This window comes from Lipophrys pholis, assembly GCF_963383615.2.
Source record: "Lipophrys pholis genome assembly, chromosome: 2".
In the NCBI taxonomy this organism is placed as follows: domain Eukaryota; kingdom Metazoa; phylum Chordata; class Actinopteri; order Blenniiformes; family Blenniidae; genus Lipophrys; species Lipophrys pholis.
Genome location: NC_137636.1, coordinates 4813655 through 4936140, shown reverse-complemented (window position 1 = coordinate 4936140; position 122486 = coordinate 4813655). Strand labels below are relative to the sequence as shown.

General features: G+C 43.4%; 8 protein-coding genes across 13 annotated transcripts in view; 6 read left to right on the top strand and 2 right to left on the bottom strand.

Moving 5' to 3' along the window:
• Nucleotides 1-939: 939 nt before the first annotated feature.
• On the bottom strand, nucleotides 940-16429 carry dapk2a (death-associated protein kinase 2a). 4 transcript variants are annotated; one of them, XM_080458837.1, is made up of 9 exons: nucleotides 16378-16429; nucleotides 8210-8317; nucleotides 5651-5872; nucleotides 5351-5489; nucleotides 4579-4708; nucleotides 4375-4450; nucleotides 3275-3427; nucleotides 2506-2551; nucleotides 940-1907 (listed from the first exon to the last, which is right to left on the bottom strand). In XM_080458837.1, exons 2-9 carry the CDS (start codon nucleotides 8269-8271, stop codon nucleotides 1224-1226), a joined length of 1512 nt encoding a protein of 503 aa, XP_080314963.1. In that variant the 5' UTR covers nucleotides 8272-8317; nucleotides 16378-16429; the 3' UTR covers nucleotides 940-1223. The 4 variants fall into 4 exon arrangements, with proteins under 4 accessions (XP_080314963.1, XP_080314962.1, XP_080314964.1 ...); XM_080458836.1 differs by lacking the exon at nucleotides 16378-16429 and adding an exon at nucleotides 8888-9131; XM_080458838.1 differs by lacking the exon at nucleotides 16378-16429 and adding an exon at nucleotides 8888-8963 and having other exon boundaries at nucleotides 8210-8286.
• LOC308125367 (uncharacterized protein) lies at nucleotides 9543-14828 on the top strand. The gene is made up of 3 exons (XM_080489050.1): nucleotides 9543-9777; nucleotides 10588-10881; nucleotides 11848-14828. The coding sequence occupies exons 1-3, from the start codon at nucleotides 9609-9611 to the stop codon at nucleotides 13773-13775; spliced, it is 2391 nt and encodes a 796-aa protein (XP_080345176.1). The 5' UTR covers nucleotides 9543-9608; the 3' UTR covers nucleotides 13776-14828.
• A 586-nt stretch (nucleotides 16430-17015) lies between the features above and the next one.
• LOC308106678 (uncharacterized protein) lies at nucleotides 17016-22053 on the top strand. Of its 2 annotated transcripts, XM_080458560.1 has the most exons (4): nucleotides 17016-17267; nucleotides 18078-18371; nucleotides 19347-20033; nucleotides 20287-22053. In XM_080458560.1, exons 1-4 carry the CDS (start codon nucleotides 17099-17101, stop codon nucleotides 20460-20462), a joined length of 1326 nt encoding a protein of 441 aa, XP_080314686.1. In that variant the 5' UTR covers nucleotides 17016-17098; the 3' UTR covers nucleotides 20463-22053. The 2 variants fall into 2 exon arrangements, with proteins under 2 accessions (XP_080314686.1, XP_080314685.1); XM_080458559.1 differs by having other exon boundaries at nucleotides 19347-22053.
• Nucleotides 22054-26233: 4180 nt separating this feature from the next.
• Nucleotides 26234-50650, top strand: LOC308125609 (uncharacterized protein). 2 transcript variants are annotated; one of them, XM_080489492.1, is made up of 9 exons: nucleotides 26241-26497; nucleotides 36143-36436; nucleotides 38682-39512; nucleotides 41970-42005; nucleotides 45964-47000; nucleotides 47189-47344; nucleotides 47430-47522; nucleotides 48064-48360; nucleotides 50168-50650. In XM_080489492.1, exons 1-9 carry the CDS (start codon nucleotides 26329-26331, stop codon nucleotides 50183-50185), a joined length of 2931 nt encoding a protein of 976 aa, XP_080345618.1. In that variant the 5' UTR covers nucleotides 26241-26328; the 3' UTR covers nucleotides 50186-50650. The 2 variants fall into 2 exon arrangements, with proteins under 2 accessions (XP_080345617.1, XP_080345618.1); XM_080489491.1 differs by lacking the exon at nucleotides 50168-50650 and having other exon boundaries at nucleotides 26234-26497; nucleotides 48064-49303.
• A 1581-nt stretch (nucleotides 50651-52231) lies between these two features.
• LOC308106538 (uncharacterized protein) lies at nucleotides 52232-57331 on the top strand. Its single transcript, XM_080458348.1, has 3 exons — nucleotides 52232-52483; nucleotides 53294-53587; nucleotides 54561-57331. Exons 1-3 carry the CDS (start codon nucleotides 52315-52317, stop codon nucleotides 56504-56506), a joined length of 2409 nt encoding a protein of 802 aa, XP_080314474.1. The 5' UTR covers nucleotides 52232-52314; the 3' UTR covers nucleotides 56507-57331.
• A 1103-nt stretch (nucleotides 57332-58434) lies between these two features.
• On the top strand, nucleotides 58435-64289 carry sh2d7 (SH2 domain containing 7). Its single transcript, XM_080458357.1, has 6 exons — nucleotides 58435-59025; nucleotides 59876-59965; nucleotides 60674-60839; nucleotides 62082-62303; nucleotides 63528-64094; nucleotides 64175-64289. Exons 1-6 carry the CDS (start codon nucleotides 58817-58819, stop codon nucleotides 64217-64219), a joined length of 1299 nt encoding a protein of 432 aa, XP_080314483.1. The 5' UTR covers nucleotides 58435-58816; the 3' UTR covers nucleotides 64220-64289.
• A 1036-nt stretch (nucleotides 64290-65325) lies between these two features.
• Nucleotides 65326-68971, top strand: rab11a (RAB11a, member RAS oncogene family). The gene is made up of 5 exons (XM_080458427.1): nucleotides 65326-65493; nucleotides 66477-66672; nucleotides 67710-67903; nucleotides 68284-68364; nucleotides 68719-68971. The coding sequence occupies exons 1-5, from the start codon at nucleotides 65454-65456 to the stop codon at nucleotides 68853-68855; spliced, it is 648 nt and encodes a 215-aa protein (XP_080314553.1). The 5' UTR covers nucleotides 65326-65453; the 3' UTR covers nucleotides 68856-68971.
• Nucleotides 68972-78073: 9102 nt separating this feature from the next.
• LOC308106346 (uncharacterized protein) overlaps nucleotides 78074-122486 on the bottom strand; it is a gene marked incomplete at its 5' end in the record, with an annotated part of 68895 nt that continues 24482 nt past the window's right edge. The window contains 20 exons of the mRNA XM_080458044.1: nucleotides 78074-79161; nucleotides 79642-79866; nucleotides 80251-80304; nucleotides 81222-81291; nucleotides 81892-82034; nucleotides 82978-83211; nucleotides 83735-83863; nucleotides 84047-84146; nucleotides 85127-85275; nucleotides 90066-90200; nucleotides 90799-90945; nucleotides 93181-93283; nucleotides 93661-93816; nucleotides 93911-93972; nucleotides 96219-96339; nucleotides 98722-98896; nucleotides 99811-100023; nucleotides 102688-102824; nucleotides 102910-103030; nucleotides 103203-103532. Coding sequence (XP_080314170.1) covers nucleotides 78962-79161; nucleotides 79642-79866; nucleotides 80251-80304; nucleotides 81222-81291; nucleotides 81892-82034; nucleotides 82978-83211; nucleotides 83735-83863; nucleotides 84047-84146; nucleotides 85127-85275; nucleotides 90066-90200; nucleotides 90799-90945; nucleotides 93181-93283; nucleotides 93661-93816; nucleotides 93911-93972; nucleotides 96219-96339; nucleotides 98722-98896; nucleotides 99811-100023; nucleotides 102688-102824; nucleotides 102910-103030; nucleotides 103203-103532 — 3004 coding nt within the window. The 3' untranslated portion in view covers nucleotides 78074-78961. The remainder of the gene's footprint in view (nucleotides 79162-79641; nucleotides 79867-80250; nucleotides 80305-81221; nucleotides 81292-81891; nucleotides 82035-82977; nucleotides 83212-83734; nucleotides 83864-84046; nucleotides 84147-85126; nucleotides 85276-90065; nucleotides 90201-90798; nucleotides 90946-93180; nucleotides 93284-93660; nucleotides 93817-93910; nucleotides 93973-96218; nucleotides 96340-98721; nucleotides 98897-99810; nucleotides 100024-102687; nucleotides 102825-102909; nucleotides 103031-103202; nucleotides 103533-122486) is intronic.

Below are 122486 nucleotides of genomic sequence, written 5' to 3'. Positions count from 1 at the left end.
ACACAGTGAGGGGGTAAATTATTTTATTTATTTATTTATTTATTTATTTATTTATTTATTTATTTATTTATTTATTTATTTATTTATTTATTTATTTATTTATTTATTTTTTTATTTTTTTATTTGTGTTTTGTTTGTTTGTTTATTTATTTATGTTGTTGTTCTTGTTACATCTAATATATTAAATTAAACACTTATGATTACTTTGGTGATTTTTAATAAACAAAACTTGTGATCCCTTCACGTTATTTGACCTCTGTCTCTCCTCTGTGTGTGTTATTCAGTATGGGTCCTTCAGTTTCCATGTCTTCATCATGATGCCTTGCTCAGGGGGCCGCGGTGCGTTCAGGGGCTTTTATCTGCTCCCTGCAGATTCTCAGGAGCTCAGCTGAAGTTTATCTCGGTGTCTGTGAGGAACATTTCATTTGCAGTTTCCTTCACAGATAGACAACACCTCAAACTGAGTCCAACAACAAACAAACATCAAACTCTAACCCAACAACAACTACACAAGGGGGGTGGGTGTTCCAGAAAAGCAGGTTTTGTGAAAACTAAACTAAAGTTAAATGTTAAGTCAGTTGAGTAGATCATTCAAACTTATGCATTGATTCATGCAGCAACTTTCTCCCATGCCGTCTCTCTCCTCCGCTGCTGTAGCACTGGGACTTTTACAGCAAAATAACTCAGTTTTCGGTCTGTTGCCATAGTGATTCGTGGTATCGGAACTCCACTGATGATGGCTTTTTTTTTTTTAAAGCAATAGGGAAACTCCATTTTGTAGTGTTTGCGCCAGCGTTTGGCTAAAGTCTTAACTCCAGGAATCAGTGGCTCTCTACATGTTCTTCTCCTTTGAGAGCTTGACTTAAAAACTATTTTTCAAATGAGTCATCGTCTTGGGAGAGTTGAATTGATCTGGGGGAAAAACAAACTAGGCGGAATAAGTGTGTTTCCTTTTGTTTATTCACAAAATACACTCGACAATAAGTGTGATCAATGGCTATTCCATTACTGTGCAGAAGAAAAGTCAAAATATAAAGAACACTTGTTTTTATAGAGTTTCGGGACATTGTGTGCCCAGGTGTGACCCTTTGTGACTCCCTGTGACCCTCTAGGTGAAGGTGTGACCTTAATGCATTCAAGGGTGACCTTGCTTTGACCCAACTGAGTTCAGCTGTGACTCCATGAGTCCAGTTCTGACCCAGTGTGACCCCCGGCTGCATCTTTTATCTCTGCTGTCCGGACTCGCTGAGGTCCAGGTTGATTCCTGACAGCAGCTCTCCTCCACACGAGCGGCTCAGCAGCTCCTTCAGGGCCTCGTTCACGTCATTGTTGAAGACGGTGGAGAAGCTGCAGTTGGCGTATCCTCCTCCTCCTCCTCCACCTCCCCCTCCACCTCCTTCTCCGTCCAGGGGGAAGGAGCTCATCACCTCCTGCACCCAGCGCAGCTCGTTGCTGAGCTCCAGCCGCAGGGCATCGTAGTGGCCCTGCCGCTCTTGGTAGCGCTCGCTGACGGTGGCGAGGTTCCCGCTGAATGCCTGCATGTCGTCCTGCAGGCTCCTCTTCAGCGCCTCCACCTTCCTGAATTCGTAGCGGATCTGCGAGAGTTCGTGGCGCACCCCCTCACTCTCCTCCTTGTACCACGCCTCCTTCTCGTTGTAGATGGACACCAGGGCGTCGATGTCCTCCTGCAGGGAGTCGTGCGCCGCCGCCAGGCCCACAAAGGAGCTCTCCATCTGGTCGATGTCCTCCACCACCTGGGCGAAGCGCTCAAAGTTGACGTAGGTGTTGTTGGGCGGCATGCTGGAGTGGGACTTGATGGTGTACTCTCGGAGGCGTTTGGTCTTCAGCTGACGGCGCTCTCGCTTCTTCAGCTCCTGCGTTTTATTCTCGTCCTTGTGCTCATTGGACTGAAGAAAGACAGGAAGTTAGAGAGGACACAAAGGACTGTCCACAGGTTGGCTCCTCAAAGCTAACTTAGGGGGCTTTTCCACCGGAAAGAACCAGGTGCTACTTCGTTTGTGTTTCCATCGCCAAAACCCCGGCCTATCAGGGGCTAAACGGGTGCTAACCCGGCCCCACATCGTTGCTGGGCCAGAGTGGGGCCTGACACGTCATCAGCTGGGGGCGGAGTTATTGCTGGAGGTATCGCTACCTACGAGACGGAAGAGACGCTGTACCAGCATTTTGAAATCTACAGCGATCATCACCGAAATACAGAGCCCCGGAGTGGCTATCACGAAAAAAATAATAACGCATGGGAATGAGATAATAAATTGGTCCATCAAGTTAATAATGCAAATTGGACAAATTGCAACAAATTGGACCTTATAACAGTTTATTAACTTATTCTATCATTTGTTTTCCCCTTTGGGGTATGAGGAGTGGGTGGTGCTCCGGCGCCCTCTATTGGCCCTTCGCCACCGAGCACATAAGCGTTTCACTCCCCAAGTTGAAATTACACAAAACCCAGAAACCCCCCCAGTGAGCAAATAGAAAGTAGTTTACCTTGATCCATGGGTGGTTCAGAGCATCTTGAATGGTTAATCTTTTCCTGTGAGACAGAAATGTGAACTCTTCATCATCATCATCATCATCATCATCATCATCATCATCATCATCATCATCATCATCATCATCATCATCATCATCATCATCATCATCATCATCATCATCATCAATCATCATCATCCTCATCAACAAGCTTGAAAAGATGAGACTGAGCATCTCAATGTTAAAACTCCATTACAGACCCCACATTATGAAAAAACTAAAACATTGATTGTGTTATCAAGATCATTATCTATGATTAATTGATTAAATAATTGTCACAAAGATGTTTTATTGTAGTATATCCACATCAGATTTCCTCTCTTCTTGCTCTGGTGGGCGTGTCCTAACTCTGCAGCCAAGCTAAATTGTTCAGCCCTGCCCCTGACATGAAGTTGAAATACAAACTCAACCCCGTAAGATTCAATCAAATTTGGAACACCCTTAATACGTTCAAAACAGAACATGAGAAAAATAGAAATATACAAACCAAATTCCAATAAATGTCCATTTCTAATAAACTAGACACAATATTAAACTCCTTGTAAGTGTTTTTACATTAAATGTTTAAACAAAGAGATAATCCTGATAACTATCCTATCGAACCTTTGGGAGAGCATGTTTTAAATAGTTTGAACTGGAACCACTCGATGTTCATGTCTCTTAAGGGGTCTCTAACGGGGAATTTAACAGGGTCTTTAATGGCTATTTCTGGAGGTCCTCTTACTTCTTGTCCTTCTCCAGAAGCTGGCTGATGAACTTCTTGGCCTGTTCACTGGTGTGACAGAAGAACTCCTCGTCAAACTCGTAGTTTACCGCTGAGATGTTTCCCAGAGTGTCTTGTTTGCTTTCCCCGAGAAATGGTGAGGCGCCGCTCAACCTGCAGAGGACACGCCGAAAGACAGATGACACATTGGACTTGCAGGACTTAATCTGAAGACGGAGGAATGATTGGACCTGTGGGACTCAGCCTGCAGACAGAACTACAGAGGAGACATTGGACCTACAGCTAGACATTGCACCTGCAGCAAGACATTGGACCTACAGGGAGACATTGGACCTACAGAGGGACATTGGACTTGCAGAGGAGGCATTGGATTTGCAGGAGGACATATGAGTTGCAGGGAGACATTGGACCTACAAGGGGACTTTGTACCTAAAGAAGGACGACATTGGACTTAAAGGGGAACATTGAACCTGAATGGGTACATTGGACCTTCAGGAGGACATTGGAGTTGCAGAGGAGGCATTGGACTGCAGGGGCACATTGGATCTACAGCGAGACATTGGACCTGAAGGATCACATTGGACCTAAAAGGGAACATTGGACCTAAAATGGGACATTGGACCTGCAGGAAGACATTGGACTTGCAGGAGGACATTGGAGCTGCAAAGGAGGCATTGGACCTGCGGGGGGACATTGGATCTACAGAGAGATATTGGACCTGCATGAGGACATTGGCCCTAAAGGGGGACATTGGACCTGCAGGAAGACATTGGACTTGCAGGAGGACATTGGAGTTGCAGAGGAGGCATTGGACCTGCATAGAGACATTGGACCTAAAGGGGGACTTTTGACCTCAAGTGGGACATTAGACCTACAGTGAGACATTAGACCTGCAGGAGGACATTTGACCTATAGGGGGACATTTGACTTGCAGATGAGGCATTGGACATACGAAGGGACTTTGGACCTAAAGGGGGACTTTGGACCTAAAGGGGGACATTGAACCTGAATGGGTACATTGGACCTTCAGGAAGACATTGGACCTGCATGAAGACATTGGACCTGCAGGACCAGCTGTTCACGGTGTGTGATGCTCTTACAGGATGTAGGTGATAACCCCGATGCTCCACATGTCTGCCTCCAGACCCAGAGGCTCGTAGTTCACGATTTCCGGAGCTGAGAAGAAACCAGACCCAAACTTTCATTGCTGAATTTTGTGTATTACTAAGTTTAATTGAATCATTTCATCAGTATCTGGTGACCTTTAATAATCTCAACATGATAAACTAATGAAACCGTCTTACCGACAAACTCTGGAGTCCCAAAGATGTTTTTGAACTCGACTCCAGTTTCGATCTTGTGCGCGAGGCCAAAGTCGATGAGTTTGATTCTGGGCAGCGGAACATTTTTATCTAACAGCATGATGTTTTCAGGCTGCAGAGCAACACACACACACACACACACACACACACACACACACACACACACACACACACACACACACACACACACACACACAGGTTTTGGCTAATGCTAACACCAGACAGGGACTCTATAACTGTTTTCATGTAAATAACATATAGTAATTAAAACTGAGTAATCTTATGATACTCAGTTACTTGCACATTACTATACGCTATCCCCTCACTCAGTTTGTCCTCCATCAGTCCAGCAGAGGGACTTTTTGTCCCGGTTGAGCTCTGATTCCATTTCTTACCCGCGGAGACGTCAGAGGCTCACAGTGTGACACAATCTTTAACCCTGACATGGTGCTGAGTCCGCATTTCTCCTCCAACACACACTTTACAGTCATTTACAGACCCAGTGAATCATCTTGTGCACAAAGAACGTCAGTTCAAACAACAATGGCCGACTCGTCCTGAAGACAGTCTGAAAAACTGAATGATCACTCAAGTCTGGTAACAACTGAAGGAACATGAGTTTCTGTGTGTGTGTGTGTGTGTGTGTGTGTGTGTGTGTGTGTGTGTGTGTGTGTGTGTGTGTGTGTGTGTGTGTGTGTGTGTGTTTCTATATATAGAAACAGAATAGAAACAGACTCGGTCTCTGTGGATTGACCTTCAGGTCAAAGTGCGCCATCTTGCGAGCGTGCAGGTAGTTCACTCCCTCCAGAATCTGCTTGATGAACTGAGTGGCCTCCTCCTCACTCAGCGACTCCTTCTGAGCCAGGAAGTCAAACAGCTCACCCCCTGAGACCCTGTAACACACACACACACACACACACACACACACACACACACACACACACACACACACACACACACACACACACACACACACACACACACACACACACACACACACACGTTTAACTCCAGTACAGTCATGGTCCTGCCGCCCGGTCCAGTATGAACTCACAGCTCCAGAATGAGGACCACATCGGTCCGGTTCTCGTACACGTCGTGCAACGTCACGATGTTGGGGTGCTGAGTCTGCTGCAGGATGGTCACCTCGCGCTCGATCTCCTCACGCCGCACGCCACGGGAGCTCGCCATGCTCTGACGCTTCTTGATGAACTTGGCGGCGAAGTCCCGGCCTGTCCTCTTCTCCCGGCACTGTTTCACGATGGCGAACTGCCCGCTGAAACAGAGACGCACCAACACTAACTGTGATTGACAGAGATCCTGACCTCCAGAGATCTTGACCTCAAGACATCCTGACCTCCAGAGGATCCTGACCTCTGGAGATCCTGACCTCAAGACATCCTGACCTCCAGAGGATCCTGACCTCTGGAGATCCTGACCTCAAGACATCCTGACCTCCAGAGATCCTGACCTCAAGACATCCTGACCTCCAGAGGATCCTGACCTCCGGAGATCCTGACCTCAAGACATCCTGACCTCCAGAGGTCTTGACCTCCAGAGGATCCTGTCCTCCAGAGGTCCTGACCTCCAGAGCATCCCTTTTCTCCTGAACCTGAGGGGGTCCTGCAAGCAAAGCAATTACTGTAATATGTGCAGTCTCTTTTATACTGCTGATCCTTGCAAACCCATCTGTAAGACACACACACACACACACACACACACACACTGTTCCCCCATTGTTAATATTTCCAGCGTTTTGTTCTCAAGGCACGTGTGTGTGGTTTCATTACAAAAACCACCAACAGCACCCACTGGTGGCTCAAAATGCTAACTACATGGTTTTCAGTATTTGACATTTCCATGTGTAACATAGTTAAGAAGGGCTGGATTAAATCCAGATAAATGGTGCAACACTGGCATCTACTGTTGTCAAAGTGCAACTACAGTCCTATCGTGGGGTTTATATGGCAAAGCATTGTGGGTAATTCCTCACTACAAAGAGGGAATTACTGCAGGTAACGTGGCTGAAAGGCCTGTGAAAATATACATTTAAAAATGCACATACTGATTGAAATAATAGAAACTTTGTTTGTCCTTGTAACTTTATTTATGCCATGTTTTTGTGAAGTTTAGCCTTTGTTTTTGTTGGGTTTTATCACTTTGAAATGAGGTGGCTGACTGTTAGTATTGTGCTGTCTACAGGCTGCTGTATGTGCCGTTACCACAAGAAGCTATTATTCCCTTTCGATTGTATTTGTCCAGGACGATGCAATAAACGGCCGTTTGAACCAACCCGGGCGACTCCAAAGTTCTTTGAGAGCAGACAACCTCCATCACACAGGTCACACATGGAAACAGGCATTGTTTTCCAAGAGTTGTCGTGTAAAAGCTAAACTTTTCTGAAACAAAAACGCAGAGACAGTGTTTTCAGTTGAAACTTTGTGGCCTCAGCCTGTGTGTGCGGCTCCTGAGTCGGCGTGTAAGCAAACACTGGAGGAGCCGCCTGCAGCCGCTCTGACGGCAGCTGCTAAAGTTAGACTCGTCCTTTAAAAAGATCCACAGCTGTCTGCGCCTGACACCGACCAAACTTTTCTCATAACAGGAACGACTGAATGAACAGGCTGGTCACAGCTGCAGCGACTCGTGGAGCAACGTTCTGCTGCTGAAACGCCAGTGGCAGCTGGAATAGTCAGATTGGGAAAATTCAGGCTGACGTTTCACGAAACATTTTCTAAAAAGCATTTCCCTTTGTATACAAGTCCTGAACTGAAGTTCATTTGGTGTGTTTTCCTGCTTGAAATATACCCAGAAATTAATTATTTCATCGTGTGCGTAAAAAAACAGATTCAACAACTGACACCAAAGGGGTTAAAATAACTGATGATATTTGATGTTGATACATTTCATCTAGATTTGATATGAATTATTTCCTTCTTCAAAATGATTCCACTCTGGCCTGTTAACCAGTAACTAATTCATCCCTCTCACAGTTTGGTCCCATTTACACGTTTCAAGTTGAAACACATCCTTTTTTTGTCTTTTCGTTTCAGAAAAGTTTCACACTTGTACAGTAACATTTTGACTGCTGTTGTTAATGTTGTTTTTTGTGTTCTTTTTGTAATGAAAACACAAAAATATGCACACAGAGAACAATATACTATAAACATCAACAATGGGAGAACACAGACAGACGATCAAGTTGGATTGTTATTACGGTGACTGCCAAAATAAAACTACCAAGTCCCAGGAGAACATGGACTGGGAGTCATGACATTGTTTTTATTGTTCATCTATTGAGCATTTGCATTACAAGTATTTAATTCGGCCAGCAGCAGCGTTTCTGAAAAGTTTGGTTTTTCTCTGTCTACACGAAGTCAGAGCTGGCGTTTCCCTCTGTTCCCATGGAGACCAAATCATAATATTTTCATAAAGTTCCTCCTTGGGAAGCAGTTTCCAAAAAGTTTTGTTTTCAGTGCCTCCAACTACTGTTGCTTTGTAAACAGACCCTGATTTCAATCCGACTCTACTGGAAACTACTTCAACTTCTGAAACCACGTGGAAACATTTCTTATTAGTGGGTTCATGAGAATAAAGACTGGAAACTTGTGCTTACCTTCCCAACTCCTCTCCGATTTCATAGAAATCCTCCACTTTCTGTTGTTTGAATAAATCCATGTCTGCTGTCCTCGTCTGTGAGGAGTCAGAGTGAACCTTTGAGGACCTGGGATTACACAGATTATAAGTTTTACATTCAAACACCATCATGGTTTGTGTGTGTGTGTGTGTGTGTGTGTGTGTGTGTGTGTGTGTGTGTGTGTGTGTGTGTGTGTGTGTGTGTGTGTGTGTGTGTGTGTGTGTGTGTGTGTGTGTGTGTGTGTGTGTGTCTGTGTCTGTGTCTGTGTGTGTAATTACATTCGTGTCTGTTTTTAAGTGTATTTTCTGTGCGTCATGAGTACTTTTAACAACCAATCAGATTGCGTCGTGAAACTTTGTAACAATATTTAAAAACTTTTTTTTTTTTTTTAAACTGAATCATGGTGGACAAATTTAAGGTTAAATTCTAGACACTTTCTTACAATCTGACATGAAAACAGTGAGGTCTCTGTCACACACAAACAAACACATACACGCACGCACACACACGCGCACTTTATACAAGCAGCAGCAGCAGCATTGCGCAGGAGACTGAAGCTGCTGCTCTTCTCTCGTCTCTCTTCTTGACAGTAACATTGACTCTCGGAGTTTCCTGACAGTGAACCGGACAGTGGCGCTCGAGTAGAAAGTATCTTACCGTGTCAGAAGCCCTCCATGTCCGCCCTGCAGCCCACTGAAGCCCCCTGCAGACCCGCACCGTGAGCGCTCCTCTGCGCATTGCGCACTGCTCCCCGCCGGAGGAGGCAGGAGAGTAATCTGACTACTGTCAACTGAACCAGAACTGATACTGTAAAGAAGAAGAAGTTCGATAGAGAGGACAGGCTTCCTTTAGACAGGACTGAATCTAGACCAGAGAGTCTTTCCTCTGGTCCTTCCACAATGTTGTCAGGGCTCTCTCAACATTTTATATTTCAATCTTCTGCACATTAATTACCAGCATGGAACATTGTATTAGAATATATTTAACGTATCTTACAGTTTAAAGACCTTTTCAAAATTCTGAATCCAGAATATGATCTGGATCTCACTGAAATTTAGGTCAAACTTCTTTCTTTTTCTGTCAGTCCACATGAAAATCAGTTATTCTGTTAACTAATAAAACAACAAACAAACCAACGAGATGATGATCAATAAATTGATGGTTGTAAAACACACGGGTCAGTTCATTCATAAAAGAGCTTCAACTACTCAACGAGCAGTTCCCCTTGTGTCCAGCAGGTGTCAGTATTAAAGTGAACCTTGTTTGTGATCCGCCGAATAAATAAAAGAAGAAGCAGCTCTGGAGGGAGTTTGACTACCGTTAGACTCTTCGCGGTGTTTGGAGTCTCAGAGGAGACATTTAAACTCCTGCAGTAACAATGGCTTCACTTCAGGCTTTGAGAGACTTTATCAATGAGCGACTATCGACTGCTGCTGGAGAAATATTCTCCGTGTTTCAACAAACTATCGTCCGGTACGAGGAGGAAGTTCGTCGGAACGGATTGTTGAAAATCGAGAAGAAAACTCAAACCAAGCCCCTCAAAACAGGTATGGAAAAGTCTGAATGAACTCGTGGAGGATCGTAGCTTTTGTTTTCAAGCCAGCAGACAGAAATGAGGCTGCGGTTCTTGTTCAGAGTGAAATAACAGGAGGGATTTTAATTTAGGAACTTTCAGTATTAAACAGGAGCACACTAACGACATCCTTGTCAGTGTGTCTGCTGCTGTCCTGTAAAGGAGTCATGACCAGGAAATCATATGTTTCCTTGTTAAACATGCTTATCGGTGTTGAAACTTGCCAAAATACCTGGAATTTGAAAGCGGCAGAGCTTGTTTTGTTTGGGCTCTGTGTTCAAACCCCAGATGGGAGATTCTGATTGTCCTCTTGTGTCTCGTAAACACAGGAGGACATTATCAAAGACCAACATCTGTTCAATGTTTTAATGTCGCCATACCAATCTGATGGAAAAGCGAATTGCTCTAAGCTCTAGATTTATTTTTTTTCCTAATACATTTTAAGAATTGATTTAAAGACACTTTAAGGGAGACTGGATACATGAGAATGCCAGGTGATAACTCCTTTAATGGACGTAGTGTTATCATTTGGAACGTTGTGGTGTAAACAGAGCCTTAACTACATCAAACTGGAAACTTCCCACAAACGTTTCATGGCTCAGAGAAGCTCATGTTGTATCCAGACAGTTTTCTCATTGGTTTTATTTTTTCAACCCACAGTGACTGTCAGACTTTTTGTTTCTAAATGTTCATATTGTAAATGCAGCCTGTCCCGTCTCATCCATCCTTCACTGTAAAATATTCACATCATCACATCAGAGACTTTTGTCTTGTTTCCCTCCAGAGAGTCCACAGCGACACATTGGTCACCAGAAGACGAGCTCCAGTGTGGAGCAGGAGGAACATGAAGCTCCCCACATTAAAGAGGAGAAGGATGGTGTTGAGGATACTGTTACTGATGGTGAATGTGATGATTCCCACGACTCTGTGAGAGACTGGACCACCCAGCGACTAACTGCTGCTGCCAGAGAAATCTTCACCGTGTTTCAACAAACTGTGGTCCAGTACGAGGAGATTGACTGTCAGCGCAGACTGCTGGATAACATCTGGAAACCTCCAATCAAGTTACATAGAACAGGTATGGAAAAGTCTAAAACAAGATGCCTCTAAAAAGAAAGTCTGATTCTGCAGATTACAAACTTCAGGTAGTTTAATACGCAGTTGAACACGGTAACAGAGCAGCCGGAAGAGAGTTTGGTGTGAGTGAGAAACAAGTGAGAGAATGGCGAAAAGCAGAAATCTTTCTCACTGCAATGAAGAAAACCAAGAAACCCAATCGCGGGCTGAAGGCCAGACGGCCGGACCTGGAGGAACGAGTCCACCGATTGGTGCTTGAGCGCCGTTCTGCCGGGGAGACGATTGTTAACGGTGCAGGTGCGGCTCCACGTCGTGGCGGTCGCCATGGGGATGGGCATCAGCGATTTTGCAGGCGAGCCTTCGTGGGGTCACCGTCTGTCTGTCAGAGCACATGGACGAGGTCCCTCTGATGTTGGACGTCCCGGTGGGACTAACTGCTGCAGAGAACGGACAGTAAGATTAGTAACGTCCATTCAACAGGAGCAATTCTGAATTTTGCTGCGGAAACAAAACTTATACTGGAATCAGATTCTGCACTTTCTGTACGCTACAAAAAGAAAAAAAGAAAAGTCTCATCTCTCCCTGCACGGGCCTGTGGACCAGGCAGAGAAATCCAAGATGGCCAACATGGGGAAGATGGAACTTGTAGTATTTTTAGTGTCCATTGTCTGCGTTTGACATTTTGTCTGCTCATTCAGCTGCTAACAGTTTAAACCTGTGTGGCTGTCGGTTCTTCCGCTCAGAACAGGGTGTCTGCAGGTATCGGATCTAAAAAAGAATCATTAATCCACCAGATGTTCAGCAGATAACGCTGCACATCAGCCGATCCTGGAACGACTGTGTGCCACTTTTGAAATTTGAAAGTTTTCACTTTCACCGTTTGAGTCTCTCTTCTTTTTTTTTTTAAAGCTGGAACTGTTGAACTCATGTAACTTACCTTTTAACTTGTACTTTTTTGTCTCTCCAGAGCTCCAACAGCAGCATGACTGCAGGGAGGAGCAGCTCTTTAACCAGGAAACCAACTACTGTGGAGAGCAGCAGGGACCAGAACCTCCACAGGTCAAAGAGGAACCAGAAGAACCTCCAGAGGTCAAAGAGGAAGAACCAGAACCTCCACAGGTCAAAGAGGAAGAACCAGAAGAACCTCCACAGGTCAAAGAGGAAGAACCAGAAGTTTTCCAGCTTGAAGAGCAGATGGAACTTGGTAGCAGTCAGGAGGGAGGGAGTCTCACACTGAAGGTAGAAAGTGGTTCCTTTCGGGTTCCTTCTATTGAGAAGCAAAGTTCCCTGAGTGAACCAGAAGAAGAACCGGACTCTGAGCAGCTCTTCTCTCATGACTCTGAAGTCCAACATGTGACAAAACATATCGACTCAGAATCAACTAGAAATGTCCGTCTGAAAAAATGCAGCGTATTTCTTGGCGACCGTGTGGACGAGGTTCCTGAGTCAGAGCAGCAGGCTGAAGGTGAAAAGCTTCTTGGTGACGGAACATCTGGTGAAAATGTCCGTAAGAAAGCCAGAACAAGTCCCAACTTAGGAACCGTCACTGATGAGAAGAAAATAGTTTATGAAACATGTGGGAAAGGTTTCACTATACAGAGCCGTTTACTGGCCCACAAGAGAACTCACACAGGTGAGAAGCCTTATTCTTGTGAAACATGTGGGAAACGTTTCACTACAGTGGCTAGTTTAGTCCGCCACGCGAGAATTCACACAGGTGAGAAGCCTTATTCTTGTGAAACATGTGGGAAACGTTTCACTATACAGAGCCGTTTACTGGCCCACAAGAGAACTCACACAGGAGAGAAGCCGTATTCTTGTGAAACATGTGGAAAAAGCTTCTTTGAACGGCGTCCTTTGTTAGACCACAAGAGAACTCACACAGGTGAGAAGCCGTATTCTTGTGAACCATGTGGAAAAAGCTTCAGTCAACAGAGTCATTTGTTGGTCCACAAGAGAACTCACACAGGTGAGAAATCGTATCTTTGTGAAACATGTGGAAAAAGCTTCTATCAACAGAATTCTTTGTTGGTCCACAAGAGAACTCACACAGGTGAGAAGCCGTATTCTTGTGAAACATGTGGAAAAAGCTTCCGTCAACAGAATTCTTTGTTGGTCCACAAGAGAACTCACACAGGTGAGAAGCCGTATTCTTGTGAAACATGTGGAAAAAGCTTCCGTCAACAGGGTTCTTTGTTGGTCCACAAGAGAACTCACACAGGTGAGAAGCCGTATTCTTGTGAAACATGTGGAAAAAGCTTCCGTCAACAGACTTCTTTGTTGGTCCACAAGATAAGTCACACAGGTGAGAAGCCGTATTCTTGTGAAACATGTGGGAAAGGTTTCACTAGAGTGGCTAATTTAGTCCGCCACAAGAGAATTCACACAGGTGAGAAGCCGTATTCTTGTGAAACATGTGAGAAACGTTTCAGTCAAAAGAGTTATTTGTTACGCCACAAGATAACTCACACAGGTGAGAAGCCGTATTCTTGTGAAACATGTGAGAAACGTTTCAGTCAAAAGAGTTATTTGTTACGCCACAAGATAACTCACACAGGAGAGAAGCCGTATTCTTGTGAAACATGTGGAAAAAGCTTCTATGAACAGCGTTCTTTGTTACGCCACAAGAGAACTCACACAGGAGAGAAGCCGTATTCTTGTGAAACATGTGGAAAAAGCTTCAGTCAACAGGGTGATTTGGTGGTCCACAAGAGAACTCACACAGGAGAGAAGCCGTATTCTTGTGAAACATGTGGAAAAAGTTTCAGTAAACTGACTCATTTGGTGGTCCACAAGAGAACTCACACGGGTCAGACACCTTATTCTTGTGAAACGTGGAAAAAGCTTCTATCAACAGAGTTCTTTGTTGGTCCACAAGAGAATGCACACAGGTGAGAAGCCGTATTCATGTGAAACATGTGGAAAAAGTTTCATGATACAGAGTTATTTGTTACGCCACAAGAGAACTCACACAGGAGAGAAGCCGCATGCTTGTGAAGCCTGTGAGAAACGTTTCAGTAAATGGAGTCATTTGTTGGTCCACATGAGAACTCACTGGCAGAAACACAAGATTGAGTCCAAAATCACACCGGATCCTAATTCAATGATTGTTTTTTGTTCAACATGAATTCCAGCCTTTGCTCTGCTCAGTCTTGACTTTCTCTGGATGAGCTTCATGAGGTCGTCGCCTCAAATGGTTTCCCAACAGTCTTGAATCAGTTCCAGAGTTGATGAACACTTGTTGAGCCTCTTGCCTTCACTCTGCGATCCGTCTCATGTCAAAGCACCTGACTGTTGCGTCCAAGTCATGTGACGCAGCTCTCCGTCACTGCAGGTGTTTCCTGTCAAGTTTTTGCAATTATTTGGGACTGACTGACCTTCAGTTCTTAAAGTTATGATGGACTGTTGTTTCTCCTGAGCTGATTGGTTGTTGCCATCATATCAATTCTAACACAAATGGTGTGTCAGCAGTCTACCAACCTGAGTTGAGGACAACACGACTGATGGTCCCAACCCCGTTAAGAAGGAAATCAATTCCACAGACGACCCCTGACGAGGCTCAGCAGTGAGGTGAAAACCATTTCAGGTGATGAAGGCCGAGGGTTTGTAGCTGTGGACAAAGCAAAGGGTGGCTGCTTTGTGGAATCTAAAATACAAACATGTTTTGAGTTTATTTCAGGTTTTTGTTTCCTCCATCATTCTGTATGTGTTCGTCCATAGTTTTGAGGATTTCAATGAGAATCTACAATGTAAATAGTCAAGAAAATAAAGTGAATGAGAAGGTTTGTCCAAAGTTCTGACTGGTAGTGAACGCTGTTCTAAGAAAGAGACGGAATGAAAGACGCCATGTTATTCTGGTGGTTGTTGCTACGGTAGAAAATGATGGATGTTGGAGTTCTATTACTGTCAACTGACTTGTTTCCTTTGCAATTCTAAATAAAGCTGTACACGTTGAAACCCTGACTCCTCATCTTTGGCTCACAAGAGACTGGATGTGGAGCGTCTGCTGCGCTACAAGGAGCTTGTCCCCCGTCTGGGACGGTCCTCTGGGCGGGACGCGGCCGCGGTGCCGCTGCACAAACACGGAGGGTGCGTAAAGTCCACAATCTGCCCCCACAACACCAGTGAATCATTACATATTTGTACTGGAAGCTACATTTCAAAAAACAAACAGGAAAGTACAACTAAAAGTTTCAGTTGACAGTTTGGTGCTTTCAACTCGCACCACAAGTCCTTTTGTTGCCAGTCTAACTAAAGAAAGACACATGAGTCAGGTTTCTTAAAGATTGACCATCAAATTATATTGAAGTGCGATAAGCAAGCAATATTCTCAATTTACAGAATTCTGGGTCTTGGTTCCTACTCTAAACCGAGCAACGTGAACTGCGAGCAGTTCACGGGAAGAAAGACGTATCTGCCTAGGCGACATTTGTATTTATGTGTTTTCATCTGCTCGCAGGCAGAGCATTCCAAATGGTGAGTCACGGGGTCTCCGCAGGTTTAGCTGAGGTTTGCAGGATGTCACGAAGCCAGCCTGGGGTCAAGGGGTACTTGAGCGAGGTCATCAAAAGGGACCAGCTGTGACGGGTTTCCGCCGATTGTAGTCTAGGTTTTCGTTCCCCCAACTTAAGATGTTGTGTCTCAGGCTTTGTCTCCTACAAACACTTGAGATAACCACATGTTACAGGCCACGTCCTGCAACCATAAAATAGAGGTGTTTTTCATTAGTGCAGACCTCAGCAAATTGTTAGTCAAGCGGTCAGCAAATTCCTCAGTGCACGTTAGTATCTTTCACACAGCTTTTAAGAATAGAATCTCTTAACAACAGTCATTTGTTACGCCACAAGATAACTTGTAGATGTGCGATGCCAAGTTCTTGTGAAACGTTTCACTATCCAGAGCAGTTTGCTGGCCCACGAGAACTCACACAGGTGAGAAGCCGCATTCTTGTGGAACATGTGGGAAAGGTTTCAGTTACCAGAGCTGTTTAAAATATCCATTTTTTTCCTTGATCTTATGTAATATTCTAATTTTCTGAGACACTGAATTTAGGGTGTTCACTCTCTGTAAGCCATAATCAACATTTCAAGAAACAAAGACTTGAAATATTTCACTCTGTGTGTCATGAGCCTCTATCATATATGGGTTTGACTTTCTGAAATTAGTGACACAACATATTGAACATTTTCCTGATATTCAAATTTTTTGAGACGTACCTGGATGTCGTGAAACTTTGTAACAATATTTTAATAAAAACTCAAAAACTGAATCATGGTGGACAAGTTTCAGGCTGAATTCTAGAAACTTTCTTACAATCTGACATGAAAACAGTGAAGTCACACACACACACACACACACACAGAGTTTACATAAGCAGCATTGCGCAGGAGACTGAAGCTGCTGCTCTTCTCTCGTCTCTCTTCTTGACAGTAACATTGACTCTCGGAGTTTCCTGACAGTGAACCGGACAGTGGCGCTCGAGTAGAAAGTATCTTACCGTGTCAGAAGCCCTCCATGTCCGCCCTGAAGCCCACTGAAGCCCCCTGCAGACCCGCATCGTGCGCGCTCCTCTGCGCATTGCGCACTGCTCCCCGCCGGAGGAGGCAGGAGAGTAATCTGACTACTGTCAACTGAACCAGAACTGATACTGTAAAGAAGAAGAAGTTCGATAGAGAGGACAGGCTTCCTTTAGACAGGACTGAATCTAGACCAGAGAGTCTTTCCTCTGGTCCTTCCACAATGTTGTCAGGGCTCTCTCAACATTTTATATTTCAATCTTCTGCACATTAATTACAAGCATGTAACATTTTATTAGAATATATTTAACGTATCTTACAGTTTAAAGACCTTTTCAAAATTCTGAATCCAGAATATGATCTGGATCTCACTGAAATTTAGGTCAAACTTCTTTCTTTTTCTGTCAGTCCACATGAAAATCAGTTATTCTGTTAACTAATAAAACAACAAACAAACCAACGAGATGATGATCAATAAATTGATGGTTGTAAAACACACGGGTCAGTTCATTCATAAAAGAGCTTCAACTACTCAACGAGCAGTTCCCCCTGTGTCCAGCAGGTGTCAGTAAGAAAGTGAACCTTGTTTGTGATCCTCCGATTAAATGAAAGAAGAAGCAGCTCTGGAGGGAGTTTGACTTCCGTTAGACTCTTCGCGGTGTTTGGAGTCTCAGAGGAGACTTTTAAACTCCTGCAGTAACAATGGCTTCACTTCAGGCTTTGAGAGACTTTATCAATGAGCGACTATCGACTGCTGCTGGAGAAATATTCTCCGTGTTTCAACAAACTATCGTCCGGTACGAGGAGGAAGTTCGTCGGAACGGATTGTTGAAAATCGAGAAGAAAACTCAAAGCAAGACCCTCAAAACAGGTATGGAAAAGTCTGAATGAACTCGTGGAGGATCGTAGCTTTTGTTTTCAAGCCAGCAGACAGAAATGAGGCTGCGGTTCTTGTTCAGAGTGAAATAACAGGAGGGATTTTAATTTAGGAACCTTCAGTATTAAACAGGAGCACACTAACGACATCCTTGTCAGTGTGTCTGCTGCTGTCCTGTAAAGGAGTCATGACCAGGAAATCATATGTTTCCTTGTTAAACATGCTTATCGGTGTTGAAACTTGCCAAAATACCTGGAATTTGAAAGCGGCAGAGCTTGTTTTGTTTGGGCTCTGTGTTCAAACCCCAGATGGGAGATTCTGATTGTCCTCTTGTGTCTCGTAAACACAGGAGGACATTATCAAAGACCCACATCTGTTAAATGTTTTAATGTCGCCATACCAATCTGATGGAAAAGCGAATTGCTCTAAGCTCTAGATTTATTTTTTTTCCTAATACATTTTAAGAATTGATTTAAAGACACTTTAAGGGAGACTGGATACATGAGAATGCCAGGTGATAACTCCTTTAATGGACGTAGTGTTATCATTTGGAGCGTTGTGGTGTAAACAGAGCCTTAACTACATCAAACTGGAAACTTCCCACAAACGTTTCATGGCTCAGAGAAGCTCATGTTGTATCCAGACAGTTTTCTCATTGGTTTTATTTTTTCAACCCACAGTGACTGTCAGACTTTTTGTTTCTAAATGTTCATATTGTAAATGCAGCCTGTCCCGTCTCATCCATCCTTCACCGTAAAATATTCACATCATCACATCAGAGACTTTTGTCTTGTTTCCCTCCAGAGAGTCCACAGCGACACATTGGTCACCAGAAGACGAGCTCCAGTGTGGAGCAGGAGGAACATGAAGCTCCCCACATTAAAGAGGAGAAGGATGGTGTTGAGGATACTGTTACTGATGGTGAATGTGATGATTCCCACGACTCTGTGAGAGACTGGACCACCCAGCGACTAACTGCTGCTGCCAGAGAAATCTTCACCGTGTTTCAACAAACTGTGGTCCAGTACGAGGAGATTGACTGTCAGCGCAGACTGCTGGATAACATCTGGAAACCTCCAATCAAGTTACATAGAACAGGTATGGAAAAGTCTAAAACAAGATGCCTCTAAAAAGAAAGTCTGATTCTGCAGATTACAAACTTCAGGTAGTTTAATACGCAGTTGAACACGGTAACAGAGCAGCCGGAAGAGAGTTTGGTGTGAGTGAGAAACAAGTGAGGGAATGGCGAAAAGCAGAAATCTTTCTCACTGCAATGAAGAAAACCAAGAAACCCAATCGCGGGCTGAAGGCCAGATGGCCGGACCTGGAGGAACGAGTCCACCGATTGGTGCTTGAGCGCCGTTCTGCCGGGGAGACGATTGTTAACGGTGCAGGTGCGGCTCCACGTCGTGGCGGTCGCCATGGGGATGGGCATCAGCGATTTTTCAGGCGAGCCTTCGTGGGGTCACCGTCTGTCTGTCAGAGCACATGGACGAGGTCCCTCTGATGTTGGACGTCCCGGTGGGACTAACTGCTGCAGAGAACGGACAGTAAGATTAGTAACGTCCATTCAACAGGAGCAATTCTGAATTTTGCTGCGGAAACAAAACTTATACTGGAATCAGATTCTGCACTTTCTGTACGCTACAAAAAGAAAAAAAGAAAAGTCTCATCTCTCCCTGCACGGGCCTGTGGACCAGGCAGAGAAATCCAAGATGGCCAACATGGGGAAGATGGAACTTGTAGTATTTTGGGTATTTTTAGTGTCCATTGTCTGCGTTTGACATTTTGTCTGCTCATTCAGCTGCTAACAGTTTAAACCTGTGTGGCTGTCGGTTCTTCCGCTCAGAACAGGGTGTCTGCAGGTATCGGATCCAAAAAAGAATCATTAATCCACCAGATGTTCAGCAGATAACGCTGCACATCAGCCGATCCTGGAACGACTGTGTGCCACTTTTGAAATTTGAAAGTTTTCACTTTCACCGTTTGAGTCTCTCTTCTTTTTTTTTTTAAAGCTGGAACTGTTGAACTCATGTAACTTACCTTTTAACTTGTACTTTTTTGTCTCTCCAGAGCTCCAACAGCAGCATGACTGCAGGGAGGAGCAGCTCTTTAACCAGGAAACCAACTACTGTGGAGAGCAGCAGGGACCAGAACCTCCACAGGTCAAAGAGGAAGAACCAGAACCTCCACAGGTCAAAGAGGAAGAACCAGAAGAACCTCCACAGGTCAAAGAGGAAGAACCAGAAGTTTTCCAGCTTGAAGAACAGATGGAACTTGGTAGCAGTCAGGAGGGAGGGAGTCTCACACTGAAGGTAGAAAGTGGTTCCTTTCGGGTTCCTTCTATTGAGAAGCAAAGTTCCCTGAGTGAACCAGAAGAAGAACCGGACTCTGAGCAGCTCTTCTCTCATGACTCTGAAGTCCAACATGTGACAAAACATATCGACTCAGAATCAACTAGAAATGTCCGTCTGAAAAAATGCAGCGTATTTCTTGGCGACCGTGTGGACGAGGTTCCTGAGTCAGAGCAGCAGGCTGAAGGTGAAAAGTTTCTTGGTGACGGAACATCTGGTGAAAATGTCCGTAAGAAAGCCAGAACAAGTCCCAACTTAGGAACCGTCACTGATGAGAAGAAAATAGTTTATGAAACATGTGGGAAACGTTTCACTATACAGAGCCGTTTACTGGCCCACAAGAGAACTCACACAGGAGAGAAGCCTTATTCTTGTGAAACATGTGGAAGAAGTTTCAGTCAACAAGGTAATATGTTGGCCCACATGAGAACTCACACAGGTGAGAAGCCTTATTCTTGTGGAACATGTGGAAGTAGTTTCAGTCGACAGAGTCATTTGTTACGCCACAAGACAACTTGCAGATGTGCAATGCTGAGTTTTTGTGAAACATGTGGGAAAGGTTTCACTATACAGAGCCGTTTACTGGCCCACAAGAGAACTCACACAGGGGAGACACCTTATTCTTGTGAAACATGTGGAAGAAGTTTCAGTCTACACAGTAATATGGCGGCCCACAAGAGAACTCACACTGGTGAGAAGCCTTATTCTTGTGAAACATGTGGGAAAGGTTTCTGTCAACAGAGTCATTTGGTGGCCCACAAGAAAACTCACACAGGTGAGAAACCGTGTTCTTGTGAAACATGTGGGAAACATTTCACTACAGTGGGTAGTTTAGTCCGCCACAAGAGAATTCACGCAGGTGAGACACCTTATTCTTGTGAAACATGTGGAAAAAGCTTCGGTCGTCGTGGTTCTTTGTTGGTCCACAAGAGAACTCACACACGTGAGAAGCCGTATTCTTGTGAAACATGTGGAAAAAGCTTTTGTCAACAGAATTCTTTGTTGGTCCACAAGAGAACTCACACAGGTGAGAAGCCGTATTCTTGTGAAACATGTGGAAAAAGCTTCCGTCAACAAAGTTCTTTGTTGGTCCACAAGAGAATTCACACGGGTGAGAAGCCATATTCTTGTGAAGCCTGTGAGAAACGTTTCAGTCAAAAGAGTCATTTTTTGGTCCACAAGAGAACTCACACAGGTGAGAAGCCGTATTCTTGTGAAACATGTGGAAAAAGCTTCTGTGAACAGCGTTCTTTGTTACGCCACAAGAGAACTCACACAGGAGAGAAGCCGTATTCTTGTGAAACATGTGGAAAAAGCTTCTATGAACAGAGTTCTTTGTTACGCCACAAGAGAACTCACACAGGAGAGAAGCCGTATTCTTGTGAAACATGTGGAAAAAGCTTCTATGAACAGGGTGATTTGGTGGTCCACAAGAGAACTCACACAGGAGAGAAGCCGTATTCTTGTGAAACATGTGGAAAAAGTTTCAGTAAACGGAGTAATTTGTTGGTCCACAAGAGAACTCACAGGCAGAAACACAAGTTTGAGTCCAAAATCACACCGGATCCTCATTCAATGATTGTTTTGTGTTCAACATGAATTCCAGCCTTTGCTCTGCTCAGTCTTGACTTTCTCTGGATGAGCTTCATGAGGTCGTCGCCTCAAATGGTTTCCCAACAGTCTTGAATCAGTTCCAGAGTTGATGAACACTTGTTGAGCCTCTTGCCTTCACTCTGCGATCCGTCTCATGTCAAAGCACCTGACTGTTGCGTCCAAGTCATGTGACGCAGCTCTCCGTCACTGCAGGTGTTTCCTGTCAAGTTTTTGCAATTATTTGGGACTGACTGACCTTCAGTTCTTAAAGTTATGATGGACTGTTGTTTCTCCTGAGCTGATTGGTTGTTGCCATCATATCAATTCTAACACAAATGGTGTGTCAGCAGTCTACCAACCTGAGTTGAGGACAACACGACTGATGGTCCCAACCCCGTTAAGAAGGAAATCAATTCCACAGACGACCCCTGACGAGGCTCAGCAGTGAGGTGAAAACCATTTCAGGTGATGAAGGCCGAGGGTTTGTAGCTGTGGACAAAGCAAAGGGTGGCTGCTTTGTGGAATCTAAAATACAAACATGTTTTGAGTTTATTTCAGGTTTTTGTTTCCTCCATCATTCTGTATGTGTTCGTCCATAGTTTTGAGGATTTCAATGAGAATCTACAATGTAAATAGTCAAGAAAATAAAGTGAATGAGAAGGTTTGTCCAAAGTTCTGACTGGTAGTGAACGCTGTTCTAAGAAAGAGACGGAATGAAAGACGCCATGTTATTCTGGTGGTTGTTGCTACGATAGAAAATGATGGATTTTGGAGTTCTATTACTGTCAACTGACTTGTTTCCTTTGCAATTCTAAATAAAGCTGTACATGTTGAAACCCTGACTCCTCATCTTTGGCTCACAAGAGACTGGATGTGGAGCGTCTGCTGCGCTACAAGGAGCTTGTCCCCCGTCTGGGACGGTCCTCTGGGCGGGACGCGGCCGCGGTGCCGCTGCACAAACACGGAGGGTGCGTGTCAGGGTCAACCTCTGGACATTTATTAAATCTGCAAGAAAGAACACACACCAAGTCAAGTTCTGGTCTTACTCGCGAGGAGAACGGACAGAGAGTGTTTCAGTTACAATCTCCAACCCGCTCTGAAAACTCTCTGCGTCTCCTCTCTTTTTATTATCTCGTTCCGAGGTCACAGTGGAGAAACATAAGTCACACAGTAGTTCTGCAATTCATGAGAAAGACTGTTGGTACAGTGAATGTGATAACTTTACGTAGAATTATTCCAACATTTCCCCCCTGTTTATCACATGAACAAATACAGTGATAATCAATTTTAGAAACAATGAATGCAAGTAGCACCCTCGCAGGAGATGCGTGGAAGACAGCACCTGCAGGATGAAAAGCTCAAAGCAAACGTATTAATAATTTCTTCAATGAAGCACCATAAAACAAACAGATTTACACTCAAAGAGGTGAATGTTTGAATGATTGTTCTTAGATATGCATCACGTCATAGTTATCAGAATATGAAAAAAGACCAGGCACGGAGAGGAGAGCCTCCTCCTCATCTCTGTTGGGCCTGGACATCTCGGGTCGGTGTGTCAGCGTCAACATGGCAGTGGTGATGGAGCTGTGAATCATCCTGGAGATCATAGACTGGATACAAGGCAAAACACAGGTGAAAACAAGACATCCCAGAAACAAAATTGCAAGTATCGGGGCGGTTGTTTTCAGCAATATCTGCCACCATGGGCCGGAGAGCAGCCAGGTGAAGGGGTTCCAGACACTATCGTCTGGATGAAAGTCTCGGGTGTAAGCACGAGCCAGCACAGTCAGGTTTCTTAAAGCTAAAGTTATTTGACCCTCATCCCCAGCGTTGTCAGGAATAAAAGTACAACAAGTATCCCCTACAATGGCACAAACTCCGCCCTGGGGTGCTGATAGCAAGTCAAGCACAACTCGATCTTGTAGCTCCATTTCCCTCAAGGCACTCACCTCCTGTGACAGGCCTTCCAAGGCACTTGTGGTGGCATTTATGAACAGCGCCATTCGCCAGTTTTGTGTTTCAAAACGCAGCAGCAGTTTACCCACTCCCACCCACGGGAACAACGACAAGGTGATCTTCTGGCCCGTACTCCAAACCTTAAACTCAGCAGGGACATCCAAGCCCCATATTGCGTCATGGTCGTGGAGTTCAAGGCTCTTCCTCCTCCGCTTAGGGGAGTGGGGCGGCGCTTTCTCTGCATACACCACAAAGGAGCTGTCAGTGACATTCACGGGCGTACAACGCCCCTGCCAATCAGGAGGCAAGAACAGGTGGAAGGTATTACCACACATCCAATAGAAATCATCCTGAGGTAAAGTCCCCAGGGCGTCAGGTGCTGTGAAAAGGTCTACACAGGAAGCTCCGTCAACGGCTTGAGTTGTGTTAAACGAACCATTTGAGAAGCGCACGCATGGGGAGAGAGTAATATGATAATACTTCTTAGTTATTGAACCTACTGTGCTGGGTCTGTCTGACAACACAGTCTTGCTGGAATAGCACGTGACATTCATTTCCGGTGGATACGGTACCCCTTTTAAGAATATTGATGTTGTCCAATTGCGCGAGAGAAGGTGTGTAAAATTCCTCCCTTTCCAGGGAATGCTATGAGAATTATTCCATCCTGGTATTTTGATGTCAAGCAGTCCAGTATTTACTTTAGATTGCAGCGTGTCAGGAAACAATTCTGAGACCTTGGCACGGGGTACAACTACTATTGTGGGGTTGGCTGTTGACACAGGCATTTTGGCACATACGTAGCAATCAGTCCGATTAGTCCCTCTCGCTGTGAATTCCGCGAAGCGGTACCATGCATTAGTTTGATACTTATTCTTGGGATCAGTACTTTGCCACCATTTGTTTCTAGATTTAGTTCTAACTACTTTGGTCTCTGGAATGTACATTATGAGAATCCAGGCTAGTGAGAGAAGCACGATAACGGTTGCAGCAGCCATAACATGGTGACGGTTGGGGGTAAATATCATTGCTGCAGAGTCTTGTCCTCTAACCAAACGTTGTGGCTTGAAACAACTTCTGTTGACCTTCAGGTCTACCCAAACTCTACTCGTCTGAGTCCACCCTATTATCAGACTTGAGCTCACTCGGTTTATCAGGTGACTCTGCACCAATGATCTTTTTACAGCGGGACAGATGTATCCACGAAGGTCTTTCAGCTATTTTCCTCATATAGTCTGCTAAATTAGCTTCCTCATCTGGTTCCCAATAATTTTTAAAGGTTGGTATTCTGTAAGGTCGTCCAAATAACATTTAATATGGCGTTAAGCCATTCGTACTGGTGATGTTAATGTACATTTTTACCAAATCTAAGCATTTTGTCCACGGTCTATTTGTTTCTTCCATACACTTTTTTAATCTATTTTTTATTGTTCCATTCATTCGCTCTACTAGACCTGCACTCTGTGGATGATATGAACAATGATTTTTTAGATCTATGTGAAACAAAGTTCCTATATGTTTAATCACTGCATTCACAAAATGTCTAACATTATCGCTCCTGATTACCTCTGGAATTGTTTATTATTATGTCTTTACATAATGCTTTGGCTACTGTCAAGGAATCTGGTGTCCTTGTCGAAAATAACTTTATCCACTTAGTGAATGCGTCGATTATCACTAGGCAATATTCATAACCTTCACTTTTGTTTAATTCTATGTAGTCCATGTGGATTACTTGGAATGGATATTCTGGCTCTGGAAATTCTTTTGTGAGAACTCACACAAGTGAGAAGCCTTATTCTTGTGGAACATGTGGGAAAGGTTTCAATTACCAGAGCTGTTTAAAATATCCATTTTTTCCTTGATCTTATGTAATATTCTAATTTTCTGAGACACTGAATTTAGGGTTTTCACTCTCTGTAAGCCATAATCAACATTTCAAGAAACAAAGACTTGAAATATTTCACTCTGTGTGTCATGAGCCTCTATCATATATGGGTTTGACTTTCTGAAATGAGTGACACAACATATTGAACATTTTCCTGATATTCTAATTTTTTGAGACGTATCTGGATGTCGTGAAACTTTGTAACAATATTTTTAAAAAAACTCAAAAACTGAATCATGGTGGACAAGTTTCAGGCTGAATTCTAGAAACTTTCTTACAATCTGACATGAAAACAGTGAAGTCGCAAACACACACACACACACACACACACACACACACACACACACACACACACACACACACACACACACACACACACACACACACACACACACACACACACACACACAGAGTTTACATAAGCAGCATTGCGCAGGAGACTGAAGCTGCTGCTCTTCTCTCGTCTCTCTTCTTGACAGTAACATTGACTCTCGGAGTTTCCTGACAGTGAACCGGACAGTGGCGCTCGAGTAGAAAGTATCTTACCGTGTCAGAAGCCCTCCATGTCCGCCCTGAAGCCCACTGAAGCCCCCTGCAGACCCGCATCGTGCGCGCTCCTCTGCGCATTGCGCACTGCTCCCCGCCGGAGGAGGCAGGAGAGTAATCTGACTACTGTCAACTGAACCAGAACTGATACTGTAAAGAAGAAGAAGTTCGATAGAGAGGACAGGCTTCCTTTAGACAGGACTGAATCTAGACCAGAGAGTCTTTCCTCTGGTCCTTCCACAATGTTGTCAGGGCTCTCTCAACATTTTATATTTCAATCTTCTGCACATTAATTACAAGCATGTAACATTTTATTAGAATATATTTAACGTATCTTACAGTTTAAAGACCTTTTCAAAATTCTGAATCCAGAATATGATCTGGATCTCACTGAAATTTAGGTCAAACTTCTTTCTTTTTCTGTCAGTCCACATGAAAATCAGTTATTCTGTTAACTAATAAAACAACAAACAAACCAACGAGATGATGATCAATAAATTGATGGTTGTAAAACACACGGGTCAGTTCATTCATAAAAGAGCTTCAACTACTCAACGAGCAGTTCCCCCTGTGTCCAGCAGGTGTCAGTAAGAAAGTGAACCTTGTTTGTGACCCTCCGATTAAATGAAAGAAGAAGCAGCTCTGGAGGGAGTTTGACTTCCGTTAGACTCTTCGCGGTGTTTGGAGTCTCAGAGGAGACTTTTAAACTCCTGCAGTAACAATGGCTTCACTTCAGGCTTTGAGAGACTTTATCAATGAGCGACTATCGACTGCTGCTGGAGAAATATTCTCCGTGTTTCAACAAACTATCGTCCGGTACGAGGAGGAAGTTCGTCGGAACGGATTATTGAAAATCGACAAGAAAACTCAAAGCAAGCCCCTCAAAACAGGTATGGAAAAGTCTGAATGAACTCGTGGAGGATCGTAGCTTTTGTTTTCAAGCCAGCAGACAGAAATGAGGCTGCGGTTCTTGTTCAGAGTGAAATAACAGGAGAGATTTTAATTTAGGAACCTTCAGTATTAAACAGGAGCACACTAACGACATCCTTGTCAGTGTGTCTGCTGCTGTCCTGTAAAGGAGTCATGACCAGGCAATCACATGTTTCCTTGTTAAACATGCTTATCGGTGTTGAAACTTGCCAAAATACCTGGAATTTGAAAGCGGCAGAGCTTGTTTTTGTGGCGTAATGGGGCTAGATAACTAAGATTGTGGGGGAGCTTAGAGCCGAGTGGAAAACTGCCGTTAAGTGAGCCGGCGTTCCATATTAACAGGTGACCAGTTTAACTGGTGACCGAGCTGCTGTAGCGTCAGTTGTTACTGCTAGCAACAGCAGATGTTGAAAAGTCGACGGAGGCTCATAGCTGTCCTGCCGAACGCCTGTTAAGCGCATTCACAATAAACGCTGGTCACAACTTAACATGAAGTGTGTACACAGACACATCTGCCCTGAAATTGAATCAACTTGTGACCCCTGTCAGGTTGTTGATCTGTTAGATCAAGCATCAGTGGGAAGTCATACAGAAACTGACATGAGTGAGAACTGTTTTCTTATTGTATTTTTCACCAACTATTCATGTAGTCATGGGCTGTTTCAATAAACTGTCCATTGTAGGTTGTTGATTATTTAGCTGTTAAAGCACTCTGGATAGACAAAAAGCAAACATTGGGATCCTGAAGGTACGATGGGTATAACTTAGGTCACGTCTTAAAATGGAGTGTGTGTTAAGAGATGGTCACATTCAATTCAATTCAATTCAGTTTTATTTATATAGCAGCAAATACAACACAGTCATTTCTAGGAGATTTAACAGAGAAAAGAGAAAAACCCAACAAATCCACATGAGCAAGCACATTTATTTGCGACTGTGGAAAGGAAAAACTCCCTCTAACAGGAAGAAACCTTTGCAGAAACCAGACTCAGAGGTGGAGGCTTTCTGCTGACCGGTTGGGGTGAAGGGATAGAGGAAAGGAAGGGATAGGAAAGACAGAGAGGTAGATACAAACCTTGGAAACACACCCTGGTTTTATACTTATACCTGTTGGACACTAGCATGCTGGACAGAAAAAGTCCTCTCTCGTGTTTGGTGCCCCCACACAAAGGCAATGGGTTTACTCTGTAAAAGTACCCTGAATTGAGTATATGCCACTATATGTATAAATCTATTATATAAATAATATTGAATTGAATGTGAATTGAATGCACTGCTGTGTTACATTGACCAACATGATGTGTTGAACATCTGTATGACTTCCCACTGATGCTTGATCTAACAGATCAATAACCTGACAGGGGTCACAAGTTGATTCAACGTCAGGGCAGATGTGTCTGTGTACACACCGATGTTAGCTTCGGCAGTTTATTTTTTACTCAAAGTGCTTAAAAAGAGAAATAATCAAGCAACCGACAATGGATATGAGTTGCAGTAATGTTTATTGAACGAGCCAGTGTGAATATGAATAGTGTTGCCATGCCAGGCCAATAATAATGGAATGTGACCGTCTGTTTTCACATACTTCATGTTAAGATGTGACCAGCGTTAAAGCCCCGCCCCTTTCGTGACGTCAGCGGCTGCCGATGTTAGCTTCGGCAGTTTATTTTTTACTCAAAGTGCTTAAAAAGAGAAATAACGAAGCAACCGACAATGGATATGAGTTGCAGTAATGTTTATTGAACGATCCAGTGTGAACATGAATAGTGTTGCCATGCCAGGCCAATAATAATGGAATGTGACCGTCTGTTTTCACACAATTCATGTCTTGACATGTGACTAGCATTATAGCCCCGCCCCCTTCGTGACGTCTCAAGAGACGATGTTGGCCTCAGTATTATCAGTAACTCTGAAATGAGTGGGTGTTGCAGCAGCTGAATGACACACACGGTCTCACATGTTCATCAAACAAGGATATACACTCACAGAAGGTAATATACTATGAAACTTTATTGTGAATGCGCTTAACAGGCGTTCGCCAGGACAGCTATGAGCCTCAGTCGACTTTTCAACATCTGCTGTTGCTAGCAGTAACAACTGACGCTACAGCAGCTCGGTCACCAGTTAAAATGGTCACCTGTTAATATGGAACACCGGCGTTCGCTGAAGCAGCGTCAACTGAGCCCGCACTTGTTTCTTGCTGCGCTTTTTGTAGCGTCTTTATGGTAAAGCACAAGAGAGAGTACGGCCACAATGCTGAAAGGGAACCCTTCAAAATAAAAGCCCAGGAAGCAGCGATAGACAGACACAGAGACAGAAGAGATGGATGGATGGATGGTCGGATGGATGGATCAGTGAAAATAAACCCTTCAACCCTTGTTTTCAATGAAAATTAATGTCTTATAGGTTTACTCCCAATTTCACTTCAGTACAATACTAGACATGCTCATTTATTACTACAAGCAATATGAAAGGAAATTACTGCAGACGTTTGTTGTGAAACAAGGTGTAAACCTATGAAGAATTCTTCTTAATGGCCAATTGACAACAGGCAAGAGACCATTACTTTCGATGGTCAGATCCAATGTTTAACAGTAATTTACTCCAGATTTCTACAGTGATTTCCTTTCATATTGCTTGTAGTAACAAATGAGCACATCTAGTATTGTACTGAAGTGAAATTAGGAGTAAACCTATAAGGAATTCATTTTTATGGCTAATTGAAAACAGGCGAGAGACCATTACTTTCGATCGTCAGATCCAATGTTTAACAGTAAGTTACTCCAAATTTCTACTGTAATTTCCTTTCATATTGCTTGTAGTAACAAATGAGCATGTCTAGTATTGTACTGAAGTGAAATTAGGAGTACACCTATAAGGAATTCATTTTTATGGCTAATTGAAAACAGGCAAGAGACCATTACTTTCGATGGTCAGATCAGAGTTTAACAGTAATTTACTCCAGATTTCTACAGTAATTTCCTTTCATATTGCTTGTAGTAACAAATGAGGATGTCTACTATTGTACTGATTCAGATTAGGAGTTAACCTATAAGGAATTCATTTTTATGGCCAATTAAAAACAAGGGTTGAAGGGTATATTTTCACTTTTGTGTCTGTACAGATATTGCATTCAATCCATCCATCCATCTATTTTGTCTCTCTGTCTGTCTGTCTGTCTATCGCTGCTTCTTGGGCTTTAATTTTGAAGGGTTCCCTTTCAGCATCGCGGCCGCACGCTCACTTGTGTTTGACCTCAAAGGCACTTTTAAAAGAGCAGCAAGAAACAAGTGCGGGCTCTGTTGACGGGAGAGTGTCCAGATTATCCACATTAGATGTATTTAGTAATATGTACATTCTACTTATTATTTGTTTTGTGTTGACTTTACATTTGAGAATTGCTTCCAGTAGAGTTTCAGGTGGACGTAATGGAAATTGAGCAAAGTTAGAGGCCACAAAATCTCTGGTTTGTAGGTACCTGAAGAAATGGAACTTGGGCAGATTAAATTTCTGTGATAGTTGTTGAAATGAAGCAAACCTGTTCTCAACGTAGAGGTTAGATAATGCTCTTATTCCTCTTCTTGACCAAATATCAAATGCCTCATCCATCATTGATGGGGCAAACAAATGGTTTCTTAATATTGGTGCTGAACATGAAAGGTCGATGAGGTCAAAAGACCGCCGAAACTGATACCAGATTTTGAGTGAATGAATGACAACTGGATTTGAGGTAAAGGATGAGATAGGCTGATTTAGTGGTAGCTTGGAACATAATAAAGCTACTGATGAAGTAGAACCAATGGAAGTTTGCTCTAGCACCGCCCATTCAGGGTCATTGACATCAATGCCATCATTCTTCACCCAATATAACAATGCTCTTATATTGGCAGCCCAGTAGTAGTACATAAAATGTGGAAGTGCCATACCTGTAATATATTCATGTTGATTCTTGGTGGTTTTTTATGCCATATGAAGGATGATATCTGGCCGTTTAGGTTGTGGAAGAAAGACTTTGTCAGGAAGATGGGGAGACACTGAAATAAATAAAGAAACTTAGGGAGTACATTCATCTTAATTGTGTTGATCCTGCCCCCGAGGGAGAAAGGTAGATGGTCCCACCGTTCGAGGTCTTGCTTCACCTTTAATAGCACAGTTTGGTAATTGGCCTTAAAGAAATCTTTGTAGTCTGAAGTAACCCATATGCCTAAATATCTGAACGTTTGGGGGCTTATTTTAAAGGGGACTGACACAAAATGCTGTTCTTCCACTTTAGTAATGGGCATAAGTTCACTTTTATGGAGGTTTATTTTGTAGCCCGATATTTTTCCAAATTTTGAGAGTAAAGCTAATAGTTTAGGAAAACTTGATATAGGGTTCGTGATAAACAATAACATGTCATCTGCATAAAGTGAGACTTTATGCTCTGAACCTGCCCGATGTATACCCTTGATAGCAGTGCTCTGTCTCAGGGCTAATGCAAGCGGCTCAAGTGCAATAATTAATAAGAGTGGTGACAGAGGGCATCCCTGCCTTGTGCCTCGTTTGAGCTCAAAGTAGGTGGACAGATTGTTATTCGTGCGCACGGCTGCCATTGGTAGAGTATATAGAAGTTTAACCCAGGATACGAATTTAGGGCCCAAATTTAAAATTTCTAAAGTCTTGAAAAGGTAGTCCCACTCCACCCGGTCGAACGCCTTTTCAGCGTCAAGCGAGAGAATTACCTCAATATCATTGGGCTCGCGCAGGGTGGGACCATAGAGAATGTTAAATAATCTCCTAATGTTGTAAAAAGGAAATCGTTTTTTTGTGAACCCCGTTTGATCGGGTGCAATAATAGAGGGAATAATCATTTCAAGGCGACATGCCAGAATTTTGGCAAAGATTTTTGTGTCAGTGTTCAACAACGAAATAGGCCGATATGAACTGCACTCAAGAAGATTTTTTCCTGTTTTAGGTAGCAACGAAATAACTGCTTGTCGCATGGTTGGTGGTAGGGACTTGTTAACAAAACATTCTTCAAATACCAATAGCAGTAACGGAGAGATCTGCTTTGAGAATTGCTTATAAAACTCATTTGGGAAGCCATCTGGCCCTGGGGCTTTACTATTTTGCATAGCACTAATTGCTGAGGCTATCTCCGTGGCTGAAAAATCTTTTTCTAATTCAGTAGACAGCACTGGGTCTACACGGGGTATATTCAAAGTTGTAAAGAAGTCATTTAAAGCAGAGGGGCTGGCAGACGAATCTGGAGTATATAATGATTGATAAAAACTTTTAAAACATGAATTAATTTTTTCATTGTATGTTTTAGACCATTTTCATCATTAATTGCAGAGATGGTTTAGTTAGCAGTTCTTTGGCGTAGCTGATGTGCAAGCGATCTCCCAGCCTTTTCCCCATGTTCGTAGTGTGTATGTTTGGTTTTGGAAAGAAGATATTCAGCCTGTCGCGTAGATAAGATATTAAACTCCGTTTGAAGTGACAGACGTTTTTTGATAGTGTCTGCCGTGGGGGAGTGACTGTGCAGCGTGTCCAATTCCAATATTTCATCTGTTAATTTTTTAAGACGTTCAGTGTTTACTCTTTTTTTATTTGCGCAGTATGAGATTATTTGGCCCCTTAGATATGCCTTTAGTGATTCCCATACAATAGAGGGTGACATTCCTGGTGTTTGATTAATGTCGAGAAACATTTTAATTTCAGCTGATATAAAAGCGGTGAACTCTTGGTCTGAAAGAAGTAAAGGGTTAAGTCGCCACAGACGACATGTGATTTGTGTATTCGGAATCTGCATTTTCATAATGACTGGGCCGTGATCAGAGATGACTATGGCTCCATATTGGCAGTCTTTTATAGTATGAAGGATCCTTTTGTCTACAAAGAAGTAGTCGATACGTGAATATGTCTTATGGACAGAGGAAAAATAGGAATATGCTCTGGTAGTGGGGTTGCGAAATCGCCAGACATCTGCCACGCCATAGTTTTTTAGGAAGTGCTGAATAGAGTGAGCCGATTTTGACAGGGATGCCCTCCTAGAAACAGTCCGATCCATATTGGAAGAAAGTGTACAGTTGGTGTCCCCACCAAGTATGAGGTAGTGTGTTGTCATATCTGGTAAGCGAGAGAAAAGGTTTGTAAAGAATTTGGGATCATCCCAGTTTGGGGCATAGATGCATACTAAAATAACTGGAAGTGTGTATAGTTTTCCCACAACAATGATGTATCGCCCAGAGCTATCTTTCTGTACATCTGATACTGTGAATTGAGTAGTTTTATTAATCAGAATAGCAACACCTCGAATCTTTGAGTGGAAATTGGATTGGTACACCTGACCAGTCCATCCTCTAAGAAGCAGAGTACTGTCCCCTGCGCTTATATGCGTCTCCTGCAAAAAGGCTATGTCTGTATCCAGCTGTTTTAGGTGCGAAAGGACTTTTTTCCTCTTTACTGAATGATTCATGGATTTAACGTTCCAACTTATAAAGTTAACAGGGCGGCTGTATCCTCTTAAGTTACTCATATTGGCCATAGTGTGTATGCAAGGGAATATGCATCACACATGAAACCCAAGGACTGTAAAGTACAGTTACAAATATATTTAAAGAAAGAGGTGCAATGGTATAATTACGGTTTGTAAAATGGTCCAGTTAACTCCCACCCCCCCTCACCTACACGGACAAGGTGATTACAACATCCCTTGAACAAATATCCACACATATTGTGCTTGTCTTGGGGAACTAGAAAGCTCAATGCTTCACCCGCCAAGCCTTCCAAGTAGGATTTGAACAGCAAGATTCAACATGACAAAGTCTGTAGTACTATATTGTACAGTGTATCACAGTCATAATTATGAAAGAGAATACTGAGCAACTAAACAAACATAGTTGTTACAACCCATAATAAACATGAAATAAACTAGAGATATTTATGGACGTGTTAATCAGGATGTTCTCTAGCTTGTAATTACATAGAAACATTAATATACCAATGTAAATATGAACTTAAGTTTTTTTGTAGGAGAAAAATAAAAAAATGAGAAGTTATGCATGCGTGACATAACGTTTCAGGATTTGAGATTCACTCGGCGTCACAGAACAAGCAAGTCAGAACAGGCATTCAAACATTTTCAATCTCAGAGGCACTGTCCAGCCTCCATACCTGGAATTATGCTCGCCTTCACATACGTCATAGCCTTGCTCGGATCCGTAAACTCCACGGCTTCTCCTTTGTAAGTGATTTTGAGGCGGGCTGGAAACATTATTCTGTAACGGACTCCCTGTCGGTCGCGGAGGAGCTTTCTCACCTCCGTGAACGCGGTCCGAGCCTTGGCCACCCCCGGAGTGTAGTCAGGGAAGATGGTGAGCAGTTCTCCTTTAAAATGCAATGGCCCGCGCGTGCGAGCGCGACGTAGAACCTCGGCGCAGTCTTGGTAGTAGTGGAGTTTCGCAACGATGGCGCGCGGTTTTCCATCCGACCTCCGCGGGCCCGGGGTCCGATGTGAGCGGTCGACGAGCGGCTCTTTGTCCAGCTGCAGCACCTCCGTTAGCATCTTCGACACCGTCGCTGTGGCGCAGGAGTCAGGTGTTTCCGGGATGCCGATGATTCTTATATTGCACCTCCTCATTCTTCCTTCCATATCCTCACACTTATCTTGAAGTTTTGCCATCTCTATCTTCATATCACTTACTGTATTCTGGAGAGTGGCTACTTCGTCCGACCATGTTGAAAGTCCCCCCTCAACCTCTCTGATGTTCGCCGTCATATGGTCGATGTCGGATTTCAGCGCAGCGGTGTTGTTAATTATTTCCGATTTCACTGCTTTCAGCTCGCTCTTAAGAAAATCGAAATCTTCAGCGAGGGCATTTTTCAGTTCGGACCTTATCACCGCTGAAATATCCGCTTTAAGTGAAAGAAGGATTTCCGACTTTAAGCGCGCTATTTCCATCTCTCCGGTATCCGCTGGGGGTGGGGTCTTCTCACCTGGAATCTTGGAAACACTCTGGTCCGAGGAGTTGCTTGGCCTCGTGCTGGCTGGGCCAGAATACTTGTATTTCCGCAAATTAGTCGCCATTTGTCCGTCCTCAGTGAAGAAGCCTTCTTTGGAGTTATATCAATAAAGTTGTAGTTGCTGTATACATAAAAATACTCATTAAATATTGCTTTTAGTAGAGGTTCGACGGGAGCTCAAGCTAAACACGGCTTACTCGATCGCTGTCAAGCCACGCCCCCCAGGAAATGATATTTTAACTAAACAAAATGAGATTATCTACACAAACTGAACATTAAACCAAAACAATAAACATAACAACAGAAAGTCAACCACAACAACATAAACCGAAAACAGTGTAACCCCACTGCGTACACGTTTTAAAATGAGGCGGAAGTTCAACTTAAAAGGCAGTGGTTTGACACAAAAGGTTAAAACCAGAACGGGCAGAACCCGGCCCAGCCGTGGCCGGCCCGGCAGCCGAGATGAGGCTGGAGTTTACACGGCTAGGAGCAGGGCTGGAAGTCCGGTGAGGCTGTAGTGAGGCAGAACAGCTGGTAGGCAATTTAGCCGGGAGGCAAAGCAGCGTCGAGGAGCACCGGCCCAGTAGCAGCCGCAGCTCTCCAATGCAGCCACTAAATGTAAACAGGGATCACATGGGAAGCTCACATCGAGAGCCAAACGCATCATATACTGACTGGCACCATTTAGGCTACATACCTCAGGGACGCGGTGTGCCACACCTGGGAGGGAAAGCACGTCTGAGCGTTGGAGCCACCCGTAGCTTCCTACAACATTAGCGAGCTTTAACATGCGGGTAACCTCCGTGCCTTGAGAGGCTATAACTGGACAAAAAGCGTGACCTACCAGCAGCAATCCACAACGTGATGCGGGTTCAACCAGCTCTGAGAGTCACGATGTTTCCGGACCGACAGGGGCGTGCCCTCAGCCTCGGAGAGAGAGGGCGCACACGGAGACCAGCCCCCCGCTTTATAGTAGGGTGGACTGTCCTGATTGGTTTACGCCTCCCTCTTAGCCAGAGACTTAAACCACCTTAAATAGTCCTGCACCAGACAGGACTATTCTGCTACATTTTGTTTGGGCTCTGTGTTCAAACCCCAGATGGGAGATTCTGATTGTCCTCTTGTGTCTCGTAAACACAGGAGGACATTATCAAAGACCCACATCTGTTAAATGTTTTAATGTCGCCATACCAATCTGATGGAAAAGCGAATTGCTCGAAGCTGTAGATTTATTTTTTTTCCTAATACATTTTAAGAATTGATTTAAAGACACTTTAAGGGAGACTGGATACATGAGAATGCCAGGTGATAACTCCTTTAATGGACGTAGTGTTATCATTTGGAACGTTGTAGTGTAAACAGAGCCTTAACTACATCAAACTGGAAACTTCCCACAAACGTTTCATGGCTCAGAGAAGCTCATGTTGTATCCAGACAGTTTTCTCATTGGTTTTATATTTTCAACCCACAGTGACTGTCAGACTTTTTGTTTGTAAATGTTCATATTGTAAATGCAGCCTGTCCTGTCTCATCCATCCTTCACTGTAAAATATTCACATCATCACATCAGAGACTTTTGTCTTGTTTCCCTCCAGAGCGTCCACAGCGACACATTGGTCACCAGAAGACGAGCTCCAGTGTGGAGCAGGAGGAATATGAAGCTCCCCACATTAAAGAGGAGAAGGATGGTGTTGAGGATACTGTTACTGATGGTGAATGTGATGATTCCCACGACTCTGTGAGAGACTGGACCACCCAGCGACTAACTGCTGCTGCCAGAGAAATCTTCACCGTGTTTCAACAAACTGTGGTCCAGTACGAGGAGATTGACTGTCAGCGCAGACTGCTGGATAACATCTGGAAACCTCCAATCAAGTTACATAGAACAGGTATGTAAAAGTCTAAAACAAGATGCCTCTAAAAAGAAAGTCTGATTCTGCAGATTACAAACTTCAGGTAGTTTAATACGCAGTTGAACACGGTAACAGAGCAGCCGGAAGAGAGTTTGGTGTGAGTGAGAAACAAGTGAGAGAATGGCGAAAAGCAGAAATCTTTCTCACTGCAATGAAGAAAACCAAGAAACCCAATCGCGGGCTGAAGGCCAGATGGCCGGACCTGGAGGAACGAGTCCACCGATTGGTGCTTGAGCGGCGTGCTGCCGGGGAGACGATTGTTAACGGTGCAGGTGCGGCTCCACGTCGTGGCGGTCGCCATGGGGATGGGCATCAGCGATTTTGCAGGCGAGCCTTCGTGGGGTCACTGTCTGTCTGTCAGAGCACATGGACGAGGTCCCTCTGATGTTGGACGTCCCGGTGGGACTAACTGCTGCAGAGAACGGACAGTAAGATTAGTAACGTCCATTCAACAGGAACAGGAACAATTCTGAATTTTGCTGCGGAAACAAAACTTATACTGTAATCAGATTCTGCACTTTCTGTACGCTACAAAAACAAAAAAAGAAAAATCTCATCTCTCCCTGCACGGGCCTGTGGACCAGGCAGAGAAATCCAAGATGGCCAACATGGGGAAGATGGAACTTGTAGTATTTTTGGTCTGCGTTTGACATTTTGTCTGCTCATTCAGCTGCTAACAGTTTAAACCTGTGTGGCTGTCGGTTCTTCCGCTCAGAACAGGGTGTCTGCAGGTATCGGATCTAAAAAAGAATCATTAATCCACCAGATGTTCAGCAGATAACGCTGCACATCAACCGATCCTGGAACGACTGTGTGCCACTTTTGAAATTTGAAAGTTTTCACTTTCACCTCTTTCTTCTCTGGCTCTCAACGAAGGCGGTCGCATTTCTTCCCTCTCCGTTCCCTTATCTCTCCCCCGCTTGCTGCTGCTCTCTGTCCCGTGTGTCTCTCGTCAACTCTAATAAGAGCCTCTCTCTCATCTCTATCCGAACCCAAACCAACCATGGATTTGATCAGCTGGTCTCTGAATGCAATCGACAAAATCTTCTTTACTGGAAAAGCGGGCACAGGAGAGCCCTCATGTCCTGCCGGAACTCACTTTGCCGGGTACACTCTCGACTCCTGGTCGACGTGGAGGTTAGTGTGCCTGTCGATTTTTTCCGTGGAGGACGTGGAAGACGTCTACATATTTGGATTTATGATATTAGGTATGCTGCTGATTGGAGCGAGCAACTACCTAACCTATCGCAAAATTGACAAAATGCTGGCAGCTGCATTGGGAAGGATGTCAGTGATCACTGAAGGACTGAACAGTCTCCTCAAGGCTCTGAACACTCAGACTCATACGATAAACGAACTCAGAAGCAGGCAGGATGCCACTTCTGGACGTTTGCATGAAATGGATTCCAACTTGGAGAAGCTGGGCGCCCTGAGGGGACGCTAAAATAAAGAAATGGCCACAGATTTGGATTTAAACTCGCTGGAGACCAGAGACTGTCTGTACTCAGAGTGGTACAAAACAAGACACCCTGACCTCAAAACACCTCTAATCTTCATTGGATTCCCATGACAACCAGAGGTTGTTTACATTCTCTCCTAGGACAAAGGCTCTGCCCCCCACCATGCCCTTATCTTCACACCCTTTCCCCCCGAGGAACTATCTCTGACCAGAACTTATCCGAGGTCGTCTCACATCATCAGAGGCCGGACTGACTGGAAGGAGGAATAACTCAGAACTGTCCCCGCCTCCGCTGGCACCCCCCCCCCCCCAGCGGTTGAGGGTCTCTTCGCGGTTGCGCCGGAACTGGCAGCGTAGCATATGGGAGGCTCATGATCGACTGGGGGTAACCTCTCTCCTGCAAACCCCCTCCCTCCCACCCACCCCACCCCGTGGAATCCTATGTGCTCTGTCTTGTGACATGTACTATGTTGTAATATGCTGGATGCTAAATGTGCTGAGGTGTTTTTTTTCTTATATTCCAAACTTTACTCTAAGGAGTACTGTCTGCAATGTGACTTCTTTTTTCTCCTCCCTCTCCCAATGTTGTCTTCTTCTCTCCATCTGTGCTTGACGTAATTTCGTTGTACTGAAAAGTAGAATGACAATAAAATGAATCTTGAATCTTGAATCTTGAATCTTGAGTCTCTTTTTTTTTTTTAAAGCTGGAACTGTTGAACTCATGTAACTTACCTTTTAACTTGTACTTTTTTGTCTCTCCAGAGCTCCAACAGCAACATGACTGCAGGGAGGATCAGCTGTTTAACCAGGAAACCAACTACTGTGGAGAGCAGCAGGGACCAGAACCTCCACAGGTCAAAGAGGAACCAGAAGAACCTCCAGAGGTCAAAGAGGAAGAACCAGAACCTCCACAGGTCAAAGATGAACCAGAAGAACCTCCACAGGTCAAAGAGGAAGAACCAGAAGTTTTCCAGCTTGAAGAGCAGATGGAACTTGGTAGCAGTCAGGAGGGAGGGAGTCTCACACTGAAGGTAGAAAGTGGTTCCTTTCGGGTTCCTGCTATTGAGAAGCAAAGTTCCCTGAGTGAACCAGAAGAAGAACTGGACTCTGAGCAGCTCTTCTCTCATGACTCTGAAGTCCAACTTGTGACAAAACATATCGACTCAGAATCAACTAGAAATGTCCATCTGAAAAAATGCAGCGTATTTCTTGGCGACCGTGTGGACGAGGTTCCTGAGTCAGAGCAGCAGGCTGAAGGTGAAAAGCTTCTTGGTGACGGAACATCTGGTGAAAATGTCCGTAAGAAAGCCAGAACAAGTCCCAACTTAGGAACCGTCACTGATGAGAAGAAAATAGTTTATGAAACATGTGGGAAAGGTTTCACTATACAGAGCCGTTTACTGGCCCACAAGAGAACTCACACAGGGGAGAAGCCTTATTCTTGTGAAACATGTGGAAAAAGTTTCATTAAACTGAGTTATTTGTTACGCCACAAGAGAACTCACACAGGTGAGAAGCCTTATTCTTGTGAAACATGTGGAAAAAGCTTCAGTCAACAGGGTGATTTGGTGGTCCACAAGAGAACTCACACAGGTAAGAAGCCGTATTCTTGTGAAACATGTGGAAAAAGCTTCAGTAAACGGAGTCATTTGTTGGTCCACATGAGAACTCACAGGCAGAAACACAAGATTGAGTCCAAAATCACACCAGATCCTAATTCAATGATTGTTTTGTGTTCAACATGAATTCCAGCCTTTGCTCTGCTCAGTCTTGACTTTCTCTGGATGAGCTTCATGAGGTCGTTGCCTCAAATGGTTTCCCAACAGTCTTGAATCAGTTCCAGAGTTGATGAACACTTGTTGAGCCTCTTGCCTTCACTCTGCGAACCGTCTCATGTCAAAGCACCTGATTGTTGCGTCCAAGTCATGTGACGCAGCTCTCCGTCACTGCAGGTGTTTCCTGCACTGATAAAAATGAATTTCAGGTTAAGTAAATTCAACTTAATTGAATCTGTGAAATCAACAATAAAAATTGAAGTTAGTATGTTTACACAAATATATCTAGTATTGAAGTCAAAAATATTTATTCAAAATACAAGGCATTTTGATTTTTTTTTTTGGAACATGAATAATTTAAGTAATGTGAGCCATTCTTGTTAAGTTCATCCACACAACAAAAAAGATCTTGTTGTCTTTACTCGTTCCAATCGGCATTTTTAAGCACCAAATACTACAATACCCATAAGCCATTAGTGTTCCCAAGTGCCAACGGACCTGTGGCGATAGCTTCAATTACCGGAGATGAGGCACGGTATTGCGTAGGAAGAAGGCAATAAGGTAAGTGGAAAGTTTTTAAAAGAGTGGGTTAGAGACTACATGACTTCATTTTCTTGAAGTTATCGAAACAATAAAATTTACCCGAGGTGTGTTGTGGTAACTGAGGATACCTTTGGTCATTAAGTACGTTTTAGACGCGGTTCCACCGCACTTTCTGTCGCGGAGCATCGCAAGGGGGGTAGGGGGACGGGTGGACGGGTTTTCGCGCGGTCCGACTGAAAAGTTGTGGATGGTACAGAAAGAACCCGCGTCCGCCGGCTACGATTTTCCGCTACCCCTCCCTTGCGGTACCGAGCGCCGAGAAGCGGGTCTGTGAGGAGGAGCGACAACGCAGCCGTCTGCTGATTGGTCGTGACGATCGTTACTCTCGACTTGCCCGCAATATTAAATTAATTCATCGGCCGTAAATGTCTGTTGTTGTTTACATACGCCGCTTTGGGCTCACTGGTTGATTTGTTAACTGGTTTATTGAACCGTCGGCGCGCGACACAACGTGGCGTCTCTGGTTTATTGAAATGTCGGCGCGCGACACAACATGGCGTCTTTTAACGAGCTACAGACTCTCCTCTCAGGAACAGTCGGAGGAGATTCTTGCGCTTTGCGGTACCGTAACCTTCCGCTCAGCCCCGCACTACAATTTCACAACAGCGGCTTTTAGAGAACATGAAAGGTACCGGTCATCTGACATAAACGTTCAAACTGGCTTGCCAGCACGAGAAGATTAACCAAAACTGACCCGTCCAGACATAACATTGTGCCGCTAAACTACTGGTTGCCTGTTATAGGGCTTTGTCATTGTCTGGCTATTGCGCACTTAGAGCGAGCCGTATTTCTCATGTCGGGTCCGAAGCACATTGCGCCAGTAACCGCAGAGACTGTCGTATAGCAAGGCACCTGTTTGCCGAAGTCTGCAGCTCACAAATTCCAGGCCAGAAAGAGCACTTGAGATGCATGTTACCCAGTTATTCCATATTTTTTCATGATGGGGCACATTTTCATATACTTTCCGTTGTAGATCTGTGTCTAGCTGAAAAGTGAATCTGTTATTTTAAAATTTCTCCTCTGTCAATTTAGTAATCAATCTTTATTTGTATTGGCCAAATCACAACAAGCCTTATCTCAGGACACTTTACATGAACATTAACAGGTCTAGGACCTGTTAAAATTAATAAAATTTGTTTTTTTATGGAGGAACTCAACATCAACACGAGATGAGAAGTCTTATCTCATCTTAACCCACCATGAGTACAGCACTTTTTTTTTTGCTCAGCCTCTATCCTCATTGGGAGTTACTGAAGTGACATTAATATAACAGGTTGACTGATGAGCATTATCAGCTGACGGATGTGACCACAGAACCAGTAACTTACAGTCAGGCATTTCTATCACAGGGTTTCTGAAAATAACAGTTGAAATGTACAAATAGGGTGCTGAGTGTGTGTTAATTTCCAACATGAATTTAATGAAATGCTTGGCTCAAGATCCTTGTTTCATTATTTTGACATATTAGATTGAAATATTTTAGGAGGGAATTTTGTATATACATTTGAAAAACACCATACATTAAAAGTTACCAAAGTCTCTTTTCCCTTTGTTTTTTAAAAAAGTAATTCTGTTTAGATAAGGTTGTGAATTATATTTGAAAAGAAAAAAATCTATGGTGTTGGTCTCTTTTATTCTCTGGACGATAACTACAATATTTTCTTTCTTCCAGGTGATTCACAGATCTTCACCAGTAGACTGGATGAAGGTAAGTTCAAACACTTGACTGATTATAGTGGGAAAGTGGGCAATAGTTGGATTTAATCAGTTAGCTCATAAAGCAGACGTTTGACATTTGAAATTATGATTTTAAAAAAAATATGTTTTTTTAATTTTCATAGGTTAACGTGATTGTTTTGAGAACATTACTTTGAATCCTGTCTGATTACCTGTGAAAATAATCATTATGTCTATAACATGAGGCTATCCAAATAAATGTTATAACAGATTACTTTTACTCTAATTAAAGAAGGTCCTGAAGTGAAGCTCTTTATTTTCTCAGTTCTTCAATTTCATATGCTCCTGCTCAGTCATATATTCCAGAACAATCATCTGCCTCACAAGAATATTTGAGCTGCAACTGAAAGGGTTTAAGACATATCAACTGCAATATAGAACTGATTCTTTTGTACAACTTGCGCATGGAAATTATTTGAATATATATTATTTTTGTTGTGAATAGACACTTGTTTAAATAACACATTGTATATTTGTTTTGAAATTCTGATAATCAATACAGATATGTTTAAATAAGTGGGATTACACGGTTTGATACCTGTTTGATATTATCTTTTACTAAACATTGAAAAGAGAGTCAATGTTGATTGGTAGTAAAGTAGTTTTTTTGTTTGTTTGTTTGTTTGTTTGTTTTGATGCAATTCAGGCTTTGAAGGAGCTCTACATTTAGCATGTTGAAAGTAGAAATCTGCTGTGGTCATCCCTATACCTGTTGTCCCATTGATTAATACTGTAAATGGTCAAATGGCAACACATTTTGAAATTTGTTTTCCTTTTATTTATTTTTCTATTGAGGTTGGACAGTTAATGCTGCTAAACAGAAGCCAAGCCCCTGACTGCAATCTGGATTCCCACATACATGGAAAATTTGTCAGCCAAGTCCCACATTAATCTCTACCAGAAAGACCACCAAAGTTGCTCCCCCGAGATACAGTTGGATCTTTTTTTATGGGATGGATTTGCAAGATCTGTACCTTTGTTGTCACTGAAGCAAGTGAACTTTTGAGGCACTACAGGTTAAGGCACGACCACAGCGAATTTCTTCCCTGTTTACATGCAGGTTGTCCCTGCTCTTTCAAAACCTGGAATGCACTTAAAACGCACTTGTCAAGGAAACATTCAACAGACAAATCAGTAACAGAAGTAATCCGGTTCAGTTGTGAACTCTGCAATTCTTGTTTCTTTACTGAAAACGACTATTTTCACCATCTTGGAGTTCATCTTCGGAAAAATTAAACTGTGACCTGTGTATTTAGAGAGTGTGATTTTTCCACGAATGTTTATGGGACGTTTGCGTCACACAGATCCCGACAACACAAAGCACATACTTTAAATGATTTTCAGGCACATATTATACAGAAGTATGGGAATAAATCAAACATTACAGATGATATAGCTGAAGCACATGGTTCTGGGGAATATGAATGTTCGGGGGAATATGAATGTTCAGGCGAGTCTGAGGCTGAAGAATTGAAAGAGGAAGAAATTGAAATTAAATTAGGTCACCTTTTATTGAAATTGGAGAGCATTTATCATGTGCCAAGCAAGTGTATTACTGAAGTAGTCACAGAGCTTCAGTTTATATCAACTTCAGTGTCAGTTCCTGGCATAAGAAAGACTGTAAACTCATGTTTGAGGAAACATGACTGTGTGCTTGAAGATCAAGTTGTCTCAGATTTAGTCAAACAGTTGAGTGAATCAAGCCCCATTAGCACTGCTTTGAGAGCTGACGGCCCCCTTTCCACATCTTATAAAAGACGACAGTTTTTTAAGAGAACATTTAATGTGATTGAGCCTGTTGAATACATTCTGGACAAGAAGGGACGTCGAACTTTACAGTATGTTCCTATTCTTCAGTTATTGTCACAGTTATTGAGCCTGAAAGACATCCAGGAGAAAGCTTTCAACACTTCATTCACTACTCATGAGGGACAGTACGAGTCATTTCAGGATGGAACTTATTGCAAAGGAAATGCCCTTTTGTCCACTGGAGACCTAACTCTGCCCCTCCTTCTCTACATTGATGACTTTGAGATTTGCAACCCACTTGGAACATCTCGGAAAAAACACAAGATCACAGCAGTTTACTGGGTATTGGCAAATGTCCCACCACAGTTTCGCTCCACACTGAAGTCAATTTATTTACCTGTGCTGTGCAAGTCTGTGGATGTAAAAAAGTATGGCTATGAGGCAGTGCTAGAGCCACTGTTGAAAGATCTTGCTCAGTTGGAAGAGGAAGGGCTGTTTATTCCTGTTTTTGAAAAGAAAATCAAGGGTACAGTTGTTAGTGTAATAGCAGACAATTTAGGTGCCCATTCAATCGGCGGCTTCTTGGAAAGCTTTTCTGGATCTTTTGTCTGTAGGTTTTGTTTAGGAGGGCGCTCAGAGTTTCAGGAAAAAGAAGTCAGAACTGGGTCCTTCCAAGCAAGAACAAAGCAGGAACATTCTCTTCATGTACAAGCCGCTTTCGAGAGTCCCACTGGCGCTCATTGCTTCGGTGTGAAAAGGCAGTGTGCCTTAACTAATAAACTGAAATATTTTCCTGTTTTGTCTGGGTATCCACCAGACTTGCTCCATGACCTGTTTGAGGGAATAGTACCTCTTGAGTTGGCTTTGTGCATTAATGTTTTCATAAAGAAAAACTACTTTTCTTTGTCTCAACTCAATGACCTAATCAGAGACTTCCCCTACAAATGGAGTGACAAAACTGACAGCCCGCAGCCGGTCCCACTGAATATCTCCAGCAGAAAAAGTGTCGGTGGAAACGCTCATGAAAATTGGAGCCTACTGCGTCTTCTTCCTTTCATCATTGGATATAAAGTGCCAGAGAGTGAACCAGCATGGCATCTTCTGATGACTCTCAAAGACATTGTTGAAGTTGTAGTTTCTCCACTTCACACCAATGACACTATTCGATACCTTGACGTCAAGATTTCAGAGCACAGGCATAGGTATATGCAGGTTTTCCCACAAGCAAGACTTCTACCGAAGCACCATTTCCTTGAGCATTATCCCCAACTAATCAAGGCTTTTGGACCACTTGTAGCTCTGTGGACGATGCGCTTCGAGGCAAAACATCGTTTTTTCAAGGGAGTTGTCCGACATACCAGCTGTTTTCGCAACATTTTACTGTCTCTTGCTGTTAAGCATCAGTTCATGCTCGCTTACCACCTGCACGGCACACACTTAGTGAAACCTGCACTCAGTGTCTCAAATGTTTCCAAAGTTCCTGTAGATGTCCTAAAGGAAAACCTACAGGAAGCAGTGCAAAGGAAGTTTCCAGGGGAGATGTATATTCAGGTGGCCAATACAGTGACCTGCTTTGGCACCAGTTACTCAGTGGGAATGATTTTACCCTATGGATCCACTGGAGGGCTTCCAGATTTTGTTGAACTGAGTCTGATCTTCATTGTTCATGACCAGCCTGTATTTGCTGTCAAGTGTCTAGTGTCATGGTACAGTGAACATCTTCGATCTTTTGAACTGGAATCCACACGACAAGTGACAGTCCTCCAGCAACAAGAACTAACAGACTCCTACCCTCTTGCAGCATATATTGTTGAGGGAAAGCGATATGTCACTTTGAAGCGTCACCTTCCCATTCAAGAATAGGTAGTTAAGTAAATACAGTATATATTGATATGTTTACAATCTAAGATCTAAAAAAAAGGAAATCACACCACTCCCAAATGTCACTGAGTTGTCTTCCTGAAAAGTGACCTATGTGTGGTTCTTATTTCTAAACTCATTTGAAGTGAAATTGTAATGGATCAAGGCTACACAAGTAATGCTTAATTCATTTGTTGTTGTGTTGTTGCTATTCATGATAAAAAAATTTTTTTAGCTTTGTGTCAATTGAAATTGAAATAGTTCATTTTTTTCTTTAATATTTACCAGTGATTGATTTCTTCTCTTTTTTCCCCTCCTAGACAGACTCAATATGTCTGCCAGACTTCGTGTCATACTGAAAGAAGAAATTCGCAAACTTTCACTGCCATCTGGAATCCCCCAAACTGTGAACGAATTACAGACTATTGTTCAAGAGACATTTGATATTGAGCAAGATTTTAGTTTGCAGTTCCAGGATCAAGATTTTGATGGACAGTTTTTCACTCTTCTTCAAACTAACGAAATAAAGGACAAAGACACCATCAAAGTGGTTCTTGTGGAACCAGAGATCATTTTAACGATTGAAGATTCTCTGAATGTTAAAGGAGTCCGAGCTGGCTTTTGTAGCAGTGGTGTTGATTCTTCAGAGGATGCAGGTTCATGTTCTGCATCCTCTGACACCATTATTCTGTGTTCTCCAAGAAGCACTGCTTCCCTTCGTTCTGAGTCTTGGCCTGCTCAGTTTGAGGTACCTACCTTCTCCCTTGACACTGAGCTTATTCTACAAGCTGCCAATGAAGCTCACAAGAAGGATGGAACCCTTCTCAACAATCCTGCTGTAAAATCCAACATTCTGGACAAACTTGCAGAGACCATCTTTGCCTACACTGCCTATCCTTCTAAGGCACAAAGGGAGCAGGTTGCAGAGGCCTTGGTTATGAAGCACCCATGTTTGAGAGACCCAGTGTCCTTCAACGGGTTATATAGTTGGCACAACAGCTTGAAATACAAACTTGGGAATTACAGAGCAAAGTTGAAACGCCTTGGACTGACAGAGCTAAATGTAAACTGTCTGAAGAGAAAATCAGCTGCAGATAAAACTCCAGCAAAAAACTTGAAGAAGGCAAAGAAATCTGAGGTAAACTACCTCCCATCTCATCCTCAAGGTGAAACTGAGGCAACCCTTGAAAAAGAGAGAGTGGAGCTTCTTCATGAGCACAAGAAGAGAGACAACAAGACGTTAATCAGTGAGAAGATGGCAAAAACATTCTCACTCCGTCGAAATGATGTGATCCTCAATAAACCACCAGTGATTGACATCAAAGCTCGATGGCCTGCCCTCTTTGAGCCTTCCCAAGTATGTATATTTTAATATTGTCTTAAATGTTTTAAAATGAAGGGTGTAATGGCTTTTGAAATTGTCTTTTGACTTCATTGATTTATTTAGTTCTTACTTTAATACCCATCTTCCTTCCCTGTTTTTCTGAAATTTTTTCTGTGTCTTGTGATGTTTTTTTTTTTTCCTTTTCTGTCTTCGTCTCTTAGATTGAGGAGGAATTTCGGAGGATCACACTGAAGCCATTGCAGTCCACCTTCCTGGGGAAGCTGGATCAATTCTCACCTAAACTGTTGAGCCTGTACAGGAGGAAGGGAGGAGCTGTGGGGAAGAAGCTTGATATGACCCTTGACATGTTAAATGAGGTACTTATAGCTACAACATAAACTCATTTGTAAATAGTTATATGATATCTGTACATAACATTCTTTCATATCTAATTTGTTGTAGGACAACAGCATTGAGTCCCGAAGAGAAGCTGTAATCAGAGGCCTTATTCTCTATCTTGGAGAAAATATGGAGGATTTAATCAAGGACTACCAGGTAAATAAGATATACCTCCGCTAGCAGTCTAATTTAAAGCCCTGCCTGTTTGAGACAAAACATTTAATTCTAGGACAGCTAAAGGTTGATGTAATTATCTGCCGTCAGCTTTTAAACTACTGGTAAGTATTTTAACTTATGAAAATAAATACATACACTATACAATACAATAGTGTCTTTATAAACCTGCTAGAACTAAGCAAAGTAAGCCATATTATCTCTTTTATTTTGAGATTCCTATTAATTTAAATGTTGATAAGAGAAAATTGTTTACACATCCTTACCAAGCCACGAGTCTCCATTGGCGATATGCCCGTGTTCTGTGGCGAGCACTGAACACAACTCAACACAATGACATTTACTGTAGGTGAAATACATCTTGTAGATTAAGAGGGATTGTTTGATTGTTTGTGTTTTTAGCCAATACCTTCACAACACTTGTCTTTTCTCCTGGCTGATAAGAGACATAATGATGAAGAATTCTGTGCATCCCTCTTATTGATAAAGATGTAGGCTTGATTGTCTTTTGTGTATTCCGCAGATATATGATGATGATGATGATGATGCTGTAAATGTCCAGGATGCCCTTACGACGTTTGTTCTCAACATCTTTGTGGTCAGCAAAGCTGGGAGCGAAGGCCAGACAGAAGTCGGGGTCACCATCGAGGGAACTGAAGTACTTTTTGGGGTTCCCAATGTGGCACATGCTTGTGCTTACCTCATGGGCCTCATCTATGCCCTGGAACTAAGCTACCCTAAGAAACTGAAGTACACTTTCGAGGTCTTTCAGAAGATCTTCCTTGAGCAGGAGGATGGCAACAAAAGAATGTCCTCCAAGGTGCATGATCTTAAAGTCAGTCTTCACGCCTAAAGCCACACACTACATTGAAGGTTGAGAGCTTGAGTGACACCCTTTTTTTGTTTTATAATGCACTCTCTCAGGTTTCACTGCAAGCTTTGAGGTTTTGATGCTGGTGTACAGTGCCCATTTTTTGGGGGGGGGGATTTCCTCATTATTTTGAACTTTAAATGGCTCTGGTTGACCCAAGCAAGCCTGCTTTTTGTTTTAGGTTATAAGGGTATTTAAGAAATCTGACTGTTCTGCAGTGAAATAACAGTAATTCTTTGGGTAAAAATCTTGTTAACTTTGTTCCATGCCATAATGGTATTATTTTTTTAAGGTACTTTTTTGCCAAATTGGATTTATGATGTTCAGACTTTCATAAAAGTGTGTTTTTCATTGCTGTTTGTTTGTCAATGTGGACAACAAAAGAACTTTAAATGTTCTAAAAAATTCAGTTCTAGCCTAGAAACCACTAGAATCTCAGGCATTTGATTTAACTTGTATTTTGTATTATAGCTTGAACTAGCTATTTGATTGATGGAACTCAGGTTGAGGCCAGAAGGCAGAACTGAACACACGAGTCAAGATGTCTTTACCGGGTTGCCTGTCGCCTGTTGCATCTTGTCAGATGTTTTCAGATGATTCAAATGTTTCATTCTACTTTGATTGGAGGAAGTTTTTTGGGGGGAACAAGCAGCCATCTTTTTATAAGTGTTGTTGTGATTGGCTGTAAAATATGTCTCTGGTCTGATAGGGCAAAGTCCTGATTGCTTGGAGGCCTTTCCTTTTTTATCATTGGTAAAGCCCCCTTTGGGCGAGGATAAACGCACAATATTTTTGTTTCCGTGTGTGCTGTTCAGATGTGCACCATGGTCTGTGTATATAAATAAAGCAAGACATGGCACAATAAAAAGTGATACTCTGAAATGAGAAATGCATTTTTCCCCCAATGTCACTCATTTGCTGCACTATTCACAACCGAGGAAAAACCAAGGACTTGGCTTATTAAGTTTTACTATCATCCTAAGGCATGCATTTCAAATATGTTATAAGGAATACTTTCTGAATTTAAAATACAACATTAAAATTAAAACTCTCACTTCATGTGAGTAATCAGGAAAATAAGTAATACAATGGCTATTTGTGCACCGTGTGTTAAAATTTCAATGTTTTCCTTTCAGAATTAATTTTCAATATCTAAAAAAGTATATGAAAACAACAAAGTCATGTTTGATGTACGTGACATAATTAAGTTAATTTTCCGTAAAAATGTCAAATACATTTAAAAAAATTAATTTAAACAAGGTTTAGTTTTGTTTGATCTACATAATAAAATCAAGTTGGTTTTACTTCAAAATGTCATTTACTACATTGAAAAAAGGTAATAATTTATACAACGTTTAGTTTCATTTGAACTACATAATAAAATCAAGTTGGATTTACTTCAAAATTTCATTTACTACATCGAAAAATTTAGTAATTAATACAAAGTTTAGTTTTGCGTAGTCTACTTGAAAAAATTATGTTCATTTTACTTGGATTTTATTTTTCATGTAAGAAAATAAGTAGGTAGTTTAAACAAAGAACAATCTTGCTTGGTCAACATAAATAAATGATGCAAAAAGTTGCCTTGATTTTTATAAGTAGATCGAGCAGAATATTTTTATCAGTGTGTCAAGGTTTTGCAATTATTTGGGACTGACTGACCTTCAGTTCTTAAAGTTATGATGGACTGTTGTTTCTCCTGAGCTGATTGGTTGTTGCCATCATATCAATTCTAACACAAATGGTGTGTCAGCAGTCTACCAACCTGAGTTGAGGACAACACGACTGATGGTCCCAACCCCGTTAAGAAGGAAATCAATTCCACAGACGACCCCTGACGAGGCTCAGCAGTGAGGTGAAAACCATTTCAGGTGATGAAGGCCGAGGGTTTGTAGCTGTGGACAAAGCAAAGGGTGGCTGCTTTGTGGAATCTAAAATACAAACATGTTTTGAGTTTATTTCAGGTTTTTGTTTCCTCCATCATTCTGTATGTGTTCGTCCATAGTTTTGAGGTTTTCAATGAGAATCTACAATGTAAATAGTCAAGAAAATAAAGTGAATGAGAAGGTTTGTCCAAAGTTTTGACTGGTAGTGAACGCTGTTCTAAGAAAGAGACGCAATGAAAGACGCCATGTTATTCTGGTGGTTGTTGCTACGGTAGAAAATGATGGATTTTGGAGTTCTATTACTGTCAACTGACTTGTTTCCTTTGCAATTCTAAATAAAGCTGTACATGTTGAAACCCTGACTCCTCATCTTTGGCTCACAAGAGACTGGATGTGGAGCGTCTGCTGCGCTACAAGGAGCTTGTCCCCCGTCTGGGACGGTTCTCTGGGCGGGACGCGGCCGCGGTGCCGCTGCACAAACACGGAGGGTGCGTAAAGTCCGCAATCTGCCCCCACAACACCAGTGAATCATTACATATTTGTACTGGAAGCTACATTTCAAAAAACAAACAGGAAAGTACAACTAAAAGTTTCAGTTGACAGTCATTTGTTACGCCACAAGATAACTTGTAGATGTGCGATGCCGAGTTCTTGTGAAACGTTTCACTATCCAGAGCAGTTTGCTGGCCCACGAGAACTCACACAGGTGAGAAGCCGCATTCTTGTGGAACATGTGGGAAAGGTTTCAATTACCAGAGCTGTTTAAAATATCCATTTTTTCCTTGATCTTATGTAATATTCTAATTCTCTGAGACACTGAATTTAGGGTTTTCACTCTCTGTAAGCCATAATCAACATTTCAAGAAACAAAGACTTGAAATATTTCACTCTGTGTGTCATGAGCCTCTATCATATATGGGTTTGACTTTCTGAAATGAGTGACACAACATATTGAACATTTTCCTGATATTCAAATTTTTTGAGACGTACCTGGATGTCGTGAAACTTTGTAACAATATTTTAATAAAAACGTCAAAAACTGAATCATGGTGGACAAGTTTCAGGCTGAATTCTAGAAACTTTCTTACAATCTGACATGAAAACAGTGAAGTCAAACACACACACACACACACACACACACACACACACACACACACACACAGAGTTTACATAAGCAGCATTGCGCAGGAGACTGAAGCTGCTGCTCTTCTCTCGTCTCTCTTCTTGACAGTAACATTGACTCTCGGAGTTTCCTGACAGTGAACCGGACAGTGGCGCTCGAGTAGAAAGTATCTTACCGTGTCAGAAGCCCTCCATGTCCGCCCTGCAGCCCACTGAAGCCCCCTGCAGACCCGCATCGTGCGCGCTCCTCTGCGCATTGCGCACTGCTGCCCGCCGGAGGAGGCAGGAGAGTAATCTGACTACTGTCAACTGAACCAGAACTGATACTGTAAAGAAGAAGAAGTTCGATAGAGAGGACAGGCTTCCTTTAGACAGAACTGAATCTAGACCAGAGTCTTTCCTCTGGTCCTTCCACAATGTTGTCAGGGCTCTCTCAACATTTTATATTTCAATCTTCTGCACATTAATTACAAGCATGGAACATTTTATTAGAATATATTTAACGTATCTTACAGTTTAAAGACCTTTTCAAAATTCTGAATCCAGAATATGATCTGGATCTCACTGAAATTTAGGTCAAACTTCTTTCTTTTTCTGTCAGTCCACATGAAAATCAGTTATTCTGTTAACTAATAAAACAACAAACAAACCAACGAGATGATGATCAATAAATTGATGGTTGTAAAACACACGGGTCAGTTCATTCATAAAAGAGCTTCAACTACTCAACGAGCAGTTCCCCCTGTGTCCAGCAGGTGTCAGTATGAAAGTGAACCTTGTTTGTGACCCTCCGAATAAATGAAAGAAGAAGCAGCTCTGGAGGGAGTTTGACTTCCGTTAGACTCTTCGCGGTGTTTGGAGTCTCAGAGGAGACTTTTAAACTCCTGCAGTAACAATGGCTTCACTTCAGGCTTTGAGAGACTTTATCAATGAGCGACTATCGACTGCTGCTGGAGAAATATTCTCCGTGTTTCAACAAACTATCGTCCGGTACGAGGAGGAAGTTCGTCGGAACGGATTGTTGAAAATCGAGAAGAAAACTCAAAGCAAGACCCTCAAAACAGGTATGGAAAAGTCTGAATGAACTCGTGGAGGATCGTAGCTTTTGTTTTCAAGCCAGCAGACAGAAATGAGGCTGCGGTTCTTGTTCAGAGTGAAATAACAGGAGGGATTTTAATTTAGGAACCTTCAGTATTAAACAGGAGCACACTAACGACATCCTTGTCAGTGTGTCTGCTGCTGTCCTGTAAAGGAGTCATGACCAGGAAATCACATGTTTCCTTGTTAAACATGCTTATCGGTGTTGAAACTTGCCAAAATACCTGGAATTTGAAAGCGGCAGAGCTTGTTTTGTTTGGGCTCTGTGTTCAAACCCCAGATGGGAGATTCTGATTGTCCTCTTGTGTCTCGTAAACACAGGAGGACATTATCAAAGACCCACATCTGTTAAATGTTTTAATGTCGCCATACCAATCTGATGGAAAAGCGAATTGCTCTAAGCTCTAGATTTATTTTTTTTCCTAATACATTTTAAGAATTGATTTAAAGACACTTTAAGGGAGACTGGATACATGGGAAGGCCAGGTGATAACTCCTTTAATGGACGTAGTGTTATCATTTGGAGCGTTGTGGTGTAAACAGAGCCTTAACTACATCAAACTGGAAACTTCCCACAAACGTTTCATGGCTCAGAGAAGCTCATGTTGTATCCAGACAGTTTTCTCATTGGTTTTATTTTTTCAACCCACAGTGACTGTCAGACTTTTTGTTTCTAAATGTTCATATTGTAAATGCAGCCTGTCCCGTCTCATCCATCCTTCACTGTAAAATATTCACATCATCACATCAGAGACTTTTGTCTTGTTTCCCTCCAGAGAGTCCACAGCGACACATTGGTCACCAGAAGACGAGCTCCAGTGTGGAGCAGGAGGAACATGAAGCTCCCCACATTAAAGAGGAGAAGGATGGTGTTGAGGAGACTGTTACTGATGGTGAATGTGATGATTCCCACGACTCTGTGAGAGACTGGACCACCCAGCGACTAACTGCTGCTGCCAGAGAAATCTTCACCGTGTTTCAACAAACTGTGGTCCAGTACGAGGAGATTGACTGTCAGCGCAGACTGCTGGATAACATCTGGAAACCTCCAATCAAGTTACATAGAACAGGTATGGAAAAGTCTAAAACAAGATGCCTCTAAAAAGAAAGTCTGATTCTGCAGATTACAAACTTCAGGTAGTTTAATACGCAGTTGAACACGGTAACAGAGCAGCCGGAAGAGAGTTTGGTGTGAGTGAGAAACAAGTGAGGGAATGGCGAAAAGCAGAAATCTTTCTCACTGCAATGAAGAAAACCAAGAAACCCAATCGCGGGCTGAAGGCCAGATGGCCGGACCTGGAGGAACGAGTCCACCGATTGGTGCTTGAGCGCCGTTCTGCCGGGGAGACGATTGTTAACGGTGCAGGTGCGGCTCCATGTCGTGGCGGTCGCCATGGGGATGGGCATCAGCGATTTTGCAGGCGAGCCTTCGTGGGGTCACCGTCTGTCTGTCAGAGCACATGGACGAGGTCCCTCTGATGTTGGACGTCCCGGTGGGACTAACTGCTGCAGAGAACGGACAGTAAGATTAGTAACGTCCATTCAACAGGAGCAATTCTGAATTTTGCTGCGGAAACAAAACTTATACTGGAATCAGATTCTGCACTTTCTGTACGCTACAAAAAGAAAAAAAGAAAAGTCTCATCTCTCCCTGCACGGGCCTGTGGACCAGGCAGAGAAATCCAAGATGGCCAACATGGGGAAGATGGAACTTGTAGTATTTTGGGTATTTTTAGTGTCCATTGTCTGCGTTTGACATTTTGTCTGCTCATTCAGCTGCTAACAGTTTAAACCTGTGTGGCTGTCGGTTCTTCCGCTCAGAACAGGGTGTCTGCAGGTATCGGATCCAAAAAAGAATCATTAATCCACCAGATGTTCAGCAGATAACGCTGCACATCAGCCGATCCTGGAACGACTGTGTGCCACTTTTGAAATTTGAAAGTTTTCACTTTCACCGTTTGAGTCTCTCTTTTTTTTTTTTAAAGCTGGAACTGTTGAACTCATGTAACTTACCTTTTAACTTGTACTTTTTTGTCTCTCCAGAGCTCCAACAGCAGCATGACTGCAGGGAGGAGCAGCTCTTTAACCAGGAAACCAACTACTGTGGAGAGCAGCAGGGACCAGAACCTCCACAGGTCAAAGAGGAAGAACCAGAAGAACCTCCACAGGTCAAAGAGGAAGAACCAGAACGTCCACAGGTCAAAGAGGAAGAACCAGAAGAACCTCCACAGGTCAAAGAGGAAGAACCAGAAGAACCTCCACAGGTCAAAGAGGAAGAACCAGAAGTTTTCCAGCTTGAAGAGCAGATGGAACTTGGTAGCAGTCAGGAGGGAGGGAGTCTCACACTGAAGGTAGAAAGTGGTTCCTTTCGGGTTCCTTCTATTGAGAAGCAAAGTTCCCTGAGTGAACCAGAAGAAGAACCGGACTCTGAGCAGCTCTTCTCTCATGACTCTGAAGTCCAACATGTGACAAAACCTATCGACTCAGAATCAACTAGAAATGTCCATCTGAAAAAATGCAGCGTATTTCTTGGCGACCGTGTGGACGAGGTTCCTGAGTCAGAGCAGCAGGCTGAAGGTGAAAAGCTTCTTGGTGACGGAACATCTGGTGAAAATGTCCGTAAGAAAGCCAGAACAAGTCCCAACTTAGGAACCGTCACTGATGAGAAGGAAATAGTTTATGAAACATGTGGGAAACGTTTCACTATACAGAGCCGTTTACTGGCCCACAAGAGAACTCACACAGGAGAGAAGCCTTATTCTTGTGAAACATGTGGAAAAAGTTTCATTAAACTGAGTTATTTGTTATGCCACAAGAGAACTCACACAGGTGAGAAGCCGTATTCTTGTGAAACATGTGGAAAAAGCTTCAGTCAACAGAGTCATTTGTTGGTCCACAAGAGATCTCACACAGGTGAGAAGCCATATTCTTGTGAAGCCTGTGAGAAACGTTTCAGTCAAAAGAGTCATTTTTTGGTCCACATGAGAACTCACACAGGTGAGAAGCCGTATTCTTGTGAAACATGTGGGAAAAGCTTCTTTGAACGGCGTCCTTTGTTGGTCCACAAGAGAACTCACACAGGTGAGAAGCCGTATTCTTGTGAAACATGTGGGAAAGGTTTCACTAGAGTGGCTAATTTAGTCCGCCACAAGAGAATTCACACAGGTGAGAAGCCGTATTCTTGTGAAACATGTGAAAAACGTTTCATTCAAAAGAGTCATTTGTTGGTCCACAAGAGATCTCACACAGGTGAGAAGCCATATTCTTGTGAAGCCTGTGAGAAACGTTTCAGTCAAAAGAGTCTTTTTTTGGTCCACATGAGAACTCACACAGGTGAGAAGCCGTATTCTTGTGAAACATGTGGGAAAAGCTTCTTTCAACGGCGTCCTTTGTTGGTCCACAAGAGAACTCACACAGGTGAGAAGCCGTATTCTTGTGAAACATGTGGGAAAGGTTTCACTAGAGTGGCTAATTTAGTCTGCCACAAGAGAATTCACACAGGTGAGAAGCCGTATTCTTGTGAAACATGTGAGAAACGTTTCAGTCAAAAGAGTTATTTGTTACGCCACAAGATAACTCACACAGGTGAGAAGCCGTATTCTTGTGAAACATGTGGAAAAAGCTTCTATGAACAGCGTTCTTTCTTATGCCACAAGAGAACTCACACAGGAGAGAAGCCGTATTCTTGTGAAACATGTGGAAAAAGCTTCTATGAACAGCGTTCTTTGTTACGCCACAAGAGAACTCACACAGGTGAGAAGCCGTATTCTTGTGAAACATGTGGAAAAAGCTTCAGTCAACAGGGTGATTTGGTGGTCCACAAGAGAACTCACACAGGAGAGAAGCCGTATTCTTGTGAAACATGTGGAAAAAGCTTCAGTAAACGGAGTCATTTGTTGGTCCACATGAGAACTCACAGGCAGAAACACAAGTTTGAGTCCAAAATCACACCGGATCCTAATTCAATGATTGTTTTTTGTTCAACATGAATTCCAGCCTTTGCTCTGCTCAGTCTTGACTTTCTCTGGATGAGCTTCATGAGGTCGTCGCCTCAAATGGTTTCCCAACAGTCTTGAATCAGTTCCAGAGTTGATGAACACTTGTTGAGCCTCTTGCCTTCACTCTGCGATCCGTCTCATGTCAAAGCACCTGACTGTTGCGTCCAAGTCATGTGACGCAGCTCTCCGTCACTGCAGGTGTTTCCTGTCAAGTTTTTGCAATTATTTGGGACTGACTGACCTTCAGTTCTTAGTTATGATGGACTGTTGTTTCTCCTGAGCTGATTGGTTGTTGCCATCATATCAATTCTAAGACAAATGGTGTGTCAGCAGTCTACCAACCTGAGTTGAGGACAACACGACTGATGGTCCCAACCCCGTTAAGAAGGAAATCAATTCCACAGACGACCCCTGACGAGGCTCAGCAGTGAGGTGAAAACCATTTCAGGTGATGAAGGCCGAGGGTTTGTAGCTGTGGACAAAGCAAAGGGTGGCTGCTTTGTGGAATCTAAAATACAAACATGTTTTGAGTTTATTTCAGGTTTTTGTTTCCTCCATCATTCTGTATGTGTTCATCCATAGTTTTGAGGATTTCAATGAGAATCTACAATGTAAATAGTCAAGAAAATAAAGTGAATGAGAAGGTTTGTCCAAAGTTTTGACTGGTAGTGAACGCTGTTCTAAGAAAGAGACGCAATGAAAGACGCCATGTTATTCTGGTGGTTGTTGCTACGGTAGAAAATGATGGATTTTGGAGTATTATTACTGTCAACTGACTTGTTTCCTTTGCAATTCTAAATAAAGCTGTACATGTTGAAACCCTGACTCCTCATCTTTGGCTCACAAGAGACTGGATGTGGAGCGTCTGCTGCGCTACAAGGAGCTTGTCCCCCGTCTGGGACGGTTCTCTGGGCGGGACGCGGCCGCGGTGCCGCTGCACAAACACGGAGGGTGCGTAAAGTCCGCAATCTGCCCCCACAACACCAGTGAATCATTACATATTTGTACTGGAAGCTACATTTCAAAAAACAAACAGGAAAGTACAACTAAAAGTTTCAGTTGACAGTCATTTGTTACGCCACAAGACAACTTGTAGATGTGCGATGCCGAGTTCTTGTGAAACGTTTCACTATCCAGAGCAGTTTGCTGGCCCACGAGAACTCACACAGGTGAGAAGCCGCATTCTTGTGGAACATGTGAGAAAGGTTTCAATTACCAGAGCTGTTTAAAATATCCATTTTTTCCTTGATCTTATGTAATATTCTAATTCTCCGAGACACTGAATTTTGTGTTTTCACTCTCTGTAAGCCATAATCAACATTTCAAGAAACAAAGACTTGAAATATTTCACTCTGTGTGTCATGAGCCTCTATCATATATGGGTTTGACTTTCTGAAATGAGTGACACAACATATTGAACATTTTCCTGATATTCAAATTTTTTGAGACGTACCTGGATGTCGTGAAACTTTGTAACAATATTTTAATAAAAACTCAGAAACTGAATCATGGTGGACAAGTTTCAGGCTGAATTCTAGAAACTTTCTTACAATCTGACATGAAAACAGTGAAGTCAAACACACACACACACACACACACACACACACACAGAGTTTACATAAGCAGCATTGCGCAGGAGACTGAAGCTGCTGCTCTTCTCTCGTCTCTCTTCTTGACAGTAACATTGACTCTCGGAGTTTCCTGACAATGAACCGGACAGTGGCGCTCGAGTAGAAAGTATCTTACCGTGTCAGAAGCCCTCCATGTCCGCCCTGCAGCCCACTGAAGCCCCCTGCAGACCCGCATCGTGCGCGCTCCTCTGCGCATTGCGCACTGCTCCCCGCCGGAGGAGGCAGGAGAGTAATCTGACTACTGTCAACTGAACCAGAACTGATACTCTAAAGAAGAAGAAGTTCGATAGAGAGGACAGGCTTCCTTTAGACAGGACTGAATCTAGACCAGAGAGTCTTTCCTCTGGTCCTTCCACAATGTTGTCAGGGCTCTCTCAACATTTTATATTTCAATCTTCTGCACATTAATTACAAGCATGGAACATTTTATTAGAATATATTTAACGTATCTTACAGTTTAAAGACCTTTTCAAAATACTGAATCCAGAATATGATCTGGATCTCACTAGTGTAGCACCATTCTGGAGACTCAGGTTTGAGTCCTGACGTTATTTACCTTCCCCTGTCAGCAGCCTGAGTTCATTCCAGACTGTATCTGCAGGAGGAACAGAGATAGTGAAATGAAACATGACGAGGTGGAACAACTGCTCCATTCGCAGCAGATAGTCAAATGAGAGTGGTTCTGTTTCCTGCAGGGTGCAGCTCAGCTCAGCTCACTCCGAGCAGCATGGACAGGGGGAGCAGCTCCCAGCAGCTCCTGGAGGAGGTGGAGGGAGGCCTCAAGGAGCTGGTCCTCCGGTGGTTCACCGACACTCAGGCCTCGCTCGCCCTGGACGATGGGAACTTCCCCGGATGGTTCCAAGGCGTCACTGCCAGAAAGTGAGAAAAGATTTCATCTCCTCTCGGTCTGCTGTGGTCGCGAACCACGACGTGGTGGATGAAATGTACATTTATATTGGGTCTTAGGCTTTAGTTACTACACAGATTAAGTATTACTTTATCTTAGGCAACAGTTAAAGCAGTTTTTCCTGTTTACACTTAAATGGATCGGTTCCCTGTAAGTACACTTCCAAAAAAATACATACATGCTCTTACTTCATTGAAGATTTTGAAGCAAACCGATGTTCAATATTTTTTTAGAATATCGAAGCGGTTTCTGTTAAAATATTTAAATGTAGTTTCGTTAATCACTCTTACTAAGTAAGGCGTTATTGCAACCTCACTACTTTTGCAGTAGTGGGTTATTTATTTATTTAACGCTACTTTTTATGATTACTTTGATGAAAATTGTTTATCGTTTAGAGTTACTAGAGATTCAATGAGCCCATAGAACATCTTCCTCCCACTTTTATCTGCTGTAGTCAACAAAATTACTTAATTACTTTTTTGAAGTAGCTAATAACGGTGACCAAGTCATGATTTTTTTTATCTCTTAAAATTGTAATTCAGGTAGGATTGAGGTTGGAAATTGTGTGTTTTATTTTTTTTTTCTTCTGTTAAATAGATTTTGAGTGAATAAAAGCACTTTTGTGGGCAAATGGATCACATGTTATTTCACCTAATACATTTATGGATACGATCAATAAAACAAAGCTCATAATTATCTGAAAATGAGAAGGACCAGAAACACACGTATGCCGGAGTCACACGTCCATTTATTCTACATCTCTGTGTTATTTTCCCTCTGATAAGTGTATTTCAATTGGTCTTGTTCTGCTGTTTGCTGCAGGGACGCAGAAGATCTGCTGAAAGACAAAGATCTGGGAACGTTCCTCGTTCGTCTCAGTGATAAAACCATCGGATACATTCTGTCCTACAGGTGAGAAATCTCAGACCTCTTCAGCTTATAAATATTTTCATATGATGACAATCAGATGTTTATTATTATCACCATTGAATAACAACTTGTCTGCTTCCACTGAAATGGCAGAAACACTGAAAACAATGTAGTTAGTATGTTGGGCCACATGCATGCAGAGAACAAAACGCTATAAACGTTAACGATGGGAGAACACGTACATTCGTGTGGACAGACGATCAAGTTGTGGTGTTATTACAGTGACTGTCAAAATAAAACCACCAAGTTTCAGGAGAATATGGAGTCATGACAGTCTGGAGGGAACATTGTTGTTATTGTCCATCTACTGAGCATGTGCAGAACAAATATAGTTACTACGGCCTTCGTGGGCATGCGAAGGAGCAGCATTTGAGAAAAGTTGCATTTTCCCACATTTCCATGGCGACGGAGTCGAAGCATTTTACAAAAGTTCTACTTTGAGGGCTGTCTTCAAAAAGTTTCATTATCAAAGGGTCCAAGCACTGCTGCTGTGTAAACTGACACCCATAAAACAACAAAAGTTTTAAATTTTCTATTAAAAACTTTATGTGACCGGGCCTCATGCATGTCACCCTCTTGTGGTTGCTGCAGTTCAGACAGTTGATCGTACCTGTGGGACAGTTTTGTCTTGTCGGACGGTTTTGACTTGTCGGACGGTCTCCATCTGTCATCTCTCTGATTCTGTTGAAGAGGTCTGGACCGATGTCGTCATTTCGTCATAACACAGAACCAGGACGGACTCTTCGTCGTATCGGGGGACGATCAGACGCACAGCAGCATCAGCCAGCTCATCGAGCACTACAAGATCAGCCCCATCCAGCCCTTCGGAGAGTACCTGACCTCCAGCTGCCACCAGGTGGGGCCATTTAGACCAGGAGGCCGGCAGGTTGCTGGAGCTTCTCCTCTTTCACTGTCACCATGTGCAGTTAGACTGTTATTACCAAGAGATGAACAGGAGGAGACGAGCAGGGACGTGTTTCTGTAACACAGAAAACAATGACTGCGGTGACAAAGTATTCCGTGAAGGTAGACTAGAGCACGGCGCAAAGACCGACACTCCGCAATGCCCTGAACGTACTATAGATCAGTGGTCCCCAACCTTTTTATCACCACGGACCGGTCAACGCTTGATCATTTTACCGCGGCCCGGGGGTTGCCAGTTTGAACCGTCAGCCGAACACTCGCTGACTCTGGTCGCTATGTTAACGTTTCCAAATCTGATACAGATACACCACAAAAACGAACATAGAGTGAAAGAAAATTTTAACTCACCATAACGCCAAATCTCGAGCAGTGGATCATCGCACAAAGAACGAGTGGGAGAAGCGTTTCGACGGTCACCATTCGACTAAAAGCAGTAACGCTAGCAGAAGAAATGAAAATTGAACATTTCCGCTGGACATCGGTGTGAACCGGCCGTTCAAAGTAAGGTTAAACTTTGGCGCTCAAGTGACTGAGACGTAACCGAGAGAATCCGGTCATTTTTCAAAATAAAAGATCGTTTAGACACAGATGATACGTAAAACGGAAGTACTTATTTATTTCTTGTGCGGCCCGGTACCAATTGATCCACGGACCGGTACCGGTCCGCGGCCCGGGGGTTGGGGACCACTGCTATAGATGCAGTAGTAAACTGTTGCAAGTGTTTGTAGCGTTGGCCTAGAAGCTGTGTGGAGGTGCTTCGCGGCGACATATAGTCTTCACATTTTGGTTGTGTATGAAGTATGAATTAGGCTTTATGGCATTTAATAAGTACTCATATCGGTACTCAGTATTGGCAAATAGCTCAAGGTTTGTACATGTACTAGTCATTTTATAAAGGGGTATTAGTGCAGCCCCCGTGTGAAGGAATAATTATCACAAATTAAAGCCTGAAAGTCTTTTGCAGGTTCTTTTCTAAATACTGGCTCCTTCCTCCGTCTATGTACATGGTTGTTCACGTGGTTACGACATAATTTCAAAGTCACCAAACTCTCATCGTTTTGTTCCAGTTGGTGCAAGTCAGACCTTCAAACAAAAAGTCTATGACACTTATAAAAAATGATCAACGGTTGAATGGAATGTGTCCAGTACTGACTGTGTTCACGGTCACATTCAGACAGATGCAGCCGAGCTGTACGATGTGGTGAATCGCAGTCCGGCGGAGAAGTCCAGGGTGAGCGTACAAGCTCTGCGAACTCTGTGGGACAAGAAAGATCTTCAGAGGGATCAGAGAAACCAGCAGCAGGTGGGCGCTCGTGCAGGACCTCCTCCTGTTCTGCCACCAAAATCCAAGCCCAGTAAGCTGACGGGGACGGTGTCTGCGGGAGATGCGTCCCAGGTGAGGCTGAAAGACTGGAGACAACACAGGGACCGAGGGGGGCCTGGGTCACCATCACAGCTCACATGCTACTGCTGTGGAGACCTCTAGTGACCAAAGTTATGATGTGATATGAGTACAGAGAAAGTCAATGTCAGAGGAAACCAAGACCAGAACCTTCTCCGGGGACACCAGAGTTTAGACGTCTAAAATAGATCAACCATCCATATTCTGCACACACTTCTTCTAACATGGTTAAAGGTCAGGCTCACTCTGTACATCACAAGGCGAAAACATGCACACATGCAAAGTCCACACGATTCAGGCCCCTTTACACTGTTTTCAAGTGAGAATGCAAAAGTTTCAGAGAGCAACTTTTTGAAAATGGCTCCAGAGTGACTCTGTTTTCATGCAGCAATGGACAAACACTGTTAATGTGCATATGCAAAATGGATGCAGGAAATAGTTCTTCTGCACATGCTCAGTAGATACAATAATGGTAGTAACAATCTAACTTGGTCATCTGTGGTTTCATTACAAAAACAAACAATGGCGCTAACCCATGGCCTGGCATGCCAACTACATCCTTTTCAGTGTTTCTGCCGTTGCCGTGGAAACAGACATTGTTTTCAAAACTTTGCCGTGTAAACAGGAAACTTTCCTGAAACAAAAAGGAGTTTTCACTTGAGGCGAATACAGGGCCTTAGTTAATGCGTTTAGCTGTATTTCAGTCAAATGTTGCACTTCCCGAGGTTTTTCTCAGTATCAGATGCTGCTGCAGCTGTTGGGACTAATGAGTAACAATTAAAAATATCTGGTAAATCTATATTTGGCTTCAAACGGTCACAGCTATTGCAGGTATGGTTTTTGCATTTCCGTATGTTTTTGTGCGTCAGGAGCACGGCGGTAATGTGCTTTGGCCTCATAGCAGGAAGGAAGCGATGGGGTTTTATCCAGGCCAGCCTTGTCTGTGTGTAATTTGCATGTTGCAACCCACAGTCCAAACAGTGGTACTGTGTTTGTGCTGTGACGGAATGCTCACCTGTCCAGGTGAACCTGCCTTCACTCGTCACTTGCTGGGATTGTTTCCAGTACCCCGGATGGATAAAGTGGTTTAAAAACTAGATGGATGGAAGTGAAAGAAGTCTGTACGAAGAAGAAGAACCAGACTGATTCAGGTCAACAGAACCTTTGAAAACTCCACAACGGGTAACGTTGTTAATTTGTCGTCCTTTGGTCTCTCAGGGACTCCCTCCGGTGCCAAGGCGAGGTCTTCCTCTGGGTTTCTTCCTCAGTGGATCTTCACTTGAAGCCACTTCCTCTGATGTTCAGAACGACTCAGGCCACGAGGAGAGACTCGGAGGAAACAACAACCCCCCGCCGAAGCCCGACAGAGTCTCTGTCCGCCCCCACAGCTCAAATGATCGGGCTGACTGGAATCCACCAGGAGCTGAAGAGTCTGAGCAGGTGGAGAACATGAGCAGATCTCCACGGTCGCTGAACAACAGCTCCCTGACGGAGGACGAGGAGGAGAATGACTCCAACCGGCTCAGCAGCCCCACCTCCTCCTTCACACCTCCAAAGAGGGTCATCTGTCACACCTACTCCCTCCAACGCCCGAGGCCGAGCAGCTCCATGTCCCGGTCCAACCCGCTGTACCAGTCCGCCGAGAGGTCCAGAGCGAGTCCGGCTCAGCAGGGAGACAGGACGTATGCAGAGGTTCCCCAGAAACCTGCTGAGCCGCCCGAGAATGCCTACGAATCACTGGAGGACCTGAAGGCCAGGAAATCTAAACCCACCTGGGGTAAAAACGTAAGTCTGAAAGAAGAAAAACACACCTGCTGCTTTTAAACCTGATGACCTTAACGACTTCTCCCATTTTCTGTTTGCAGAACATAAATTTGAAGAAATTCTTTCACGAATACATAAAGAAATAAAATCTGAGTTCCACAGGGCAATGTTCTGGTTCCCTTTTTTGATGGCTTCATATAAAGGACTTTAAAACTGTTTTGTTCCAGGTGTTTGATTTTTTTTTATACAGATAATCAAAGGCTGAACATAAAGAGAAGACAGGAGATAGTTAGACAGTCCTGGTTATGAGACTCACCCTTCACTTGGGCAGGCCGGAGACCTCTGGACTTCCTGCTGTTAACTTGTCTATCTCCAGTCACACTCATCACATGAGAGTACAATTGTAAACATGCCGGCGCAAGACAGAATGAGATCCGGCCACTTCAATTTCACATGAGTAACCCTTGGAAACCAGGGTCAACAAGGACAAGCAGCAGAAACAATGTAAAGACAACAAATAGTCAATGAAACCTTTTCACCTTCTGTTATGGAGTGATTATGTCAAAAAATAACTTTAGCAGAAGATGAACAGCAGTGTGGCAGCAGCAGGTTTAGCAGAGCATGTCGATATACGTTAACCTTTGTGCAAGCAGTCGGCATCACAAATCAAGAGGACGAGATCAGTCCAGATTAAGCAGAGCAGCAGCAGGTCTAGCAGAGCAGTAGGTGGTTTAGCAGAGTGAAAACAGGCTTAGCAGAGCAGTAGCAGCTGGTTCAATAGATGCAAGCAGCAGCAAGTTTAGCAGAGCAACAGAAGCAGTTCTCACAGAGTGAAAGGTTTAGCAGAGCAGTCACAGTGGGTTTATCCGAGTGAAAACAGGTTTATCAGAATGAAAGCAGGTGTAGCAGGGAAGTAGCAGCTGGATCAATAGATACTAGCAGCAGCAGGTTTAGCAGAGCAGCAGCAGGTTAAGCATGATTGGCTCCAGCACCTTGCAACCCTGCACAGGATGAAGATGGCCGGATAGATGGTTACTTTTATTTCCTGAAGGTGAAAAGAAACACATGATTTACTTTTTTAAAAGTGAAAGATTTCATGTGTTATTGTGGTGGACATTACTATGATAATTACATGATTATATGATGATAGTAACAATTCCACCAAATAGTTTACTGGGATTAAATAAATATTTTGTAATTCGCCTTGTGGCCGCCGGGTGTCGCCGCTGTATGAGTGTGTCGCTGTGAGGCTGCCGCGGCTGAGGAAGAAGAAGAAAGTAGGCTTCTAAACAGATTCCCGTTGGAAGATTAAATCATCAGATCTGCGTTTCTCCCCTCCATACTCACTCAATCTGGGATTATTCTGCTTCCAATAAGACAATGGGCACCAGAGATGACGAGTACGATTATTTGTTCAAAGGTAAAGCCGCTCCGTATGGGTTATTGTTGTAGCTGTTAGCCAGGATGCTAATAGGCCAGCTGATCGGATCAGGCTAACATGCTAACTGGACCTTTGTGCTGTTTTCGCTCCGCGGACAGATTTCTACAAACTGTCAGCGACTTTAATCCGCCTCGCCTCTCCAGAACCACCACCTCCTAACTCATTCAGTAAACAAGACCCACCGCCTCACCGGTTTGGGGTTAAGTTTATGTTAAATGACCGGGCGTGATTAGCGTTAGCTGGGGTTAGCCTCCCGTCAGTGGGCGCGGACACACCTTTCACCGTTATCAGCCCGGTACCAGTACCGTTACCGGGAAGGAAATGACACGTTAAAACGGATTGGTGTCCACTTTATAGAGGATAAATAAAACGTAGACGTGAGAGCCACGGGAATATTTTTAGTAATTACAGAGACATAGTCGTGAAACATCACCTGTTATTAATACACCGCGATGGAAGCAGCAGATACCTGGAACCTTCAACCAGAACACATGGAGCCACAATAGAACCTTCAACCTGATCCTATAGAACCACAACAGAACATTCAATCAGATCCTTCAACCAGAGAACACATGGAGCCACAATAGAAGCTTCAACCTGATCCTATAGAACCATAATAGAACATTCAATCGGATCCTTCAACCAGAACACATGGAGCCAGAATAGAACCTACAACCACAATAAAACTACAGTCAGAGGGCAGAACTACAAACAGAATCTGTGGAACCACAATAGAACAATAACTACAGTTTATATCTAACAGGATGAATCTGGGAATCTGAATTAAGTCTTATTTAAAGCACCTAAAGTGATTTCACTGAAGTTTTCCCTTCATCACATGAAGCAATAACATGAATAAATGTATCTAAAATAAAAATAATCTAAAGGATTTCAGCAATAAAATCTGTCAGAATTAATATCTTAGGGCACGTGGCTCATTTTCTGTCCTTTTCCTCCCTCAGTGGTTCTCATCGGAGACTCAGGTGTGGGGAAGAGTAACCTTCTGTCCCGCTTCACCCGGAACGAGTTCAACCTGGAGAGCAAAAGCACCATTGGCGTGGAGTTCGCCACGCGCAGCATCCAAGTGGACGGCAAGACGGTGAAGGCTCAGATCTGGGACACGGCCGGGCAGGAGCGTTACCGCGCCATTACGTCAGCGTGAGTTAACAGGCTGCAGCAGACACAAGCTTCACTGTATGACGCTTTAATTCAGTATGAAGAGGAAAATCATTTAGTAAATCTATTAAACCTGAACCCTTAAATTCATGATAATCAGTTGTCCTCCAAGGCCCTGCTGACATGACAGGAGTGCTCGCAGCCAATAAAAACACAACTTCTTGAACGGGTCCCAAGCTGGAATGTTTCGATAATGCTCCGACTCCATGCAGACTGATTAAAAATGTCACTTTATGGAAATGCAACTATTTGAGAATGCCTCACGTGGTAGAACTTTTTGAAAATGTACTTGTGGGAAAACTCATAATTTCTGAACTGCTGCTCTTGGTCATGCTCACTACGGCAGTAGGAAATAGTAAATTCTTGTTCTGCACATGCTCAGTAGATGGAAAATAACAGCGTTTTCCTCCAGCGTGACGATGCATTTTCATTTGATTGAAACGTTAACATGTAAACGGGGCCTCAGTCAATGGCGGTTTAATTAGACTGCTTTGTTTGGATGACGGTCGCTGATTCAATACAACTAAGCATTTCAGTGAAGGTTTAACAATCTGACCAAACAGGATATAGAAGACATAATCTTATTTTTCAGTCAAATTTAATGTCTACAGTTTAGCCGGTTTTGGCCCTCGAGCCTCATGTTTGACACCCTTGGTCAAACTTGATAAAGTATCACAAAGTGAATCTAATTAATTTTTATAAGGTGAAAAATCTACTTCTAACAGTTGTTTATTTTTTATCTAAATTCAATTGTGAATGCTGAAATACTTTTTTTTTTTCTAAAGAAATTGAATTTGAAGGGCTTTTGTGAGTTCATTTGTGTGTTTCACCTTCAGAATTAAGATTATTGTGTAATCTGCTAAAACACTGATGTCCCACACTGTGAACCATCCTTGAATGCCTCTGAAAAAGTTGAAAACCCTCTGAGCCGTCCTTGAACACATCGTCCTTGTCCCTGAATGTCTGTCAGACGGAGCGCCCCCTGCTGGGACTGACCCACCGGCTCTCTGTTGTTACAGGTACTACCGCGGGGCGGTGGGCGCCCTGCTGGTCTACGACATCGCCAAGCATCTAACCTACGAGAACGTGGAGCGCTGGCTGAAGGAGCTGCGGGACCACGCCGACAGCAACATTGTCATTATGCTGGTGGGCAACAAGAGCGACCTGCGCCACCTGCGGGCCGTGCCCACCGACGAGGCTCGGGCCTTCGCTGGTGAGTTCCACAGAACACACTTCCTCTGGTTTGAAAGGAGCGACTAGGGAGGCATTGATATGGATACCAGTATCAGGTCTGATATAAGTACTTGTACTCGGAAGAAGCTCCCCGATTCAACCCTGCAAGTTGTGTGTGTGTGTGTGTGTGTGTGTGTGTGTGTGTGTGTGTGTGTGTGTGTGTGTGTGCGTGCGTGCGTGCGTGCGTGCGTGCGTGCGTGCGTGCGTGCGTGCGTGCGTGCGTGCGTGCGTGCGTGCGTGCGTGCGTGCGTGCGTGCGTGCGTGCGTGCGTGCGTGCGTGCGTGCGTGCGCGCGCGCATTCCTCTTTATCTGAGGAATTCCACGTATGGTATGTCACGTGCTCTGTGTTTGTCCATGCAGAGAAGAACGGTTTATCTTTCCTGGAGACGTCGGCCCTCGACTCCACCAACGTGGAAACGGCCTTCCAGACCATCCTGACAGGTGCGCTTGTTTTTCACACGGGGAAGCTCCACCCGGCTCACCTGGTGGTTTATGAGGAAGCACAGGAGCTGGGTGGAAAACACACACACACACACACACACACACACACACACACACACACACACACACACACACACACACACACACACACACACACACACACACATTACATCATGTGGCTTCTTATCTGAGGAGGCGTCACATGACCTCTCAGAGAACTGCCTTCGTTTGGTTAAACTCAAAGCTTCTGTTACTCTAGCAGGATGAATGTATCAGTGCAACAAGTTAAAACAAGCTAATATGGGAGGTAGGTTACTAACCCCCCCACCCCCCTACCCCGTTCCCCCCCCACAGAGATTTACCGCATCGTGTCCCAGAAGCAGATGTCGGAGCGTCAGGAGAGCGACATGTCACCTAGCAACAACGTGGTCAACATCCAGGTGCAGCCCACTGAGAACAAACCAAAGATGCAGTGCTGTCAGAACATCTAGTCCAGCCACAGATTCCCCCCCCCCCCCCCCCCCCCCCCGGCCCGCCTGCTCCTGCTGCCCCTCCTTCCTTTCCTCCCCCCTTATCCCGCTCTGAGCTCCCCCAGAGAATAGACTGCCTCGCGTGCTGTTCGGTGCAGGAGGGACGAGGCCGCTGCCACCTGAACTCTGCACCTGCCCCCCTCCACCCCATCCTCCTCCTTTCCTCCCCCTCCCCCCCCCCCCTGTCCATACCCCGGTAAATATACCCCAATATAAGACGAAGTCACCATACGGGGTCCTCCCTCCCCTCCCCCCCTCCCCTCCCCCCTCTGCAGGACAGCAGGCATTTCATATCACGTTTAGAGTTCTTACTGTAGATGCGCTGACATGTCACAAAAATGTCTTAATATATGAATGTGATTGTTTTTCTTCTGGCTCTGTTTCCACCCGTCTCCTGTCATATATCTACAAATGTGGGTTTAAAGCACATCGACGTCGCTCTGAAGTGTACTCCTGTAAACGAGCTTCTCCTGTGTCATTTAGCCCCGCCCCCTCCTCCTCCTCCTCCTCGCCTCCTCCTTTTTAGTGCAATGTACTGTTTTTGGAAACCACGTGGTGGATGTACGGCGCTCGCCCCGCGCTCCCGTAGTGTCACGCCGTTTCGATCCGATTGCTGTGAATACGTGGCTGGAATCTCTCCTCGCCGGCTCGCTCGGTCCCAGGCAGGACCTCTGCTTATGGAAGAGTCTCGGTGCGTTCAGGGACGGCTGGGAAATAAGAGTTCACATTCCTGTTCAACGTTCGTCTCTAAAATCTCCTAAACTCGTTTGTTCTTAGTCGAGAAGCTAACATGCATCCATTTATCTATGTCGTGTGGAGGCAGGAGACACCTGGACAGGTGAGCAGGACAAACGGTCCCAAAATACCTCAAACATGTCTTTGGACTGTGGGATCAATCTGGAAACAGTTTAATAAACTTCAGTTCAATGAGGAGAGGTCAAGAAGCAGTTTTAGACCGCTTTGGTGTAAAAAGAGGTTTTTAACCTGTTTTACAGGGTTTAGAAGAAATTAAGACTGAACAGAAGTTTAAAGTTGGAACAAACATCCAGAAAACACTTTATCTTTCTTTTCTTGTAACATTCTCCATTAAGAAAACGTTTCTATTAGATTTCCTCCTCACGACTGGGGACTTTGTTGTTCTGACTTAAAGTACATCGAAACACTACAGACCCGAGTTTGAAGCTTTTCTTTGTTTTTCTCTCCACGTTTTTTGGGGGCGTGGTCACGACTGGCGTCCTGACATTAGCGAGCGAGAATTTCCCAGCTTTCCTTGAATGCAGTGTGGCTCTGCGGGGAACACTATCATGGCCTCGGAGGGTTGTAGAAGGACAAACACGTCTCCCGGTGGCCTCGGGGTTTCACGTCGTCCGTGATGAAGAAGAAAAGACGCTCTTTGACTCCAACTATGCAGAAACCAGCACACGGCTGAAGGAGTTCCTCAGAGCGCCGCCGCGCAACATGAAGGAAGAGAGCTCGCACTCTCTCGCCTCTGACATTCCTCCCATATTTACTCGTAACGTCTGCTTTGCATGTCAACACAAACCTGAGAGCGTTCAAGAAACTTGCGCTGAATCTTAAAGGTACAGCACGTTGCTGCAGCTCCGTCTGTCCTGTAATACCGCCGCGTGCCACCAGGGTGGTGCAGTGAGTCAAACCGGTTGTGACACTAAAATGAAGTTTATTGACTCACTGCTGCCACCCGGAGCACGGAGGTGGTAATGCGTAGTTCTTACGTACTGTACCTTTAATGCTAGCTGATCGATTTAGATTTAGTGAACTTGCCTTTGTGTGTAGGAGTTAGATTATTTACCGCACAGACTGAATCTGGACCTGTTTCTGTCGCTTGAAAAAAAACAAAACAAATGTAGAAAGTTTATTTTAATGTTAAGAGTTGTTTTTTCCTGTTCTGAAAGTGTTGGATTAAGAAAATGGTGAAAAGTAGTAAATCCTTCTTGATCTGATGATCAATAACGGTCAACCTTTGGTGTTGGAGGCTTCTCGCCTGAAGGGAGTCGAGGGATATAAATTGTGGCCATTTTCTGCTCACAGTGCCTCCTTCACCTCTCGCCTCATTCGCCCACTCACAGCACGTCCTCTGCCTGTCACTTCCTCTGTCTTGGGGGGGGGGGGGGGGGGGGTTGTCCTCCGTTCCTCGCTCCATTTGTCTCTCCCCCTGTCCGGGGGCACAGCAAGCAAGCAGCCGGGGGACGACCTCCGCCCCTTTGTCCGAGGGGGGTGGGGGGCGTCCTCCACCCCTCACTCCCTCTGCCTGGTGGCACGGCGTGCAGCCGGGGGGAGGGGGCGCGTCTTTCAGTCCGGTGTTATGCACGGTTCTGCTCGACTGTCAACAATAGTCTCCCCCTCTAACAGTAAGTTAGCTTACTGCTGCCACCCAGTTGGCTGTTTTAGACCCGACTCTCCTTTCAGCTGATTGGCTAGTTTAAGACCCGCCTCTCCTTTAAGCTGATTGGCTAATTTAGACTCACTTCCCTCGCTCGTCAAATTGGTAAAACTGTATCTTAAGGTCTGTAACTAAACTTACCTCTCGCTACACCTGATTGGAGGACTCGGCCTCGCCTTGCCTGCCAATCAGACGGACGAGGCAGTGGGATTTACTCGGCCAATCAGGATGTAAATCAACAAAAACCTGATTGTTTTGTGTCTGGACTGAAAAGCAGAGCAAGTTATGCTGGTTTCAATGAATCGTTGTAAATGTAAACGTTCCGACAGTCGTGCAGAACCGGTCCTAACACCGCCCGTCTCCCCGGCCGCGCCGCGTCGTGTCGTCATCGTCACGTAAAGCCTACGTACACCGAGCTGCCTCTGACTTCACCACACCGCATGGCTTCCGTACGACGGCGCCTCCACGTCGTACTGCCTTACGTCTCTGTCACCACTGTCCAGGAAACGTGGCGGTTTCGGGTTCATCGAAGCGAAATAAGTTTCTCCCACACACACACACCCATCCGAGTGTGTGTGTCCTGTTGGACTTGCAGCCAGTCTTCAGCAGGACGCCCAGACTCGGAGTGTGTGAGGGCTGATGGGTAATCAGACTGGAGTCTGTGGACGAAGTGATTCCTCTCTCTGCTGTCTCATGTACCTTTCATGTTGTTTCCATTGTTTTTGTGTGTTTTTTTTTAAAGAAATATGTTTGATTCCTTTTTTCTTTTTTTTTACGATATTGAATCTATAACTGACTGTAATTCCAGTGTAAACACATGAGAGTAAAACGATTCATTTCAATGAATCTGGAGGGTTAAAATGTGAGAGGGAAGTCAAATTGAATGGTTTTATGTTTTGTACAGATTGATAAATTGTACAATTGTGTCTATATCTTAAGTTATCGGTTCATCTTAATAAAGCGCACCAGTCATAAACCTTTCATCTGGCTTGTCGTCTTTTTTATTTCTTCAAGGAAATCGAGACACAAAGAGATTGTTAATAAGTTAATCGCTCGTGTGCTAAAGTTTAGCACAGATGTTAGTTTTAATTGAAAAACATCTAAAGATAGTCAGAATGTTGCAGAGGAACTGACTGAAATGAACAAGTTAGCCAGCTAGCATTAGTATGATCCTTGTTGTAATACCACAGTTTACCACCAGATGGTGCAGGGAGTGTCTACCTCTCTTCCTAAGACCTACCAAAGTAGCGGAAATGGAAAGAAAATGCTTGGTTAGAATATTGAAAACAGGAAGAACTGAAAATTAATTGTACCTCAAATTGACTTTTCGATAACCACGTAAAAATGTGTCATCTGCAATTAAAATACATCCCTCTGCAGTTTAAAGCAACAGTACGCGACATTTTGTCAACTACTTAAAGATAATCGAAATGTTGAAGGAAAATAGTTAAGCAGGTAACCAGTGCAGTAATACCACTCCGTACCAGCAGGTGATGTAAGAACAGAAGATTCTGACAGCGGTTAAAAAACCTTGATGGGGAACAGTGACTTGAGTGTAGTTAGCATTAATCCGGGTTACCTGCAGCAGCTAGCACAGCAGACGACGTATCAGCATTCACTTCATGAGCCTCCATATTGAAAGGTCCTGCAGTCAGTACAATGCAACAAATCAGCCCATAACCAAGATAACGTCATCCACCAGTGCTTTGGATTTACACCATCACTTGTACAAACTTACCTTAATCTACATCAGGGGTCTGCAACCCTTTAACACCAAAAGAGTCGTTTTTGCAATTTTCCACCAATTAAAAATTGTCCGCAGCAACAAAACATGCAAATTATCTGAAATGAAGGGTTAGAAAACGCATTTACAAAAATGTTTCATTCATATTTCGAAGCTACAATTTAGAAATATTCTATTAGTTAGTTTTTTATTTTGTAGCCAATTTTTTTTTTTCCATGAATCTTTCCACTTTAGCCATTTCGTAATGGTTTTGGCTGCACTACTAGCAACTGTAATGTTTCTTGGCTATGATTTTACCATTGCAATTTTAGCTGTTTTTTCTGTATATATTTTTTAGTAGTTTTAAGTATTTTATCCGTTTTTAGATTTATTTATTTTTATTCTTTTTAACTCTGTTGCCTTTCTCAGCCATTTTTAGCCAGGAGATGAGACCATTTTTGAAAAACAGCCGTATGCACATCAAATAAAAATGAAAGCTTCATCTAGCCACTACAGAGGGTCTGAAGAGCCACAGGATGCAGATATATAATATATATGGCTTTACGCTTATTTAAAGTATATAATAAAATAGATAAATCGTGTACTTTTAAACTTTTATCAGGCGAGTGACCATGTTTGGTAACTTCCACGCACAATTGAACCTATATATAAAACAATACATCTGTTGAAGTGCTCCCAGAGAAACAGAGAGAAGTAATGCATCTGCAGCATTTCTAGAACTATGTGAAGTATGAAAATGGAAAACTTTAATGTCAGTTCTCTGAACCTTATTTAAACACTTACACATAAAACCTCTGCGAATCTTTGTGTACGTGACTTTTCTTTTTTTTAAATATCTGACATTTTATCAAATACAAATGGCAAGAAACAATTTTGTTTCCCGATTTTACAAAGCTACTCGTAAAAAACATCTTTAAATATTTTATAATGACAAAACTTAAATTTCTACTTTCCACGTTCTAATAAGGTTCCAAGTAGGGATGCACCGATGCCATTTCAAGCATCTCTAGTTTGAAGACTAAACTACCAACCGATTCATCCGGTGAGGGTCCCAGTATAGATCCCTGTGGAACACCACGTAATAAATGAGCTGTATTTGATCTATATTTAAACTTGTTATCAACAGTGTTCGAAGACAAACTGACGATGAACAAATGTTTCAGAAAAGTGATGAAACAAAGATGTGAGTTCGAGAAGGGAATTGGAACAGAAGACAAAGCCACTCCTCCCGAGCTGGAGACAACTTTAATTTACAGTTCAAAACATTAAAAAATCCAGAAAAACCAGCGACACGTCTACAGAAGCAGAAACTATCACCTGGATAAAGATGAGGGAAAAACACAAAGGTGAGAAGCAGGAAAACTAAAGTCTTGTCGTCTGATTGTCAACATGTCCACCTCTTATTGCTTTTTTTGTCCACTTTTCAGTCACTTCAGAAAATAATCCGCTGCACACTTAAGATTTCCTTCATTCCTATTGATCTACACTCAATAGCTGACGCTCCGAGGAAGACTGCAGCCCAAACATGTAAAAACCTTCTTTCCCTACGAATTGTATTCTTGTAAAAGAATAAAAGTCATAATATACACTCGGTAACCCAGAATGACAAACTGGGAGAATGTATTTATAGACTTTATGCAAATTTAAGAGTAATTAATTTAAAGGTGTAGGCTAATCTTAAAAAAAAAAAGGTAAAATCAATCAATTTCTGCTCATTGTTAGTTTTTTTTAATTCGATCATTTGTGACTAGTGCATAAAGAAAAACTACAGTATTTTCATCGGCATATGTTATAACCTAAAAGACTGTTGTCGCCTGTAAATGTGACATAAAAGTCAATGATTCTGAAGGTTGATTTAGAATTTAGGTTTGTAAACAACTCTCGGACAATATTAAAAAAAACTATATCCATGTTTGGATATTTTAATAGTATACATGTTTGAATTCATTCTTAGATTATTATTATTATATCTGAGAATATTTGCTGTTTGTTAATGATAAATTGAGGCTTTGTTGCATTTAAGTCTTAAATGTTTGAATGTGGAGTTCCTGGAGATTTCTTTTTTTTTTTGTGAGGACATTTATCTGTGGAAAGTTTGCAAATATGCAGATGATACACGACTGTATATCTCAGTTTCATCACGTGATCAAATCAATCTTACTCGCTCGAAGTTGTCATATATTTATCACAGAATTCAGACTTCTGTGTAGTTCCACATGGAAGTATATAAGGACATCTTTTCGTAGTTTGTCATAGCTTTAATACATCTCGCCTCTTTGAGTGAAGTTTTCATCAATAAATCCTGAGAATGATAAACTTGTTAACATGTTAAAAAATACGTTGTGCACAGTAGAATATGTATACTTTTTTAAAAATAACCTGGAAAACACCACTTTTTTTGTCAGTTACGTAAGGAAATTAAATATGTAAATACACTCGGCTCATTACATGTAAACTTAACATTTCTAGATTGAATTCATGACAGTTGTGGCGTCGCAGATTAAGTCTATTTTTAAATGTGGAGTTCCTCAGGGAAGCGTGCTGTGACTTCTTTTTTTTTTTAAACACTACTTTATATCTCTGCATTCACATGAACTGTTTGAACACTCAATGGAAAAAAAGGTTGATCAAAAAATACAATTTCTGAGAATCTGAACTTGTAATTAATTATTTATCGGATACATATAAAGTTTTGAAAATGTTTTTCATGTTGAAATTCTGCATATTTGTGTGTAAACTGATAAAAGTTATCGAGGTCTGTAGTTTCTGAAGTGACAGGACGTCAATGATTTCTTCTGTGATGAGCTGAGTCGACTGTAACAAGGTCACAAATCACCCATATCCTCATGTACTGCGACATCTAGTGGCCAAAGTAAGCAAGACAGGAAAAGAAGGATGAGGAGGAGACGGGGTGGATGGAGGGATTATTTACACAATCTGCACCCAAGAAGTCACAAGTTTGAGCTCAGAGAGCAAAATAATAACTTAAGTCACTTAAAAGTTGTTTTTTTAATCCAAACTAGAACATTTTAATAGATATTAATTTTCTCTTATTATTCTTTTCTCAATACTCAATGCCTTCATTTGTTAATCATACATTTTTATGTAAAACTTCAGTTTTAATGAATTCTTAATTTTCTTTCTGGAATCATCAGATTAAATTTGGAAATATTTAATTTACTGTTTGTTACTCAGAATTACTGTTTGTCTGTAAAATGTTGACTAATTTCCACTGCAAGAAAATATTTTATAATTTATTTTGGCAATCCAAGGCTTCAGTCGAATTAATTTTCTTCAAAAACAAAGAAATCAGATTTTCGCAAATCTGAGCTGTTATGTCAGAATGTTCGATTTTTTTATTCCACAATTTGAAACTTTTATTGTTATAATTCAATATTTGGCTTGAAAAAAAAAACCCATTTGCATCTTGAATCTCCGAAAAATATATTCATCATTTTTAAGCTTCTCATATATTTCTTTAAAAAACTTAGACTTGTTATTTTAGTTTATTTAAATATAAAAATCAAATTAAGTTCCTGTAAATTGAACAAAGTCTGAAATCTCTTTCCCCTGCAACTTTAATCTGACTGTATAATTAAACTTGTTTAATCCCAGCATATTGATTTTTCAAATCTAATTCCAAAAACTTCTACGTGAGAAAACTTGACTCATAATTTGCATAAAACTTGAATTTTCATTTATTTCTGTGACATAGAATTTGACACAGATTTTTGGAAATATATCTCTATATTTATAGAGATATATTTTTTTTATATCAATTAGGATTTTTTTGGGTATAAATTGTTGCCCTTAAGTCACATCTTTATCGATTGTTTTTATTTTTCCAGAAAGAACAATAAAAATGATTTTACTCATCTGACATGCAATCGTTTTTATTCTTCATTCTTGAATCATCTGAGTGAAATTTGGGTTTTGTTCTGAAGTATTTAAAAGTTAAATTTTTTTTTGTCTTGGATCAATTTTTTCCCCTTTGTCTTTAATCCCTATTGTAATTAAACATGTGGCTTTAGCCTTAGTTTTTTTTTCTTCCATACATCTGAAACTTTAATCCCAAAACCCTTTTTAAAGAATATTCTTAATTTTCTTTTCATTAATCTGCACTTATTTTGCAGTTTTCTTTGTGAAACTTAAAATATTGAATAACTTTCAAATATTATCTTGAAATTCCTGTAAACGTTAAATCTTTAAATAAAACTTAATTTTCATTTAAGGTAACTTCAATATTAAAATTTGCGAAAATCATTTCTATTTTCTTCTTTGTCATTTTTCTCTCAATGACTATTGAAAGTTTGTCTGTAAATTCTAATATTTAATCTCGGGGGGAAAAGATTTTAATTTGAGAGTTTTGGAGACTAAAACACCGAAAATCTAACTTTTCTGTTAAAAAAGCTCAAATGTTGAATTTGAAGTTTAAAACAGTTCAGAGGGAGAAAAAAATCCTGACAGACATTTGTTGGTGTTTGGAGCAACTAAACTCAAACTAAACCGAGTCCCTGTTTACACGACAACATTTCAAAAACACATTGTTTTTGTGAACATTGTCGTTATTGTCCATCTACTGAGCACGTGCAGATCATTCTTTACTACGGCATGGTGCTCATGACCAATAGCAGCATGTCTGCCGTCCACACAAAAGTTGTGTTTTTTCCCCCGTTTCCATGAAGACGGAGCATTTTCAAAAAGTCATCAGTGGCTCCGAGCAACGTTGTCGTGTAAATGGGCCCTAAAGTAAACGAAACTAGACGTCTTTTCATACAAAAAGACAAAAGAAAACATCAGTTTGTGCAGCTGCAGGATTGAATCTCAACCCAAAGGTCCCGTTCTTACTTTTCCTCAAGCTTCCGTCTTAAATGTTCATATTTTATTCTTATATTAAAATTCAATCCTTCCAAATTGTCAATTTTAAATCGTTTTTGAATTTTTTTTTTGTTTTTTTTTCAAACTTTCCCCCCCTTATATTGATTTCCAGCATATTCAATTTTTTGGGGGGACTTTTTTTTTTCTTCTTTTTTTAAGCTTGTTTTCAAAGAATCGATTTCTAATCAGAAAATAAAAATTTTTTCAGTACAACTGCTCCTTTGCAGTATCGAACCCGATACTGGCATCGGTATTGGTATGGGTGCGTCTCTAGAATTTACCCACTGACCCAAGATTTTTTAAAATAAAAACTTGAATATGAAGATTTATTCACTTGAATTTTTGTAATTCTTCTTCTAAACAATTTTGAACCCTTTGTGTGAGTGAACGTGTCCCCCCGGTGTCTTCCCGGTGTCTTCCCGGTGGAGTTTTTATGTCTGGTTGAAGTTCCGAGGTCTTCAGGTTGGGAACCACTGAGTCCGGATCCCCACAGGGTCCTCCAAAATGTAAACAGGAACTAAGAAACGATGTGTAAAAACTTGAGAACTGTACAGGAACCAGAGATTACAACTCTGATGAGTCCACTATTAAAGCCCCGCCCCCCACCCGCTGATAAACCAGACTTCTGCCCCGGGGGGGGGGCAGACAGTGTCTGAGGTTGTTTTCTCTTCCTGGAGAGAAACACTGGAGAGGACGAGCCTCTGTCCTCTGAGTCCCTTTTGATGGCCGTCCAACATGTATACATGGACTGGAGTTATTACAGTGGGCACACACACACACACACACACACACACACACACACACACACACACACACACACACACACACACACACAGAGAAATAAATAAATAAATAAATCAAGTCCCATCCTCCTCCTGATGTGATGTCCAACTCCTCAGACCCCTTGAACTCCTCGGATTCGTAGAACTCCAAGAACTCCCGGGACTCGTCTGAATAGGACTCAAAATCCAAGAACCCCTCAAACTTCCTGGACCCCTGGGATTCCTCGGAATCCTCAAACTCCAGGAACCGGAGCCGCCGGCTTCACAGCAGCGAGCTGGTGGGGCTGGCGGGCAGCGGCGGGCTGTGGCTGTGCAGGGTCAGGCTGTGGCTGTGCGACGGGCTCGGACGCACCGGCAGCAGGTCGTAGTGTCCGGGGATGTGGCTGTTCCTGGGCAGATCGTACGGGTTCTGGGGGTAGGATGGGAACACCGCGCCACCTTGCATGACACTGATGGTGGGCTCTGAGGGGCGGAGACCAGGAAGTAAAGAGGGGGACACTTTGTTTACTCACCTTTAAAACCTTCAAACATCATCTTAAACTCCTCCTGACTCTCTACTGCCACCTACTGCACCAAAGCAGAACAAAACAATTATTTGTACCACTAAAGGTTCAGTATGTAGGATTTCTGTAATACCACTGTTCACCACTGAGTGGCAGCAGCAAGTCACCTTTCCTCCGAATCAGCCGATTGTTACTTAGGGCGTTTTCATTTCAGAAAGGTTTTGTATTTACATGGCAACATTTGAAAAGTGCAGAAACACTGAAACCGATGTAGTTAACACGCCAGGCCACTAGTGGGTGCGGTTGATTATGCATTTTTTTTAAAAGTTGCATTTTCATTAACTCCGAACACTGCTGACGTGTAAACAGTTCCTCTGTTGATAATCTCTCTATCTGATATACACTGGCGCCGTCTTGCAGTGCATTGTGGGTAGCTTACCCATGTCGTAGACGTTCTTGGCGGGCGCCGCCGTGCTGCTGGTGGTGGTGACGATGGCGGCGGAGCAGCAGCGCGCGGCGGCGGCGTGCTCGTGGCGAGCCGGAGACTTCATCTCCACGTAGCTGCTCTCGGAGTGTTTGCAGAGGCCGGGCGGGTCGTTGATGGTGGCGTAGGGATTCTCACTGTTCAGGGAGCAGGTGCTGGACAACGAGCCCTTCATGTAGTCTGGAGATCACACAGACAGGAAACAGACGGTCTGAACGACGTCCCAACACAGAGGGGACCGGGGCGAAGCCACACTGCGGGTTAACTGGTCAAGTTAAAGACTTAACAGGTCAACAGGTTAACTGGTTGGCGAGTTAATATATTCAACATGTTTGGAGCAAAGCCCTCTGGAGAATCTGTGGAGGAGAAAACAGGCGGAGATAAAGGAGAAGCGCTGTTACAAAGGAGAGTTAAAGGGAGGTGGAGACACAGACACCTCACTCTGCGTGCCGGGACCGTCCTGTACAGGCACACATGCAGGACAGGACAGGCTGAACCAGGCTCAGGCTGTGATTGGCTGAGGGAGCAGTCAGACAGGAGGGGATTGGCTGGGGAGGTCTGTACCTCTGTAGTACGGCTCCACGTGGTAACTGAACCGCCGGTCGATGCAGTACACACCTGAACACACACACAGTCAGTACACACCTGAACACAGAGCTGAATGTAATCACATTACTTAGTGTAATACTGAGTGTATTTATGTACGTTGTGTATTTTTCCATTTTTGTGTGTGTTGGAGTAAATAAAATGTTGGGAATGTAAATACACTTTGAGTGTACTGTTGGAATATATCTCATTTTAAAACATGTATAAACAAGATATATAAACCCATTTGGGGGTTTAAACCTTTCAGATTACCCACAATATTTGCATATATGTCTCTTGTGAATTATTTGATTCTATACAAATCAATAAAAATCCACTATTATAGGACTAGAAACACAAAGTGCAACACACGCTAGGTTATGTCTTTAATAGGGGATCCACTGTATAGTAACTTTGTTTATACACCCCAACATATTGTGTGTATCCCACGGTATGTATTAGAGTGGAGGATTGTTTACGTATATATACACTTTTGCGGCTGTTTTAGGATATTTACACAACTACTATATTCAGATTAAATTGAAAATGTTTTTGAGGAAAAAAAAAAAAGTACACATTTGTACAAATACACCTTTAAGACAAGCAGCAAAATTTGTGTGTGTATACCTTTAAGAGTGACTGACATGTTTATAATGTATATACCTGAACACGAAGTACAACATTTGGAATTCTTTCAAAAATTGGATAATTTGTGTTTTCCTTTGAGATGAAATGAAATGCTGATGCTGCGTTTATCTCGATAAGACTATTTGAGTATTTCCATTTGATGATGGGTGTGATGCTTTCAACAGTCAGGGCTCATTATTCCACTTTTCACAGTTTATAAACTGTTTGTGAGTTTCAAGGACGCTGCCAGGAACGATCGGTTTTCTACAGAACACCGGCGCTCCTCCTGTGTTGTTGAGGTTTTAAACCGAGTACAAACTGACCGAGCTCGTTGAGGTTGCAGTACGCCCCCCATTCGGGGGCGCTGTTCCTGTGTCGCTTCTTCGTCTTCATCTGGGAATCACAAACAGACCAACGTCACGTCAGAAATCCGCGAAGCAGAACCGAGGAACGTGGCTCCCGCGTGACCCTGTTCTCAGCTTTTCTAGAGATACGACGTCTAGAACTTTAAGAGCGGTGACGTTGTTAAACGGCAGTGTTTTTATCTTTGCATGACACAGCCGTTGTACCAGTTTAAATCGAGGAGACGTTCCGAAGTTTTGCTTCTGCAATGCTGAAGAACGGGAGTTAGCCACTGAAGCTAGCAATGGGTTCAGGCCTCGTTTACACGACAACGTTCCCAGTGAAAACGCATCGTTTTTACTTTTCATTTCAGTTTAATTTTATGTTTAGACGCCGACGTTTTGAAAATGAAATGAAAATAAAGACTAGCAATGAGTTTCATGCAGTTTCGACTGATCCCTCTACGCCCCCTAGTGTCACGGAGGTGAACTACTTCACTTCATACGACCTGGACGCAGAACTTCCTGGGTGAAAGGACTGAGTCATGCAATGTACTGTAGACGCAGTACTATATATTAGTCTTGAGAGGCTAAGTACTGGCGCCCCCTGGTGTCAAAGACACCCTGATTGCTGTGCGAGCTTGTGACCCACCTTGGCGCCCCGGCTCTTGTCGGGCGTGGCGTAGTGCGCGGCGTAGCCGCAGGCGCCCAGGGTGCGGTAGCTGGGGTTGGAGAAGCAGCCGCTGCTGGGGGAGGAGTCGGGCGAGGAGAGCAGGCCGGTGCACTGCAGCCCTGCTGTCAGCACATCAACACACACTCACACACTTTGCACACCGTGAAGCCCCGACAACCGGCAGCGGTCACCACGGTAACGGTAACCTCGACGACCTGCTGGTAAATCCCTCCTCAGGTGAACCCGGTCATGAAAATGTGAGTGAGGAAGTTTTCAAAATCCGACAGTTATTAAAAAAAACAAAAAAACTCAACTCAGGAGATCTCAGAGGCGTCATTAATACTTTCAGGTTATTCATCATTAATCAGACAATTTGATTTCCAATTACTCAGCATTTTCAGCTCCCGCTCACTGAGCCCACTGTTCGCAGTAACCAGAGATTACCTTGCGTTACCAGTTACTTTTAGCTGTGATTAGCAATATCCATCCATTTATTACCTTAACCTTCTTATGTAGTTATTATTTTTGTTTCATTTATTTTGTATTTATTGAATTCCTTCCTATTTATTTACATTTTTTGGTGATTTCAATAAAAACATTTTTAACCTCGTTTCTTATCGTTTCAACCAATCTGAGATTTCAATCAAATGTTTTTTGTAATTTTGTTTTATATTCATTCGAATATTCTCTATGTTCACTCTTTTTTGTCTCACTGAACTCTGTGATTTTATTTTTCTGTGTTGGACTGAATCCAAACTTCATGTGATGATTTATTTTGCGTGTTAATCCCGAAGCCTCTCAGATTACTGGATTACTGTCACTGCACAGACGTCCCGAGGGTTTTTCTTGGACGTTTCTGACTCTGTAGAAGCAGAATAAACTGTCACATTTCTCTGAAATCTTCCTCTTTCATTCAGCCCCCCTCAGACATGGGAAGCCCCCCCTGCACCAGGTTCTGCAGACCCCCCCAGGTTCTGCCTGGTGGCTCCTGCCAGTGGTTTCTCTGTGATGAAGAGTGTGGAGCCTGTGGAGGAAGCAGGTTTTGCAGCAGCGGCAGTTTGTTACCTGACAGGGAGTAGTCGGTGGAGTTGATGTGCAGAGCCGGGGTGTAGCTGACGTTGGGGACGTGGTGGCCCTTCTCCCTCTGCCGGTACCGGAACCACAGCACCAGGCCCAGCATGGCGGCGATGAGCAGCAGCAGGAAGACGATTCCCAGCACGGCGCCGGCCGACTGGCGCTCAGACGCCAGCGCCGGGCTGATCTTAGTGTACGGATTCAACTCCTCCATCATCAGGGCCGCTGAGGAAAACAGGAAGTTCACACTTCACATTCTGATCCACTGGCCTGAATACATCATCATTCATTTCTTCATCGTGTCATTTATATAATATAATATTTATGATTTTATTTAGCTATTTAGCCATTAATACTTCTGTTAATTTATTTGAGGATGAGGATGATGATGATAAAGATGATGATGATAACTTATAGATGATGATAACCATAATGTGAATGAGGATTATGATGATATTGACGACGATGATGATAGATAACAATCATGACAACGAGGATGATATTGATAGATAATAATGAGGAGGATGATGATAATGAGAAGGATGATGAGAAGGATGATGATATTGATAGATGATGATAATGATAATGATGATGATAATGATAGATGATGATACCATTGGTGATGATAGATGATAACAATGATGATAAAGAGGATGAGGATGATATATGAGGATACCATTTATGTTAATGATAGATGATGATGATGATGATGATGATGATGATGATGATGATGATGAGAGGTGCTCACCCTGGTCACAGCGGATCCCTTTGAATCCGATGCTGCAGTAACATGTTCCCGTCACGTAGTCACAGGTGGCGTTATTGAGACACTCACACAGCTGCTGGCAGCCATAACCAAACGTCCCCGCAGGGCATTCTGGGAGAACGGTGAGGAGGACGCAGTTGTTACAGGGGTGTGTGTGTGTGTTTCTGTATATATGTGTGTGTGCTTTTCTGTATGTGTGTGTGTGTGTGTGTGTGTGTGTGTGTGTGTGTGTGTGTGTGTGTGTGTGTGTGTGTGTGTGTGTGTGTGTGTGTGTGTGTGTGTGTGTGCACTCACTGAGCTCACAGCTCTGTCCGATGAAGCCCGTCCTGCAGGAACAGAGTCCATTGATGTGGTCGCAGTCGGCTCCGTTCTGACAGCGACACACTTCAGCACACTGCGAGCCGAAGAAGCCGGAGGGACATCCTGCACCCGGAAACACACACACACACACACACACACACACACACACACACACACACACACACACACACACACACACACACACACACACACACACACACACATCTACATGATCATTATTAACACAGGACATTATAATCAACTTTAACAAGCAACTACTTACTTTTTAATTTGCAGTTACTTCACTGCTTTTTTAACATTTAATAGATGACCAGTAATCCATATTTTGGGGCCCACTTAATGAAGACAGAATCATGTGACAGGTCACTCTCATCCCCAAATTAACATAACACGAAACATAATCTCACTTTACAAACATTATTAAACATTATTATGCAGACTAATTCAAATACTGTAATCCAGAAAATACTGTACATCAATGATACACCTACAATGGATGACTGGCGTAAGAAACTACCACAAATAATTCACAGACTTGTTTCTTTATAGATTAAATTCTGTGCTAGTTTGTTCTCAGGTTCTCTTTGTGGCTTTGAAAAGCGACCAGTAGAGGGAGTAGTAGGACTGATCAATGACAACAGATACCTCTCTGTGTGTGTGTGTGTGTGTGTACGTGCGTGTGTGTGCGTGCGTGCGTGTGCGTGCGTGCGTGTGTGTGTGTACGTGCGTGTGTGACTTACGCTGAGTACAGTAGAGTCCCGTCCATCCGGGGCTGCAGTTACACTCTCCATCTGTGGCGCTGCACTCGGCTCCATTGTGACAGTTACAAGTGTGGATGCAGTCTGGACCCCACAAACCCTGTGGACAGGCTGTGACACACACACACACACACACACACACACACACACACACACACACACACACACACACACACACACACACACACACACACACACACACACACACACACACACACACACACACACACACACACACACACACACACACACACACACACACACGTTTCATTGTGAACGTTCCGTCCCTGCTCACTGGGCTCTGGTGGTTCTTACGTCTGGAGCAGTCGTCTCCGATCCAGCCCGGGTAGCACTGACAGGAACCATCGATGGGGTTGCAGGTCCCGTTGTTGGTGCACACGCACGTCTCGGCGCAGGCTTTTCCAAACTTCCCACCGGGACACACTGAGGACACGCACACAACACAAATCCACCGCTTCATCAGACGGAATTATGAATGAAGTTTAAATAAACATGACGACGTTCCAACGTTTCCTACAAGACGCGTCTCCTGCTGCCGGCTGGAAACTTTTCATCAAAATGTGACTGTTGGCAGGAAACATTTTGGACTTTGTTTTGGTTAATGTTGGGAGTTAGTCTGGACCTTGTTGGCTTGTTTTAGAACTCGGTCTGGTTCTGGGTTTTTGACTCAAAATGAATCAACCTTTGGTTTTTGTTTTGGATTGATTTGGTCTTTTTTTTTTTTTAAAAAAGATGCGTTGAAGGACCTCAGGACGGATGATACGTTTTTAGACTGTGATTTCACCCAGCTAATACGCTGAGGAAAAAAGATGAGACACAGGAAGTGCAAAGTCTGTCAAGTATCATTATTTATTTATTTGGTTAGTTGGTTGGTTGGTTGGTTGGTTGGTTGGTTGCTTGGTTGCTTGGTTATTTATTTATTTATTTATTTGTTTGTTTATTTCAGACATGTGGGTACATAACAAAAGAAAAATATACAAACACAAACAAACAACAAACATAACAGAGCAAAGCAAAGCAAACAAAGCAACAACAAAAAAGTAACGGAACATATCCGAAAAGGAGCAGGAAGAAGCAAAGCTTATTCACCTCAACCTGTACCCCTGTATTTTATATATACATGTATATATACACATACACCATCAAAGTGTGTATTTCATGTGCTCTTGGCTTTTTTTTTTTTTTTTTTTTTAGATTATCACCAATTAGCCTGAGCGGGCGCACGGCTCTGACTGCACGTCGTATTTCATCTGCGCATTGACGTTCAGCTGTAATTTGTGAGATTGTAAAACTCCTGAAAATGTGCTCATAAAAGTTCATTTACAGTAGCTGCGAGTCCCCGGCGGTGCGGAGAGGACAGTCACGGCTTTACATCTTTTAAACGCCTCACAAGTGTCAAAGTTATGAAAATTACGAGCCGGCATTTAACGCCACGATCCCTCCTGCAGCAAAACTTTTTTTATTTATTTTTTTGTAATGAGTGTTTCTTTTATAGTCTCCTTCATGCCCGTTTATGAGGCGTCTCCCTCTCGCTGTTAATGTTTGTTCTGAGATAAATACATCACGTTTGCGCCCTCCTCCTGTTTCCCACCTGTTACACACATTCCGCTATCCTCATTAAACACTTCGGCCTGTCGGAGCTCGTAAAGACTCATCGCCCCGCTGAGCCCGCCGGTCCTGCGCCGCGATAAAACCCACAGGGCGGCGGCGAGGGCGAGGGCCGTAAAGATGGGAGATTGGAGTGTCTTACGTAAGAGTTAGCAGAGTGTGAGCAGCGTCTGCAGGGTTCACTTCAAAGAACGTGAGTGGCACATGTGATGAGGTTCGCCGGCGTTCGAGGGAGTAATTAGCAGGACGGAGACAGTCGGGTGTTTCCCCTGTGAGCGCAGGCGTCAGCTTCAAGTCTCTGGACCGGGCGGCGGACTGACACATCCAGACCACCGCCGGAGGGACTGAGACTGAACACGTTCACAAAGAGTATTCAACATTTGTAATCAGTTACAAATACTGTCGTCGAGACGTGTCTCAGTGGGCTCGTTGTGGCGCTGCTGTCACTTCCTGGAATCACTGTCAGCTTCAGCATTACATCAACGTTCATGCTGCCTTAGTGGAACTCTGTTACTATTGAAGTCCAGTTTAACGATCACCTCACAATCCTGAGCTAACTCAGTCCTGACAGCAACATGAGATGTGTCCCGCTACATTAGTGTTATCCTGTTCAGCCGGAAACTGAGATTAAGATTATCCGCAGCAGTTAGCTTCTCTCTCTAGAAGCTGCAATAGTTTGTTTCAGGTTTGATGTTGCTGCTACGTCTCATTATTAGTCCATTATTCTATTGTTAGTGTGTCAGCGGCCAAGACATTTAGAGAAAGATTTGGCTAACGCTAATGCTAGTAGCAGGATCAAGAGAATCCAGATTATAGAGCATCTTCTTCCACTAACACCCAGATTATAGAGCATCTTCTTCCACCAACATCCAGATTATAGAGCATCTCCCTCCACTAACGTCCAGATTATAGAGCATCTTCCTCCCACTAACGTCCAGATTATAGTGCATCTTCCTCCACTAACATCCAGATTATAGTGCATCTTCCTCCTCTAACATCCAGATTATAGAGCATCTTCCTCTCTCTAACATCCAGATTATAGAGCATCTTCCTCTCTCTAACATCCAGATTATAGAGTATCTTCCTCTCTCTAACATCCAGATTATAGAGCATCTTCCTCTCTCTAACATCCAGATTATAGAGTATCTTCCTCCCACTCACTGATGTAACTTCAGATTAACTTAATGACTGACACACAGAGTGCTGACAGGCCAACTAAGGCTCATGCTAACGAGTCAATAATACAGATACGTGACCATAATTGGGACTCTGATGCAGAAAACTACAAATAGCGCTGGCAATACTCTAAAAATACACAAACACAGTTTAAAAAAGGGCCCAGATATAAAAAGGCCACATCAGGTCATTGACCCACATACATAGAAATATATAGTGTGGACGGTCACATCAGGACATTCCTGCTCTCCAAATCTGAATTTTCATTTAAAAAATCGTGAGTTCTCTTGATTAAAGTCCTGAAAGGGCCTTTTCTTCCTCTCAGCAGACGGTTAACAATCAGCTGCTGTGTTTTGAGGACGTTCGAGAGTCACTGAAATCATGGGGGGGGGGGGGGGGGGGGGTGCTGGTCTGAGGCGATGTGACAGGGCAACGCCACGGCCGCCTCCATGTCAGATGAATATATCTCCCTCCTCCGCTGTCTGGCAGTGAGACCGGGACTCCATCACAGAACCAATACCTGTTCAACCTGCTGATGCTCACCAGATGAGCGGTTTGTTCAGGAGAGGTGGGAGGAATCTGAAATCAAGGCTTCACACTTTTCACCCGCCATACGTTTGGAATGAAACGGCGTCGTGAAAGGCTCAGCTTTTGTACGGCGAGCCGGGGCGCCGACCTGTGGTTAATGAGGGATGTCAGGGTTCCACACAGAAACAGTTTTTAATCAAGTGAAGAGGCTGACCGCAACCGGTAATTTGCAGCAGCTCTGGTCAATCCTGCCGGGGAGAACTGAGACGAAACACTGAGACGAGGACGAAAAAAACACTCTGACAGGGAAGCGAGACAGAAAATCTGCTGAGCTTTCCAGCTTCTTCACGTCTCAGGGAGTCATGACACTCTGGAGGCAAACATTGTTTGTATTGTCCTACTGTGCAGAACAACTCTTTACTACGGTTTGGCAGCCATGTACAGTAGCAGCTTTTTAGAAAAGTTGCGTTTTCCTCCGTTTCCATGAAGTCTGAGTTGGAGCATTTTTAAAAAGTTGCCTTTTCATTTGTTCCGAACACCGTTAAGGTGTAAACACACACATAAAGAGAAATGTATTTACTATGGCAGTGGTGCACATGAGCAGCAGTAGAGATTCTGCCATTAACGCAGGGCGAAGCCCGAGAGTTTCCGGAAAGTGTCGTTTTTGCCCGTTTACACGATGATGGCGCGCAAGCGTTTTTCAAAAAGTTCCAACTTGGGAGCCGTTTTAATAAAGTTGCATTTTCAGTGACTCCGAATGCCGTGGCCACGTAAACAGACAGGCAAAAACGCAATGAAAGTTTTGCGTTTTCACTTTAAATCGTTGCCGTGTGAACACAACAGAGGCTCTTTCCCCTGTTTTAATAAGGGTTTCACCCTTTCAAATCGTTAGGTTTTCACTTTTGATTTTGTTTTGTTTTTGAAGGGGGTTGTAAGCCTTTTGATTAGTTCTGGAAAAATGTTGGAGTGGTGGAAAATGGTTGGAAGCTGGTTTTGGGCTATTTCTGATCTGTTAAGGACTAGTTTCGGACTGGTTTCAGATTACTTTCTACATTAGTTTGGAGTGAAAATGGATAGATTATGCTTGTTCTGAACTTTTTACAATGATCTTTGGTCGTGGTCAAGGACTGTTATTTGGACTAGAGTCTGTAGGGATTTTTGGGCTTGTAATAGGCTGGCTTTAGATTGTTGTTTTTTTTGATTTTGTGGATTGCTTATTGAATTGTTTTTTTTGACTGGTTACGGAGTGTCTTTTGGACAAATTTCAGGACTCAATGGTTTATGGCTGATTTGAAGATGGTTGTGGACTAGTTTTTGGTTTCTTTTAAACTAGTTTATGAGTAGGTTTTTGGACTGACTCTACACCACAGTTTGTTTTTTTTACATTGATGATGAAAGCTTTCATGGGCTGGTTCTGTACAGATTATAAACTGCTTTCTGTTCTAGTATTTTGACTGGTTATGGATTGGACAGGTTTCCTCCTTTCCAGCATTCGGATAGATCAGTGTCTCAAAAGATTTTAACTAAAGTGAAGAGTGAGGAAACCAATGAAAAAGCTGGATGTTGATTGGTTCTGAAGTCATGTGACTGTGCTGTAGCTCGATGTCAGCCTAACATTAGTTTGTTTTATTGTATGTGTCTTTACTATGGGACGACCCTGCAGCTCAAGTTCAATCTAACTTTATTAAGCCTCTTTTCAGAAATTCCATCTTCCACATTTACCCATTCTATTTCTTGATGTCGTGGGCTTGAGCAGATGGGGGACAAAGGTCTTGCTCAGGGACGTGTCCGGGGTGGAAACCAAACCTGTGAACGTCTGATCCCAAATCCCAAGTGTTTCTCTGTTGTTTCCTCAGGACGTAACAGTTTAACATAGTGAGAGACAGACTGAGGGAACCGACCTTGGTTGCACAGGGAGCCGAAGAAGCCGGGCAGACATTCGCAGTGTCCGGTGATGTGGCGGCACGCTCCGTCGCTGTGGATGCACTGAGGACAGGACTGACTGCAGCGATGGCCGAAGAAACCTGGAGAACAAGCTGCAGAGGAAAGACATGGCAGCTTTTTGAAAACGATGTAGTTACCACGTTGGGCCACTAGTGAGTGCTGTTGGTTATTTTTTGGGATGAAACCACACAAACGCAAGTGCTGGTGAGAAAAAAGATCGTTTTGGCTTGTGTGGACAAGGCCTCAGTGTTCTGGTCGCTTCAGCATTAGCATTATCTCACTTGCAAGTCATAATACAAAACAAAGGGAGAGAACTAATGACAACTTAAAAAAGTGACAACAAAATAACATGACAGACACACAGTCATCTCTTCAAAAGGAAAAACCTTCTATAAGTATGTCAATGTGTGAATGCTAATCGCAGACTCGATCTTTATCACTGCGAATGAAGTTGAGGAAACGACTGAGAATCAGACAAACACACACATTCACATCGACAGAACATTAACGGTCACCAACCTCAAACAAGTGTTAAAGGCCTTGTTTACATGACAGCGCTTCAAAGTGAAAACGCATCGTTTTTGTGTTTTCGTTTCAGAAAAGTCTCGTGTTCACGCGGCGACGTTTTGAAAAAGTAATCAGTTACTGGTGTAGTGGAGTTTCAGTTCCAAGTATCTGCTGTTTCTTTACCTCGTCTGCAGTTGGTGCCGCGGTAACCGGGAGTACACATGCAGGAGCCGTCCTCCGGAGAGCAGGAGCCTCCGTTCTCACAGGTGCAGCTGGACGAGCAGTTCGGCCCCCAGCGGCCCCCCTCACACACGCTGTCACAGTGTACACCTGCACACAGACACACACACTGTCACAGTAAACCCTTTCACGGACGGACGGACGGACGGACGGACGGACGGACAGACAGACAGACAGACAGACAGACAGACAGACAGATAGACAGGTAGATAGATAGATAGATAGATAGATAGATAGATAGATAGATAGATAGATAGATAGATAGATAGATAGATAGATAGATAGATAGATAGATAGATAGATGAAGGTAGCAAGGATGAAACTTTTGTGATAAAAGTTGCATGTTTCTGTGATTCTCCCCGAGACTTTTTACTTGTGAAATGTCTCCGTCTTTCATCAGTGTTGCATGCATGCGCACGTGTGTGTGTGTGTGTGTGTGTGTGTGTGTGTGTGTGTGTGTGTGTGTGTGTGTGTGTGTGTGTGTGTGTGTGTGTGTGTGTGTGTGTGTGTGTGTGTCTGCGGATAGAATCAGAGCCCTGTGCCGGTGAGGAGACCGTACGTCCATCCTCACTCACAATCAGCCACACGGGGAGACGGAATAATACAGAGCAGTGTGTGTGTGTGTGTGTGTGTGTGTGTGTGTGTGTGTGTGTGTGTGTGTGTGTATGCGTGTGTGTGTGTTTTCAGTGAATCTCTGAACTGTCCAGCTGCTGCTCACTATGAACTTCCTCAGACACACAGTGAGTGAACGAATGAGGGAATATGAGGATGAGGGAATATCCAAGATTACTGGAATATTAAATAGAGAAAATGGGAAAATATGAAGGAAGATAATAGAGAAAAATCAAGTTGCATAAACAGACCCTCAATCATATCATGGAAGATCTGTCCGAACAGGATCTGGTGTGAGTCTGTGGCACCTCTTGATTTAACAACGAATAAACAAACATATTTCATTATTTATGAAAAAAAAAAAGAAAAGATTTTTGTTTTGGATACCATAGTTTCCGTTTCAAATTCAGACCGTATCGTCATTCAGGGACTGGATTTATAAAAACCCTGACCAGGTCATCATCACCTTCACACCAACATGCGTTTTCTACCAAAACTGTGTGGCTTCTGCATCAGGACGTCCTTTTCCATTTTCATCATCTGTATCGACCGTCACGACTCTGCTGCTCAGTAATTAGCAGGTGGAAAAACGTGATGATTAGATTTAGGGCTGGTCGGAGTGTTCATGTCAGATGTCTCTCTCTCTCTCTCTCTCTCTCTCTCTCTCTCTCTCTCTCTCTCTGTCTCTCAGTTTGTGAGGATGAATTATTGAAGGCTGCCTGAATCTCCGTCTCTTTCAGAATTATAGCTTTGAGTCTGTCGTCCGCTGAAGTGATTTGTAAGCGGGGGTTCAGCCCGCCGCGTCGCCTCGCACTCTTTCTTTCTTCCCCCTCTCACACGGAGTCGACTCAGGTATTTTCCTCACCTGCCCTCCGTTGCCCTCAATTCGGGAGCTGCTGTGGCTTCTGATGGCGAGCCAGCCAAAGGCCAGCCAGAGGCTAATCTGCACCAGCAGCACTTTCTGCAGCGTGCGTTCTGTCCATCATCCATCACTCTGGCGGAACCGTCGAGTTTTCATTATAACAAATGTCCACCTCCACTCGCAGCTCCGTCTCTCTCTTTGTGTTTTCCACTCCCAGTCAATGTTTTTCTCCTGTTTGCTTCCAGAGCGGACACACTGCATACAGAGTTCGTCTTAATTAGACTAACGCAGACGTCAGACAGAACGTCTGTATTCATCCGAGGCAAACTATGAAGCTGCGTCGTCAGAAATTATTCAGACTAATTGAAAATACCTTTCAGTCATTGAAAGAGATTTTTAAGAAGCCACTATAGAGCTGTACTATGTACCCTCCTCACCTTTGGCGTTTAGTAACTCTCATTACTCGAGAAATGTAATCGGATTACAGTAACACGTTACTGCCTGTCAGTGATTGGTTCAGATGAGACAAGACTTCTTATTGACAGACGTCTCTGGATCTTAAAGAGTCTGATCCACTTTGAAGGCTCTGGGTCTATCTATAGTGTGGTTTTAGTTTCAAGAGACGAGGCAGACCTAAAAAACACCACACACGCACGCACGCACGCACGCACGCACGCACGCACGCACGCACGCACGCACGCACGCACGCACACACACAAAAAACCAACACATTTGGACTTCTCTCCTGATATGTGACCTTTGGACCTGTTGTGTCTGTTTGTGTGTTTTTACTCTTCATCCTGATGCGTCAGCCTGAATGCTGAATCCTCCCTGAAGCTGCGTGAACTCACCGGTCCATCCAGCCAGGCAGCGACAGAAGCCGTTCTCCGGATCGCAGCCGTTGGAGTTGACGCAGTCGCAGCGCTCGGCGCAGTCCAGGCCAAAGGAGCCCTCCTGAAAAACGCAAAAACAAGAAACTTTCTTTTTTGTAGACCAGAGGGGGGCACAAACGAAAGTTTGTGGAGCACTGATTTAAAGTATGAGGGTCTTAGTTCTACAATCTGTGTCTGGTTCAAATAGTCTTAAGTGTGATTAGTAAAGTCTGAGTTCCGTTCAGATTAGATCTGATATAAATCTGATCTATTTAAAGCTCTAGTAAATCAAGTACATCTCCAAGACTAACGTATCCTGGAGACCAAAGGATTTTACCGTCAACGCACAAAATTGAGAGCAACTCTATGAAATATTGTGGTTTTGCCCTCACAGCAGAGGATCGGTTCATCACCCACTGACTCCAGAACCTTCCAGAGCTGTGAGACAGAGACACTGACCGGACACGGGGCGTCACACAGCTCGTCCCTCCAGCCCGCCGAACAGGTGCAGCTGCCGTTGACGGGGTCGCAGGCCGCCCCGTTGGCGCACTGGCAGGTCTGGTTGCAGCTCGGTCCCCAGGTGCCGCTGGAGCAGGGGATGGAGCAGTCCACGCCCTGCCAACCTGCAATAACACACACACACACACACACACACACACACACACACACACACACACACACACACACACACACACACACACACACACACCATCGTTTCAGCCGCCAGCAGCACCAGAACCTGCAGCTCGGAGCAGAACCGCCACACAGGAGCTGTAACAGGAACAGGTTCACACGCTGCGGTTTATGTTTGGGGTTTATTCCTCCCGAGCCGCTCCACTGGTTTTATGATGTTGTGTTTCATGCGCAGCTTCACTCTTCAGGGACGATTCTGCTTTTTATTGCAACTTATTTTCCTCTTTCTGTTCTCGCCTCCATTAAGATGACGCCAAATTAAAATCAGAAATGTGAGAATATGAAGTCAGACAGGAGCACTCATTTATTTCTTCAGATTATTAAAAAAAACAACCTCATTCGACGTTAAAGTGACAGTAAATTGGAGCAGAAGGTTTTAAATCAGTAACTTTGTCATTTTTAGCAGCGTTTTTGAATTTTTTTCACGTGTTTCTGTCGCATCAGGAATCAAACATGATGGAGGAGTTGAGATTTTTCAAATTCATTGGCGACTTAGGAAACATTCCAGCCAATCTTAGGCTGCATTCAGTTTACAACTTCATTCAGACGTAGGTTGAAAGTTTAACTGTGCTTTGGAACCGACTGTAAAATTGTTCTATTTTCATTTTGAATGAACTGATGTTTGGATGATTTTCGTCAGATTTGACCTGAATTTCATCCCATTTCGCCCGATTAGCTGATTTCAGGTGATTGTTAGCTGATTTACTTTTGATGATAGAGAGATCAATAAGCTATAAACATGAACAATGATTTGAACATGGACATTCTAGTGGACAGACGACCAAGTTGGATTGTTATTACGGTGACTGTCAAAATAAAAGTACCAAGTCCCAGAAGAATATGGAGTCACGGCACTTTGGAGGAAATCATTATTGTTATTGTCCATCTACTGAGCATGTGCAGAACAACTCTTTACCACGGTCGTGATGTGCAGTGGCAGCGAATGATCCTAAAGTGCCATTTTCGCCTGTTCACACGGAGAGGGTTGGAAAGTTTTTGAAAATTGCGCTTTCAGTGGCTCCGAGCACCGGTGTCGTGCCCACCACTCCCCAAAACACCACAAAAGTTTTGCGTTGTGTCGATGAATCAAAGTCGTGCTGCAGCACGTCATTAGCGACTCGATGCATGTCTGAAATGAACCAACATTTCAGAGTTATGGGGGCAATAAATGTCAATCAACCGCTCATAACTCAGGCTGCAGAATAAATATCCAGGAGGTTTCTCCTTTTAATTGCCGTCTGTAACGTGTTTATGGCGACCTTAACGGAGGCCGAGGACTAATTATAAATCTACGGAGCTGCTGAGAGCCGTCAGGATCAGACTGATGGAGAACGTCTGATCTGCAGACGTGTCGGACGCCTCTTCATCAGAGTGGAAACACAGAGAAATCGCAGTGAATCGAAGTGAATGGATGAAGCAACGTGTTGGATTCCGCTTCATTCAGCAGCTTCACAGGAAAGTCCGCGGCTATAATCACCTGCGAGTCCGGCGCTGTGTTAATATTTAAACGTGCTGACATTGGAAGTTAAGTTAGTGAAAAAGACAACGCGGAGGTGAAACATCGCTGAAACTGTAAACTGCTCTCCACGAATTCTTCTCCTGTGTCGCCTGCCTCTGACATGGGAGATTAAATCATCAGATTCCCGACAGATGAATCCCTCTTTAAGATCATCACACATTCAGGAGCACCTTGAACAACAGCAGCTCTGAGAACAGCTTTAAAAAAAAAAAACTTAAACCAATCAATCAGGCTGATTTAAGGTTGTTTGTGGGCGGAGTTAAGACTGATTTCATCTGATTTTACTTTTATCTCATCAAGAAATTAATTTGATTTCATCCTGATTTTAGTTTGGTTTCACTCTAATTTTTGTTTGATTTCATCTTTAGTTTTTTTACAAGGTTTGTGTTGACTATTCTGATTTCATAGTAAGTTAAGTTTAAAATTAATGTTCAGACTGATTCTTAATGAATTCAGGACTGAATCCAAGGCTGATTTTAGACTTTATATGTGGTGAAATAACTGTGCTGTGACTTTCCCTGAAAGACCAAAAGAAGACCAACCTCTGGTACCATCACCATGTTTTAAAGACAAAACTATGGCATTCTTTGATATGAAACCTACAAGGTGGTTTGTGGGGTCCGATTGGAGCCTTATGTTTATATACGTATATAAATATATAGAGTTTTGACTGTTGGCCACTTGGAGAGTTTAAGTCTTTAGAGCAGTTTGACATTACTTTAAACCGACATGTGAAGAGTAGCAGCAGCGGAGCAGGAAGTGATGGAAACCAGAACCTGGTGGTGAAGTTTCTGAGCGAGTTCACCTTCTCTGCAGGTACAGGAGCCGTCGACATGCGAGCAGGAGAGGAGGTTCTGACAGGAGCAGGAGGAGGTGCAGTTCACCCCGAACAGGCCGGCAGGACAGCTGATGGAGCAGTCGTCACCCTGCAGACACACAGGGACACACTGGGGTTATACTCTGGTTATACTGGGTTTATACTGGGTTTATAGTCTGGTTATACTGGGGTTATATGCAGTTATACTGGTTTTAGACTCTGGTTATACTGAGGTTATACTGGGGTTATACGCAGGTTATACTGGGGTTATACTCGGGTTATACTCCGACTTTATCTCAAAAAGTCTCAATGAGACGGTAACATCAACCCTGACACACACAGACGAGGCGTAATTGAATCATCTTGAAAATCAATTCACCGGCCTTATAAATCAGACTAAATTGAGCCTAGCTGAAAGACATGTTGGGCTCCTTCGATAAAGAGAAGCAGGTTGGACTTGCACCATAAAGGACGGACGTCTTCAGCGTCCACTCAGAGCGTCTGCAGGACGGACAGGAAGTGGAACGTCCTCCTGGCCGTTGGCCTGCGCTGGTTTTCGAGCTTTCGCGGCGCCGACACATCCATCGATCAGTACCTCCATGATGTAAACTGCTCTAATTGAAGCCACCTGCTTCCAACCTGCTGCTTCACACCACCATTAATCTAATATTCACAAAGCAGCCAGAGGTGCAGAGACGGGAGGAGACAGGGGCATTATCAAAAAAGTTAAATGATTAAAGAGTTTTTAGAAAAAAGGAAAACTTTGCTAATAAATAACGTGAGAAAGCCCGACGCGGAAAATCAGGCAGACCCCAGGAATAATAAATCCGGCCGCCTCGATGCTTCCTGATGTTCCTCCGGAGGATTCCAGCAGTTTTATGAGCCTGTTGTTTATATTTGTTTAGAAAAAAAAAAAAAAAGTCAAAAAATTTAATAAACCTCCTGGTTTTCTTCTTAGATTTGAACTAAAAACCAGCAGAGTCAGACCACGTAAAAACAGATCGTCTGAAATAAGGATGTTACACCGACCCCTGTCTGTGAACACTCCTGATCATGTGACCACTAACAAGGTCAAAGGTCAATGGGTTAGGAACATGATTGGGAATAAAATTCTGCATAGGAAAGGTCAACAAGAAATTACAAAAAACTTTTAGCTTTCGTCGTCTGCAGGAGGAAGAGAAATTATAATTAAAAAAATTCTGAGAATTCAGAAAAAGCAGGATAGAGCAAGAAAACAGGGCAACGTCTCCACCTCTGAGTCTGGTCCTGCAGAAAGTCTCCACCTCTGATCTCAGGCCTCCTGCACATTCCACACATGTTGACGCAGATCGATCCGACCGTCCACACTGGTGACAATAGCTCATACAGATCCTCTTTAAAGCTGCGTTCTTGTCATTGCTGTAGCAGCGCAGCATAAATTCCCTGTGATTTGATCCTGGCTCCACTCTGAGATCTGACTTCCTGGAGGAGTAACAGTAACCTGGAGGTGCTGGTGAGGAGCTGTCCCCCCGGCCGGGCCCTCCTCCCTCAGGCTGACCCACATGTTTCCACCTGCCTCCCCCTGATGGCAGCTGCAGCGTCATCAGCAGCTGATGGATGACGGTGCAGGTTTTCCTGCAGCTGCAGCTGAAGCGTCATCCAGCCTCTCCTTCACGTTCCTCCCAGAGACGCCCGGACCTCCTCGTAAACCGCATCCAGCATTTCACTCATTCATTCAGGAAATCCCTTTGATTTCATGCAATCAGAGCCCGTTCCCGGAGTCTTCCCGCTCTGCACGGACCTCCGGCTGATGCAACTCGCTTCACACTTAAAAGTCCCGACAGTTGCGGCCCACGTTCATTAGGCCGGTTTTGGTTGATCGCAGTTGGTTCTGATCAAAGACTTCATGTTTTTCTAAAATACTCTGGGAAATAAAGGAGGGCTGAGCCTCCGTCACACCACTCAGAGAGAAATCATCAGGAATCTAACACTGATCTGTTCCTCATCAGAGACAAATCACCTGGAAATCCATGGTAGTGGAGTAACTTTACCACATTAATAAGTTTAAAAGTACCTCAGTACTCAGTAAAGTTCCCTTTAACGTACTCTGTTGAAAAAGGTCAGAAATGTTTCTTCATGAAGGTAGTTTGGAATGGTGGAATGAGTAAAAATACTTTAGTTACTTCCGATATAACGTAACAAGTAATGTTCCGTGTTCATAATAGTCACACATCTGGAATACTGTAGTGTTAGCATTAGCAGATCTGTTAGCATTGTGTGGGCGGCTGAAGTTCTACCAGTTAGTGGAGGAAGATGCCCTGTAATCTAGATTCTAGAGGAATTAAGATGTTTTATAATCTGGATGTTAGTGGATGAAGATGGTTTATATTCACAGGGTTCTAAATCTGTGAATTCCACTCTGAAAGTGATCTGTCGATGTTTTGAATGAGACATGAAGATAAATATCCAAAGTGGATGTCTTGGTGTGTTTCTACGTTAATAGGATACTCACGATGTATCCTGGTGCACATGTGCACGCTCCGGTGATGCCGTCGCAGTCGGCTCCGTTGGCGCAGGCGCACGGTTCCCTGCAGCCCTCGCCGTAGAACCCGGCCGGACACGTCTCGTTGCAGTAGAGCCCCGCCCACCCGGCGGCACAGGTACACTCCCCCGACAGAGGGTGGCAGCTGAGGAGAGGCGGGAAAGACCGTCACTTCACAGCTGGGCCAAAGCAGATCCACTCAGAGAAGGACATTTTAATAAAATAATTCTCTGAACAACAACTGTTTTCTCCAGACAAAGGAACCATTTTCAAAGTCTACACGAGCAAAAGTTGAAGAAATGTACAAAGTTGTTGGTAGAGAAATTCTACTAGTTTGAGAAACGACAACGTTTTAAAGAGGTCATATTAAACAGCTTTTCAAAACTATCACATGGGTCTTGTTGGTCCAAATGTGTTGTTTTCAAAGTTCATTGCCCCAAATCCAGCTTTTCCTTGATTTTCCTTCATTTGAATATTGGATCATAGGAGCTGCATTTAGAATCTGCTGTGTCAGTGTGAGCTGGACTGGCTCCGCCCACACGTCCATCTTGGGAAGAGGAGGAAGTACTTCCTCTTGTGGTGCCATGTGCCATGTGCCAGAGCAGCGCTGCCTATTTGTGGTAGGAGTCAAAGGGAGGGCCTACCTTGATTGGGACTGGCCATACCCCCTGATGACACTATATCGGGTTTGATTTCTGATTGGCTGGTTGGAGCAACACACTTTTTAAAAACTGAAACAAGCCAGGGAGAGAGAGGACAGACTTTCTTCACTTCTGGGGCGTCATTCCAGGTATGGGGACGATTATTACTGTTGGAAAACCATTAGAAAGTGGATTTTGCATGATATGACCCGTTTAAGTGAAAACGTCAAACTTTTGTTCGATTTTGTCTGTTTAAATGACAACAATGTTTGGAGCCACTGAAAATGCAACCATGCAACAGCACCAACCCGTAGCCTGGCGTGCTAGACACATCATTTTCAGCAGTGTTGTCGTGTAAGGGGACCACCAGAACCCTACAAAATTTACCGTTTCCTGTTTGTGGTGGTTCTCTGGTTACCTGAGGGTGTTCTCGGCCCTGCAGGGGCAGTATTTGTCGCAGATGAGTCCATAGAGGCCGCTGGGGCAGAAGCGATCCTGGCAGCTGGGGCCCTTGAACCCCTCGTTGCACAGACAGGCTCCGTTGATGTGGTAACACTTGGCTCCGTTCTGGCAGTCACACTTGTGGGCGCACTGCGGCCCGTACGTCCCCACTGGACATTCGTCCTGGCATCTGTCCAAGAACAAAGACCGGGGCAGTTATCTCCAACGGTACTCTGAGGCTTTTTATTCATCTGCTAGATTCAGAGGAAAAAAAGTTCACATGTATTTTGTTTTCTTCTCTTCGGGCAATAAGGTTTTTACTATACACCTTTGATATGTTTCCGCCTTCATCAAAAACGTCATTTGACAATTCTAATGAAGACAAAAGAACCCCCGTTGAAACCCCATCAAAGCCTGTCAAAGATATGTTTCATAAACCAACTTACCTGAAGAAAAGGAACTAAAATACTTAAAAACGTTACGACTTTAATCAAACAAGAGAAAAAAATCCTGTTTTGTGTCACTCTTGTAAATTTCAAATCAACTCAGGACACCATCAGCACGTTTTCCAGACTTTTAGCCCAAATGAAAAATTTATTTTGTCCTTGTTGGAGTCTCAAAACTTCTGGGATTTAGTGTAAACTGATCTCAGGTCATGGAAACTTTGGTTGGGATCTATTGTACCAATATAATAGAAGTAATCTGGTGAAAACGTCAAAGCGTTGTTGGGGGGGCTGCGATAAACTGTTACTGGAGTCAGAAAAGCTGCAAAACGGAACCATTAATAATACTCAGTGTACTTCACAACAACTGGAAGAGTAAGTTTACAAAGCACAGGTGCATGACGTTACAACCTGCATGATGAATCGAAAACAGAAGTATGACTGCTGTGAAAACAGTCGTAAGGCTTGTAAAAACTCAAACTACTTCCAGAAACAAGCCTGAAAACTACTTTTAATTTGTCCAAAACGACCACGGAGGGGTACTTTTTGTTAGCAGCAAGTGTTTATGGCCGTCACATTCCAACTGAAGACTCGACCTCAACCTGCTGAAATAAGGCCAGAAGCAGCCAGAAACCTAGGCCTGTGTGTGTGTGTGTGTGTGTGTGTGTGTGTGTGTGTGTGTGTGTGTGTGTGTGTGTGTGTGTGTGTGTGTGTGTGTGTGTGTGTGTGTGAGATCTGATTCACACTTTCTCCTGGCTGACATTTAAAGCATCACAAATATTTAGTAAAAGTTGACATTTTGATTTTCCTGCAGAGGATTTCAGTTTCTTCTCCTCACGGCCTCGCGGTTTAACGGAACCTCGTTGTGGATGCAGGTCCTCTTTCTCCTCTATCTACTCACCCATCAGGAGTGAAAACACAAACACTTTCTATTTCCTCAGAGAAATCCAAACATTGACCACACAGTTTGTTTCTGATGACTTCTGATTTCCTCTCAGCTCTTCTTAATGGAAAAAAAAGAAAAAGCTCAGCGATCCGGGATGAAAACGATCAGCGTTGTTAAACATCTGGCTCACGGGCCAAAGCTGGCCTGTCAGAGTGCTGGATCATGGAGGAGCAGTTCATTTTTCATTGAACTGTAACTTCTTTTGAAAGCTATCAGCTATCAGCAGTGCTGAAGCTAAGCTCGCTACCTTACTAGCATCGTAGCATTAGCATCAAAGCCAAGCTTCTCTCATGATATCCAAAGCGAAAACTTGCAGCAAAGCAGTTATTCCGACCAGATGTTTTTTTGTCCACATTTCACTATTATTTTCACCAAAAAGTACCCCCCCCCACACCACACCACCACCACCATCCCACCCCCAACCCCCTCCTCCTCCTCCACAGAGCCAAATAGCCTCCATCCATTCTCCTGGTGTGTGAGGCTGCAGGAGTAATAGTGTGATGGAGTGAGAGCAGATAAGAGTGTGGAGGAGGTGTCTGTGATTTAAAGGTGACACTGAGCAGAACTCCTCTCAGAGCAGCTTTAATTGAGTGATTTGTCTACTTCTTCACTCTCCAGGCTCGAGGACGTGTGGAGAATGAAGCTCGGACACTCGGGCTCAGGATCCAGACGGCCCACACTGAAGGGAAACTTCAGTCTGAAGTCTGCAGATTTCAGTCTTTAGTCTTCAGGGTTCCATCTGCAGTCAAATGGTGCTTTCACAGCAGCATCATCCAGGACTCGGTTCGATTGGAGGGGGGACGCCGGAAAAAATTTCTCACCTTGATTTGGTGTGGTGACACGTTCACACTGTCCGCCGATCAGAAAAAAGTTCACTTGCAAGTGAACCAAGGCCCACGTTTTCAAAGTGGACAAGAGATCACTTCTTTGATCTGTATCAAAGTCCAGGGGAGCTTTAACACTTTACCCAAACAAAGCGGATTTTCCATGAAACGAACTCTGATCCGGATCAAACCGTGCTGGTCTGAACGCGCCATTAGAAAGTGGCATAAACTGCTGCACATCAGGATCTAACAATGAGTCTCAAACAGGATAGAAATCAACCGGGAATCGATCAAAACCTGAACTGAAATACATCCAATATGAACACAAATACAGTTTTCATATTGCCCCACCTCCAGGAGTGTAACCTCAGTGTACCCTCCACCCACCACCCTCCAACACCCTCATGATATTGTGTTTTTATTCTCCATGTATATTAAAGTTTACTGCATTTTATTTATAATCACTAATTCAACAAAGCAAACTTAAAAATGCATCTTGTGCTGAATCTTTAATTCTCTGTTTGCAGTAATAAAGCTGCGGAGCATCTTTACCTCGACAGCAGGCTTCTCTTTATTGCCTATTTGACCCCCTGCTGATTCCCGCCCAGGTCTGCCTCTGCGGCAGTAAAAAAGTGTGATACCTCTCTCCGATGTAGCCGGCGGTGCACTGGCACTGACCGCTGACGTGGTCGCACAGGCCGGCGTTACGACACGTGCACTCCTCGGAGCAGTTGATACCAAACAGTCCAAAGGGACAGGGCTGTGCACAGACCGGACCCTGTGGAGGGGGACCAGAGCGCCAGTGAGACGGGACAGATGCGTGCTGGATGCTATGTGTTAGCCTTGTGTGTAGCGACTCGTACCATCCAGCCAGGAGGGCAGGCGCACTCTCCACTGACGTGATGGCAGATCCCTCCGTTCTGACAGGGGCAGCGGTGCTCGCACAGCGAGCCGTGTTTACCCGGCGGACACGGCTCCTCGCAGCTGAAACATTAGAGGGGAAACATTTTCAAACGAGTCTTCCGACAGAAAACAAGAAGTAACAAGCTGACAGCGAGGGCAGCAGGGCAGCTAGGTCACGGAAACAGTTGCGCCTGATGGTTCCGCCCACGCCCTCTGAGCTGATGTGGATGAAAACAGGCTAACATCCACTCACACGGCTCCGGTGTATCCCGGCGCACACAGGCACTCTCCGGTCTCGTGGTGGCAGGTGGCGCCATTGAGGCACTGGCACTCCAGCAGGCAGTCTTTTCCGTAGAGGCCGAGGTCGCAAGGGTCCTCGCAGCGCCACCCCTGGAAGCCGTCGGTACAGACGCATGCGCCCGTGATGGGGTTACACTTGGCGCCATTACGGCACTGACAGCGACTGCTGCAGTGAGGACCCCAGAAGTCACTGTCACATCCTGGAAGAGAGGAAGGGACAATGGTGAGGATGGAGGACAGACGGAGGACGGAGACGACTCGTCTGTCAAATACCCCCATCCTTCTGAAGGGGGGGCAAAAGTCAGCCCCACACAGAAGAACAAATTAAACACCTCAAACTAATGTCAGGTGATTAATGGCTTGTTTTTGTTTTAAAGGTCTGCTTGGTTGTTAAATACAGGCTTTAAAAAGTCACACCTGTCCCACTCCTGATTTCTAATTTCACTCTGTTCCCACTCCGACCTCGCCTAGATTTCACCCTGTTCTTTCTCATATTTCACTCAATTCTCACCCCGATCTCACTCTGATCTCACTCTGTACTCACTCCATTCTCACTCTGTACTCACTCCATTCTCACTCTGTACTCACTCCATTCTCACTCTGATCTCACTCTGATCTCACTTCTTTCAAGGCTGAAGAAGCTCCGCTTGAAGCCTGAGCTGCTCTGTACCCCGAATCGTAAGCCGTACCCATTTTCCAAGTTATAATAAAAAAATTTTTTATCATGACGCTTTCATCCAGGCCAAACATTTTTTATCACATGCCGCTGTGACAAGGAAAGTTTTCAAACAAATTCACAATAAAGATTTTTTTCTATCTTATCTTTGTGGAGGTGTTAACTCATCTGAATGTCACACATAGGTAGAGACTCAGGTGAGCTTCACAAAAGGTCAGTAAACTCTGATATTTACCCACCGAGCAGCTGTTTTAGCTCATTATATCAAACCGTCTGTGTATATAGGCGCGTTGAGCTGGCACCATTTATATAAGGATTTAAAGAAAATACCTGGTTTATACGGAGGAATGGAAATATTCTCCAGGATGAGTTTAGTCTGTCAGTAGTATCATCATCTGACTTCAAGCTGCTGTAAGTAATCAGGATACTTGCTATCACCACACTGTTCATGTTGAATAACTCTGATCAAATATAGCCAACATTTTCACACTGCCACTTTACTGACTTCTTTAAATGAATTCTATTTCCAAGAAGTTGAAGCCTTCTTCATAAACAAATCGTTAAAATAAAAAAAAAGTACAATAAGTGGGAGCTTCAGTGTTCAGTGTCATGAATCTGCTCTCTGATTGGACGAGGGTTCATGAGACGTCTTGGAGGTCACTGTGGTACATGGACACAAAGCTCTGTTTCTCGGCTTTTTACAAGATTTCGAAGTTTCTACTTATCATTAATGGTCTGGGAATGAATGTGACGTCACTTTCTAGTGGCCGCAGTGTGTATAACTGATGTACTGAAAAAATGTTAAACAACAAATTACAGATGTTTCGATAAGGTGATAAAGGTTTTCCACCTATGGCTTTTCTACACATGAAATATCCCAAAATGTGCACATACAAAGCAGAGTGTGATATTTTTTAGTCAAACATATTCCAAAATGGCTTGTAATTCTACTTTGTTCCACCAGGTGGTACACTGAGTCACCATCTCTCATCAATCAGTCCAAGAACAGGAGAACCAGCAGATTATGACGCCAGAGAGAACAAGAAATTCAGAGGAAGGTCGACTCACTGCTGCCACACAGTGGAAAAAGGTGAGAACTATTTAAGTTACATTTACAACCATTTCAACATAGATTCTTTCAATAGGGATTAGTTTCCAGATTCATCGCATCCTGGTCACAATGTTAGCGTCAGCGATACTCCAAAGCTACTGCCTCCATTTAAAGAAAGACTGTTACTATAATTTCAATTAACTCCAGTTTACTATATGACAATGTTCATTAATCCTGAAGTAACTCATCCCAGCTGACAGCTAATGCTAATGCTAATAGAACATTCACTACATTATCGATACAGGAACTTCACCAAATAAGTATCTACCTTTGATTTACAGTAACTGGAAAATAAACTTCTATTTGTGAGTAATTGTCATTAGCGATTGTTTGAGCAGTTCAGTCATAAGAAATAGGAAAACGTGAGTCCATGATTGTGTTGAAGACTTTTTCTTTCCATAACAACTCTGGAAGCGTCTCCCTCTGTGCTCCGCTGAATAAAAACTCTCCTCCTCTGCTTCGTGCTGTACTTTGATTTAGGAGTCGTCCTGAATGCGCTCTAACTGCACTCATAACAATATGGCGTCTTTAACCTGTCCTCCCCTCCTCTGATGGAGTGTAATCAGCAGCAGTTTCCACAGGATTTATCAGGAGGGGGACGAGCGGCCGGAATAAATCAGGGCGTGCAGATGTTACGATGAAAACAAATACAACAGAAGCAGCGTTTTATTGTGTATTACATCATCCAGAATAACAGGAATCAAAGCACCATTATCTTCAAGATGGATGCACATTCACACCCGGGAGATGACACAGCCAGAGCGTGTAATGGGGGGGGGGGGGGGGGGGGGTAGGTCAGGAAGTCATATATTCCGTAATCATATAGCTGATAACTAATAACTTTATACTATATATGTACATATATAATAAAAAAATAATTGTATAACTTTGGGGAATGAATCATTCATTCTCATCTAATGATTCTATTCTATTCTGAAGGACGTAATCACAGTGTGTCTTCGTGAACTAACTTTCGGCACCGTTTAAAAGGCAGCATTTCAATTCAAATCGCGTCGTTCTTTGCATCTTCATTTCAGAAAAAGTTTTGCATTTTGACAGCAACTTTTGAAATGGCAGAATCACTGAAAACGATGTAGTTAGCATGTTGGGCCACAAGTAGGCGCTGGTGGTAGTTTTTTGTAATGAAACCACACACGCATGTGCAGAGAACAAAACGCTATAAACATTAACAATAAGAAAAAAACAGACATTCTAGTGGACAGACGACCAAGTTGGATTGTTATTATGTTGACTGTCAAAATAAAACTACCAAGTTCCAGGAGGATATGGAGTCATGACACTCTGGAGGAAAACATTGTTGTTATTGTCCATCTACTAAGCATGTGCAGAAGAATTATTTAGTACAGCTGTGGTGAGCATGAGCAGTAGCAGCGTTTTCAAACAGTTGCGTTTTCAATGGCTCTGAGCATCGTCGTGTTTTTACTTGAAATCGTTGCGGTGTGAACGGTGCCTCAGCTCCTCTCAGCTCCTCCTGTCCTCGCTCCCTCCCCTCCATCACTCTCAAACTGCGTATTTTGCTTTATTCCTCCTAACTAGGCGAGGCAGTGTCGTCAAATCCTTTATCCTCTCACAGCCTCAATTATTCAGCAGCGAAGAGTCCACATCAAGTGACTAATGACTTTGATGAGGAGTAGCCGGCTGGCGCCCAGCGCAACTTTCTGCTCTGAATTAAGAGCAGCATAATACACTTTGGCAAACGTGAACTCTGCAGGGAACGTTGGGAGGCTTGTGTGTGCGGTCGTCACACTTTGCCAATAATAAAATCCGTGAGCTTGGGGCTCTTATCGCCTCACATCAGAGGGAGAAATACACCTCCATCAGATCCTCCACCGGCCCGACCTCCTTCTGCAGGAGGATACTCAACTGCTGGAGAGGCTGAGAGCCACGGATCCGAGACCGTCACTCCGAGGAACAGGCGGGGACGCATTACGTGCTCACGTCTGAGCGGTAAACCTGAGAAAACCTGCGCAGCGAGGAAGAAGTGCAGCCGACTGTTATCAGGCCAAATGAAACGCAGAGGGCAGCGCCAATCAGAGTAGAGGGTCTCAGCAGTACCGAGTGGTGGCACAATGTCGGGTTGGCGGTGACACCTAGTGGTACAAGTTATTATGGGATGAGCACAGAATTAAAGAAACCTCAGACATTTTTTACTTTATTTCTTTTTGACCCTCCTCTTTGCTAATTTAACAAAAACACATCTTCTGCACATAAAAATGCTGAAAAAAAAAGTGTTTCTCACATTACCGTACCACTAAGATAATGTAATAGGAGTCAAAAGTACCAACGATAGTGTCTGAAGGTCACATGTATGTCGCCCTCTAGTTACTGCAGGGTTCTTAAAGTAGCGTACCGAAGAAATGTAAAACGGCAAGTTTTAAAGAAATTATTCATTAAGATGATTAATTGTTTCTTAAAATGCCTTTATTATTGCCTTACTGTGTTTTTATAATTATTAAATATCCCCCCAAAAAACAACCACTAACTGTCTTGTAATAACACTTTTTTCCAGCAGGTGGTACACTGAGTCACTATCGTGCTTCAATCAGTCCAAGAACAGAATAAGCAGCAGATTTTAACGCCAGGTGGAGCGCGAAATTCATCGAGAGGCATTGACTCACTGCTGCCACACAGTGGACACGCATGGAAGCTGGACACGACCTTTCAACCCAGTTAAAACTGACAATTACAACAGTTTCAATGCAGTTTCTTTTAACGGTGATTGGCCTTCACATCTATGGTGTAATAAGTCGAAATTTCACCTGCTGGGGCCAGAAGGTAACATTCATCACATCCTGGTCACAACGGTTACCTTTAGCATTTTCCAAAGCTGTCTCCATTTAAAGGTAGTCAGTTACTTTTCCAATTAACTCCAGTTTACTGGAGGAAGAGCCTCATTCATCCAGAACAGACTCAGTCCTCCTGACAGCAACATGAAACATGTCCTCAAGGAAGCAGCATTTGCATTAGCCTGATGATCACATAAGATCCAGATTATAGAGCATCTCCCTCTAACTGACGTAACTTGAACTAATAATATAACTTCACCAAGTAACTTGTGACTTTTAATCTTTTTGCTGCTCTTTATAAAGGAACTCGTAACTCTAGTGAAACACTAATTGTCATTAACTTACACGGCAGTAATGATCTTTGTTCGGCGCGTTAGGAATCCAGAGAGCTTTGAGGTGGGTGTTTGGGGAGCATTGGGGGTCGTATCCTTTAAAAAAAAAAAAACCTTGTGTCTCTGCACATTGTGCCGTTTAATTGAGGGAGAGCAGCTCACGCTGTTCCCCCACGTGGTTCATAAATTAAATTTAACAAGGTGATGCAACACAGTGTCGATGCTGCACATTGTTCCATTTTGTATGTGATTAATGAGACGGTAGAGAAACAAGTATAAAGCTGAGGGACAGACTCGTGGCCTCGCTCTGATGTTAAACACTGTTTTCAGCTCATTTTCTCTGTTTACAAGATTACACAGCCAGCAGCGCCACATCCGACTCTAGCTCAGCGAACCGTCGCGGTGGTTACACCACACAACCAACACTGAGCAGTGTGGCCACTAGAGGTCGCAATATGATTTATTTATCCATTTCATTCATTTACACTCTCTTACCACTTTAATAATGACTACGAGCACTGGAAGGCGACATGAATGATATTTTCTACCTCCAGAGGGGCGAGTTAGAGACATTTTCAGCTCCAAATCCTTGAGATTTTCAGTCAAAAACTATGAATGTAGTTAAACTTGGTGCGGCCATCATCACCACGGCCACTGGGGGGCGACAAAACATAAACAACACTGAGTGATTCTGAAGTGCAAGTGTTACTGTTGTGTTCCGTAACGTTTTGGAAGTCTAGTTACATGACGACGGTGGTCAGAGCCACTGAAAACACAACCTTTTGAAAACGGCTCCCATGGTGGAACTTTTTAAAAACACTCTGAAGATTTATCCGCTACGTCATGGACCATGAGGGCTGTGATCTACGACGTCATGGGGTTTGTTCGGAAACTCTGCATGTGATCCACATGATGGTGTGATAAATGTGCACTTTACTGGAGAAGCTGTTGAATTCAAGCGTTAACGGCACACAACACCCAGAAGCAGAGCAAAAAAAAATTTCTGTTTTCGGTGCCGTCCAATACGCCCTCCTATAACGTCTACCGTAAAGCCTGCTGGCTTCACCTGAAGCTTAAACTCACAGTCACTGCCAGTGTTTGTGTCTAACTGCTCAATATGAGGAAACAAAACACTACCAATGAGTTTCAACTGATCCTGCTACGCCCCCTAGCAACACGGTGGTGAACTGCTTCTCAGTTCATACAACCTCAACGCAGAACCTTCCTCTGAGTAGAGGCTCCATATAGAGTAGTATATATATATATATATATATATACAGCATATCAGTCTTAAGCATTAGATTTATAGACCACAGAGTTTCATATATGACTCTATGCGCTCCTCCCGTCTGTTTTTTTTTTTAATAATGCCTGGAGAACTCAGAATCTCTTTGACGGCCGTTTCCTGGAGGAAGAGCGAGAGAGAGAGATCAGACCTGACTCAACGTCCGCCCTCACTTACATTTGCCTTGTTGAAACGTCTGGCAGACTTCAGCATTAGCAGTTATTCCCCGCTGCTTTCACTCATTCTGGAGTCCATGTCATCTTCCTCTGAGCCCTAAAGTCTCTGTTTAGTCTGGATTCAGCCCCGCTAGAGTCGATTATACAACTTCTTTTTTCTTCATTCTTTCTCCCGGAATAAGTGAATCCTCCATCTCAGTGCTGGCCTCACCTCGCGGGTTGTTTTTTTTTTTTGATTTTGTGTAGACTTGCCAAGCAGCTGTCATGTTAAATACCAATAGAGAGTCAGGCTATAATCTGTTGTAATAAATGAACTTTCTTGTCTGTCTGTGTAGGCGAGCCATCTGTTAAAAAATGTAAAACATTAATAATTGAGAGTGTTTTTATAGAGACCGTGCGAGTAAAGTGCTGCTCTGTGGGAGAGCTCAGACATTTAGATCCTTATTTATTGGATTGGATTTTAATTGAACAAAGAAGTGGAATATATAAGTCACTGACTGCTAAAGTTTTCAATTCTAATAATTCCCCGTGTAAATTTGAGATTAAACAGACCCCTATGAAATGAGTTAAGAATTACTGAAGAGAGAATTACAGCATTTTCAAATGCCGTTGAACACTGAGGCCACTTTAATGGCTCTTAATGTTGGTTTTCTCATGCTGGCCAGATGTCTGTCGCCCCCTGGTGGTCACAGTAATAATGACCACAGCAATGTAAGGCCCGTTTACACGGCAAGGACTTCCAATGAAAATGCAAAACGTTCGTTATGTTTAGGGTGTCCCTGTTCTCTGTTGCATGTGTGTGTTTTTTTAATTTATTTTTTATAAAAACAACCAACTGCACCGACTCCTGGCCTGGAATACTAACTACATTGTTTTCAGAGTTTCTGCTGTTGCCGTAGTGAAAGACCTCGTTTTCAAAACGTTGCTGTGAAAAAACGAACCTTTTCTAAAACGAAAACGCATATTCTCCTGGGACAAAAAGGTAGTCATGGGAACGGGGCCTGACACTGGAGGCTGTTTAAATTGATTGCCTCAGTGGCAGCTGGTGGTAAATTTCTTAAGTGGGGCTTTTCATTATTACTCGATTTCAGCCAATGTTAACTTAATTTAAATACGGTGCATTTATAAACCACAATACAACAATTTGATCTTTTTTAGATTTAGAGAGGCCCCTAGTGGTGAAACTTTATAGTTCTTTTCAACAGCTCGTGACTAAAGAGCACTTAATAAAATGCAGAAGCTTCATGAATCCCTTTTAGAAAATGAATGCGTTTTTTGGGCTGATTTACTTGAAATGACAGTTAGTCTGAGCTTTAGAAAAACAAAAGGTATATCAGGTTTATTTTCGAACAACACATCAATTCATCTTTCAAAGCATTTTAGAATGCTTTGAAAATAACCTCAAAAAGGAAGCGGAAAATAAACTGAGCTTTTTCTAAGCTCTTAGATTTTCAGTCATTAATGAGCATATCTAAACATTTATAAACATTAACAAACCTGAACACATTTCTGTTTGTGAGCATTTAAAAATAACCATAGTGGTGAAAGTTGAATCTGACCTGCAGCTTTTCGGCCAAATGTCTCCTTTCAAAAGAGTAAATTAGAAGAGATGTTACGGAGTTAATAATCAGAGACTCACCGCTTGTTTTCTTCAATCTCAACATCTGGCAGAAACACACGAGAACAAACCAGAACTGACTTTAAGCCAAACAACTAAAGAGAGAGAAATGAAGAAATCATCTCTTTCATTGAAGATTATCTGTAGAAAACTGAGTGAACACAGTTCAGGGCCCATTGTTAGTTTGTTGACAAACAGATTTCAACAATATTACAGTTTATTTATGTATTTTACATAAAAAAAAAAAAAAATCCTTTTTGCTTCCACCAGGGGGGGGGGGGGGGGGGACGCCCTGGCGCCCTCTATCGGCCAGCCTGTATCATATGTTACCTCATGAGCTGATGAGGTTGTGTAGTCATGCGCTGACCAGACTACAGGAATAAAACCACAGACACGTGAACAAAGCTGTAGAAAAGTTTGGAGGACTTCAGTCACTTCATTATTTAGCAGAACGCAGCAGCAACATGCTTGTGTGAGCCGGAGCTGCTTTATTAGCCCACTTTGACTTATTCAAGAGGAACCGGGCCGGTAATAGTGCTACACGTCTTATTGGCAGCTCGTTGTACATTCAGCATTATGGGGATATTCCACCCTGCCTGCTAAACCACATTATTACACTCGTATCTTTGTGGAGGAATTAATTTTCTAACAGAATTAAAATGAGAAGCAGGCGGCAATGTGAGCATTTTATTAAGTTACACCACCGATTGTGAAGTTGTGTTGAGCTGTGTCGGCCTGGGAGTGCCTGTAGGTCCCGTGCGCACGCACGCTCACTCTCTCTCGCGCACGCACGCACGCACGCACGCACGCACGCACGCACGCACGCACGCACGCACGCACGCACGCACGCACGCACACACGCACGCACGCACGCACGCACACACACACACACACACACACACCAGCTGATGGATGTTGTCATTACGTGGCCTACTGCACCCACTTTACATGCAGTTCTCTTGTGTCTGCAGAAAAGCACAAGTAATGTAAATGTGGTCGTCACTCATTGGTCAGAATCTTTTGCATTTCACTAAAACGCAACACAGCACGAGAAAACAATTCATTTGTGTATAATGTGTTATAAGTTAATCTTTCACGGTTAACGCCCACAAACCAATAAACACAAGCAAGATGTTCACAGAATCAACACCATGACTACAAAAAATTATACTTAAAGTGAGAAATTTTAGGATTCCGTGGAAACTTCGAGCTCATGATGAAATTATTAAAATATCTAGGCTTCAGTAGTTTTTATTCCACTTTCATGACAAGGTCCAAACTGTTTTGGAAGAGCAGTTGTAATTCAGAAAAAATAAGATCTAATTTTAATTGTAAATGAGATTTGATCAATTTAAGCCACAAATATAAAATAATTAAAAAAGACTTGCATGAACAGGAAGTACCAACATTTTTGGCGGGAAAATATCGACACTATTCTCACTGAATTCAGATTCCATTCTGGATTACATAACAATTGTGATGAGGTACAAAGCACGTCCACTCTGTTACCTTAACTTTACTTAAAAAAACAGATATTTTACTGAAAATGTGTTGGTTTGGTGTTTAGCTTTAAATGTTCTTGCTTTATTTTTTTTTTTTATTATCAATATCCTTCATTCTTAAATAAATATGTATCCATGAACTGACTGGCCCCACATTCACTGTTGACAATTCTTCTGGTCACATGACTCATGGAAACAGGAAGTAGAAACAATTTTGGTGGGAAAATATCCCCAAGTCTCATTAAATTCACCTTTTTTTTCTCCACGTTTTGCAACATATCTGATGTGAAACAACAGAACATGTCCACTCTGTTTGCTGCATTTGTACAAAACTCGTTAAATATTAAAAAACGTTATTTCACGATTGTCATGTCATGGCTCATGAGACCCGTGGTGTTTGATTTTAGCTTCAAACATTCCCCTTTCATAGGTTTTTCTTTCTTTCTTTCTTTTTTTTTTTCAAATGCTTTAGTTCTTATAGAATAAGTTGTCTCTGAGTTGATGGTCCACACGGTTACCATGGCAACGTGACTCACAGGAACAGGAAATTTGTCATTTTGGTGGGAAAACATCAGTTTCATTCAGTTTTTCTTCAGTGTTTAGAGTCTGATGTGGCTCCTCCTGAAAATGTATGTTTTTTGCAAAATCGAATGACTTTAAATATTCTTGTTGGTCACCACACCGGGTGAGTTATGTATGTTTCTAGGTTCCTATTTCCACTTGGTCCAGTTTCCATGCATCACTGATGTCCATCCTAAGTCCTGGGGGGGTCCACCGCGGTCCACGGCTGCTCACTCACAGCCCACACTGATGAGTTGTGTGTGTCGGAGCTCCATGGAGACTCATGAAGGGATTCAGGTGTGTTGGAAGTGGACAGGAGCCCTCCAGGACCAGGACTGGACCCTTTTCAGGAGACAGGACATCGGCTGTTGGAGAGGTTTGTTTATTGGGTGGGGGTGGGGATTCTGAAAGGACCCTCAGCCCTGAGTGAAGAGCCACAGCGGAGCTGAGAAAGAGGAAGGACGAACCTGAGGGCCACAGAGCTGCTCTCTCCTCGATAAACAAGTGTTTTCTCACACACACACACACACACACACACACACACACACACACACACACACACACACACACACACACACACACACACACACACACACACACACACACACACACACACACACACACACACACACACACACACACACACACACACACACACACACACACACACACATTAAAGCAATATAACACACTGTATCATCTCATCACTTCAGCCTGTTGAATTATAATAGAAATAAATTCTGGGAGGAGGCACGTCTCTGCACATTTCACTTTTCAGTAACTGAAACAGAACCTTAACACTCTTTCCTTCTCTTTTAGCAGACTTTAGTCTGAACTGACTCTGGATGCTCTCTATACAACTGCACAAATAACGTCTGACGCTACAATTACAACCAGCCAGCATGAGATGGGTGTCATTTTAAAAATATATGGTTTTGAGGGCCCGTTTTATGTGCAAATGCTAAACTTGTGTTGCATTCTGGGGGTCCGTTTACTGAGTCACTTAAAAGGCAACGTTTAGTAAACGCTATGCGGTTACAGTGCATTGTTCTCTGTATGTCAACAGCACTCACTATGAAAACTACATCGTTTCAGGTTCTGCCATTACCGTGGAAACGGACATCTGAAATGAAAACACAAAAACGCGTTTTCATTATACAAGTTTTTCCTCCAGTCACACCAAGATAATATCCAGCAGCGACAGGGCAAGGTCATCGCCTAACAGAAACTGAAGTGTGAAACCTGAAGCCACTACAGTCGGCAGTGAAACTGAATGAGAGAAGAAGAAACGTGCCGCAGGAGCGGCCGATCTCCAGCGAGGGGATTTTATTCAGCTGATTGAATCAGAACTGCAACGAGTAAAAACACAAAAACTCAGGAGAGCATCGATTGTTGACTGCGGGGCCACTAGAGGGCCGTTTGACTCGCATCCCCAGGAAAAAAAAAAAAGAGTGTCTAATTACTTGTTCATTAGCTCTGGGTTTATTGGGAGGAATAAAAGTCATTGTGAGCCTCACAGAATACACTTAATGATTCAGGCTAACAAAGAGGACTAAACTCCCGATCAGACAAACGGAGAATCACCGAGTGAGGAGACTCTCATTAGAACAAAGTGATGACAGACATGAAGAGAAGACACGAACAGGGTCAGGAAGGAGCTCAGAGAGACCAGAGGGACCCTGCAGATCAGGTCCTTTACCTGAAATCCCTCCCAAACTCCCTGTTTACTGTGCTGACCCGGGCCTTCAGGGAGCTGTGGATGCTTAGAGTCAGGAAATGTTCAGTGTCGGCTTCATTTACTGGGAAATAAAAGCTGCAGAGCCTCAGAAGTCCCAAACCGAGTCCCGAGTTCTTCTACTTTGAGGCTCAATCTGAAGTTTAGCTTTGGGTCGTTACCGAATAAACAAATAATGTCAAACTTTGTGCCGTTAGCGTTTGTCAACGCAGCAGCGATTTCCAGTGAAAACACACAACTTTTGTTTTGAGGGTCCGTTTTGTTTTTTCACGACAACGGCTCAAAAGGTCTGGCTCCGTCTCCGTGGAAACGGTGGCAATGCTTCTACGGCACATGTGCACCACGGCCGTAGCAACTAGTTGTTCTGCACACGCTCAGTACATGGACAAAAAACGGTTTTCATTACAAATACAAACACCGGCGAGTTGCCAAACATGAAAACTACAGAATTTTCAGCGTTTCTGCCATTTCCGTCAATACGGACGTCGTTCTCAGAACGTTGCCGCGTAAACGTGAAACTTTTCTGAAACGAATAAGCAAAATTCAGGCCTTAATCAATGCATGGTGTTCCACAGGGATCCATTCCAGGACCCATAGAATTCTTATATTTGCCAGGGACTTTTATGGGAACTGTTACTTTAATTGTAGGTTCATGGAGTAGTTTATATTTGAGGGTTCAGTTATTGGGGTAGAAAACGGCAGCGTCTCAAGTGATCAAATGAGTCCTGAAGCTAAAGGAAGTAGCATCAAAGCTAGCTCAGCCTCAGGCACGATCTTCAGCTATAGAAAGCATCTTTTAATAAATTACTTAACAAGTTTTACCTGCTTTTGTATGAAGGTATTTTAAATAACTAAAGAAATAATTTTAAAAAACGCGAATGCAGGAATCATCCTGAACCACCCCGGGAAAAAAAAGAAAAAGTGAGCTTCCTAATGTTTCCGAAAATAATTGAAATGGTCCAAAACTCTTCTAAATGCTACAATAAACAACAGTAGATCTCAGTTTACGCGAACACGTCAAACTTTCCCGACTGGACTGGGTCTCCTGCGCCATACAAAGTCCACAGATCGATTCCATGACCACCGACCGACAGACTATTTAGTGTGACTGATCACAAACGGCTTCACATCAGCCGTGATGAGATAGTGAGGATGGAGCGTCACCGAGCGGCCGATCGACGGACCGACGGGGGAATTCCCCGTCCGTCAGCCGGGTCCAGCGAATGTGCTGAGTGGCTGGAAAACCACCGCTGATCTGAGGAGCTGCTGCTGCACTCGTTTGTCTGTTTCTGCCCCGGTGACGGTGTCAGGGGGTGACGAGAGTTTTTTAGTGAACACCTGCAGAAATAAGGGTCACACCACACAGAGGAGGGGTGGAGGTGGAGGTGGAGGTGGAGGTGGAGGTGCAGCTGGTGGAGCAGTGAAGAGAGCAAAGTGTTTATTTTTTATTTTGGAGACCAAATGAGCCTCTATTATCATCTAACAAGGATTCCTAATTCATCCGATAAGTGATGTTAAAAGGCTGCAGAGCAGAATGAAGGTTTTTGTCCGTCAGCACGGCCATTTTTCACTTTATTTAATGGACAAATATACAAACTGAGATTCTTTATTCTTCCAACTTACTGGAAAATTTAAATAAGCTGAGGTTTGTAGTCAGCTGGAGGAGGAAGAATTTCTATAATCTGGATGTCAGTCGAGGAAGATACCCTGTAATCAAGTTCTTAGTGAAAATCATTGATATTTTGGAAAATGTCTCAAAGCAAATGCAACGTAATTTCACAACTAATAACCGATTACTGAGCAACACCCAGCAACATAAATACATGCTTAAATTTTTATTGTCCTTAAAGTGTGTGTGTGTGTGTGTGTGTGTGTGTGTGTGTGTGTGTGTGTGTCAAAGTTGATTTATAAGCAGACAGATGACCCATAAACAAACACACACACACACACACACACACACACACACACACACACACACACACACACACACACACACACACACACACACACACACACACACACACACACACACACACACACATTGATTTCCTTTTTCCAATTAATACTTGTAATTAGTGGCGACATATTTCAGGCAGTGTGGGCGCGGCGGGTCGATGACGGGGGGCGGTGACAGACGGATGACACAGATCAGATCTCGCAGGCTCGGAGTGAGGTGGGGTCATGAGCGTGTGTGTCTGTGTGTGTGTGTCCAGGTGATGGAGTTCTTCCACATCCTCTAATGAGGTCGTTTTCACCTCCAGTTCTGAACGTGGGACAGTAAGCACGGCATTAATCGATGCCAGAGTCCTCGGGCCAAACGTTTGCTGCGGCCGTCTGTTCGCCGCCTCGTGTTGTTTTACTGACGGAAAGAAAGCGTCATTAGCCACTGGAACAATGGCGACCTCTGACCGCGTGGCTTTTCCCCCGCGCTGCGTTCAGGCGCAGTCCAGAATGCGCTCCTCTGCAGTAATTGCATTTTAATGATGTGTTTGATGTAAACTTTTGGAGCATCAGTCTCAGATCAGGTTTAATGGCTGCTGGCAGCTGGCTGTTGCCCCACCCACAAATATGAGGAGGTGAGAGGGGGCACGTCTCGCTGATGAGGCGCCATTTGGAGAGAGGTCAGAGGTTAAAGCCTCATCACCGTGTGCTGCTGCAGGAGTGTCGGACCTGGAAGTGACTGCAGACTGTTTACTTCATGACCACCAGGAGGAAGCAGACCGAGTCGAAACAAGTCACTGACAGTACGTTGAAGAATACAGTTTTACTAACCGAAATCAAACCATGTACTATTACTGGTACCTGGTATTGGTTACATTGCTGACCACTACACACCATGTCACCCAACTTCCACCTGATTCTTCCAGACTCACGTCTTGAGGAAGACACACCTGATATGAACGGAAACGGGGGGAAAAATCTAACTTTTTTCAACAATTTCACATCACAGTAAGTGTCAGAGGTCCAATAATCCCAAATCCAGCCTTAGTCCAGAATGTCATTCAGTCTAAAAGTCCCTCCACTGACCTCTACTCAGAACAGGCTTTTTCCGTGTCTGTACCTTTAAATGCTAATGAGCTGCATTGGTCCACGCCCAGTCCATCTCTTTTTTCCGGTAGCATTTGCGAAGAGAAGAAAAATGGCACCTGATAGTAATTTTGGAGGGCAGAGCTCATCTACCTGTGGGAGGCTCAAAGTGAGTATCCACTACCAGAGGGAGTGGTTACTTCTCTCTATGATGTCATTAAGGGAAAATCTCTGATTTGCCTGTAGACAAGGTGAAGCAAGCAAGTGAGGAAGATGACAGACTTTCTTAATTTCTGGGGTGTAATATACAGGCTATTGGGACACAGGCCACTGTTTGACAACCATTAGAAAGTGAATTGTGCATTAAATAATATTAATATTTGTAGTCAACTGTTCCCTGCGTGTGCGTGCGTGCTTTCATTACAAAAACAACCAACAGTGCTGGTTTAGAATGGAACAGGTTGCAGAGGTTACTTGACTTGGTCTTATCAGTCCCATAGATGTGGTGTAGGTAGGTCCAACTACAACTACTGGGGCAAAACGGTCGGATAAAACAGAAAAACTTCAAATTTACCTCATGGCACAGTTTACAATCGAAAACAAAGCAGTTTTTTGTAGTGAGCTGGAGAAGTTAAAGGTTAAAAAATTGGTTTCATTCTGTTAAAATGCATTCGGAAGAAAAGGCCCCATAAGAAACAGTAGGATTCTGCAGAGAACCATACAAAGAACCTGTGAACGTTCCTGTTTTCTGCACATTTCTCAAGTTTAAAGGGAAGAAAAACATTTCGGCATCACTTTGAAATTCACATGTTTGGCTTTTCTTTGTGCTTTCTCTTTGCTCTCTCACAGCGTCCGACACACTCCCCTTGAAATGCAGGCGTGAAGTGTTTTCCTGTATTAAAGCTCCACATCTCCTCCTGAGGAGCCGCACGGCTGTCGGAGGTCCTTCAGGAGGAGGTCACTGCGACTCCTCCTCCTCCCAACACAAGTCCTCTGAGGAAGGTCAAGATGGCTTGAAGTGCAAAACCACCAAAGAAGAAGAAGAAGAAGAAATGGAGGAGGGAATAAAGAGGCCGGGACGCCGCCTTCCTCCTCCTCCTCCTCCGCTCCTTCCTCCTTTCTGAAGCACAGACGAGGAAGACCGTTGATGAATAATTCCCAAACTATTTTAAAGTCAGTCGAGTGGGGGTGAGGAGGGGGAGGGGGATCTAATGTACCGGGCTCTTCAGCTGAAAGGAGGCCGGACATGGTAAACAAGCGAGTCTGGAAATTCATCACAATGCAGATGGAGAGGTGGAGGAAGAGGAGGAAGAGGAGGAGATCAATCGAGGAACAAGAGAAGGAAGCAACCGATCTGTTGAGAAAAAGCTTGAAACTAAACTAAACTTAAAATCTAAATCTAGGAGAAAAAAAGAAATTCTATGCTTAATTTAGTCTTGTCTACAAACAAATGTAAAACTTTGTCTTAACTATGTTTTAAATGTATCCACATTGAGTCAAATCAAGTTTAAAATCCAAATGTCTAAAATCCAGTATGAAAAAACAGAGTTTAAACTAGTTTAAGAAAACACAACACACAAATCTGAAGAGAAACTTGTCCAAATCCAATTCTTGCCATTGTGCGATGATGTAAACCCATGCAGTAGAAATAAAGTAAATCTAAAAAGATGCAGTGATCTGCAGGGTGAGCGCTGTGAGAGCTGCGCTCAGAGCTCACTCTCTCCTCTCTTCACTCACTCTCTCCTCTCACTCTCTCCTCTCTCTCCCGTCAGAGCTCACTTTCTCTGCTCTATGTTACAAGAAAACAAGTGATGACTGCCGGCACGCTGACATTTGTCCACTTTGCTTTTCCCGGACAGACGGCGGCTTTGATCTCGGCTGTAATTTAACAAACTGCAGGAAACTGAAGGATAGTTTTTCTTAGAGAAAGAAAAGGCAGTAGACGACGACGGAATTGCCCCAAAACGGCCCCCGAAGGGCCACCAGTGCCGCCAGCCCCCCGGGGACCCCGGTAACATTTGATTAAAAAGTTTGTTGGTAAATTAATTTTGACCAAACACGCGGAGCATGCTGATGTGGCTGCAGCACCTTAATTGGACTTGGCAGTGTATATGTGTGTGTGTGTGTGTAGACTGAGTGTATTATCACATCCAGCTGAGTGCAGCCTTGGCGGATGAATGCGCACACACACACACACACACACACACACACACACACACACACACACACACACACACACACACACACACACACACACACACACACACACACACACACACACACACACACACACACACACACACACACACACACACACACACACACACACACACACAGAGAGCTCCCAAAGTGGAACTTTTTGAAAATGCTCTCACGCTGTTGTCGTGTGAATGTGCTGTGCAAAAATCTACTTTCTGGAACCGCTCGGCCTCCAACTACTAAGAAACGGTCCTACTGGTCATGAGCACTACAGCCGTAGTAAATAGTTGTTCTGCACATGCTCAGTTGATGGACAGTAGCAACAATGTGTCATGACTCCCAGTCCAGATTTCCCTGGGACTTGGTAGTTTTATAGTTGACAGTCACCGGAAAAACAATCCAACATGATCGTCTGTCCACAAGAATGTCTGGGTACTCCCATTGGTAATGTTTCTAGCATTTTGTTCTCTGTATGCATATGTGTGTGTTTCCATTAAAAAATAACCAACAGCCCCAACTTGTGGCCAAACATGCTAAAACGATGTCATTTTTTAGCATTTGCCCATTATCACATGCATATTTGGAGATATTTCCAATTGGCTGACACTGTTCCGGTGGCCAATCAGGTACTAGGTGGTGTTCCAGTGGTATTATTTCTCGTCTTGTTTGCATTTATGATCTGAATCCAAACCAATAAGGTCAGACGTCAGCTCTCGGCTTCAAGCTTCCTTTTGTTTCCGACACACGAGCCGATCTGAACTCCCTCCGCTCTTCATTAGCATCGACTTCATTAGCCGGCTAATACCTGTTGCCCGTGCTGGAGAGGAGGGTGATACTGCGGGGTCAGCAGCCATTAGCCCGGCGGCTCCTCTGGGCTTCGTCCTGCTCTGAACCTCATTCAGCACAAGACCACAAAGTGGATCTTTCATTACCCAGCAGACCCAGTTCAGCAAGTCATTAAATGCGGCTTTGCAGGAGTGACGTGGAGAGTTTCTGCAGAGAGAATATGAGATGCTGGAAGAGGAGCGGAGGAAAGGAGGGGATCAGTGCAGGAGCACAAAGAAGGTGTGAGTGCATGGACGTATAGAGAGATATAAAGGAGGTTTATGTTGGTGTGGGGGGTTAAAAGTTCAGGTTGTATTTCAAAGAGAAAAAGCAAACTTTTACACTGCAATAACAGACTTTGTATGTTGATTCTCTGATGCTTAAAGCAAACAAACACAGTCGGAAGGATGGTTCATGTTAGAGATTCATAATGGATTCCACCCTGGAGTGTCTTTTATTTTAGTTTAGTTTTTTTCTCATCGCCTCAACAAGAATGTTTTCCAAAGTCAACAAAATAACCTGCAGATCTTATCAGGGATGCACTGATCCCACTTTTTTAAAGAACGAGTACTCACCTTTAGCCACTTGCCGACATCGAGTACGATACGAGTACTTATTAAATGCCATTAGGCCTAATTCATACTTCATAAACAAACAATAAGCAAAAGCTATGCTTCTCCACAAACCAATTCCACAAGGGAGCCGAATGCTGAAAGACGATCCAAAATGAAGCCGGAACATGAAGAATCGATCACAGCAGCTTTGTCGCTGCTGGACTCCACTGACTTTCCTGCGAGTTCCAGAATTGATTTTAAGATTTTATTACTTGTTTTTACATTTTAATGTGTCCAGGCTGCCACTTATCTTTCAGAACTTTGACCTCTTCATGAGCCTATTTGATGTCTCACATCCTTTAGTTTCTTTTCGCAGTGCCAACATCCCTCCCTGTTTCTCAGGGAGCAGTTTTTAGACTATAGTTGAGTCTTTTTGATTTAAGTTTTTGTGTCATCAACAGAGAAATTAGTCATTGAGAACATTAGTAGTTGCCACTGTAAATCCATATGAATGAAGCAGGACGTTTTCAAACAGTTTTCTTTTAGAAATACACAAAAAAGAAATGGTTGTGTGAATATTGTCAACAAAGAATTTAAACATCACAAGAAATTCAAGTCATTAGGCACCAGCTAATGTTAAACATATAGCCTCCAGCTAAACATGTAGCCACACGCTAATGCTAAAGATGTAGCCGCCAGACAATGCTAAATATGTAGCCACCCACAAAACATGTAGCCACCAGCTAACAATAAACATGGAGCCGCCTGCTAATGCTAAACTTGTAGTCACCAGCTAACAATAAACATGTAGCCGCCAGCTAATGCTAAA

Bases quoted from the DNA above. Each gene is read 5' to 3' on its own strand.
- dapk2a (XM_080458835.1), bottom strand. From the start codon at position 8,361: ATGATGGTGTTTGAATGTAAAACTTATAATCTGTGTAATCCCAGGTCC. The intron at 5,490-5,650 runs GTGAGTTCATAC...TGTGTGTTACAG, and splicing joins GTGGTCCTCATTCTGGAGCT to GGTCTCAGGGGGTGAGCTGT. The intron at 4,451-4,578 runs GTAAGACGGTTT...GTTTCTTCTCAG, and splicing joins TGGGACTCCAGAGTTTGTCG to CTCCGGAAATCGTGAACTAC.
- LOC308125367 (XM_080489050.1), top strand. From the start codon at position 9,609: ATGGCTTCACTTCAGGCTTTGAGAGACTTTATCAATGAGCGACTATCG. The intron at 9,778-10,587 runs GTATGGAAAAGT...GTTTCCCTCCAG, and splicing joins AACCAAGCCCCTCAAAACAG to AGAGTCCACAGCGACACATT. The intron at 10,882-11,847 runs GTATGGAAAAGT...TTGTCTCTCCAG, and splicing joins AATCAAGTTACATAGAACAG to AGCTCCAACAGCAGCATGAC.
- LOC308106678 (XM_080458559.1), top strand. From the start codon at position 17,099: ATGGCTTCACTTCAGGCTTTGAGAGACTTTATCAATGAGCGACTATCG. The intron at 17,268-18,077 runs GTATGGAAAAGT...GTTTCCCTCCAG, and splicing joins AAGCAAGACCCTCAAAACAG to AGAGTCCACAGCGACACATT. The intron at 18,372-19,346 runs GTATGGAAAAGT...TTGTCTCTCCAG, and splicing joins AATCAAGTTACATAGAACAG to AGCTCCAACAGCAGCATGAC.
- LOC308125609 (XM_080489491.1), top strand. From the start codon at position 26,329: ATGGCTTCACTTCAGGCTTTGAGAGACTTTATCAATGAGCGACTATCG. The intron at 42,006-45,963 runs GTAAGTTCAAAC...TTCCCCTCCTAG, and splicing joins CACCAGTAGACTGGATGAAG to ACAGACTCAATATGTCTGCC. The intron at 47,345-47,429 runs GTACTTATAGCT...AATTTGTTGTAG, and splicing joins CCCTTGACATGTTAAATGAG to GACAACAGCATTGAGTCCCG.
- LOC308106538 (XM_080458348.1), top strand. From the start codon at position 52,315: ATGGCTTCACTTCAGGCTTTGAGAGACTTTATCAATGAGCGACTATCG. The intron at 52,484-53,293 runs GTATGGAAAAGT...GTTTCCCTCCAG, and splicing joins AAGCAAGACCCTCAAAACAG to AGAGTCCACAGCGACACATT. The intron at 53,588-54,560 runs GTATGGAAAAGT...TTGTCTCTCCAG, and splicing joins AATCAAGTTACATAGAACAG to AGCTCCAACAGCAGCATGAC.
- sh2d7 (XM_080458357.1), top strand. From the start codon at position 58,817: ATGAGAGTGGTTCTGTTTCCTGCAGGGTGCAGCTCAGCTCAGCTCACT. The intron at 59,966-60,673 runs GTGAGAAATCTC...ATTCTGTTGAAG, and splicing joins GGATACATTCTGTCCTACAG to AGGTCTGGACCGATGTCGTC. The intron at 62,304-63,527 runs GTGAGGCTGAAA...TTGGTCTCTCAG, and splicing joins CTGCGGGAGATGCGTCCCAG to GGACTCCCTCCGGTGCCAAG.
- rab11a (XM_080458427.1), top strand. From the start codon at position 65,454: ATGGGCACCAGAGATGACGAGTACGATTATTTGTTCAAAG. The intron at 65,494-66,476 runs GTAAAGCCGCTC...TTCCTCCCTCAG, and splicing joins GTACGATTATTTGTTCAAAG to TGGTTCTCATCGGAGACTCA. The intron at 68,365-68,718 runs GTGCGCTTGTTT...CCCCCCCCACAG, and splicing joins CTTCCAGACCATCCTGACAG to AGATTTACCGCATCGTGTCC.